This window comes from Hermetia illucens, chromosome 4, assembly GCF_905115235.1.
Source record: "Hermetia illucens chromosome 4, iHerIll2.2.curated.20191125, whole genome shotgun sequence".
NCBI lineage: Eukaryota > Metazoa > Arthropoda > Insecta > Diptera > Stratiomyidae > Hermetia > Hermetia illucens.
Window position 1 is genome coordinate 135,611,426 of NC_051852.1, and position 126,068 is coordinate 135,737,493.

At 41.4% G+C, this 126,068-nt stretch overlaps 1 protein-coding gene across 3 annotated transcripts; it reads left to right on the plus strand.

Annotated features, from left to right (window-relative positions):
* Positions 1-6,783: 6,783 nt before the first annotated feature.
* On the plus strand, positions 6,784-78,146 carry LOC119656103 (cuticle protein 19.8). 3 transcript variants are annotated; one of them, XM_038062417.1, is made up of 6 exons: positions 6,784-7,038; positions 7,099-7,279; positions 7,337-7,464; positions 66,567-66,680; positions 77,023-77,160; positions 77,403-78,146. In XM_038062417.1, exons 3-6 carry the CDS (start codon positions 7,435-7,437, stop codon positions 77,709-77,711), a joined length of 591 nt encoding a protein of 196 aa, XP_037918345.1. In that variant the 5' UTR covers positions 6,784-7,038; positions 7,099-7,279; positions 7,337-7,434; the 3' UTR covers positions 77,712-78,146. The 3 variants fall into 3 exon arrangements, with proteins under 3 accessions (XP_037918345.1, XP_037918344.1, XP_037918343.1); XM_038062416.1 differs by having other exon boundaries at positions 6,784-7,279; XM_038062415.1 differs by lacking the exon at positions 7,099-7,279 and having other exon boundaries at positions 6,785-7,098.
* Positions 78,147-126,068: the final 47,922 nt, after the last annotated feature.

Sequence of the window (126,068 nt, forward strand, 5' to 3'; positions counted from 1 at the left end):
TATTGCGGTCTTCGAGCAGACATTAGGCGTTAAGCTTCTTGACGAGGTCAAGAACCTCATCTACATATCTTACTTATAAAGTCGGATTTGGATCCCTTTTCATTTTTTATCTAAATTACTGGCGATATAATTTTCCCATGACATTCCCATGAATTCGACATGAAAGGTTGGAATCTTCTTGAAATCGATAATTGTCTGAATTAACTTTTTCAGCCAACTTACTTCTTCGGCTCTCTCATTGCCTACTATGATCTTACCCTTCGTTACCAATATGACCACAATCTCTGATTCAGCTATAAGATGACTTTACCTGCGTAGATAATTATGACACCAGAATTAGCTTCTTATCTGAAGAACCTCGTCTTTTGTCATAGGGCTTTAAATAAATTGGGAAAGGAAACCCACAATATAAGCCAAGCAAAACATCAGGAACATTAAAGACCTGACTATCAAGTGTGTCTTCTATTCCTTACAATTTTCGGACTCTAAAACTTCAAAATTGTTGAACACTCGCATTACTATAAAATGAATCTTGTCTTAATCTTCGGCTAATCCTTATGAAATAATGCTTTCCGTGAATTTCAATCCCATGGAAATGGTCTGCACTGTCAGGTAATCTTCAATTCTTTTCTCAACTGTGTTAGAAATCCTCTAGGGATTTCAGATTGGTCACTATCATCAGCCAGTTATTAAATTGCAGAATCTACAATAACTTTCCTTTCCTCCTTGTATACCTAAATAAATAGGCAGCTAAGCACCCTTAAAATTTTGTTTCGAAGAGTGAATCCCAAATCACTTATTCCAGCATCTCATTTAATCTGTAGAGACTCCCATTGAATTTGGAAACATCGCTTCCATTAGTATATCCCTGGAGCGCGCCAACGAAAATGGCTTCTTGCCATATTTTATACAAAATCCTCGAGCCTCCGATGCTACACTGATCAACTGGCTTAATATTTTTCAATTAAGTTGTCAGGTTTAGGTTTTCGATTGAAAAACCACTTTCAAGGGTCTTGGTTCGAAGGTAAAATTTCAATTCCTTTTAACTCAGAATCTTTTACTTATATGTATGCGAGCAGTTTGAAAACACCAGCTTTTTCTTGATATAAATACAATATCTTCATTCAACGCCGCAGCCTCATAGTCTCATTTGACGCGCGAGTGTATGGGATTTTTAGCCACTTAAATTTCTCCGAAATCACCCCAAGGAACACCATAACATATTACATCTCGGGGTGAAGTTAGCTCAATCGAGCTTAATTTTTTTTTTTTCGCTGCGTGGCGTACGTAACTGCGCTTTCCTGCTCCTCTCTACTATTCACAGATTGCTCCGGATAGATCCGACCAAGTGCTAGCATTCTCCACACTAGATTCCCTGTTACCAGCATCTGTAAACTGCATCGATAATCATCAACAGCGCAACAACCGGTATCCGGTCTAAGCCTGCCTTAATAAGGAACTCCAGACAACCCGCCGAGATCCACCAATTCTTCTTCTTTTTCTTCAGCCTTTGTCCCGTTCACAAGCGGGGTCGGCTCGTCGTGATCGGCTTCGCCATTTGGCTCTATCGAATGCCTGATCTGGGTGCAATTTCGAGGCTTTCAAATCGCCATCCAGCGTATCAAGCCACCGTTGCTTAGGTCTGCCTTTTGGTCGTTTACCATCGACTTCGATGTTCAGACCAATCTTGGCAAGTGAATTCTCGTTTGCACGAACTGCGTGACCATACCATCGAAGACGCCTCTCTCGCAACTTTTCCACGATCGGTGCAACCCCATAACGATCGCGGATATCCTCATTTCGGATGTGATCTAAACGTGTGACGCCACTAGTCCAACGTAGCATCTTCGTCTCCATTACCGCAAGACGCCGTTCATTGTCTTTTATGGTCGACCAACACTCAGAACCATAGAGAGCGACTGGACGGACGACAATGCAGTAAATTTTAGATTTGAGACGTTCGTTGATACGTCGATCACAAAGGACACCAGTTGTGGAACGCCACTTCATCCAGGTTGCGTTAATGCGTGAAGCAATTTCATAATGCAGTTCTCCATTGGCTGAAAGCGTTGACCCGAGGTATTTAAATCGCTCAGTTCTGGGCAGATCACTGCCGCTGACAGTGATTGTGCCTGTTTCATGGGGATCGGTCGTTAAAAATTCAGTTTTGTTTAAATTCAATCTGAGACCGTGTTGCATGAGGCGATCATTCCATTTTTGGACAAGTTGCTCGAGATCATTTTTACTGTCAGATGCTAGGAAAACATCATCTGCATAAAGCAGTGTGTAGGGCGCTGGGCGTTGGATATCCCGTGTGACGGTGTCCATAACAAGGACAAAGAGGAGTGGTGAGAGGGCACTTCCTTGATGAACACCAACAGAGACACGAAGCGGTTTTGATACACTCGCCATACTTCGAACTTTACTTTTCGGATCGTGGTAGAGCAATTGAACCCAGCGCACGACTTCTTCTGACACGAAGTGTTGTCGTAAAGCATACCAGATGAGTTCGTGTGATACACGGTCAAACGCTTTCTCTAGATCCAGAAAGGCAATGTAAAGAGGGCGATGCTTCCCACGGTGTTTCTCCATGAGTAACCGCGCAGCGTGTATTGCGTCAGTAGTTCCGCAGTTCTTGACAAATCCGTCTTGATTCACGGTTATTTCAACGATTTCGAGAATACGGTTGTCAAGAATGCGTTCAAAAATCTTCATGGTATGGAAAAGTAACCGAATCGGACGGTAATTTGAACATTCTGCTGGGCTACCTTTCTTTTTCCATATTGGAACAGTGGTACTTTCTTGCCAGTCAGATGGTGTTCTTCCTTCCTGAATAACCTGGTTAAAGAATTCACTGAGCCACAGTGTTGGGTCCCAGCTCTTCGCTTTCCAGAACTCAGATGCGATGTCGTCAGGTCCTGTTGCTTTCCCTGACTCCATTTGTTTTATTGCCTCCTCGACTTCGGTTGCGCTGACTGGTGGAACTGCTACAAAAGTCGGCAATGATTGTGGAAGTGGAGGATGAGCAAATTCTTCAGTTGAAATCTGCTCGAAGTATTCTCGCCATCTATCCGTTGCGGCTCGACGGTTGGTAAGCAAAGTACCGTTCTTATCATTAACACAACAGAAATGTTCGATATCCTGTGTGCGTTCATCACGGCTTTTAGCAAGTCGATAAAGATCTCTCTCGCCATCCCGAGTATCCAGTTTATCGTAAAGATTTTTGAAATGGTTTGCTCGGGTGACAGCGACCGCTTTCTTTGCTTCTCGGTTGGCATTCTTATAAATTTGCCAATTAGCAGGTGTTTTGTCGTCCAGAAATTTGTGGTAGAGGCGTTTCTTTTCACGGACTTTCATTTCAACATCATCATTCCAAAGCCAAGTATCTCGGTTGATGTACCGCTTACCCGGCTTGGTGACCCCGAGGGTTGCAGAGGCCGCTTTGTGGATCGTGTCTTTCATTTGGTTCCATGATTCTTCCACAGTCGTAATGGTTGGCAATTGTATGAGTGAGACCGTTTCTTCTTCCTTCTCACCAAATCGCCACCATTTAATGCGCGGCGGGCCAGTGCCTTCCTCACGCTGTTTTATCGGTGGTTTAATTCGCAGGACGGCAATCAACGGCCGATGTTGAGGTGCGATGGTCTCATAGGGAACGACTTTGCAATCAGTGACAGTGGTAAAGTGTTGGCGTCTTATGAGAATATAGTCGATTTACGTTTTATTGTTCCCACTATAAAATGTGGGAAGATGAGACAATCGTTTGGTGAACCATGTATTCATAAGTACAAGGTCATGGGTGTCCGCAAAATCGATTATACGCTCGCCACCTTCATTGCGCACTCCGAACCCCTTTCCCCATAGCACCTGTTACCGACTGCCTTTTCACCCACATGACCATTAAGGTCGCCGGCAATGATTATGTAATCGTCAGCAGGCACGTGACAAGTCTTTTCATCGAGAAGTTGCCAGAAGGCATCTTTCTCGGCATCAGGTCGACCTGTCTGTGGTGCATACGCGGTGAAGAAGTGAATAGTGCGATCAGCTGATATAATGGTGAGCTTCATCAGCCGATCATCAAATCGTTCGACTTCTTTAATGACATCACGGAAACCCTCTGAGATGGCAATGCCAACACCATATTGAGTGTGTGGGTTACCAAAATAGAGAAGTTTGTAGCCATTTTTACCACGTTCGCGTTCAATGTCGCAGCTTTTGACACCAGACCATCGGGTTTCTTGGAGAGCGCAGATGTCAATGCGCCTTTTCCGAAGGGCTCTTGCGAGTTCCTCCGTCTTTCCAGTTAGGGTACCAACATTTAGCGTGCAGACACGTATTTGTTTTGTTCGTTGTGTGCGGACTAACTTGCTTACGTCCTAACGCCGTCCATGCGTCAAGAACCCTTGCCCATTTCTCGACAGGACCGAGGCCCGTCCTGCCACGACGACTGAGGTGGACGCCCTAGCATTTCTGCGAGGCTTATGACTCCATCCGATCATCATGTTTGTAACGACATTCTATGCATTTTCTTGGTCGACCTGTCGTGGGGCCTTTCACCAAGAGAGATCAGGTAGGATTTAGCGCTGCACCTCAGGCAGGGTCTACCCCGTCTTCTTTTTTTTTCGTTTTCTACCATAGATACTGTCCTTGTACACTTTCCGGGCATGATCATTCTCATCCATACGGATTAAGTGACCTGCCCACCGTAACCTATTCAGCCGGATTTTATCCACAACGATCATGGTATCGCTCACAGGCTTCGTCTTTATGTAGGCTACAGAATCGTCCATCCTCAGGATTCTTCCTTGAACACGGCCAAGAGTTTGCAATTTTTCTTGATAAGTACCCAAATTTCCGAGGAATACTTGAGGACTGTAAAGATCATTGTCTTGTACAGTAAGAGCTTGAAACGTTTCGAACGGAACAGTTCATCGTCAAATCAGCCGTTCCGACCCGCTTTGCAGCTGTTAGTGGCCATATTTATAATAAGGTTCTTCAAGTGATTGTCAAGATCATTTTTTGTTGCTTCATCTCCAGGATCTCTGTTGACTGCGGTTTTTGCGGCATCCATTTCCCTCTTATAGGTGTTGCGGAGGGCTGTTTTGTGGATGGCTTCAGTGTTAAATCTCATCTGATTGTCAGAGAAGATTCTTGGTGGTGTTGTTATTCGAGCTCGGAGCACCATACCATCGAGATAGTGAGCCCAATCTATATTGGCCCCCCTATATATTCTGACATTCATCAACGCTGAGAGGCGGCGTTCGATCAACACGTGGTCAATTTGGTTGAAAGTGGTCCCGTTTGGAGAGGCCCACGTATGTTTGTGGACCACTTTCCGCGCAAACCAGGTACTTCCAACAACCATTTCGTGCGATACACCTAACTGAATAATCCGCAGTCCATTATCATTTGTATTTTGATGTATCGTCTGAATACGGGCTCCGTCCCTACTTGGCTGTTAAAATCGACAAGTATGATTTTCATATCATATCTAGGACAGGCTTCGAGGGTTCGTTCTACTGCCTCGTAGAATGTATCCTTCTCTGACTCTGCAATCTCCTCTGTAGGGGCGTGAACGTTAATGAGGCTTATATTTCTAAATTTGCCTCGTAAGCGCAGAGTGTATAGCCGTTCGCTTATGTTTTCAAAGCCGATAACAGTAGGTTTCATTTTTTGGCTGACTAAGAAACTTACTCCGAGCACATGGTTTGCTGAATGGCCACTATAATATATAGTGTAATGACTCTTATCCAGAAAACCAATCTCTGTCCAACGCATCTCCTGTAACGCTGTTACATCAGTCCTATATTGGAACAGGGTATCGGCTAGCTGCTCAGCAGCTTCATCTCTGCACAGGGAGCGCACGTTCCATGAGAAAATGCGCAAATCGTTATTCCTTTGTCGTTGCCGTTTTTGTTATTGTAAAATCCATCCAGTCCGAGGCTCCTTTCGTGGCTTCGTAACTTCGGTATTCCATGTAGCGTTGTCAGCCCTACCCAACCCCCAACCTGGAAGACCAGTTAGTATAATTTGTCCCGTCTTTAGGCGCGGGAGACTCGCCTTCATCCTTCTCCGTATGCAGCTTTTCGTTAGATAAGCGCTCCCAGCGGCCATCACGTGGAGGTGGAGATAGGGTTTGGTAGTAGAACTGTTGGTGTTGGTCCAGCAGGCGTTTCCCAGGTTTTATGCTCCTTCGTGGGTACCAATCCACGTTTCGCCCTGGGACCCATACTACCCTTTACTCATAGAGAAGAAAGGTCCATGCACCAAAAGCATCGCAAGGAACTTCTTTTTAATTGATATGGACGATTGCAGTGCCACCTCCACATATTTGTCAGAATTAAAGCTGTTTCCAGGTTCTGTAGCTAAAGTATAAAAAATGACCAAATTTCGATCGAAGAAGAAGATAACATTTATTCAAATAATTTAATGAACCCAGCTGGATTAATTCTTACATAAAGTCTAAACTTATGCTCCGCCAAGCATATGAAAACTGCTCCATCGAACATCGCATCGAACCTCAACCTCCATTTCATCGCCTAGTGTAAATCGAGTGTGATAGTATTCATTAAACTCATCAGTGGCGGCTGGATGGAGGAAGATTGTTACATGCCCCACCGTCTCAGCATGCTCCAACTATTTTATGATGATTATAAGAGTATTTTTTCAATAGTAAGTAGATACTCTGCACCTCAAACTATATCTACCATTTTTACATTGCATATCAGCAGGCCTAAGTACAGTGCAGCACACCTTCAATTTACATTGCCCCGCGCGAATTTTGGGTTGTGTGTGCGATTTTATTGTGTACTGTGTTGTAGTGCATCTGAATCCGTTGAGATTTGAGAATGGATTGCATGAATAGATGGATGACTTTGAGACTACCACAGTATTCCCTGGGTAATACCTTTCTATCAACTAACTATGGTAGCGGCGGTACCCTCTCCTACGATCCATCCATCGTACACACAATGTTTGTAGAATCTTTAATCCCATCCCAGAAGATTCACAAGACGATCCGACCGTTATAAAAAGACTGTAGATAACTGAAATCCTTTATTTGACCCCAGCTTGGATTAGTAACGAGTTGTTTTGCAGGTAAAGTACATTTGGAGAGCAACATCGCGTGTTTGGTGTTTTAATTATCCTTGGAACTCGAATTACTGTGTACGAAATCTTTGTGCAATAATTAAAGTGCGTAGATAACGGAGTGTAAAATTAGTACTACGGCAACTATCAAATATAACGAAGAAAGATTCTTGGTGCTTCAAAAGATACAGTGAATATTGCAAAGGAATTTTATTCAGTGAAACTAAAATTGTGAATCTCTTTAAAGGATATTCATCGGAAATACCGTTATAAATCGTATCTCATCTTATCCTGACACAATTCCTTAGTAGATTGGAGACAGCAAAAAGGAAGCAAACGACAAAGATGATGTTCTCGAAATTGATTGCGCCTGCCGTAAGTACCTCACTCAACATCTTTCCCCATGAAAATTGCAACTATGACTCGGATACTGTTAAGCAAGTTATTTGTCCTTTGTTCGTTGCTCCTCTTCACAGTTATTTGTGTCTTGAATGGATAAAGCAGTGTTGTCAATTTGTGCAAAGGATTCAAGAGTGGTTAGCGAAATACTCCGTTGTATTGACTGTGGGTGAAAATGTTAGAGGAAATCGTAATCCTATTCCTAAGTCTGGAAATTGAACTAACCAAATAGTACCACGTTGTAAAATTGGACTCCTTTTGAAATAAATTTCTCGGATAAATTAAGGTCGTCCTGCGGGCCTTGACCAATTAAAGTTGACTCGCCAGAAGAATGTACTTAAATTCATGTTTAATTAGTGGTTGAACTTTCCGTTATAATACTCTGAAAATAAATTTCTAGTAAGAACTTCCTTAAGATCCTGCACGAGTATCTTACACAGCTCATTTTGCATATAATCCGAAAACGAAAACTCAGAAAAGTCCTGTTTAAATCGTTCTGACTTACGACAATGCCATAAAGATCTTGAACATCGCATCATATCCCCGACAGAATGACTATCTCTCATCTTCCTTATGCTTATCCTTGGGAAACTGTTGGGAATTATCTTGCTATATGAGTGTAAGCGTTAGTATTTCGCGGACGAAAAGATGAATCTATGAGTAGGGAGACGACTGCTTAGCGTACTTTACTTCCGACACAGAATAATACTCTTGGCCTCGATTCGCTTTACGTAGCCCAACAAACAGCAACAAACAGTTTCCGTTCTACGTATGTAAAATGTAGTACCAGTCTTACAGGATATCCTTCGCTCTTTGGTTTATTTATATGATTACTTTATATGCACGTACGTGAATAAGACAATCCCGAGATTTTTCCAAACAAAGATGCTATTTGTCCTTTAGGACTTTTCTGACTTTAGAGGAAAAAGGACATCGTAAAAGCCCAAGAGTGGGATTGATGGTTAGTGGTCGAAGTATGGATGTTGAAAAAATAAAGGACTAAGTTGTTGAGATTGTAAGCTGCAAGTTACTACTTGCGGGTAGAATTCGTAATGTTATTTACGCAATCGTTCTGTTATCTAAGATATTTTATGTTGCCAAGTAAGTTGAGCCTCTGCAATCTATCTGGTAATAAAAACTGAAGAGCGTTTTCCGACGATTTGGCTCCGTGACGCATTTACTTTATTTGAAAGTTTTGTTGAAGATGCGATAAAAAGAGTATTAAATAGTATGAAATATAATAAAGTATATTTTTCGATATCCTACGAAATCCTTTTTCTTTACTTTAAGACAAAACATCATCAAAATCATTTAATATGACCTAAACATCTGTGCACGCTCTAAGAAATCAACTCCTTGTTTTTTGGAAATAGGTTATGACCACATTTTCCAAACCCAATGAAAGTGTTCATGTGAAGGTATCTTGAAACACCAGTTCGTCATCATATAATGTGATGAACATGTCCTTGGGGTTGATAGGTAACAACAAAAACTATACCTATTATTGCAATATGAGAAATAATTTATTAGATAGCTCATCAAGGACTAAGCTGTAAATACTGGGAAGAATGTTCATAGCCAGGTGATCAAAGATCTATAGTACATTAACGACGGTAGTCATTCTAATAGAGACGTCATATATTTCAGCCCGCTTCAGACTTTAGTAGAACTAAGTTCTGAAATGCTGAAAAGCAATGAAAGTCAAGTAAAGCCCATCGTTTAGATGATGCAGTTTCATTCGCAGGACTCCATTTCTTTGATCCGTTCGAAGTCTACCGTCTAGTTCTGAGACCATTTAGATGTAACCACGTATAAGTTCCTTTCCTGTTTCGGAATTTGTCTTCAGTGTTTCCTGGCTCTTTTCTCAGATCACGGGCAAATCAATTAAGGACCATTGCACATCCATGATATTATCACTTCATATCACTTCGTTATACCTTCTATGTAGATGACAAAACTACAACAGATGAAAAAAGGGAATAATATCTCCGATAGTATTTACAATTCTCTTAGAAACTCAAATTTGCCTGAGAATTTCTCGGCGTATTATTAGTTTAGAACTTCATTTGCAATGCTGGGCAGGATATTTCAACCTCATACTGCCTTCTGGAAACGAAAAGGAAACAAATTTATGAGGTCGGTTCAAAAAACGTGACACAATTTCTTGGTATTAACCGACCCCAAAACTCCTTTGAACTGTTACACACTCCTCCCCCAACAATTCAGTCGCTAATGGGAGTAATGCTGGAAATCCTTGTTTTGCACGCACGTAAACAGTCCGCCTCAAGCTTAAACACAAGTCACAGGAAACGGGGTCAGGAGATTAAGGTGGTTGGCGAGCCACAAAGTCTTTGAATTGCTGCTCCACGAAGGCAGAAAGAACGCCTTGCAGGGAGTAGTTGATGCCAGTGGTGATGTATGGCCATACTAATGGTTATCCACGCTACTGAAGTAAAACAAGATGATCAGCAATGTTTCGAGAATGCTGTGATGGCTAAAGCTTTCTTTCTAGTTCGTGCCCAAAAAAAGACATATCACCAGCCAATACGGTGTAGAGAAAGTTGAGACGACTATTCGCAACCGCCAGGTCCTGCGTTGTCCCCAAAAGGAATTTTTCCTCCTGAATTATCAGTAACTTTGGCACCAATTGCAATGACATTCTCCTGACAGCCCACAAAATAAGTATAACTAACACAAATATTCTTTGTTCGGCAAGGAGTATCCTTATTTCATCAACGATAGCATCCTTGTTAGATGGCTTCACCCTCGAGAGATCAGCGGCCATTGTCGATTATATTATTTCGCTTTATACCCTCACTTCATTCTATAAAAACAAAATCATTTAATTGCTTCCCACCTACAAGGTCAGGCTTATTACTTAGCGATACCGACTGGCGGGGTGCATAGCAAAAATTGAGATGCGCCCAAAGTGTTCCTACAAAAGTTCACAGATGTCTACCTCAAAGTTTTGTTGGTTTGGTCAATGCGTATTTTACCGCCAGCACTAATCAGAAAATGCGATAGGATCAAGCTTAATATGATCCAGAGAACCGCAACCCCCAAAGTACATCTACACCTCCTACAGCAAGGCCTTCATATTTCTGAGCAGCGAAACCCCATCGCAAAAGTTACATTCTTTACAAAATACCACAGCAGCTTTAGGCATTCCCAACGTGCAAACTGAGTTTCAAGGAGAATATTGCCGTCAGCTTTCTAATCAGGACAGAGTGGAAGGCCAAGTATGTGTTGAGGGGTTACGACCCAATATTATTTCCTGGCCTGCGGGGTCCGAGAGGAAATATTATCGAATATTCACAGTGAATTCGAATCACATGTTCTTACTGGATATGGCAGCGTATTCCAAGTGATGATACTGGCTACAAAGTCACCCAGCTTCAAGCAAAATATAGTGATCGTAGTCGGCAGCAAAGCCACCATTAAAACCTTGAACTATGTGGCGATATTCCCCATACTACTAGCCCAGTGCAGGGACGCGGGGGAACAAAGAAGGTCTGGAACTTCTATAACAACATTGGCTACGGAAACTGGAACCAAGCGGGGCACATGTAAGTAAGTCGTCAGGGATCATAGTAACGTTTAAATGCAGGATAAATGCTGCGAGCTGACCCCGAAGTTCTGGATCGACTAGGTTCTACTATCCTTGCCCTTCTCATAACATTCATAATTTTAGCGGACTCTAGTGTCAAAAGGGCAAACCAAAGCGCTAACTGGGCTCCACGGGGCAGTCGCTTAGCTCTACCCATCTACCTGGTCAAAGAAATTATGGTTTAATAATTTCTGGAGAAATCTTGTACTTATCCAATACTTGTTTTTGATTACAAGGTGAAAGTAGTAGGGAAAATTTGCGTATTATAATTCTGCGGAAGAATCGTTATAATCATAATTAATAAATAAATAAGAATAAAATTAATAAAATAGAAACGAAATGAATTCACCCTTGTATCCAGGCGCAATTTGTATCTACTTTTTTTGAATCAGCTTTTTGATTTATAACAAAACTGATTGCACCGATCACAACTTGAGTGAAAAATACGGCGAAGGTGTTCTGATCATTATGGTCTACTTAAACAATTCCCCCGAAATATTTGGGATATCTTCAACAAGGCAATTGGTTCGCCCAAGCATTCTCCTGCATTGACCTAGCGTTATCCCAAAAATGTCAGTAGGCTGGTACAAAATATTGAAGTGGAAGCCACGTCAGATAATGACCTAGGCAAATGATAAAACAACCCAACAAGGTCAAAAGTAACCGCCAAGAAAGTCCTGATAAATCGAAGAAGCACCGAATTTTGAATAAAGATAATCAAGGATAACACTAAGCCCAAGATATAAATCAGACTATGGCTCTCAATCTAACAAAGTGTCACATTGATATGTGTGACAATTGCAAAGGACATCAATGAAGTAGGACATTCTGCATCTACAAGACGACCAATCTTTCGTTAAGTTAGCGGGGCCTAGGTAATGAACCGGGCCAGAAAGTAGTCGGTGAATGCCTTGAAACGGCGAGTTCTTGTGTGAATTTTAAACACAGTACGGAACAATCGCTTATGGTTAACTAGATACAATCGGAAGTTGTACCTTTTATAAAACGAATTAGAAAAGAACCACCAGGTCGGACAACTCACAGTAGTGGGCAAGCAATGCAAAGCGTTTGGAAGACACAAAAATTCCTAGACACCTACTCGAAGACAAGATAGAAAACAGGTGATCGCCGGAAAAGCCTAAGACACATGGGTGGAGTCTTTGAAAAAAGTTTTTACCACAATTAGGATCTTTTTTGGGGGAAACTCTAATCCTTGGATTGTAATCGCAAAGCAAGTTGAAAATTTTAAAAATCATATTACTGTTATCTCAAACTCAAAACTCAAACTCAAAACTCGTAAATAATCCATTGTCCAATATGGGAGTGGGAATATTTTTCCTAGTTATTGCTCTAAAGTAAATTAAGGGTGATCGTGGTTATGGAGTATGGAGACCCAGCCGAAATTCTCGAAAATGTTACTGGATCTTCCAGCTCTTCTATTAAGTCCAACCACGTCTCGGAATAATTCATAGTTAGAAATGTAGTTTAGAAAAAGTGCTTGACAGCACTTGTCAAACTGAGAAGACCATCGAAAAAACATCCGAAAAACCATTGAAGATATGTGGGGACATTAGAAATATGCAAATGAAAACAAATGACTTCACGATGAATATATTTTTTCTGTAAAATGAGGCTTACAACTTTTTCATCGAAAGCAGGGAAGAGGAGGAGCAGTCCAATTTCGAGTCCAAATTGCCAACCGTGAATTTTAGTGGACTGCGCGGATGAAAAGCATCCAATAGCACAATCTATCAACATAGTTAAATTACCTATCTTATCATCTAACCAAACCGCACTCTTGGCGTGGAAGGACTCCAGTGTAACTTTTGAAGCCAGCCCAAACGTAGATAGTTCAAGATTTTAGTGATGTTATTGAGAGAAACGAGTGAAAATGAATGAATATAACAATTGTATACATCAACCCCTCCTAGATTTCCTTCAGGACTCTGATAACATAAATCGTAACACTCTGCGCCAACTGTCGCTGGAGTGGGGGTACGAAGTACTATGCGAAAGTTGAATCCGAAGCTATTGAAACTTTCACTTCGAAAATACAATTGATTGGTGATAAATTTTAAGCAAGTGGTTAGAAAATTTACATCGAAACGAAACGTTATTATGGTAATCTGTTCAGCTACCGGTGGCTACTGCCCACTTAGATATTAAGACAAGGCTTTTGAAATGGCTTATAGTAAAGCCGAAAAGTTACTTAAAGAGCCAGCGATAATAAGCCAAAACTCTTGGAACATATGCAAAGAAATAGAGCAGCGTTGTAAGTCATCACTTCCTATGTGACTTTTTAACAAATACAAAACAGAGAAAAGGGATTCAGCCTTGAATCATCTAACCGTTATTAACTGCTTTCGTCCCAGCCAGAGACCCCCAAAGCTTCCCGTACCTGTACTTGCGCATGGCGTCTAAAATACACTCGCCTGCCACGAGCGTCAAACATTCTCCCATCCCACACCTCTGCGTCGCAGAATAGAACCAACTACTTTCTGCTCATTCTAAGTCGTGTCCTGCTAAATGTAGGACTCCCTACGTTTAGGACTAGCCTATTAAGGACCAAATCTCCATGCTCCAGCTCATATACTAGTTGAAGTTGTAAGTTGTAGTTGTAAGATACTTAACTGTTCATTTTTGTTCTATACTCAACTAGCCAAACGGGATTCTCTCTTTGGTCAGGATGACTACTTCCACTTTTCTCTAGCACACGTTTAAAACCATCTGTGGTCATTCATCCACTTACACGGCATAACAGTATGCTAATATCTGCAAGAGATAGATCGGCTCGCGAAATGACTTTCCCAATGCCGGCTATGTGCCTAAGCTGGATTAATCGTTTCCGCGACTTCCATTATAGCATCCACCGCGGAACTCCCTGGTCTAAGCACTAACCGTCTTAGGGATATTTCCCGGCAGCACTTATTGTCTCCACGAGTTTACTCCTGATGGCCTTTTGGAACTTATTACGGTTACGTCAAGCATACAAAGTGGTCGGTATGTAGATGGTAGCTCAGGCTCCCCGTTTTCTATACTGAGGCCTGCAGTAAGTCTGGCTGATGCAGGGACACCAGTTTAGAAACCTTCACTAGGATACCATTGAATCCTGGCATCTTCTATTTCTTCGTGGAGGGAACTGCCTCTTCCAATTTTCTGATAATGAAAAGTGGACATCTCTCCGCACCTTTTACGCTGTTGCCATCAACTAATACAAATTGTGTTAGGAATAAATCCAATATAATGCCGTTTATATGTTCGACCGGTTTCCGCAAAAAACCGGTTTTCCTGGTGACCAATTTATAACGGAGTCCCCATAGATTTTCATTCACCTCGTTAACTAGATATTGCCAGCAACGAACTTCGTTTTAATTTGTTGCACTGCGGAATCTTCTTTTAGTTGATCTGTACTCTGGTATTGTGGTCCATGCCTCCTCCCCAACGTTAGACATTATATTATAGCTCCGTGGGCCGTCGCTTTCAGGTTCATGGATTAATTTAATTTACGTCAATATCAGCTACGACGTCAAAAATCGTCGAATTGTCGTCCAACGTGGCTCTACATGTTTCAAGAACTTCTTCCTATATTCATACACGACAGAGGAGAGGCGCCGGGTCTTTGTACACTGAGAGATACCATCAACCACTTCGAACGCGATGAATTGATGGTCGTTTGCTCTAGAATTCGCCACCCCATAAAACCCTAGTATGTGCACTCAGAAGTACAGTTGTTAAATATGGTCAGTGAACATGTGAAAGTCAATCTATGCATTCAAATTCTTCAGGCTGCCATAAGCCATATTTATTATAACAACCGATCAGCATATATTTTGAACAAGTTCTGAAAATTACAATGGACAGGATACATTGAATAAATTCAAGAAGGAAGAATGCCTGAAAGTGAATGCAAAACAGAGCGGAAGGTAATAAGCCAGGGCCAAAATTTGCCCGTAGTGCCATGAAAACGTGCTGTGAATCAGACATGCCAGGTTACTCGAATCGGCTAAGATTTTCAGGAGTATGAGTCTTAAAAGACTTTCCAGATCCAAGACGCTGGAGACCTTCGGCCCAATAAGGAATTGCACTTTCAACGAGAACAATATAATTTCTGCGACACTCTATGGTAACTTTCTTGAAAGATCCTTCGTTTCAGCAACTGCATGAAAAATCCCATAAAATGTTTGAAAGCTTCTTTGAAAAATCGAATTCTGTCTCAGAACTGGAGCATTATCCTTACCAGCAAAACTGGCACCTTTTCTGCAAGAAGTATCGGACTTAATTCAATTAAATTAGATACAAGTTGCTACGACATAATTGAAGGCGAATGTCGGCTGCTATTTGCCCGGACCTAGGCAAGCAGACCCATTGCAAAAAATCTTAAATATGGAACCTCTGTATTCCATATGTTTTCTTTCGTTAACGGCAAAGGCTTTTTCACATAGCCTTCTGACCAGGAGTTTCTGGCAAAAATTCTAAGGGGCTAATCAATAATGGGAAAGCTGAGTTCATTCCGGAATGCCATGACCTTAAAATATGGATGATAATATGGCATGCCTATACCTGGCAGGCACGATGATTGAAAGGGTGGAGTCTCAGCCTCCCAATCTCGCTGCTCTAAGTTCGAATCCCAGTCGTCATAGGTGTCTGTGTTCGTCTTGTGTTTGTCTCGCTGCGGGGAGCTTGTGCAAAGAGTTAAGTGTGGTGGTGGTTAAGGAAAGCTGAAGCACAGTCGGACCAAGGAGTGAATAGGAGACACGATACCGGGTATATCCTGCAGAAACTGCGAACTCAAGAGATTCTGTTGGGGCCGCAAAACTTCGTCGTCGATTTGTTTATTGTTCTTTTTAAGGCTCTAAAACCTCTCTCTAAAACCTAATATTCGCGTCTCAAATGATGACGAGCCATCCTGGTTCTGGTAGGAAGATCTTCTTCCTCGGCCCCTCATCGACCGGACTCTGCCAGAAAGTATTTAGGTTCTTTTGGTTCAATTTGTGCAAAACATAGCTGTGGCTGATCCTGTTCGCGAAGTAGAATTTTTTATACGGGCTCTTTCGACATTGAATGAATCACAAAGCCCGCGCAATTTGCCTGCTCTTCAACGGGGGTTGACAACCAATGCTGAGAACTAATAGATCTTTTCGCTGTTCTTAGCGTCAGAGGTATACCAGTGATAAACAGCTTTCCCAAACTCAGCTGCGGAAAGGTTTGTTTTGGGACATGTCTTTACAGTGGTTAGGAAGATATACCGCACATTCCAATAATTCATTAGTTAAATATTAATAAATGATTTATTATTAGTTTCCTACTTCTAACTACAAAATCAATAGCATTCAGTACAAATATCAACCCCGATTTACTTCCCATTAAACTATTTCAGGCCGCTCATTTATAAGCAAGCACACGTCCATTTTCAAATATTTGCAGCAAATGGCTGGAGGGACCATTGATACGGATGCGACATTACGCCAATATCAGTTGTACAACAAATTGAACAGATAATACTGCAATTAATTTCTTGTGTGTAAACACGCCAGCCAGCCGGTTATGTAAATCAAATTAACAAAAATTAAATGGCATAAAATTAATCCTCACTAGGAAAAACAGTTTTCACCCAATTCGCCCTATATGCCGATTCGTTTCTTATCATGTCCATTACATATCATATTTTTTGCATAAGGAAAACGAGTTCAATTTCTGATTGTAGGAAGTCGAAATTCAGCACAGCCAGTTAAATTTGTAAAAGGCAAAAGAAAGTAGTTCAATAGGAGGAGGCACTTTTAAGACCGAGAAAATCTGGAACGGGTTGTTACACACTTAAATTGATTCCTAATTAGGGAGGGGCAAATCGCAACTTCCTGAACTCATATAACGAGTTGTAAAACTCAATATCAGATACTTTCATATCAATCGATCTTAAAGGCATTCAGACTCCATTACAAGACCATCAACCAGACACCTCTCATATGAATTCGACCAGGAAAATCCGTTTGCATATCTTCATCAACACCTCGACTAATGTACTAGAAGCAATTGCAGCTTCATAAATAATTACCATCCATTATTCATTAAACTGACAATTATTCAGTGAGAAGCTACATTACTTGGTCTTTCTGCTAATGTCCAGTCTCGGAGATGAGACGTTACTTACGCCTTACGGTCTTCTTCCACTTGCAGTTCCAGCAACTTTGGACTGGTCTTGATAAAATCGCAAACCGTGGAATGCCAATGACATTGAATGCGTTTCACAGAAGAGGAAAATCTTCACGGTCATATTACTATGCAGTAAAAGCCTGCCAGAAACTGCAAATCATTAAGATAGCCACCACGCCAATTTGCAAACATTGGAAGATACTTTGGTTGTTATTCACAAATTATGCCAGGGCAAATAATAAGATACTAATTGCCCTTGTAAGGTTCTCATTTTACGCCAAGCTTTCCGATAAATCTGGCATCAATTTGTATCTAACGCGTTCCAATCAACTTGAAATAGATACTTTGGGTGCTTGGAAATCTTTCAGAATTATCTCATCATTGGGAGGCGATGATGAAACCATCAATTTAGAAATGAAACCTGCAAAGTAATGGATGACATTGTACTTTTAATGGCAACCATAATGAGTTTACTGCCAAACGCACATATGCACATATATCAATGATTACGCATTTATTTATACCCGGGCTGAATGAATTCTAATTTTAAATATGATATATCGCGCCTAGGATGCATAAGCAGCTTTCATTTGTTGTATATTTTGCATTTTAATTAAGCCGTAAATAATTTCAATGATTTCAGTTCCACGCTGTTAAAACAATAATAGTCAAAGATATGAATGAAAAATTACATCCCCCCTCCCCCCTTTTAACTAGCAACCCCCATAAATTGAAATATGACGAACGCATAAAAGTTTTGATTGCTCTCATATTCATTTTCACTTTTATGTTCTACTTGTTTATGTGAAGAGCTCGACATGATATCGGCTGAATAGTTTTGCATAAATTTATAATTAACAAATATGTAATTATAAAGAAAACCATTTTATTCATTATATGCTCATTGGATTTGAATTCAGTTTGACGTAATTAGCCAATTAAAAAAGTCTGATGAGGCTGAAATATTCGAATGGAGTTAACTTCCGAAAGAGGTTATTATCTTTATTATTCCAATAGTTTTCGATAATTGAGCTAATAGATCTAAATTAAAGGATTAAGGATCAGGGCTTTGAAAAGCCAAGAACATTTATGCCTCTGTTTGTAGCCCTTCTGTCCTGCCCTTCTCCACAAATCTAAATTGAGTTTCTTTGCTGTTCCTTTGAGATTTTAATCTGAAAATGTTAAAAAAATGCTTCCGGACGCTCGTTGAGTCATTGACTATTTACAGATCCTTTACTCAGGATAGTAGGTTGCATCTTTCCAATAGAGACCTATTATCCATCCATCCATCACCAATAATTCTAATTTTTCCATTTGTAAGCTACATTTTGACTAAGATCCTAGCGGGAAGTTTCTTCTTTATCGGGCTATCATATACATATGTAGTAACCCTTTGATAGCTTCTTCGAAGTAACCGTGGATGCACTTTATTTCCTTAGTACTGCCCTTTAATGGTCTAGCTACTCTTAGTTAATGCAAGTGTTACCTTTCACGGTACTTTACGACGATTCCTTTCCGTGATCCTGTTGGAATGTTCCTTTGGACCGCCACACGTCAATAGTTTCTCCTTTTGCTTCGAGCGAATTCACCTACATGAACGTATCCAGAAAATCTGAAATCAAAATGTCCTTAATAAATTTGTTCACAAAGATGCCTAGTTTTTGGTTACTGGAACTCATGCTAACCATTACTAACATATAGACAATTGATCCTGTTTTGGTAATTCATAAGCCTCATGAGCTTAATAAAATCAACGAAGCTGTCAACTACGAGGATAATCCCGAAAATCCATTGGCCTGTTTGCTACAGGTTCACTAAGTCTGGCTCGGATTCGAGGCCCTCCTCGGTCGTAGACCATAGGTCAGGGAGTTTTAAGGTCTTTATTTAGCCTTTGTCCCTCAAACGCTACAACGGACGGTTTCTTGGTCGTTTTTGCCGATTTGGACGTTAAAGTCAATTTCAGCCAGCGAATTACAATTGCTTTAGATCATATTAAAGCACCATTGAAAATATTTCACAGATATCCTTATTTGGATCGTAAACATGGCGAGATATAGGAACATCTTCACGTTTGTAACATTAAGATTGCGTTCATCAACGTTGGTGGCCGTCCGGAAGTCGTTGTTCATTATTGGATGTAACCACAAGTTCCAAGTACTTAGAGCACTGAGTTGTGAGTAAGACACTGTCACTGACCGGGATAGTGTCTGTTTAAATTGTGTCAGTTGTGACAAACCCTATTTCCTTCCGACTCAACCCTAGACCTTGTAGGGTGGAACAATCTTTTCATATTTAGATGCTTCCCTGTGAGTGGATTGGAAAAGACATTTGCACAAAGTAGTGTGTAAGGCGCTGAGTAATCTCTGCGCGTCATATGACACATCCCCTTTGCACTGCTTGCCATTTAAAAATAAAGGGATGTTCGAGCATTACTTGTGTTTTTTATGCTAACTGATTTAATTCCGTCACTATTTACCATGGAAATTCGCGCCCTCGTGACAATTATGTTTTAGGTCAGGAAGGTTTTAAGCCAGTCCATCTTGGCAACATGGTATCACAATGAAATGTCGAAGAAACGGGTAAGCATCCTCCCCTTCCTACACCGCGTCTATCATAAATATGAATGGTGCATCCTTTCTACAGGTGAAAATCCACCCTACAGAGGAACCCCCGCGATGTTTCCCAATCTGAAAGAACAGTTGATCTTCAGCTCTGAAAAGTAGATACTAAACTGACTTTCTAAACACCCTCAAGAACTTTTTAGCTATCTAGTATGGGCATGGACCATCTACCGCAGGTATGGCTTAATGTGTCGACAAAATGGCAATCATGTTGGAAAACAAATAAATACTTACCCATTGTAATCATGAAAATATCATAGCAAAATAGGGTTTTGTATTTCTAAAAAAATAGTAGAATTTCCTTTGGTGATCATAAAAATGGCGGTCATCTTCCAAAAGGAGATGTCTATGGTCTACGGTAAAACTGGTTAAGTCGTACGATTTGAATCTGACCTTACAGTCACGCGAAACTAACAGTATTTAACGCTAATACCATGTATAGCCAGCTGGTGCGAGGCTACCATTAGATTTTGCTTAGCAAACTGTTATCAAGGTATTTCAGAATCATATATAATGAGAATCATATATAAGACTTGGACACATTTGCTGTCATGGCTCTTTTGAAAAGCAATATCGTAAAAGTTCAATCAGCCGAATGATGTGATCTTTTCTGTAACCCATAGGTGAAAGTTTTTTTCCTGAGTATTCTTACTAAAGTACCACGAAGGCTCTTATCTAGTAGCCGATTACCCCTTTGTGGAGTATAGCGCACCAACCACACCTACGCGCCATAATTCGCGGTTACCTGGAAAGTACTGCAGTTCCCCCCACGATTTCCCGAGGCGCCCGCACTCCTCTTCTACTGTTCTGCGCCCAGTACTCTTGGGGCGACCCGCTCGTCGGCCATCTCGGAAAAGTGGTTTCGCCCCTCCTTAACCTGTGACTTATCCATCGCAGTGCGTCCGAGTGCCAGACTTGTGCGCTGATCAAGTACTTCATTTGCGATAGTTGGGCTCTTAGTACACTGATGAAACAGGATAATATGATTGACCGTCTGCAGTAGCTATGAGGCAAAGGAAATAATGACTCTGCATTTTATGTGAAACTATCGGCTTTCCCAAGCTCAATACGAAGAAATCCTGGTAGAATTTGTTCCAAGACTGCACACTCTTTGCCGCACGGGGATGCCCTTGGAATCGCAAAACTCTGCAAGCAGCGTAAGGGAATTGCCTTTCACGGATTAAGTAACTTATTTGAAAGGTTTTGTACATCCTGAGTAAGCCATTTACCCAAATTTGCCAATGATAAATTCTATACAACCATCACATGCTATTATGAAAAAAAAAGCTTTTCCCCACAGTATGAGTATCAAAAGGACACACTATGCGGGGTAATTGGAAAACAGTAATATACTTCTTCCTTTCCTTAGCGTTTATTCCGTTTGGTTATGTGGTTAGTTATCATGAACCTGGGTGGTATTTTACTATCACCGAGACCATTTCTCTGCAACTTTTTAACGGTAGGTATAATACCATAACGATCTCAAATGGTCTCATTTCAAAAGTAGTCATAATGCCTTACATAAACCTTTGATCTAACACAACACCTGGTAACTGAGAGTGCTTTAGGCGTACTTCTGGAAAAGTGGTTTTACTAACAGTGTAGAACCCTTTTGGGATATGTCGATAGAAACTCTATTTTCATGAGATTTCACTCAAATTTAGATGAGGAAAAGCCTTTTTACGAAGGACTAGGAAAACATCAGTTGTATGATGCAGTGTTTAGAGTAGAAGTGAGGATATTGGATATCCTAGATAATAGTTTCCCGGTTTAATGAGTTTGTGTAGCAGTTTTTTCAGATCGAAATATTGGTTGCTTCCACGATGTGTGCAATCTCTGCACCACAGCTCTACCCATTTTTGATATCTTTAAATGCGGAATAGGTTCCCGATCTGCCTTTGCATGAATAAATGAATAGAAAGGATCATACTTTTTTTTTGAGAATTGGAGAGTACTAAGTCTGAATCCACTTGATGCCGGATCGGACGAAATGGAGAGCAACTTGCTCCCACTCTTTATGGCCCACGGACTCCTCTTTTTGAGTTTAACACCGAAGGTTCAAAAAGTAAAAGAGGGACGAATGCGGCTACGGTTTCATACCAAGGCAGAGGCAACTTCTCAGACGCTGCCTCACCTCTGCCCTGGGAGCGGATTGACCGAAGCGGCTCGCAGATGTTATATCTTGTTATGTTTATAAAAGAAGTGTCTAGCTCCGACCAAGCTTTGGTTCGAACCGTTGTCGGATTTAAGTTGAATATATTATAATTTGCACAGTTAGCGTGAAATATTAAAGGGACCGTATAACATCTTGGAGCCACTTCGGTGACGCTGCTTTCAGGGCAGAGGTAAGGCAGCGTTTATTGGGTTGCCTCTGCCCTGGTATGAAACCGCAACCACATTCGTCCCTCTTTTACCTTTTGAACGATAGGATGGTAGTTAAGGGAGGTATTCCAGATTTTAGGACGATGTCATTACCTGATAAAACTGGCTGGAAACTGAGGGAGTGTTGAAATGCCACGTAAATTGGCTCAAATCAACTTTGGTTCTAAAATATTGGATATTTAAGCTCCTATCGTCCTATGACACCAAAAGTAAGTTAAGTATCTCAACGATTTCAAACAAAATTGAAAAGTGATGAACCAATTTAGTTTAGTGGGGGAGATTTTCGCAATGGTTTAAAGGGTAGCATTTCTTGATCACTACTATCTTTATCTTTCCATACGTGGTTTCACCCAAAGTAGACCAGTTATGTGGATTATAGAATATTCAATTTTTATTTATTTATTTTAATACGATGTAGGACGTATCATCCATCTATTATAAAATATAATAAATATCGAGTCTTCCAAAGGCAGTTGTGTGCATCCATTTAGTAATTGGACAGCTTGAAGGCACAAAATGGAGGGTAGAACTAATGGTCATATTCCAATTATTCTCCCATTAGGGTTTGGATCAAATCGGCTGTAATTCTTTCATTCAGGGTGAGCAGTCACGAGACTGTTTGTGCTATTGATTCCGAATCAACTGTTTAGATACTATTCAAAAACCCTCTGTTTCCGCTTAATTCGTAGTTGCAAAATTTTCATGAAAATTGTTCTCCTTCTCGACCCAAAGTTCAAACGAGAGCTCAGAATAGGAAACTTTAATAAAATTAAATCAATTATGACACAAACTTCGGAGTGGGGAGAGGGCATGATTTTCATCTATCCGGTTTCCCCTACGATCTGAAGAAAACCTTCCATTTCGAACTATGAGTCGATAGAGAAATTTCTGCAACGTTTCGACGACTCTCGCTTCCAATTACAGAATTGCTGGGATTTCGAAAGTTGTAAGCCATATAGGGCAGATCGCTACGATTTGCGCGTTCCTTGGGCGATTTGAATTACAAGATGAGAATCTTCTAAACGCGATTCTAATTGAAAATCACACTTCATTACATTGTTGAGACAAAAACACAGTCATCACATCTAGAAGGGATCATTTTTTTTAAATTTCTGCCTCAGGGGAGAACGATTAATGAAGCAGCACATTGTGTGATCCAAGAAAAGCTCAGACAAGTCGGAAAAGCAGAAGCTCGGCGCTTCAAGTATGAGAGTTTTCTTGATGTTTCATGTAATAATATTCGCGTGCACGATGGTTTCATTTATACATACCTACACTATATACGTTGATATTCAATTGGATGTGGTACTGACATTTGATCTCTTAACGAGTTTCAAGTTGACTCAAAAAAGGCAATTCTGGCCTACTGTAAGTGTGTTAATAATACTAGGATTTCTAACTAACTTTCTAGCAGGCTGCTTCATACTAAAGTCAATATTAATGCAACTATGAACCTAGGAGCAACTTAAGGGGAGTTGACAGTATTAACTTTATTTTAGCATATATCGGTATGGAGGTGCCTAAACGTCATATAGAGGCACCATAGTTATCTTTCTAAGATTTTTCTGGTGGGTAGTTTCTAAGAATGACCCCTCACTCCCCTGTTTCAAAATTGGCCTCAAAACTATGACCTGATTTGGAAAGTACTAATCGAGACCGTTCATCCGATACCCCACATGACTTTATTCAGTGAAAAAAAATGTACACACCTCTTTTGCATACATATATTAGGAGCTCCCCTTTAGTTCTACATAGAAACATCTAACTCACTGCATGCGTGGGCGTTCAAAGTTTCCATCTTCCCACCAAATTCGGTGTCAATCGGTACAACCGTTTCTGAGGAAAGTGCGTGTGACAGACAGACAGACGGACGGACAGAAAAGCAGTAAAACGATTTTAATAAGATATTATTTTCAACACTAGTACTTGGCGAATTGGTTGGAATGTTAACCAACAAAATTTTGTTCCTTTCTTTTGATTCCTTGTTCTGAATTTTTGGGGAATCCCTGCGTACCGTAAATCGTTAACTTTTCCATTCTTGTTTCCAAGACACTATTTCCCCCCTTTTCGATAACACCATCGGAGCTTGAGCATCCCGTAAACATGGATAAAAAGAAGGCGATCATCTTGACGACACCAAAAGGAGCAAAGTTTTCGAATGCACCAAATTCGTTAAGAAACAAATCCAACCGAGAAAGTTTTAAAAGTGTGTAAGCAACTTGAGCGAGAAGATTTTCCATTCCGTTATCAGCTGAAAAGCCAGAAATTTTCATATGCTTCCTCCATATACTGCGGAACGCTATTACATATTGTACTTGAAACCACTAAGCTAAAATCCCAATAGAATTTTAAAGCTCGTCCAATTTTCGTGTAATCTTTTAACTTATAAAAATATAAGATAAAATTCGCACTCGACTAACCATCACCATACATACATATATATAGAGTTGAGTTCGATAAAGAGGCCAAGCGTATCATGGCTGATTTTTGCATAAACATTTTCGCAGCCAATTTTTTCAAGCTCCATACGAACAATACCTATCACATTTTTCCAGCAGGTTTAATCAACTGTGAGGCAAACTGTGCTCATGTAGCATTCTCCTCCGTGATTGCACGTTACCACGATTCCATTTTTACCACACTCACATGAACTTCATTTAAATAAAATAATAATGGAAATAATGCAATGGAAAACTTTAAAAGTCATCTATGAAATTTCCTTTTAAACGAAAAGTTAAAACTTTCGAGTGAATTTGCGATAAGGGGAGGGGGAGACTTAACCTGTGAGTACGATATGATACTGGATTCTGGATACTAAGTAGTAGCGTCATATTTCCTAACCAAGCCAGCAAGCAAGATGCTGTGGAGATACTACTGAATGCTAACCATGTCGTAGTCTGAAAAAAAACGAGAAGCTATCGGCAACATATCCGATACGACGATCAATGCGATTGGAGCTGGATATCTCGTGCTTGGAAACCGGAGCCAGATAGTCTCCCTCTCTCGAAATTCCAAATGATTTTGTCCGGATCGAATTCTCATCACGTAAATGCCACAAAAAATCAAAACTACAGACAATGTTGGCATCACACTCATCCGTGTATATGCGGAAGTTTGGAAAATTCTTCCAATAGGAAAAAGGATGGCTAGGACGAAACAAGTTCAGTTGGATGCGCTTCTACTTCGGACTTTCTTCAACTTCCTAATTTCATCAGGTAACATTGCAATTACACAATCTATAAACAATGAAATACATAATACCTTGCAACATTGTTGTGCTTGGTCACTAAAACAAATTGTCCCAGTTTTCCCAATAATCCACGACTTATCAAAACTTACTTTTCCGGTTGGGAACCTATTAAGTATAGAGCATCGTATCTCAACACAGTCGCCATATCTTTCGGTCAAAGTGGAACAATACCTTTGGAATGAGTATAAACCATTCGAGGATCTAGTTAATGCATCCTGCCTGTACCTAGGAACCAGGATAGAAGTCGTACATATAAGTTTCCATGGGACATACTTTTATCTGGGAAGGCAAATTAAATTAGCCTTTGTGCCACTTTGTAAGTAGGCGGACGAAGGTATGGCTGAACATATAGGAGTCCTTGTACGCAAATATGAATCAAATGAAGCAAAATTTCAGTTGGGGAGTACAGTCAGAAAGATTTTATTACAAACGAAGCATTTTTGGCTGATTTAGAATGAAGAGATAAAGAAGAGATAATCCAGGAATGAAGTATGGTAATTGGAATTGTGGAAAAAGAAATATGTATCTTTTCATCCTTAATGAAAAAAAGATTGGTATCTTGAATTAGATTGAATCTGACTTTGAAACAGATATAAATATGGCTGATATTTATTAGCAAGAACTTGTGTTTGTGTCAGCTTCATCTGGAAATATCCTTGAAGCTAATTCTTTAATTACGATTGAATGGTGAAGTGAGTCAACCTCTTGATTTCGATGCCCCGAGTTCGAATCTCAGTTACGTTATAGATGTTTGCGTTTATATGATGATTATTGAGAAAAAGAGCACACTTCGGTGATGTCCCATGGTTAAGAGTGAACAGAGGATAGACAAAACGCTAATAATAAAAGAGAAATATTCAAGCTTGCATCTAATCAAACTGAATAAATTGTCTAGATTTTGTTTCGCAACAGATGAGAAAAGAGTTCAAGTAGGCTGTGATCTTTCTCATCCAACCAAGGAACTTAAGTATAACTCAAGGATGGTAGCTCTTCTGACTAGAAGGGAACCAATGGTGCCTGAAATATGAAGACCGAACTGAGCATTTGTTCCCATGACAATAAAATTCACGACTAGACTATGATTGATGGGCTTCGGAAAACTCATAGAGACTGAAGGATTTCGCAGGAACTATAGTCCAATAAAATTCAGGAAAGTTTGATACATATCTGTTATGAACTAAGTTAAGTGGAAAAGAATATACAAGTTCGTTGCTATCAGACACAAAGACAGGCCTTGACAAAAAGCTGAAAAAGTTGTGAACTCTGACAATTCAGACTTTTTAGTTGCACTTACAGGTTAACTCAAATTTATGGCGAAACCACTTGAAAAGTAGATATGGCTCGCAAAAGGCGAAAAATCACTAAATCACGACATGCCCCGTATACTATCAAAGGAAGTTTCGAACCGACCTTCTGCATGCGCTCTAAAATTGGACAATGTTCTCAGTAATGCTAGGCATTGTTACTCGATGGCAGAGTAGTTTCTTGGGCCTGAGTATGTTTACTTGATATGCTGGTAACCGGAAGTGCATCATCTTCATAATAGTCAAACTTTATAGCAAATGGTTAGGAGACATTAGAACTATGCGGGACCTAACCCTAAAGGAATCTTGTTATTGGCACGTTGGAGATGAAAATAGCTTCCTCATACAAGCAAAGCAAAACTGAGAATAGTATCTAGCTTATCAGTGTACTCATTAGAGAGTAACTAGCTAAAAATCATTGGTGCGATCCACACATCCTAAGAAATCCCATTGCTTGCCTGACCTCGTGCGCTGGAATCCCATATGCCGTCTCCCACATGAGGATGGATTCAACTTATCCCATTACCAATAATGTGCCTATGTACTGAATCTCCACCCTCCAGGTATACACAAATACCATTATCAGTTATAAGCAATAAGTCATGGAGACGCAACTACGAATTGCCACTGATGAGTTTGTCCATCAATCGCTGGATGACTTGAGGTTCACAACCCCAACGGCATGGATACGTACTGACAAAGTGGTAATTTTGAAGCAATGAGGGATGTTTTATCCTTGAATTACTTATGTAATTTTCCAGAACACATTCTCCAAATCTGGTCCTTGAAAGACAACTGAAAATACCGTCAACATCTGGTAAGATACAAGCACCCTCCGCGTAAACATTTTTCATTTTGGGCGAGCAAAGCAAAGGTTTTACCAAGTTTAACGTCATTGAGATGGGTGGAGACTCAATACGTTGTGAATTCCTGATGGCTCCTAATAACGGCATATAGCAATTTGGCTGCAGCAATATAGCGATATGGCAACGTAAATTGTCTCCGCTTAGTTTCTGATTCGCAATATCTATGACGTGTACTTGATAGGTTCTGCGACTTCAGCCTCGAGCCTTACTCATTGATATCTAGTCAACTGATATCCGTTGACATCCTCGAAATTTCCATATAATCGATCGCAGAAGATGTCGAACACAAATTCAATAATAAGACACAAATTTCCTGTTTACGTTGGGATACGAGGAATGTCGTCGATTTCGCCCGTTGCAGCTACTACGTCTTCCAGTAGGTACCTCTGGCAACTTTTCTGAAATCAGTACACAATCTCTCTCACTTGTACCGACCATGGTTGATTACTTTCGCAAAATCCAAAGTCAAAGTTTGACCGGTACACTCCAGACCATGCTGTCCACTTAAAATCGGATAAGGTAGCTGGAGCGGCTGGGACGGTTGATAGTAACGGTGGAATAATGGAGTTGACGATTGTCGTATTGTTTTCCGACAGTGCTGGCATAATTTACTTGTATAAGATGTGCTGGTTTATGAGCTGTCACCGGTTTTAAGTCCATGTCTGCTGTTTTGAATATGAGAACTGTCTCCATCCCTATGACAGACGTAATTGCAGGAGTCTTCACCGTTAGGTATGTTCAAAGCAAAAAGGTTCAGAACACTGACACTGGGCTCTGGAGTAAGCCATTTTAGTCGTAAGGACTTATCTGTGTTATGCATCGGCCGAACCGGTCCTCTAATACTCAGCGTTTACTCAATTAGCCTTCGCAGTAATATCCAATCTGTTAACAATCCCAGCAGACCGTAATCAGATGATTTTTCCCAGTCTTCAGTATATGGATTTTTTAACATATGCTGCATTCACACTTCCCCTATGGATTTAGCAGAAAAGCTGGACACAATACCTAACTGGAAGACATTTCTACAATTTTTTGTCTTACTTCACTATCTAACGCAGCTCGTAAATCATACTAGCCGGAAAACGAGTGCAACTACCAGCAAGTTCTTTCAGGATGCGATGCACAGTAATGAAATAGTAGTTGTTTGCCGCATTTTCTCCTTCGCTGACCAGAGCAATGATTCCCTTGTATTCCGTTACACCTTATGATTTACTTCCCGGGATTTTTCACGGTATCGCTACTCAAGTGCATCATAGCGGCCTACACTTGTAGCAGCAATATAGCCTTCAGTTCCGTCCGTTCTTCGACCCGCTTACATGTCCCGACGGTTATCCAGATCTTATTATGCCTCTTCGGGTCGTGACCAACAACACCGTTTGCATTGAAAACAAGATCACTTTTAATGGCGGCCCAGTGCTCATCTATGTGTTTTGAAGAGATGCTCAAGATTTTCGCTGTCCGATCATAAGAATTTTTCCCATTGTCGAATGACAGTCAGATCCCCTAGGCGAACCGTATTGTGCTTCGAGGTTCGAAGCTCCCCATCCCTGCGAGAAGATGAGGACGCGATACGCAAGCGAAGACAGGGCGACCATCAAGTGATGGGCTGTCTCAAAGCCGATGTCAATGCATCTCTTTCGTATATTCAGAGGACAGATCCCAAAACAAAATGAAAATATGGTAGACAGAAAAACGCAATATTAGCCGACCGCTCTTATATTTGCATCCGCATCTACATCAATTTGTTTCTTTCCGAAAAGGAAGAAAGGGAATCAAATCAACAATCTGAAAAAGAAGTTGCATGAGTTTAAAGACAAGGGAAGACAAATTCAGCCATCAAAAACTCCCCACCCAAACACAACACAACTAGTTATAGTATATTATCAAAAAAGAGGATAAAAAATTGGACAACGAGGGACAAAAATGTGGCAAAACGCTTGCTTCCCAGAGAATAAAGCATTAAACGGGCACAATCATGAAGATGAAGCAAATGCACAGTCGGTTAGAACGAAATTCCACCCTAAAAAGAGGTCATGGTGTTCATTAGATAACTTACAGTAAATATAACGTTCTTCCTTACTTAAGAACGTTGACAGCACTCTCATGAAGGAAACTTTAAAATAAATGGATTTACATTCCGAGTTTGGATTGTCTCCCTACAGTTCTGCTCATATCATCCACTTTTCAATACTGAGAACAAACAGGGTAACTCCAGCTCTAGTCTAGTCGATGTGATCGAGCATGGGAACATTGGACGAAATAGACTCAATTGTCAAATAGCAAAAAATTAACACGATCAAATATGGAGGTCCACTGACCATGAAAGCTATACATAATTTAGTTCTCTCCATATGAAACTAAGAGCAGATTCCACAAGAGTGGTCAAAATGTGAGATATGCCATATTCACAAAAAAGGTGACAAATTGACATGTGAAAATTAGAGGCATCTCACTACCTTGTATGTATAATAAAAACTACTAGAATGAAGAATTAGACTATAGGCCGATAAAATGATTGAGAAATACCAAGCACTAGAATATAGACAAATGACCAACTATTCACGAGGTGCTGCAAAAATGCTGAGAATTCAACATTCGTTGAGGAGAATAATATGAACTAAACGAAAGGACGATCAATGCTGAATCGAATACAACCATGAGTTGTATCCAATATATGATGAACCTGAAGTGTCCGAAATAATCAAACTTTAGAAGCTGCAACGGGCCGGACACGTCGAACAAATGGACGAAATTCTGATATCTAAAATGGTATTTGGAGGGAGAAGAGAAGGACAAAGACCAGCGGGAAAGCCCCGATAGCGCAGGGGAGGAGGTAGATACTGTTGACGAAGACTGCGCTCCACGGCTCGCATTTGGAAATTCGAGGACGCGATCGATGAATGAAGATGGTTGGAGGAAAGGCATCCTGAAGACTAAGGTCCGAAATGCTACCAGCTATAGAGCGTCAACGCAGACGAAAGATTTTGGCAGTATAATTTCTGAATCACTTTATTTACAGGGAGTCGTATTCGGCGATACTCCCCAATCAAGTTCTAGTGGAGTACCTCTGACTCTCAAAGTAATTAGATTATTGTTCGAAAACAATTTGACAACAAGCTTTTACGGTACCATATTCATTTGCTTTCGATCCCCATCCGTTTTGTGGCCGACACCCATATCTAGCCGAAATCTACATCTAGGTATTGTTATATGTTATAACTAACTGCGATATAAAGCGTATTTCCCCAAAAGGACCTTCATCCTCGCTATGAGTTTGTAGAGGATTGGGAAGCAAATTGTCGATCTTGTGTCTGTTGGGTCACGCATTGTGCCCCTTTTAAGGAGAAACTTGGTAGTCTTCGCAATGAGAAAGGAGTCAATAACACCATACGTTTTGGTCCTTTTTGAATCCATATCTAGGATAATTCAGGAAATCATACATCACCAAGTCTTGTAAATACTATCTATAACCGCCTCTGTGTCCTGCAGGAACTACATAATATGCCTGTTCATTTTTTGTATCCCGACTAAAGCTATTCCCTAAAATAACGATTTCAATTTGTGCGTCCCGCAACGCATTGAGAATTGGCTCGGAAGTGTCGGGTATTGCGCGACACAGATCTTGCCACTTCTCCATCTTCTTCATGGCTTCTGTGCTCATCCGCTTCGTGGAATTCCCATTCAAGTATTTCGATTAAAATCGTAACTACGTCGTCACCTAGAAACGACTAGAATTGTAAGAGGGAGCAAGTAGTTCCCGAAATATCAAGATATGCGTATCAAAAGAAAAAAAAACCCCTAATTTCGTCAATAGAAACATCGCAAGAGTACACTTATATACGTTGTGAAAACTTTATCATTTATAAATGAATAACAATATCATGCGAATGTGTACCAGAATTATATTTACAGATATCGATCCTTTTAACAAAATTTTGAACTCCCTTTTTCATTATTCCCAATCAATTTCAAGGATAATGTCAATATTGGTTTTCAACTATTGAATTCAATGAACGTTTTTCTTTTAAACATTATTTTTCACACAGCCCCCAAACCTCTATGGAAAAATACAACGACTTTCAATTTGATCTTCACCTTTTTCCATTAAATTTCGTCATCACCACCATAAATTGTAAAAACACCCCAATTTTTCATTAACGTTTACCAATTTGATACCCCTAGAAACAGCCTAACTTCCTGGCCTATGACAAGGATCCATCTGGGGCATAATCTGCAAAACCTCTTCTTTTTCTTTTATCTACTATCCATGTAGTCTCTGCGGGTAATATCGGATTAGATGGCCCGCCCACTGACCTGGATTTCGTCTACAAACCAGGTGGTCGTAATATTGTTCAAAGTTCATTAACGTGTTGCCCAAGATGAAGGTATTTGTCCATCTCGGAATGTTCTTCCGATCAGGTCGGTATTTGTTTGCTCACCTCGGGTTGTTCTTCCCAATACCTCAGCGGAGCGAATGGCCTTCTCTAGGTCCAGACTAAGAAGGACGAGTGATAGAACGTTCCCTTGCCTTAGATCGGTAGTGCTGGTATCTTCCGAATGGCCTTGCTGCCTTTGCAAGTCACGGGCACTGATCAACAGCACAAACCAGCCTGTTTAAATCACTAGCGTTTCAAATTCATACCACCCAAAAAAGGTCAAAAAATTGGGTACCATGCCGTTACAGGATGCTCCATTGGCAGTTGTTTTGTCATCAGAAAAACTACTGACCAATGATGACTCCTGTCTATAATCCCCACCATGCAGTGAAGCACAGCGAAATAGGTAGTTGTTTCATTAATGCACTTAGACTTTCAAAAGCCAAAATACGACAATTTGGCTTCTTGACATGAGGCCTCATAGCCAAATACTGACAAATTGTGGGACTGACAAATTCGTCATGTAGTTATTGGGAATTAACCTACATAATCTCTTGTAGTGAAACCGATATATTTGGGATACTTACAACACTTTACCTCAATGCAATGGCCTAACATATACGAACCCAGGACTACTTATCAGATGCTGCCTTACCTCTTCTCTGGAAGCAGGGTGACTGAAGCGGTTACTAGGTATTATTTGCTTTCCTATATAGATTCGCCAACACACGAGAAGCTTTCCAACTTTCCAACTGAACCAGCCCTTCATCATGTGGATGGCGAACTCAAGGCTTCTCTCAGTGCTAATACAAACAAAATTAGCTTTTAGCTTTAGACCAAATTCCTTCCCTGAGAACATTTCAAAATAAACCTTCATATTTGGTCCCTCTCTACGCCGATGTTAATCACTCATATCAGCATAACTAAAGTTTAGATTTCCCTTATGGTTTTCTACTGTGTAAACTTCTGAATTCCGTCAGAGTTACATATGCAACCCTTTGCCATCGATTGAGTTTGACTTCCTACCAATAGTGTCAAAGAAAACTAAGTGTGCTTCCACAAAACCTCAACAGTGTATCAACTCCCAAAGCAAACTACAATTCAAGCAAAATAATTCCGACACTGCTGTGATAAAAAATTGTCTGACACAGAAACAATCCAATATAATCCCTCTCATACAGAATCCTCAATGCCGCTTCCCAGAAGTCCTTTTAGTGCAAATTGTGCTCTGATTACAACGGACAAACTCTCCAAATGAAATGACCATCACCAGCTCAGTACAGCATTCGAATTCCGTTCGAATTTCAATACGGAGTTGATTTGTTTAGCAACAAAGTTTGCGACAAATTTAATGAAATTAGGCCCACGGCTCGGGGCCCATAGATTTCTGTTCAGGGCAAGCGTGAAGGATATGGACAAATAGAGTTTGATGCAGTGAAGTTTTCGCTTTGGTACTCACTGGTGAACTCATACACATAGTCATACATAAATTCAGGGAATATTGACCAAATGAAAGTGGGGCAAGTACACATGTTTGAGTGTTGGCATCGATGAGCATGTATTTGAATGAATTTGGGTTAAACAGTAAAATGGTAGATAAGACCATAAGCCGGACATACCCATAATATACGCAGTCTACGAGCAAATATTGCACATCCTCGTAGTATATATTATATCCAACAATAAGCTGCTGCGCTGGATGGGAATCATAGCGGAAATACAGGATAATTTATATATCCACTTTGGTTTTTGATTAAGGGGCTTCACCAGTTCCAGTCTTGTGTACTTTATTAACAAGCAATGGGTTCAAGTTGGGGGTAATTTATGAAGTGTTAGTATATTGCATGGATTTTGTAGTATTTCAGTGTTTTTGAGTAGATAGACGTATTGGACGTCTTGAGCAAATTAAACTGTAAAAGGATTTACTCTTCCCAACCTTGGTTACTTATACAATCGATGCTCATTCGGTGCTCATTTTTATTGGATAAACGAATGATTTTTTAAGCGGATGCCTAGGCTTCCATATTCAGAGTGATAACCATTATTTAAAAACCTGAAACCTGAAACTTGTTAGTCCCAAATAGTTATCGTTACTATTCTCTTGGTGCTCTATAAAGTGTCCACCTAGCTAGGCGTACTAGTTTTAGTTTTATCCAGTAATTTTCGGTCTATTGCATCATCTGTACGACACCTACCTCCATCCTGTCAATTGTCGCCTAATTATTTTATAGATCGCATATAATTTCGATCCTCTAACACTTGCATAGTCTTCGCCGCTTTCCTCCGTTCTTTGAGAAATACCAAATTTTAGGTCTGCTGGGACCCGACAACTACGTCATAGTTTCATCCTGTTTCGTTTGATCTTTGTAAGCGACTTTCTCGAAATGTTCTTCTAATGTTTGAATAAATCTTACCATCGGGTGTTCCAGATGCCTAATAATGGGCACACGCTTGTAATTCTAACTCAAAGTCTTTTCCTGGTCCATGTGAAGAGATAGATATCCAATTTTCCAGTTCTAGCCGAGCACATGTTTACTTTCTTAGTTCTTCGTTGAAAATGATCCTACTATGCGTTCGACCAATGCTTCAACATTATACCTTCGTTAATCCCCCCCCCGCCCCACTTCATTTTCGTGGTCCTTTTAGGAATAGAATTTACTGGTTCATTCCTCTCCAGACCATCCTCACTTTCTCTTCTTCTTTTTCTTCAGCCTTTGTCCCCCCCCCCTCCTTTGCGCTATTTCCTTCTATCAAAAGCTTGGTCTGGATGCAATCGCGAGGCTTTCAAATCCCCATCCAGCACATCAAGCATCGTTGTTTCGGCCGGCGATTTGGTCGCTTACCATCGACTTCGATGTTCAGACCAATCTTGGCGACTGGATTTTCATTAGCGCGAATTACGTGACCACACAATTGAAGACAATCGGTGCAACCCCATATCGTTTGCGGATATCCTCATTTCAGAATTGATCAAAGCGTATCTTCGTCTCCATTATCGCAAGACACGGTCCATTGTCGTTTAAAGTCGACCAACACTCAGAACGATAGAGGGCGACAGGGCGGATGACACTGCGGTAAATTTTATTATATTTATTATTATTTATACCATAAACCTACTTTCAAGCTGGTGCTTCGCCATTAAGCTCAATAAGTCTTCCTAGTTAAACTTTCACTTGAAGCTTCCTGCCAGGTAGGTCCCTTGCCCCATTCAGCAGACAGACATCGATAATGTTCTCTTTCCTTCTGCCATTTTAATGAAATTAATAATAATCTCTACTTGCCTGTTCATATCGGTGTTAGGACCCCATCAATCCCGTATTTACTTGCATCAGTATCCAACACAAATTTATTTTCGGCAATTGGGTATGCCTAAATTCGAGCACTGTAAAGTCGTTCCTTCAGCAGCAGAAATGATTCTTCTTCCTCCTCACCCCATGAATATTTACAATTTTATCGCTGTGTCTACATCTCAGGTACGAATCGTCCTTAGTAAGTACACACGCGAAGAACACTTACGAAGATACTTAGCTCGTTTGCTGACGCAGCTCTTCATTCGAGATTGTGTCGGGCCAGAGTACACTGAACACGCGGCGGAGATAGGTTTTAATAAAATGAATTTATAGATCTCAGCCAATATCTTATTGCCACAGATTGATTTCCAGTATGATTCACCATTTTGATGCTGCATACCCCTAAGATCATGACAGCTGTGGTAAATACAAGGAGCTCAAAATTATCAGAGTCAAACTGCAACGGTCACGAACGATAGCAGCTCCCCAACCAAACAACCGGAGATTTTTTTGAGATCCGCAAAGAATTATTTAACTAATGTCTGCCACCTGGCTCTGCCTAGATTTGGACAATAGCCAAGGAAGTGTCTGAAAGTCCCTCTCTCTTCTTTCTAGCTTCGGCAGATTCGGTGGCATGATCCCTTCTAGACCTCCTCCAAGTGCATACTGCCGCCATCATATACCCAATTGCGGGCCTCTGGCCCAAAAGCCCTCATGATTGAGTTTTATTATAAGAGGGCTAGATTGCCTGTTACTCAGCGGGGGTGACGAGTCTTCGCCACCAGCAATCAGTGGTTGTTGAAAAATGACAGTAGATTCCTTTCGTCACAATCGCCAACGGGATGACAGCTGCGCTCGCTTATAAGAGCCGAACCCCGTCCGACCGGTTTATCGCCCTATAACCGAAAACTGTACAACACTTCTCAGCGTTGCTCCACCGGCTTGGAAGAGTCACCATTGAATACAAGTATCCGCCGGATTAGGTGTCAAAACTGTCATCGTTATCCCATTTAGCTCCCTTTAATCAGCACAGAATCAGGTACAGTCATGCTTCTTATGTCAGAGTAACTTCATGCATAAGCTGATGGCTCAATTACTTCATTTTGTTGCATTTCTCCAAGCGACAACCTTCGAGGAACTTGTCGAATCGAATAGACTCATTTTTAGTAAATACTCCCTAACACTTATTTAACAATTATTGATCTTTCCTAGAGTTGATTCCTTGATTTCCTATGCTATGATGGCAAGCCGGTCTTATCTTGTAGGTGATCTTGGCAAATTTTTGACATCGAACACGGCTTGCTCCTTTTTAAGGTTTTTATGGAAACCAAAACCTTTTCAAAGTCTTTTCTTATTTTGGCGCAGAGAAATCCATCTTCAATACGGTCAAGAATACATAGTTCGGGCACCTTTCAGCCAAAACCTACCATATTTTCCCGATACCCGCCCCACTTCACATCTGTCGCCGTTTCAGTCGCCGTTTCATCTTGAAGTTTTGTTGCTTCCTTTTACCTTCTATTATCATTTATCGCGAATGAGTTCGCACGAATCTTCCTTTTGCGTGGTCCATTGAAAAAAATAAGTAATTGGATTGTTCGATAGTTTTCGTGTAAATTGAAATTTTTAATCGAACTTAGTGAACTCGTTTGACCTCGATCTTTTTCAGTAAATAATAGCTCCAGAGTGGAAAAAAATTGAACATTCTCAATAAAAAAAAGATATCCAGCATCAAATAAATTCCATTCAACGACATTTCGCGAAGGCATGAAAAATATGTAGTAACCTCATCTCTGCAATTCTTTAAAAACAAAGCGCAATATCCATATTTTCATCAATTCTCTCCTAAGACAAAAGCCATTTTCACACGTTAATTACTAAGACTGGGTGATTAAGCAACGAAATCTTTAACGGAGTCAATGTCAGTCCAGCTACGTGTGCCACTTATCGCGATGGTAAAATCCATGTAAAAGCTACAAAATGATATATTATGGTACGCCTTAATTGTACCCAACAGTGTTATAATAATTGGTAATAAAATAACTGAAAAAATCCTAACCCAGTTTGCAGAATCTGTAAATCCGCCAACATGTCATAGCCACCAACATCTTCCAAATGATATATCGGTCACGATGTGCAAACTATGCTATTTTCCATGATGGAATTTTACTAAGCATGGATTAATGATATAATAATGAAAGAACACCGACATTGTCTAGTGTTTGTTATCATATTTTATACACGTTAATGCTCACATATTTTTCGCGTAAGTAAACATGCATTAAACTGTAAATGGCATCTTAATAAAATATAAATATTTCACATTTTAATTCAAGTAAACTATGTAAGCCGCTGAGCTCATACTTCTAAAAATTATCTATCCCTTTCGAAAATTATCTGAAATCTAAATCCGCATCCGATTCAGAATGCGCTCCGAAGAGTTATTCATAGACCAGATGAATTTGATAAGTTAGTTCCATGCCATCTCCTTGAATAAAGAATAAATAAAAGATTGGACTACCATCAATTTTGAGGACAAGATAAAATTGTCGTTCCGAGTATCCTATATAAGCGTTACAACGAAGCCACTCGAACGATTTTGACTTTGACTTTTGGCTGCTTCCCTAATTTCGTTTTTAGGTAGAGTGTTCGTAGACACTTAAGGGTCCCTTTAGAGTTACCACTTTCAAAACCTTGTGATAGAATTGAATGATATTTTAGTTAAGTAGATGCATAGAGAATGATGTGAGCTAAAGCAGGTACTGATCGCTGCCTGAGGACAGAACAACAAAAGGATATCATCAAGTAGGTATGCTTTCACCACTTCTGTCAAGTAATCGCCAACACACATCCAAACTTATGCGAATTGCGTGGTTGAGCTGACTATTCATCGAATTTTTGGAGTATTCTAAAGAAACATAGTTACAACGCGCTGTAGACGTTATTCCCATTTTGTGCCTCAGACAAAGATTATTAGTAAACCCAAATGAAATCGCAACGGCATTGTTTGCAAAAGGGAGGATATTGAAAAATTGGTCCCTTCCAGCGATGAGTGAAATAGAACTGCAACTTCCCGAAAAAGTTAAATATCTCACAGCTATTCACAGTCTAGATTTTTTCAGCGGTTTTGAGATTCTCTTTATTCTGTAGGATTGTGCTAGTTTGTTTCAAAATTTTGTTATGACTAAAAATGAGTTACTTAATCCATATAGGTGAGGATGATCCAGCTCGGAAAGTCTTTATAAGGGCAACATCTATGATAAAAAAGAGGACTCGGCTGATTCTGCCTCAGATGGAGCGATGAGTGGCTTTTCGGGATATCGAATTGGTGGAGCTCGGCACAAAACCGAGATGTCCGGGGTTCTTTGGTAAATCAGGCGGTAACCAAATATTGGTTGTTGATAAAGAACGAGCGAGTGAAAGACCACACATGCCGAATAAGACGAAAGAGTGAAGAAAGTACCTTTGAGAATACGAAAAACTTAGATTATTGCCCGAAAGAATAGCATGGTGAAAGAACAGCCAGGTTGAGAGATTGGAAAGAACCGTAGTTTTGCACGCTCAGATCCTTTATGCTTTTTCGAATAAAAGAACACTTATTCGATATAGACTGTGGCCCCGCCATTGTGGAGCCAAACCTTTTACGACCCATACTGTCATCCTTATTACCCATGTAAGAACATTTTGTTCAGCCGGCCAAACGTCAACAGGAACCTCCTGTTTTCAGAGAGTGCCCTATCATTCCATATCCTTCGACAAGAGCCACCATGGCGATTTATGTTGACTTACTCCCCAAACTGAGGATCTGCTATTCGTTCACTACTAGATGTTCTAATTGTATTTCTCCATTCGTGTTGATGTTTAAACTTCTTCTACAAATATGGGGTCCATTGGATAGCTCTTATGAATGTTACAATGTAGATTTCGTGCACTTCATAACAAAAGTAAGCAGAGCATCAAAAAGTCTCCCTGCCTATTGATTTTTCGACCTTTTGTCTTTAATTCGACCGTTGAATTATATGTCACTACTATATACATAAGTCGTCCACCTGGATATTCTGAAAGCCTTCAAAAACCACCATTATCAGCATGTCGGAAGTTTAAGCTCCGGTTTCCAAAAGAATCATACAAATGTCCTAAAAAAAATTAGCTCAAGACTGATTAATACAATCAAATTTCAGCTAAATACTGATACGCCTGAATACTATTGTGTTACTGAATTTCTAAGATGTTTAAGCAGCACCTACCGCATGTAACCGTTAACAATAGGACGATTTATACCAAAGCTTTCAATATTATCAGCTGTATTGCAATTTATTTTCACGCAAAATATTATATTTCTAGAAGCAAATCAGAAGAAAATCTCCAGTGGTGGTTTGAGTTGGTGAAATGACATCTGATCCCTTTTGTCATCACATCGTTTAAAGTTTTTCCATCTAAAATATATTCAGTTAATTTCAAAATCTTACAAAATTTTTATCAGTTTAGACGGCTTCTCTTCTACTTACGATACATATAGTAATCCAAATTTTTTGTTGCCAAATCACACAAATACTTCTTGGCACAATATTTAACTGGATTCTTTCAGAGATTAGATATTGTCTGCTATTTGTAGTCTAACCTAAAATTGATAGACAAGTAACTTCCTCCAAACTACAAATTTTAAGTTTTCAATGTAGATATATATTATATATTTACCCCCTTCAGCAGTACAAAGCTACTTGCTTTGTATCTGCTGGCCAGCCTTCTACAAGTCCGGTGCCAGTTGTTGGACACAAGGCCACCATGAACTACTGTCCTCTAGGAACAGAGGAATGGTACCCCAGGGGCCAAATATTGGAAATTTTTAGTGATATGTGTATTACGTTGCCCACAACGACCAGCAAATTGGTTTGTTGTTTGTATACTAGTATCAGTTGCACCGCACCAGGGTTAAAAGTGTGACAGTTCACTTGGAAAATTGTTCAAAAATTGGACAAACTATATTAGCAAGATATTAGGGGATTACCAAACACAAGAGCGACCAAGAGCGGTGACGTTGCGTTACTTAGAAAAGTACAACGTGTTGCATAGGTACATACTATCAAAACAATGATCCTAGTGTGAAACATAAGCCAAAATATTATACCTATTGCAATGTACGAAGCCAAATTGAAACTCCAACTATACAAAGGATAAAACTAGGGGTACAGAATTTCTAAGCAACGGATTCCACTTTAACTCAAGCCCACTCTGACCAAGCTAAAATATTACGAGGACCCAAAATAACAATCACTTTGTACGATCCAAGAAATTTTGGATGAACTCTCAGCTACGCTCCCAATTGAGCCTTTGGAATTCAATCAATCCTTCGATTTGTTACTTTCTCGTCACCATATGGTTTTTATGGGAGCCTCTTCTTTTACTGTATCTTTTGAGAGTTTTCAAGCGTTTTTTCTATAAAAATTGAAAAACTCTTTTGAAAACCATTGACAGTTTCTTCTTCAATCGGTGCTTCTAATTTATCGTTACCTTTGAGCCTGGTGTATTGCTATATGCCCTCCATGTGCTTAGACCATTTCACCTCTTCCTGGTCTGCACCGAATTTCAAGAATGCTGCAGTTAATGTCTGAAAACTGGAAGCTGTCTTTCGCTATGAATTCTCAATAAACTGTTCTAAAATACTTCTGGACAACAGCAGACAAGTTGTCAAAACCAGGGCACGCGGACAAATTCAAATTGCATGTCGAGTGTCTCCTTCGAAACAAGAACAGATTTTTCAGCTCGAGTATTGTAAAAAATGTCTAGCTGGACCTCTATCATTAGGAGATCTCGAATAATATTTTTTTATTAGTCGGAAAAAAGCCTTGCGTTCCTATCCTTCTTTTGGGCTAGAACTACAGGGAAGGCATATGGGGACAAACTGTACTGGAAAAATACTTCTGTTCATCCAGTTATTCCTGATGTACTTCACGACTCTTCTTTGCTCGATTTAGCAGCGCCACAGATTCTGATGCATTGATTTCTCGCAGTTAAAAACGATGCGCATGGAAACACCTGTGTCCTCCGTCTCATTGGGTGTGTACAATTCGACTAAAGCGTTTAGTTCCAAGTCTATTGCTGCGGGATGAGAGCCTTTTCTTCTAAAATAATACCTTCTGTGCCTGCTCCGCCGCCTTTCAATCGATGATAATTGGTCCAGAAACCCAATTAAGCCCTTATCTATAGAGGTATGGTCGATGGAAAAAATGAGGAACGAATTGAACTCAAACTACACGATTTAGAAGAAAAAACACAAAGAAATCAAATATTTTCTCTTCTTACAAAAAGACATCTTCATTCGGCAATAATATCTACGTTTGACTTAACTTGTCAAGCCGACCTATTAAATACCCTCAAATTTTTTGATCCAACTCATTGTTACCAGCCACACTATATCCGGAAGTGCTACAAACTTTTTGAAATTTAGTGATATAATTTGCCACTTTTAGCAAATCTATGCAACATTTATATTATATGATATAAAATTTCGATTACCAAACATATACAAACCACTAATAAATCAAAAGTGGACCGAAATCAATTCACTGCCTTCTTTGACTTTGCATAAGTTAATGCACATGCCCACCTGATCTAGATGAATGGAAAAGAAATGCTGCTATTACTCGTTAGCATTACAGTTCATATACCAACCCACTCAACATACTCCAAAGAAAATGACACCAACTATTTATAGAATTCACCAACTAAAAAGCAAAATTATCTTTTTCTGCCAAACCAGTATCTGTTGCCTGGGATAACAAGGAAGTCTTTAGTGTAATGATCAACGGAAAAACCTTCCATTGGCGTGTGATCGCATGCACTATCAATTAGCCTATGTATCAATTCGCAGTCAAAGTGACGCGTTGCATCGGCATAAATTAAGTCATTAATTAGACAAATGCATGCAATTGGCGGGTAATGAGAAATTATACTTGGTCTGGTCATCTAAGTTGGCGGGCCCATTACCTGTTTTGCACGTAATGAAACGTCTGACCCGTGGAGAACTCAATCCAAGTAACGTAGGCAGAAGCACAACATGCACACCGTAACAGACACTGTAAGTCGCTAATAGTTTATAACAACCTAAAACTAATTTTCTGGATGATTTTCAATTATCTAATAAATCAATTTTAGCTGTCAAATCATGAAATATGGACAGCATAATAAACCGCACTTTGATACCGGTAAAAGGTGTTTATTTCCAGTTGATGGGATCTTGTTCTTGTATTAACATAACTACAAAGGGGGCTTACCCATTGAACGTAGAACAACTATCAAATGAATACGGTAACCACTATTGTGGTTAAGACTAAGATCTTCCAGATCTATTCAATTCAATGCTTCTATATCGTTTCGTTTTATAATTGTTATAGGATTCGTAAATTAGGACAACGTGGGTGGAGAGCTAGGTAAGAGATATTCTGCAAGAAATATAGACGTAAAAAAATATTTCAAACCAGCTTTAAGGACTACCAATAGTTCTACATATTTCGATCGAGTAGAGGAATTCAAGGAGAATGAGAGGTACTTATTAAAATTGTCAAAATCAGCCAAATTTTTGCTGCATAAAGTTACCCAGAACTACTGCAAAAATTTACAGTCTTCAATCTTTCCCAATATAAAATTGAAAAAAACATAAAAACTTATTCATGTTACGGAGTCCTTAATTTTTGTCAAATAATTTAACTGTAGTCAAACGTCCTGAAAGTCATGCAACAAATTATCAAAACACTGGACATCTCCTATCGAAAGCAAAAAGACAGAGTATTAATAAAATATCTATGATTTGAAATGTTTCTTCTTTGATTCAGGTCGACCGTCAATATTTGATATTAAAACCCAAATGTATGGAGTATACACGGTACATACATGTGCACAGTACATAATGACGATAATGAGTTTTGCATTGACTGTTGGATTCACACAAAGGCAAGCCTATCATCTAAACGCCTCCCTGTCACCAGAGAATTTGTCTGGGGTCTGGTTAGCCTTTCCCTTTCGCGCTATAGGGAGAAACCAGCAAATTCCTTTTACTGATGGAAAGGGAAAAGAAAAAGAAAATTTGATAGTCCAAAGAACCCCCGCTTTCCGGTTTCTCCACTGACTAACCTAAACTTTCTTCGCAAGAAAAAGAACTTGGACGTAATGGGCAACACGGCTCCTGTCAGCGCTCCTCGGCATCTCGCTGAAAGTGTTATCCAGAGAGAACGGAAAAATGAAGCTACTGAAATTTCCAGGTTCGCCCTTGTGGGTTGGTGCTTTAATTTAAGGTTCATCTTCGAGTCAAATGTCGATCCAACGTACTTAACCGTTGGTTTTGATTCAACAACCATGTTAGCGATCGCCGTGGGACGCAAAATCGGGATTCTTCTTTCTGTTAAGACATCTACTTCGATGTTTTTCCAGCGCAAGACTGCAAGCATGAGCCCTTTATGCAGTCTGCTTAGTTGCTGTCTAATACTGCGTCCGGTAACAACCAACGCGGCATTATCCCCATATCCAACTCTTCTAGCGTGCCGAGTCAGAAGATTACCGTAGCAAGCGTTCGAAACATTCTGATCTCGGGGCTATTTCTGCACTAGTCTCAAGATGATCTCTACCCTCCTCTGGCCTTCTCGTATCTCAGAGCAGGGACCGGTTCCTCAAGAAGTAGCTTGGCACATGGAATGATTGGTGAGATGATCCGCTCTTCGAGCACCTTCCTGAGTGTCTCAAGCACATTGAATGGTCGGTACGCAGACGTTAGCTCAGGGTCTCCCTTACCTTTGCTGATCAATGCGAGGCCTGCCACATTCCATAGACAGAAAATGCCGCTTCAGATAATCCTAGAATGCGTCAAATAGCTAGTCTGACGGATATCAGAGCTTCCTCTTCCACCTTCATGGTGATAAGTTGGCAATCCTATGCGCCTTCCACACTGGTGCCATCAACCAAACGGGATGCATAAAGAATAATCCCCGTAATATGTGGTCCACTTACTCGGCATTAAATTAGCAAGGTTTCCATAGAGCCCCGATTTTTCAGGTAACCAGTTTGTAACCGAGCCTAACGTATCCCCATCCACCTCCTAGAATAGTTCCTACCAGCAACGATCTTTGCTTTTATTTACCGCACTGGGAAATCTGCTTTTAGTTGATTGTCGACCTATAAGTTTACGGGTAAAAAATATGACCTCAGTAGCACAACCTACAGCTAATCCTCAGTAACGAGCTCAAACAGAATTTTAAGGACACTAGATCAGTCTCTACCAAAAAGGACGCTCCGCACCTTATTGGGGGTGGATATCCAACTAGTAAAAATAGTCATCTATTTGGTAGTGTATCTGAACTCCAAATTAACTAGGAAGTCTATCCAAGAAATATATTAAATTTTACAAAATTTTTACCAGTACTGTGGGGCATCCCTGGTTTATCCGGCGTCCAGATGGGGTCACATAATTGCAATAATTTGCAAATGTAAATTTGGTGGAAAATGCTCAGGAGCACCAAAGGGGAAGAATGATGGGCTCATGCTCATGAATTTTCAACGACGGCTTAGTAGTGGATACGGATTGAACACAGGGTTGTTTTCAGAACCATATTCCAGGTAGCACTTTTATTGTCATTATAAGAATACTTGCAACAAATCTATCCAGGTCATACCATTTGAATTTGTAGCGATAGTCGATTGGCGCTATCAGCACTAAGTGGCAACGCCAAAAATGGACGCCTACTATGAAGCTACTGGCAGGGGTATGATGTATATGTGCAGGGATGTCGCCGCCATCAAATGTCGTTTATGTTCGGAAAGCTGGCTGAACATGGCCATTTTGCGTACCTTGAATGTAGCGAATGTTGGTTAGATTTAAATTTATAGTAACTTAAAGGACTTGATTTACTTTGAGAATGAGAGAAATATGAATCTTTTATTGATTCACTGGAGGAGAAGTATGGATTCCAAGTAAATATGTCTCAGACCAAAATCTGTTTTCGGTATAATCCTCGGCCTACATTTGTTCGGCGTTCTTGTTGGTTTATGCTAATGCTCATTTGGTATATATAGTCTCATTTCTGGAGTATACAACATACAAAAACTTTCTTTCTCGTATTGTTATTTTTTGCTATTTCATTTTCAATAAAGCTATAGTTAATTTTCATTATCATCACATTTAATACTGTGCTTAAATTGTCTTGTTCTTGTGGACTTTCCTCTGCCCACAAGAACAACATAGTATAAGGACGACCTGGAAATTCCATGCTCAACTAAGGATTCCATCCTAGGGCAGCGAAAACGCACCGTCAAACTACCACAGAGTTCGTACAAATATGAATTCAAACGAGCTTTACTGTACTGCAGACTGCGAGATTTTGACGGTATTGGGACCGCGGGTTGGTTTAATTATGTCCGCTGTAAAAAGCGGGAGGCTGGCAGAAGGAACAGTCTTGTGGGATTCCAGCCATACTACATAGTAAATAGAAAGGGTAACTCTTCTCCAGTTTCTGTCTGAATTTGCCCATTCAGAAAGCTAAACACGCCTGACGAGAGAACGGTTGGCAAGGGCGGATTCTCTCCGGGCCCAGAGTTGTCTCAGGGGCCGGAATATATATTTCAATGGAAAAGGGGTAACAGGAGATACCGCAGAATTTACAGCATTTGTATAGTTTCTTCGCATCATTTTCACCTCGAACCCGCATTTTCCATTTTCCATTTTGTTTATAAACGAGTTTGCAATTCACTATGGAGTGGAAACCTTGCTTTTTGTCAAAAAGACAAGTTATTTTGAATGTCTTGCAATTAATCTCAGGCAAGACGTATTTGGATAGTTTAGAATAGACCATCAAACCGTCGCAACGAAATTTCACTGTTGAAATCACACTGAAGCCAGAGACGTTTATATCATAGTTGGATGTCGAATACCAGTCGACTCAGTTGTGAAATCAAGTATTCAATTTTGCATGAAATGTTCTAACCAACATTAAGACAACAATTCAAATTGGATTATTGCGTCATCGATTAAGACGTCGGTTTCCAGAATGAAGGGGCCATGTCCAACCCAGTCGGTAGACGAGCTAAAACAAAGGGATAGTATTACTCATGTCACAGTATCCATTAACGATTTGATAGCTCATTCAAAGATTCAGATTCATACAAAACAATTTTTCAAGACAATAACTTTTTATTTTTCCTCCGCCTAATGAACTTCATGAAGTTAAGTGGTGGAGTGGGTGATGTTGAAGAAAGCATGCTTGACTGCGTTTGGATTTGAGGGTTATTGATGCGCGGACTTCGACCTGAAAGTTTTGGCCAGGCAGAGATAGTTAAGTACTTGAGGGTTTTACGCGAGCACCTGTCTTGCGACTTAATCCCACGGTCTTCTTAAGACGGGGATTGATTTTGTGACCACAATCGGAGCCCCGCTGAGACAAGCAACAACGGTACCAGTCTATACCAAGTACATGGTTTAGTATTCATACTGGTGAATGCAAAGCATACCGAAATCTCTACCGAACTGAGGAGTACAGCACCCGTGTTGAAACGTAACAGCACGCCGAGACCCGAAGGTCTCTTCTCGCTTGAGTATAACCACAGCGCCATGAAACTCCCACTAGGGGGCCTACCGAAAATAACCGAGCTGTACTCACATACAACGGGAGTTCACCCGATGTATGAGAGTCCAGGAGCTATCCCGGTTGCCATGATACCAGTATACCCCTGGTAAGGTTTCGTGGCCAATTACCACTTCAGATGAGTCCCCGTGCAGACTTGGGTCTGATCGCACTAATTAGGCCTTTGGAACGTTCGCCTACTGCCTCACGCCGGCAAACCAAAGTGAGTACAGCGTCTCCCGGTGCTACCACTATGGAGGTCCTCCTCAGCCACTTGGTTTTGGTTTGGCCGACAGGGTTGCCGCCCCGTCTTTCTCACCGCCACCTCTGAGCACCAGGCAGAGATAGTATGAAATTCAGTGCTTTTGGAAAATAGTTAATAAGGACCTGTCCGGATCGCTGAGTGGTTAGAGCACAAGGCTATCGTATAGAAGGCCGCGGTTGAAATCTCACTGGTGGCAGTGGGTTTTGTATCGTGATTTGACGTCGGACACCAGTCGACTCAGCTGTGAATGAGTACCTGAGTCAAATCAGGATAATAATCTCGGTCGAGCGCAATGCTGACCAAACAAGGTCTTGCGATAATGGAGACAAAGATGTTGCGTTGGACTAGTGGCGTGACACGTTTTGATCATATCCGAAATGAGGATATCCGCGATCGTTATGGGGTTGCACCGATCGTGGATAAAATTCCGAGAGAGGCGTCTTCGATGGTATGGTCACACAATTCGTGCTAATTCACTTGCCAAGATTGATCTGAACATCGAAGTCGATGGTAAATGACCAACAGGCAGGCCGACACAACGGGGGCTTGATACGCTGGATGGGGATTAAAAAGCCTCGAGATTGCATCCAGATCAGGCATTCGATAGAGCTAAATGGCGAAACCGATCACGACGAGCCGACCCCGCTTTTGGAAGGGACAAAGGCTGAAGAAAAAGGAGAAGAGCGCGACAATCGATTCAGCCGCTTCCCCAATATAAACTATAGAGATAAAATAAAACAATATTTCAATCACGAATATATTGATGCTAGGCTCATTATTTGGCATATCACAAACTGCAAGTTTACCATGGATGTCAGAAATAATGGCGAACTTCCTTGACATAATGCAGGGATGATATGATCGAGCAATAAGTTTTGAAGTATACCAAAAACCAATTTATGCAAACTGATATTTTGATGTTCTTTGTGTAACGTTGGGAAGCTTTTTAAACAGAGCTACTTTCGGGGAATCTATTCCGGACCTAATTTCTTCGGCATTTATATCATTAACGTGGTGCTATACAAGTGCTCGTTCAAAAAGTGAAAACGAAATGAAGTGTTTGGAATTTTTTGGCTTAATTACTCATTAGATTAAATAATATTTATTCTTCGTCAAATAAGAAATAATTTATAACTTACAAAACACTTTCTCAATAGTCTATTCATCTGAAACATCAACTGTAATTGCACAAAGCTGGTGAAGTACTTACTTTACTTTTTGAAAGTAGCTTAAAAAGAAAAGATATTACTTGTGGCTTAACAATACATTAGTCTACAATCGAATCGTCATCAGCGGACTTTCCAAAGAATATTGAATGCTTTCCATGTTACAGAGTCGGAAATAAATGGAGTTCAGTTATGGGTGACACAATAAACAACTGCTTTTTGATTTTCCTTTTTCTTTTGAATACATTTGCTGTTTCTTAGCCTGCGGCGCACGGAGCACTTATTATTTAACTCTAGAGTTTGGTTTGTTTGTTATACTATTTGAAAAAGGAATGTAAATCTCGAAATTATCCACGTGCCTCATTTTGGCCTCAATTCAATGCTATTATCTGTAATAGTAAAAATTTCAATTTCGTGGAGGTATTATTTATGTATACCAAAACCATTTAAATATTCAGCAAGACAAATTGCTTGGTCTGAGACTTTTGAGACTTAATGTGATTTTTTCGTAGATTTTAAAGTAAGTTGTTCATTAAATCACAGCATTAAACATGTGGAAGGAAAGAAATGAAAATGTAGGACATAAAAGTTATGGACATCGGATGAAAAGCCCATATTTTCATCTTTTGTTTGAGATTTGAGGGGCCCTAAGTCCGTATCCACTTGATGTCGGTTTGGACTAAATGAAGAGCACCTTGCTTCCACTTGTTTTTGGTACACGTACCCCTCGTTTTGAACTTCCGTATTAAATCTAGAGATAGAGTTCAAACGGTTTCTACATTCCTGAACGATTTTCGAGGTGATCAAACGACTACACAATGCTCTAAATGCAGCTTGGCTATCACTGCAGATTGCGACGCGCCTGCCCTTTTACCGCTCGACAATCACCCAGAGTGCCGTCCTTAGGATCGTATAAAATTGGGCTTGAAAAATCGTTGCATATACTCCCAAAGGAAAAGCCCACTTCTCGTTTTATTCGAGAGGTAGACTCCGGCTCCAGAACCCTGTTCTATTTTTGAGCCATCGGTGTAGAAGACTTCCGTATATCCCACCAAGCATTTTTCTGGAACTTCCCAGTTCTCACTACGCTTCAGAGTTACTTCATATCTTCTACCAAACAGATGTATGGGGACACGCAAATCGAAAAGCATTGTAAGAACTGGATTCAGTCCTCCCAGTAACACACATCCATTGTTTCCCAATAGATCGAATCGAATTAGTCTATGAGCTGCTCTCAATGCAGTGCTTTGAATAAATATATCCAGGGGCTGCAAATTGAGTAATGCATTTAGAGCTGGGCCGAAAGTCGTTCTCATGGCACCACTGACACCCAATACACAGTTTTTTACGGCTAGTTTACGGTGAAAACTAGTTTACGATGAAACGAACATCGGCCTAATTGTAGCAACGTATATCGACATTACCACATGAGGACTAATACCCCATGTCCAGGCAAAGGTCCGTCTGCACAGCATTTAGCTGTGAGAGCTCGTTTCATTTTAACTTCCACATGTTAGTTCCACAGAAGTTTCTTGTCTAGAATAACTCCCAGATATTTCACTTCTTCGAAGAGTTGAACGGTTGTACTCTTCATCTCAAGGAGGCAAAGTCCACCCGGTTTTCGCCTTCTTGCGAAAGATACCATTGTGATTTTATTTAGAGTAATTAAAAGTCCAACGGTGCTTTGTATATTTCTACACAACGTTCCAAGACGCCGTTCAACAGCAAGTACAGCCACGTCGTCAGTATAAGCTTGAGAGTGTATTGGCCAATTTTGCAGTCCGCATAGTAGTGAGTGAATCAGCATACTCCACAGATGTGGCGAAAGCACACTTCCTTGGAGATACCGATCAACACCCACCTCAGCGCATAGCAATCTCCGTGTTAGCATAGCATGGATCCACTTAATTAAACCATCATCAACACCATGCGCTCTGGCGGCATCACAAAGTTTTTGAAAAAACGCACAGTCGAACGCCCCGTCAATGTCCACGAAAATTCCAATCGCGTCCTCACCATTCAAAGTTGCATCCTCTATCGTTGTAACCAAAGAGTGAACAGCAGACTCACAGGCCTTTTCACGCTGGTAAGCATGTTGGTTTTCACTAAGTGGGTGCGACCTAAGTGCGTTTCCACGAATGTGACGCTCAACCAGTCTCTCCAAACCTTTCAGCAAGAATGAAGTCAAGCTGATCTGTCTAAAGTTCTTTGGATTAGAATTGTCATCTTTCCCAGGTTTTGGTATGAAGAGTGGATAGATGTCATCCATGCCAAATGTTCAAAGGGCAGTACGGCAGCTTTCACTTTTTCATAGGTAACGACCGCTTTCGCAGTGTTTCAGTTCCCTCTGAAACACTTGCTTATTCAAGAAGTTGCAAGAACCGTCAGCTCTTCCCCTGCCATTTCTTTCACCCTTTCTTCCAGGTGGTGTACTTCCAGAGTTGTCAGCACTGATTGCAGTCTGGAGCTCGTGCAAGTACCATCGGGTTTTCTGAGAGAGTCTAACTTGGCCTCCTCATCCCTTTTAAGGACTCTGCGCACGCTTGAAGTCTCTCTTTCGCCTTCCAGTTCCTCACAATACGCTCTAAGAGTCTCGTTTCGGACACCTAACAAGCCTCTTACATTCACGCTGTGAGTTCCTGAAATTTAACCAGTCTTCGTACTTATTATTAAGCACGGTTCAGAAGTCGCCTGTTTGATTTCCTGAGTTTTTGAAATTCCCGGTTCCACCAAGGAACCGTTTTACCGCTTTGGCCTCGGTAAATAGGACAAGCGTCTTCATAGCACTGCAAAAGTGTGCAGTTTAGAGAAGTTCGTTGAACTTTGTCCAATATATTTTCCTAGGGTTCCGTCTTTGTACTGCAGACAGTTTTCCCACAATAGTCTGATTAAATTCTAGGTATCGGTGATCTGACAGTGAGACCTCGTCTAGCACCCGCTAGTGTGTAATCAACTCTAACACTTTTGAGGTACAGATTGTAACTTCTCTCCTCTTGGATTGCATCTGCTACGGCCCCAACAAATATATAGAGCATTCGCATCGGAACCTATTAAGAGTTCTAGACTACTTGATTCTGCATACGCTACCAGATCCCTAAGCTCTTGCGTTAGTGGAGGATACAAAGAATTATAGGGTAAATAAGTGGAGGCAATTATGATGTTTTTTATCTGGCCATTTATCTGATATTGAACGATGACCGTAACTTAGTCCTGGGAACAAAACTGTCTCAGCATGGTTGCCTCTAACCGTCTTGATATCAGGGCACAAGATCCTGGTCCCTTTTATTGATCCAATGCCACAGATTCTGTTAAATCGAATCCACGGCTCTTGCACCAGCAAAATGTTGGAGAAGTCCTGCAGCTTTGTCAGCCTTGCTGCTAACATACAAGAGGAGGCTTTGGGATGCTGCAGGTTCATTTGACCAATCTTTATGTTTTTTAATATAAAATTAGTCTAATGTGTTATAGATAACAGTTAGAAGCGTATGCTGCAGTTTGCATGTGACGTAGTTTCCCCCACACCGTACCGCCAGAAACTCGAACCCCTCGAGTTTGATTTCTTTGAGAAAAGCCGCACTTGGAGGTATCGCAGTTCCTATGTCCTAATTCATGAAAAATCTTATCTAATCCCGCAGAGCACTCGTCTATTTTCCACTTAGCACCTTGGTTGGTTTGCGGTGTCCGGTTTGCATAGATTCGATCACTCGAACAGGCATTAAGTCAGTTCGTTCACGTCTCTGGCTTCCCTTTCTTCCGCCTATTCTTTGGAAGGTGTAGGAGAAGTTACTAGCAGGTAGGATTCACTCTTAGTCCCCACACGGAGGTTCCGCCACTGTTTACACTATCTCCCGCGCGCAGCTCCATTGTGGGAGAGCGCACCGAAGATACTGCAATTTCCTCTACATTGTGTGAGTCGAAGACCATCATTGTTCTTCGCTCTCAAAATGAAGATGATGCCCTACAGTTTCCTGATATGACTGAATTTCAGTCTATCTAGGAAAAAGTGGAGCACCATATAGGGACTTCCCCTCAGCACATTCAGACTTTTTTGGCTCAATTCGAATACCAAAAAGAAACCCTTCACGTTCATAGATTTGTTCTTCCATTCATGAACTTTACCCTCCAGAGTCCACCCGGCATGTGGATGATGCCTCCTGCCTTCCTTCGAGGGCCCGTAACCAGCATCCGACATGTTCCGTCCTGCGTGTGTAGCTCAGTGTTCACAATAGTGAACTTTGGCCTACCGCCAGAACGCAAAGACGGGATTGTCTGCTGAAGCCACTTTAAGGCAGCCTCGTCAGTGCACTCCAAATGGAGAACCCCATCGTGAAAACTTTGATCGTTAAATACTGGCTTCGTTCCAGGCTCCAGCATTTTTTGCCACAGGCATTCCCGGAGAACGGTAAATTGTCCCTCAACATTTTGCCATCCTTGGAGGAAACTCCTATGGCAGTAATCAGAACAGAGGCTGCAGCTTGCGCATACGTCCTCTTCCTTCTCGCCTTCATGTTCGTATTCCTATGGAAGGAACCAGCTCCATCTATCTCTCTCGATGATTTGATCACCTGCCGCCACACTGGACCTAATCTCCTTGGGACGCGTGGATGTAAGTCCTGGTGCGGAGCACAATGAAACGCTGGCCACAACAAATGAGTTGGTTTTGCGCTTCTTACGTGCATTACCGCTGACACCGGGGTTTCCATTTTATCCCCACCATTAACATTAAAGTTAATTTCTAGCTATTCAAGAAATTCCTGTAGAAAGCGAAATCACATTATTTTTGTTTCAGCTAATGCTTGCTAAGAAAAAGTATCTAGTAGTAGTAGTAAATCACATCGGATCAAGAGCATCTTCCTTACTTAATAGAGAAGCTTATGGAAAAGACTGACTTTAGCAATATTGAAATATTTTAATCTTTCTTTACCCATTTTTAGAAATAGTCTTTTAGCTTCGTGATAAACAAGAGCAAATTTTGTTATACTTCCTGTTATCTAAAAATAACTTTAGGCTCATATATCATTAGCAACATAGATTTTCTCAGAATGAAGAAAAATTAAGACGATTCGATTTCGAATGCCGTAATCAATGAACGTATAAGAATCTTTCCAAAAATAATTCCAACAATGGCAAAGTATATTAGCTTCATGAGCCATTTACAGCTGCAAATAAAAACATAAAAAACAGCTTTTATCTTCTAAGTTATCTATTATCTCTGCATGATACTTAATTAGAAGAAATAATCTCAACCATATATCGCAGTATGACGAAGGTAATTAGCAGACAATCACTTCTTACATATAAATCAAACACGTTTCTTCAAGGTTTAGATAAAGAGATATACATTTCGGCTCCTGAATGAAGTGGATTGGATTAGATCCTCACATCAATGAGATGAAATTGGCAGGTATCCATTACCCCATTCTATTCTAACCAAAAATCAAAGGAATTCTCCAAATTTTTATCTAAATGTAATAAAGTTGGGAATGCGTACTGGAATGAAGATTATTTGATATTTATCACATTCTAGCACCGAGAAAAGTATCAAAGGTTAAGTCTTTTAACTGCAATGCTCATTAGACTCAAGGTTTTGACTTTTAACAATGTGCTTATTTTACTGATACTAAAAGGTGCTCATGCTTTATATTTACCAGTAAATCTAAATACAATAGCAATAAAAAAGTGAGCAGTAACCATAAGCTTTGACCATTTTTAATTGCCGAACTTCTGAGCTTCTTCATTTTTTCGCAGTTACGAATTTAACTATCCGTTTACGAAGTACTAAAGTGGCAATAATCTTTCAATTGAGATAACACAGTGATGTCTTCAATGTGCAAATTTACATATGTTTTCTGAATTTGCGAAACTTATAATCAATTACCTAATTTGGACTTTTAGGAGTCTTTAATGCAGTAAAACATCCTTGACTTGACTATAAATCTACGCCAACAGCAAATTTATGAAGTAAAGTGAACTTTTTATGTGTAATAGAATTTACTGAAGGCTCGTTGTTCTTAACAATCAAGTTCAAGAAACAATATTTAAGAGATGCCTTTACCGTTTTCACATGTAGAGAGAGACCTTCGTCCATAACATCGGAAAGAACCACCAATAAAAATGGATTTAGCAGATATATCAAGAAGTTTTCTGTCATTGAACAAAAACAGTTGCCTCAGGAGAAATCAACATTCTTAGGATTCTATCAAAATACCAAATATTTCCTACCTAATCTGACAATATAATTATTAATCTTATTATTACTGATCCATTCTAAAAAGTTAGACCCATTTTGATACCTCTCCACAAGCCAACCACAAAGACACATGTATATGTCACTTACGTCTTCGAGTACAATAAGGTTCAAGGAGTTCAAAAGGTTGCAAAGAATAACTAGTCAAACCACTGTCCAATTAAAGAAGAGCACGGGCGATGTTTCAAGCAGACATCAATCAATCCATCATTAAACTAGGAGGATGCAGACGATAGAAGATGTACGAAAATGTGTTCATATTTTACGGGTAACTTGTGAATGGAACTTCATGCATACATGATTATCAATGCATTTCCATATAATCAAGATGGTTTGTGAAAAGATATCGCAAGCAAGAGTATGGAGTGGTTAGTTAAAACTTTGCTGGAGCCTTGACAACTTACCAAGTTTGTATTCTTATAGTTTATTTATCCATGCATCCAAGTAAACTTCTTTGGCAGAATTTTATGCTGACCTCTGGGATATAAAAATCAACAAAGAATGAAAGGGAAATATCCGTCCTACATAAAATACATGTATCTAAAATTAGTTATAGTTATTGGGAATGAATTTCTCCAGTCATTTTATAACCCCTTCTATGTATATAGCCATTTTTATATAAACAAGGTAGGCATTTTTGAAAGCATTCAAAACAAAAGATTTAAGCGAGCAACTTGAAATTTTATTTTGATAGATTTTTGAGTAGTTAGTCCCCCTTATTGAAATCAAGTTAGAGTTAATTCTAAAAATCAAAATAAACAACTCATGAATTTCATAAAAGCGCTTTCTTTTATTCATAATTTCTTATTTATTCTCGTTTATTCTCTTCTACATTGAGACGAGACGAATGCTTGACGGTAAAATGGCTCAGACGTTCACATGTGAATGCAACTTATTTACACTGACGGTATTTTTTCTGATTGTCCATTCCCCTAGCTTTAATATGTTCTGATTGCCCAGGCCAATCATATCGTGCCATAACTTGCCTGGTTATTGTAATTGTTCTAAATTCGGCTGTCAGACGGTCAGATATGACCTAAAGCGATTTTCATGACGGCTACTCTAGTATACCAAGATCTCCATATCACTATATCTACAATGGGTTAAAATGGGCAGTCTAGTGTTTTGAAGTCCAATGACTTTGAAGATAATAAACGGAAACAAATAGAGACCTGCGGATCCTTGCAAGGCAATTGGCAATTATGTGCCAGCGTAAGTTAAAAAAGTTGGCCATCTATAAATTCTATAGATTCTTTCATATACACATATTTGACTACCTATTAGCGCCCATCAGCAACCAATCGGCTCACTTTCAAGCATTGCTCGTCGTCATTCGCTGGTGTTGCTTTCCGTTTCAGCCCAAGCTCTTGGGTCTAACAAATTACAGAAAATACAACATCTATTGATATTTATTGTAGCAACGGCCGTCCACTGCAGCAGTTCCATCACACACCATCTCTATCTAGTGACTCACACTATCGTGGACTATAATAGCGTCAACTATCTGATGCCTCCCCTCGGGCCCGGTGTTTTCTCGGTGGTCCCAAGTGGAAATCGCAATGAAAAAGAGGGGATAATAGGAGGCCTGTATAATGTTCACCGCAAACCCGTGTAACTTTCACCCCGAGCCCGGATTTCTTCTCTACTATCTTCCTCCTCGTAATTGTTTGGGTAGAGAACACACGGCTTATAGATAACATATCATGTTTTCGTTCATCTTTAGAATAGAAGCGAGATCCTGTCAATGACCCACTCAATCGAATATTTTCCCCTGATTTGCTCATAATTGGAGTCTCAATTTGTAGCAGGTAGTGTTGGGTGTTTAAAAATGCTGGTGACAAATCCTTCTCAATATGAATGCTAATAATCACCAACGTGGGAAGCATGTCTAATGAAATACTAACTTTTTGGTTCCTGCGAAATTAATTTCACGATGCTCATTTTCATTTTCCTATCATACTGCCTGTGCTCCTCTGCTTTTTCACGATGAATCTTCTCTGTACCGATTTGTACATTACAACCACTTAGAACCTTTCTACCATTTGAGCATACCAAAAAAAAATATTCGACCTGAAGTCATCCTTGATCCTTGATCGCATGCTTCCTATCTTCTTCCGAAGTATTGCTGTTGGCCAACTAGATATTGAGGAATGCTGTGTTACGGAATGTTTTAATCCTTCCTTTTAAACGCATAGTGCATATCAGTTTTCTGTGCACTAATATAAAGTCGACGATTTTCATGTGTCATCTATTTGAAGTCAATCCATTCTCCAAATAGAGGGCCAATAGAATTTGACTTTGTTTTCTGGTACAAGGTAGTCAATATGACCCTTTTTTGTTGTCTATCAAGCAAACTCCGGCAATCCATGCACATTTAGAAGCGACAGTAACACTTATAAACTTTGCTGCTGCCTACGAGAGTCCTTTTCTTTAACTTCCTATCGCAGGCCATAAATCCTAAACAAGACAATTCTAGTCATCAATGTACACAAATTCACGAAACAAGCTAAAAATTAGAGAAAACTTTCAACAATCGAGAGATTATAGTTTGTTTTTTGACACTATCATCACCTATCGTGCGTTCTATTTAACCCGGCCCGTGGAAAAAATGATGCGTGATGCTAAGGTAAATGGAGCACGATCCTTTTCAAGACCACCCAACTACTGGCCTATGCTGACGATATCGACATCATCAGAAGAGCAACCCGAGACATACAAACTGCCATGATCTATATCGGACTGCACATCAATGAAGGCAAGACGAATTATATATCAACCGACCAACCAACAACATCAAATCGCACTGGTCAAACGCCCTATCACGGCAGGCATAGACCGGATACCGTTGTTGCACTGTTGATGATGCTTTGAAAGAAAAATAGTGCTACTGTCGGTCATTATAACTAATCTCCTTGTCCTCTAGCCCCTGTCCCACCAATATAAGCTTGATCAGGGTAGGGTTAGTATCTCTCGTTGCTAGTTATTATTCTTTCAGTGGACTTTTTGGTCATATTCAATTAACTTGAATATTTGAGTCAATCCTAGTTAACCATTTTTCATCTCTGCAGATTGCATGACCATACTATCGAAGATGTCTCTCTCTCAACTCCTTTATATTGATAATGAATATCCTCATTTCGGACGTAACCATAGCTAGTTATACTAATTCAGCGTAAGGCCACTGATCCAGCGTAAAGCCCTCATTTCCATTGCTGAAAAGTGACACTCAATTTATTTGGTGGGCAGCTAACACCCAGAACCATAGAGAGAGAGAGGAAGAGACGAATGACGGTACAGTAGATTTGAGTTTGTTTGTTGATTTGTTGGAAGTGAAAGCACGCTGATTGTAAAACGTGACTAAGCAGGCTGCGCTAATATGTCAAATAATTTTATAGCACAATTCACCATTGATTGAGAGCTCCGATCTCAGTTCTGAACAAGTCGCCTTCAGTAAGAAGGTTCCTACTGGTTTCATTGGGGTCGATCGTTAAAACCTGATTTATTTATATTTAGCCGTAGACCAGGCGAATCGAATACTTTCAACCGCCATGTAGCCCCGACTTAATGTCGAGCGGCATTGTTGAGTCTGAAATTTGTTTATTAGTTGTTTTTTCAAATTAACACAATTTTAAGCTGAGTGTAATTATGCGGTGTTTCCAGCGATTAATTATTTGAAATAAAAAAAAACTTGTTTTTTCTTATTGGCTAGTGTTGATATTTTTATTTTTGCAAAAACCGATATTTCGGGAACCACTTGTTCCCTTCATCAAATAGCCAATAAGAAAAAACAAGTTTTATTATTTCAAACTGTAGACTAAAACCTTTATTGGAATATATATACTGCACCTTGGAAACGAACCATTTGATCCTTCCTTTAGTGTGAGATCTTAGTTAAACAAGTTTCCGTTGTGAGCAGAAGTTTTTAATTTGAACAAATACCACACACCGCCTTTCTTGAACTTTTAGATCCATTATTCAATATAAAACTGTACATGCTAAAGGCTAAAGTTTTCATGTTGAATACATAGACATTATTTCGTCAATCAAGAGACTGCATGTGAACCCTTAGTTGTTATATACAGGCCTACAATTCTTTAGCTACGTTGTGTCTTTCTATTAAGGGAAGAGAAAAATTGATTTCGCAAAACTTTTTGAAACCTTTTGACATACCTACAAGGATATAATAATAATAATCGTTGGCGCAACAATCCATATTGGATTAGGGCACTTCATTCAAGACCGTAACGGTAAACTACAGGATGACGGTACCCTGTAGAAAGCAATGTGGTCAGCATTATGCTCGCCCGAGATTATTACCCTGATTTGACTCAGGTACCAGCAGCTAAGTCGACTGGTATCCATGAGATTCAACCCGCGACCTTCCGGACACTAAACAGGATCCCAACTTTTATTCACCGCTGAAAAGGGAAGGATCACATCCCAGCGAACCATAGATATGGAATGCCCTCCTCAATACTAACCTAAGATAAACAATCATCCCGCATCATTTGCTCCTGAATTTCTCCTGATGTCTTTTACAACTCAAAAGACAAGACAACTCAAAGCCCCGATGAATTTAAGAGCAAATTTGGCGGAGGATGTGTACTCAAAGCTATAATCGTATAACACAATGTTATTTTTAATTCCCTTTTCATCCGCTCCAAGAGTACAACAGAGGCCAACTAAATATGAGCTACCACAATTGTGCCACCAGAAGGAACCATGCAGCAATTTTTAAAATAAAGAAACCAGCAACGACTTTTAATGACTACTTTGCTGCTTATTATATACGCTTCATTATAGGTGCATGTATGCCTATTGAAAATACCGAATCAGAATGTGCATCAGGAAACTCCAATAGTCGCAACGGGTTTCGACCTTTTACCAAAACGATGAGAACAATGAATACTCAAAACATCCGTAGTTTGAACTTAAAAAAAGCGGAATGGAATACCTACAAAATGTTGACAGGGTGTGATATTGAAAGCTAAAAATATTAAATATTGACCTTTTCCTCATGTGATTGTTACTTTTACATCCTGTTATTATTCGCGAAAGCATACCGTAGTTAAGTAATGGGTTGTATTATGCATTCAAGTACGACTGCTAAACAAAACTAGATTTCAATTCAAAGAACGAATACGAAGATATATAAATATAAATAATTTACTGCGTAGCTCATTTTTTTGAGGGAATGAAATGAAGTCCATGAACGTTTATCTAAAATCAAACATCCTGAATTCAATGAAGTTGATTGGTTCTTAACTGATAGATAGCGGAAAAACTTCGCCATTTCAATTGCAAATAACTACAATACAGTAACCTCTATTCCATTTCAAATTTTGTCATAAATCACTATTACACAAGAAATCTAGTGTCTATTGTGTCATTTCAAGTACCATTTCATAAATTACCATTTTAACGGATAATTAATGCAGATTAATGCTAAACCTTCCGAAAGCAGTCAAAAGCCAATCCTCCGAATCTTCCCATTCATTCTCGGCACCATATGCGTCGACGCACCAAACCAAATCATCAAGTGCACTCAATCGTGAAGAGCATTACATATGCAGAAAAAATCATTAAAATCTTATAAAGCAATAAAACGCTAAGAAAATAAAGCCAAAAGAGTTCCGAACAGAATGCATTTCAAATAATATACGGAGGTTCAGAGGAAACGTAATTAGAAATAAACCCCCAATAAGGTCTCTCAAAGTTCACTTCGCCGAGTCATTAAAAAACCTACTCCCAAGCCAACATGCTGTACAACCAATCAATCTTTTCACCTTTAGTTGTGGGCTTCAGGTTTCAATGATTCACTGAATCACTACTTCTCACGACCCACGTGACGATCTCTTGCACTTATTCTATGAGATTTATTCTAATTATTTGAACCCGATTTTACCTATTATTCATGGTTAACCGAGTCACACGGATGTACCCGTAAATGTTCTATTGGGAAATGCTGGAAAAATCATACCCAATATGCTAAATTACCAATTTATTCCTAAAAGATCGAAGTATCTAAATGGTAAATCTTCTGTCCCTCGGATTCCGTTTCAGATTCCAGCGCCTTTAGCAATGCTGATGATCTTAACAAGAAATAGATGCAATAAATTTTTACTTTTGCAAATCTATTCATGACCATCTATTTCAAATTATAACATTTGCAGTTACAGCCATTACTCTTGTTTCCATAGAAGTGAATTTTGCTTTATGAGGTGAAGTTTGGCATTTGCTCTTTAGGATTGTCTGCAATTTGATTCGGATTAAAATCGTAATTTATTTTGAACTGCATTTAATAGTCACCTAATTTCTAGTTATATTGCAAGTTGTACATTAAAGAACATGACTATGAACAGCAAATCATATGCACATGCATTTATGTAAATTGTTATTGTACAGTTTTAACGATCATTTCGTTTTTCAGTTAATTTTTCTGTAACGCTCTACGATCTAGGTTTATTGAAGAATTTACATACAAACACATTGAAAAAGGCAGCAACAATAAATGAAATTCATAAGATAAATATCTTTCTGATGATTATCCGAATAATTTTATAGGTGCACACTTTCACAGCACATTTTGAAATATTACAGAAGTTTATTTCGTCTGGAATATATAGTGGAGCATTTCAGGTTATTCAATGTTAGTTTGATTTGGCTTTTGTTCATTGTTAAGTGGTACCGCGCATCAATGTGAACATGGGTGCCATCCAATTTTTTTCTTCAATAATTGCTTCACTCTTATTATTGAGAAAACTGTTCTTTATTTTCTATCCGACCTTTTGGTTTTATAGTGGTTCGCAAGTTAACTTAACAAGCCGCAATCAAAACAAACATCTACATGCCAACCCCCATTTCAGTTCGAAACCCCACTGTGGATAATATAATACAAAAATTGGATACTAACTAGCATAATTAGTTTTCTTCTCTACTCCGCTCAAATGATGGCCTCCTCAACTTCGGCAATCCGAATTATCTTTAATATGACGAATTTAGCAGCGGGGTCCACTATAAGCCTAAAAGCTCTCATGATTGCATTTTATTGAAGGAGTAACCAATTTTTCTAAAGTTGGGCATGTGATGAGTTGTTTACGTGATTGCGAGTAGATTCCACCCCTAACAGTCACCAGAGAAGCACACACTGAACCCACTGAAGGACTTTCAGCCACGTAGCTCCTTCAGCACATCTTTGCGCGACCCCACCCAAATATCACCACTGATTTTAAGGCCTCAATTGCCTCTTGGTACTAGGAGATCAGGCCCTAGTTATCGACAAATTTTCAGAATCGCCAAGTCCTTAACCTTTCAAAATACAACCGTATCCTGGAAGACCGGAGGATTCGAGAATATTCTCGCCCCGAACCCGCAGATCCCCCTTGATCTCTTAGTAAAGAAAATTATATCGTAACTCTGTAACACATCGTCGGTCTTCGGCTCTGCCCCGGTTGACAAATAAATCGGAAAACTACTGATGTAGGAGTACATTAAGGACTTTTTCCTGAGAGGACTGCAAAACCTTGCACTACTTGCTCATCCAGTTCTTTGAATCCTTTAAAACTCGGATCAGTTGTACTTTCTGCTTAGCGTCGACCACAATACATCGGAACTGATTGCACCTTACCTCTGATTCAGTGCAATCAAATGTCCTACGCCCCTTGTACCAACAACTTTTCTTCTTCCATTATTCATGTTTTGGTCACAAAAGTAATCCGGAAAAAGTTCACCCTGCCTAGCCTGGCCAAGAAGGTAAAACTTACTTAGAATTGATAGTGATCATGGCATTCGGAGTTCGTAAAACCGAGCTGTCCTTCGCAATACAACTCACGACGTGTGACATTTTACTCTGCTCAGAGTTTATTAGTGTCTTTAGCAGTGCAGACAAAACGACCCAAGAAAAGTTTTCTTACAATATCTTTCATGACGAAAATTATCATCGTCAACAGCGCAGCAACCGGCATCCGGTCTAGGCCTGCCTTAATAAGGAACTTCAGACATCCCGGTTTTGCGCCGAGGTCCACCAATATCCCTAAAAGCTGTCTGGCGTCCTGACCTACGCCATGGGTCCACCTCACGCAAGGTCTGCCTCGTCTTCTTTTTCTTCCATAAATATCGCCCTTATAGACTTTCCGAGCTGGAGCATCCTCATCCGTATGGGTTAAATGACCCGCCCACTGTAACCTATTGAGCCGGATTTTATCCACAACCTCACGGTCATCGTATCGCTCATAGATTTCTTCGTTATGTAGGCTACGGAATCGTCCATTCCCATGTGTGGAGGCCAAATGTTTTTCGGAGGATTCTTCTTTCGAACGCAGCCAAGAGTTCGCAATTTTTCTTGCTAAGCTGTTTCGAGCGGAACAGTTTTCGTAACTTGAAATAGGCTCTGTTGGCTGCCAATAACTGTGCGGGGATTTCATCATTGTAGCTGTTATCGGTCAACGGTCTCAAAGTTGTAGTCTCCTATCTTTATTCTTCCCGTTTGGCCAATGCGGTTTGATGGTGTTGGTTGATTGGTTTTTGGTGCTGACATTGTTACTATACATTTTGTCTTGCCTTCATTGATGTGCAGCCCAAGATCTCGCGCCACCTGCTCGATCTGGATGAAGGTAGATTGTACGTCTCAGGTGATGTCGATATCTTCAGCATAGCTCAGTAGTTGGGTGGACTTAAAGAGGATCGTACCCCTCGCATTTACCTCAGCATCACGGATCACTTTTCCCAGGGCCAGGTTAAAGAGGACGTTTGATAGAGCAAAATACAAAAATAATTCAATGAAAATTGTATGAAGTCCAGCACTTATATATTAGGTTCATTCAGAATGATTTCACAACAATTAAAATTCTGCTAAATTCAAAACTGGGAACGTCGACGAAGGTAAGTAGTAAGTCAAAAAAAACGAGGAACCAAGGTGCCGCAGCAATTATTGGCAGCAAAGTTTTAAAACACAAGGACTTACTGAGAATAATCCTAAGATGTAATCCCACTAATTAACTGGCTTCCCAAATTCAAAATCTTCAAATATATTTTGTAAAACAAGAGACTAATCAAATCCGCCACTTCGATATAATTTTCATCAAAGACCTATCAATTAGACGGTTGTGATTTACTAAGATTATTACTCCCGAAAATACGGAACTATCGGACGATCCAAAAAATGCCAAAAATCTATGCGCAATTGAAAAATAAATGTCAGTTGCTAGATTTCCTAGCTAATTCATAAAGCTGGAAAGGTTCATTCAGCTAGACTTTTCGATCCTTCTATAATCCCATGCTCGTGTCCATGATGACATTGGAATCAGGACGCGTCCGATAGAGGGAAACTACCGAAAAGCATAGGTAAGATAAGGGATTAAAAAGCAAACCCAAATGCAACAAGTCAAGAAACCGAAAACTGGACGCTTCAGGTATGATGTATTTCTTTTATAAAAACATTTGAGTGAGCATTTGCCCCGTTAGTACGTAGCATGTAATATATACATATATTATGTGGGAATATCCACTTTCGGGTGATACTGACATTGAAAGTCTTGAATTTGCACAGAAGCGACAACTTTGACCTATTATAACTTTGTTAGTAATAGTATGATTTTCACCAAACTAAGAAGGATCATGCTCTATATAGCCTACATTACTGCAAAATCCTATGATCCTAGGATGAACTTAAGGGGAGTTTCGCAGTCAATTACTCAAAATTATAGTACTATACACCTATTAACTTTATTTGTACAGATATTGGAATTTCGGACCATGGCACCATAGAGTAGCAGCGTCTTGATTTTTTTCAGATTTTTAGTTTCTGAGAATGGGTCTATGAAAGAAATAATCACTTTCTTTATTCTTCCCGTTTGACCAGTGCGGTTTGATCCATGACTTCATGAACTTTAAGTTGACTGCCTGGTTCCAGATGGTCTAGTTTGGCAACTCGAAGGTTTATCCTAATTCAATTGCTTAAACGGGTCATTAGCCATTATTTTTCCCCCATATAAAACCCAACCCCCAAACCATCCTTTTTCGGAATGATACTTTACCACATATTCATATCGCTATAAAGCTGGATTTATTTGTAAAACATGTACCTCTATTTTGCTTTCTGTATTACTACGACCACTTTAGATGATTTAGGAAAGTATAGAGACCCAACACTGTCACGCAATGGAAGAGGCTTAATGGGGTGAAGCTTACTCACAGTGTATTCCCCACTTTTTCTGGGTGAACCTTATAGTTTTACCACTGTTTGAAGCCAAGAACATATGCTAGCTTTCAGTCGCATTCGTTTCTAATGCTGCCTATAATGTTGCTCCTTTTCAACAGGAACTTCTACTCTAAAAATCACAAGCCGCCAGATTCAAATAAGATAGCAAGCAATAATCAAATAGGACACAAAACCTGACCCAAAATACTAGAATGAGCTACATTCCAAAATGTACTCTAACTAAAAGGCAATATTTATGCATGGATAAAAGGGCTTTAAAATAGGTGCGGCCTTCTATTTTGAAATAGAAACAGGTTGCATGCAATATCTAACCTTTGCGAGTCCTTGTAGCTGTTTTAGCAAAAGCTACAAATTAGACTCACCATTATGTGACAGGAAGAGAGAAATTGTAAAGTTCTTTCCAAAACTAGGAAGGTGGGATTATTGGTCTTGAAAGGGAGATTTCCCAAAAAAATAATGCGGAAAACATTCTAAGGCGACAAAAAATGTACTGTTTCTCCAAGAACATACCTTGGTTTGTTCAAGCACTATTTGGCATTCGGCCTCGTTAATAGAATTGCCCCTTTAAGATCTCATCATTTCATCATTTCATTCCAAAACTGAAAACTTTCCTTGCAAGTCAAAATTGTGTTCCAAATTGAATTGTCCAATAGCCACTCGTCCACTATCTGTGAGTAATGATGGATAAAACCTTTAAGAATAGAATCGATCACCGCGAGATATATTGGGAATAATCATGTCGAACGCTGTGTATTTTGTCCATTAATATACGCCGCTTGATCAGAATGTCCATGTCAACTAGGGCATCAAGTTAATAGTTTTTCGTATCTCTCTGGTTGGTATGGCACATATTACTCTTCGAGATGATCACAAATATGATAATATCCGTTTGAGCTTAGAACGATATTCCTTCTATGTCTGGAATATAGAGCCTTCATAAAACCTTTCCATTAGTACCTATCTTGAGCAATTTCCCACCTTTGATTTCAAATGGTCAATTACTTTCTCATGGTTCTGAGGGTCAGTTCTGATATGGTCGCACTATTTGCGTTTTTTTATTTCTACTCTTGTCAGTCCATGGTATATTTCTCTTATAGCTTCTGGTTTGTGATTCGCCCTAACCTGATGCCTTCCATATTATTCTTAGGATTCATAGCCAGTGATAATCTTTTTCTGAACCATGTCTCACTTACCCACAGCAATGTCATCTTAACACATAAATTGAAGGAAGCTTCGAATTTCTGTCTCACATTGTCAATTCCACCATTCTTTGCTGAATGCAGTTTGCTATTCAGGTTTTAGCATTTTGCATATTACTTTCTTCTGTTTTTCATGTTGGTAATTCAGATTGATTAGCACCAAAAAATGGGCAAACTGTAAAATAACTATATGGGTAAAATAGTACACAGAAGAGGTCACTATCAATTTCTTCAATGCAATATAAGTATTTAGTACTCAGTAACAAAACAAATTTAATTATTCTCATTTACATTACGATTTTCTCCATGAAGTTATTAACTAAAGTGACGCTGCTTTATGCATTCAAGCATACCGTTGGGCATATCATTCTTCGCTTATCACGCAGAGTTCTTTTATATGGTGTCAATAAATCAATGTGGGAATAAATAAAATTAGCCCATAAATCAAATTATTATTACTTCTCATCAACAAAACATTAAAGCTAATTTGCATTTAATAAAAATATTAATTTTATCATCAATTTTTCTTTCAGACTCTCGTCTTAGTATTCGGCACATGTGTATTTGCCGCCATCCCAGGTGGCAGCAACACCTACCTTCCGCCAAAGCCAGGATACAACTATCCAACACCACCAATACCACTGCCAGTGAGTAATACTCTATAATTAATTCAAGATTATTTACACTTAACGGATAAAATTATTCTTTAGTTGTTTTGTGATATTGAAAACGTTTCCAAACAAAAATTTTAAGTAAAATCGTGGGTACTTGATAGCCCCCTTACATTTCCATCCATGGGAATAGTCAAAATTAGTAGAATTACGTAAGACAGTGATTGGAAAAACTAAAAGTTAACACGAAATAATAATGTGAATATCTCAAGTGCATCATTTAGTTTTTCTTCAATTACACTTTAACACTTCCCTATCTTAGCGTGAGTGACTAAGATGGACACCTCTGCAAACTTACTCGGTAACGCTGACAGAATGCTTGACTGATTTATTACTAAATACAGTGCCGACGGTTGATTGATGTTGATTTAGAATGGTACTGAGGGTTTGCTCTTCCGCATTTTTAAATGTTTGTATTATTGGAATTTTATAGAAAAAATTAGGTATGAAAAGTGATAAGTGTAAATTATTCTGCAATAATATTGGAAAGGAAAGGATGGCTTCAAATTTTAAACCACTCCGAAACGATGCTGCTACTTTCATTTCACAATTCAAAGGATCATAGCAAATAGTATTTCATTTTGGTGTTAATATTGAACAGTCTCCAGTTACCTTAATGAACATTGTTTTTTTTTACATAAAAGTATCGCCAAGTAAATCACCAGAACAAAACCGAAATTGATGGAGGTACAACTTTTGAACGGTATCCCTCTACTGTACATCAACTGCATCCTAAAGAGGTTTCCTTCTTACACTTCTGAGAAGAAACAAACTATAAATCCTGAAAGCTTATTCATCATAGCTAGGTATCCGGTCTAGGCCTGCCTTAATAAGCAACTCCAGACATCCTGGTTTTGCGCCGAGGTCCACCAATTCGATATCCCTAAAAGCTGTCTGGCGTCCTGACCTATGCCATCGCTCCATCTCAGACAGAGTCTTCCTCGTCTTCTTTTTCTACCATAGATATTGCCCTTATAGACTTTTCGGACGGGATCATCCTCATCCATACGGATTAAATGACCCGCCCAACGTAATCTATTGAACCGGATTTTGTCCACAATAGGCTACGGAATCGTCCATCCTCATGTAGAGGGCCAAAAATTCTTCGGAGGATTCTTCTCTCCAACGCGGCCAAGAGTTCGCAATTTTTCTTGCTAAGAACCCAAGTCTCCGAGGAATACATGAGGACTGGCAAGATCATTGCCTTGTACAGTAAGAGTTTTGACCCTATGGTGAGACATTTCGAACGGAACAGTTTTTGTAAGGCTTTGTTGGCTGCTAACAACCATGCGCGGATTTCATCGTCGTAGCTTCTATCGGTTATGATTTTCGACCCTATATAAGAGAAATTATCAACGGTCTGAAAGTTGTAGTTTCCTATCTTTATTCTTCCCGTTTGACCAGTGCGATTTGAGGTTGTTGGCTAGTTGGTTTTTGGTGCTGACGTGGCTACCATATATCTCGTCTTACCTTCATTGAAGTGCAGTCCAAGATCTCACGCCGCTTGCTCGATCTGGACGTATTCGTATTTCGCTTTGCTCATTGTAGAGACTACTGAGATTTGAACTAAGTATGTAATATAAAGGAACCTCAAAATTAAACTACATACACTCTCCTAAACCCCTATGTAAGGCGCAGTGCGTCAACTCTCATTCATGTCGATTCCTAGCATTGTGCTTCCTCTGGTCCCACGATTTTCCAAGAAGCTGGCCACCACTGTTCCACACCACACTCTTCTAGGTCGAACCACTTGTCAGTCATCCTGGCATAGTGGGTTTCACTTCCTAGCATAATCCGCAATAGAGTGGTTGCCCTTCCTCAATGTGTGATCTATCCACTTCCGCTTTATCATAGGCACGTCCACGCGCAACTGGCCCAGACGTCGACCAACTTCTTCATCCGACGATTGCAAGACACTTTCAGCAACAGTGGCTCCTACTTCCCAGGTACTACTCCCATTTAATAATACAGAAAGAAACTTGTGCAAAGTAGCCGCAACTTGATATTAGTGTTCGGATAGCTGCATTTCCAGGTTTTCCGGAAGAAAGTTTAGCTTAGCGCCGTTAATACGCGAGGAATATAAAGTTCGGGGTCGCAGAAACAAAGCTCCTGCCTATTATTGGAAAAATGAAGAGTGCAGTGACAAGTCAGACAGAAAATTTTGTTTTTGTCAACGTTTATATTCACTCTGACTTTGTTTTCTTTGAGCTCAGAGCCAAGACCAAGCCGATGTTACCAGTTTAGTTTAGTTGGTTTAAAAAAGATGTTAAACTTGACTGTCTTCAGGCCAAGACAACAGTCGTTGCAGGGCAAGTTAAGCGATGATCAAAATTTTTCACAATGTTCTACAATGATCCAACAGATATTAATCTAGTCGATTCAGAAAAATCCAAAGTGGAAACCAGTCCACACGCTGTCGATTACACCTTTGAGGTGCACTTTGGATATTCGCAAATTATTTTAAGAGATACTATCTGCCATCGGCACTCTAGTTTTTCTCAAATTACCGTACTCCGTGCGTGATCATAGCATAGAAAGATTTCAAACCTTCAGAATTCGCAGAAACATTAGTTCCCCAGAAAGACAGCAAAAGTCGTCTATCTCACAATTAGTATCTTTCCGGAACTGACTCCCAAGTAATAAGGGCGCGCCTTCCAATTACCGTAAACATTATCCACGGATTCACGTTTACCCCTGTCAGACCTTTCGGAGTACAATATTACAGCGCCCCAAGAGAAGACGAGTGCTCGCCAGAATGTTCAACTTATAACGCCGGTCGTTTGTTTGTTAGTTTTCTATTCATTTTAATCGCCTTTTACAAGAAACAGGACAATTTTGAGACATTCTGAATCTCCAATTCAAAGGGCATCCACCATACCAATGGGGTAAAGATGCGCTAAGTTAATAGTTAACACTATTATAAAAATTGGCCAATGGATGGACATTTTTTCAGTCGCAACTTCAGGAAAAATTCGTGCAAATAAACTAAATGATTCGAAATATTCTGAACTTCTATAAGATGACTTCCCCAGAGTTTAATTAGATCTATCCTTGAAAACTTGGCTTCGTCTCGTTTTCAACGAGGTTAACTTGTCGTGATCGGTTGCGTCATTTTGCTCTATCAAAGGCCTGAGCTGGATGTTTCGGCTGGCCTTTTGGTCGTTTCCAATCGACTTCAGACCAATCTGAGAAAGTGAATTCTCGTTAGCAAGAATAACGTGACCATCATCATCATAAACGGCGCAACAACCGGTATCCGATCTAGGCCTTAATAAGGAACTGCAGACATCCCGGTTTTGCACCGAGGTCCACCAATTCGCCATCGCTCCATCTTAGGCAGGGTCTACCTCGTCTTCTTTTTCTACCATAGATATTGCATCCATACGGATTAAGTGACCCGCCCACCGTAACCTATTGAGCCGGATTTTATTCACAACCGGACGGTCATGGTATCGCTCATAGATTTCGTCATTGTGTAGGCTGCGGAATCGTCCATCCTCATGTAGGGGGCCAAAAATTCTTCCGAGGATTCTTCCCTCCAACGCGACCAAGAGTTCACAATTTTTCTTGCACCCCTTGTCGTAGACCGTTGTTGATGTCGAATTGTCTTGAGAGAGATCCTGCTGCTTTTATCAGGCCTCGCACATTAATCAGGGTCGGCCTAGTCAGTCTTATTAATTTCGTCGGGATACCAAATTCCCTCATGGCCGTGTACAGTTTTACCCTCGCTATGCTATCATAATAATAATAATAATCGTTGGCGCAACAATCCATATCATAGGCGGCTTTAAAGTCGATGAATAGATAGTGCAACTGTTGTCCATATTCCAACAGTTTTTCCATCGCTTGCCGCAGAGAGAAAACCTGATCTGTTGTTGATTTGCCTGGAGTGAAGCCTCTTTGGTATGGGCCAATGATGTTCTGGGCGTATGGGGCTATCCGGCCTAGCAAGATAGTGGAGAATATCTTATAGATGGTACTCAGCAACGTGATACCTCTACAATTGCTGCACTGTGTGATATCTCCCTTTTTATGTATGAGACAGATAATGCCTCGTTGCCAATCGTGAGGCATTGATTCGCTGTCCCATACCTTGAGTACAAGTTGATGAACCACTTGGTGTAACTGGTCGCCTCCATATTTAACTAATTCGGATGTAATTCCATCGGATCCTGGCGACATATGATTTTTTAGCCGATGAATTGCACGGACTGTTTCTCCTAAACTTGGTGGTGGCAGTATTTGTCCGTCGTCTTCAGTTGGCGGGACCTCCAACTCGTCGATGTTCTGGTTGTTCAGTAGCTCATCAAAGTACTCAACCTATCGCTCCAATATGCCCATTCTGTCGGAAATATGGCACCATATGAATGAAAACTCAGCCATCAAGTTCACGGATTCGTGCTCATAATGTAGGGGATTACAGCCGAAGAAAACCAGGTCGATAACAGCAAATAATCCGCTACAAATATTCAAATCCATTATCACGGAACCGATTGCATTATTTTACAGGAAACAAACCGAAAAGGACAACAAGTTGCTAAGGAATGGAATGATGCTCATGCTCAGAAGAAAAAACAGTGGGATGTGTTTCGGCAGGATGAGCATCGAGGTGTATAAGGCTTCATCCTGCTGACTTGTTGGTAAAACTTCCGCGCCTGGTGCGGTTGCTCCCTGTACTTTTCTAGTTCACAGACTTGTTGGTTCTCCCAGGCATCCATTTTCCGTCTGTGAAGTCGCTTCTCCGCTCGACGAAGTTCGTGATTAGTCTCTGTGCATGCCCGCGTTCTTTGAGAATGCAACATTACTCGGTATGCGGCTGTTTGTGGCCGTATCCATGATAACGTTCTTCAGGTGGTTGTGAAACGTGACCATACCATACCTTTTCCGCAGTTTTTCCAAGATCGGTGCAACCCCATATCGATCGTAATTCGCATTTCAAACGTGATCATGGCGTGTTTTGACACTAGTGCCACGTAACATCTTCGTCTCCATTTCCGCGAGACGCCGTTCATTGTCTTTTATAGTCGGCGAACGCTGAGAATATAGAGAACGACAAGTCGGATGACACTGAAGACAATTTTCGATTTGGAACGTCCGTTCATGCATCGATCAAAATGAACGGCAGTTTTGGAACGTCACTTCATCTAGGTCGAGGTAATGTGTGAAGCAATTTCGTAATGCAGTTCACCATTGGCTGATAGTAGATCCCAGATATTTTTATCACTCAGTTCCGGGCATGTTATTCGCATCGGTTGCAAAATGCAGTTCTATTCGGAATCGATCTGGGACTGTGTTGTATGAGACGATCATTCTACAGGTTACGACGCGGGAACGTCGTTATTTGAATTGCGTGCCACATAGCGGCCATTAATTTTACGAAAGTAGACGTTTATGCATTCAAATGGGCGCAGGCTAACGTTTCTTTACGGTCAATTTAGTAATAATCATGCGATCGACAAGATGAGAGCATGCGTTCGCCGTGGCGACTTACTAATTGCAACTAGTACATTTAGAACAAAATTTCCTGTTCGGAAAGTGATTGTTCAGTGCTTGGGCACGTTTATCAATACTGGCAGTGTATGTAAAAAAACCAGGACCCTCAAACACCACCAGAACTCCAGAGAATGTCGATAAGGTGCGGAAGGCGATTTTGAAATCCCCCAAGATCTAAGACCTAAAATTTCATCCTTACAAACTGCAGTGGTGGAAAAACTTATTATAATACACGCGATTTCGATTCAGTAAAAGGGTTTTTTTACGAAAATGACAAGGCAATTGCAGTTACTTGTGACCATTATATTCAGATGAATGAAGAACTTTTTCTTCCTAAACTTGAAGAAATGCATCTGAGGGATGTGTTTTTCTAACAATGCGCACGCAGCTCACACGGTACGAGCATCAATGGCTTTTTTTGCACAAACATTTTCAAAAAACTTCAAATGTGCCTCTATGTAAAACTAGAAAGATTATAATGACATTTCCAATAATTATTGTTTCTTGATCGTTTAAAATAAGGAAATTCCCGCACTCCACTCTGTATTTTGAATAAGATGCTCGAGATTACCTTTGCTAAGAGACGCCAGAAAAACATCACTGCATAAAGCAGTGTATAGTGTGCTAGCCTTCGGGTGTCCCTTGTGACAGCGTCTAAGAACAAAGAAGGGCGGTTAAAGGGCGCTTCATTGATGAACACCGAGAGAGACACAAAGTGGTTTTGATGTACCCGCTACACTTTGAATTTTACCTTTTGGATTGTGGTATTGAAATTTAAGCCAGCGTACGAGCTCTTCTAGAGAACTAGGCATTGCCGAAGAGTATACCGAATTAGTTCGTGTGACCCAATTCAAATTCATTGTCAAATTTCTTCTACAGACCCAGAAATGCAATGTACAAAGGGCGATGCTTCTCACGGTGTTTTTTTCATGAGCAACCGTGCTGTGTGTATTACGTCAGTAGTTTCGAAGCCCTTAACAAACCAAGCTTTATTCATAATTTGAAAATTATGCAGGACTCCCTTCTTTTCATGGAACTGTGGTGCTTTCATATCAGTCAGGTGGTGTTCCCCCCTCTTCAACAACCCGATTGAGGAAGCCACTGAGCCACAGCGTTGGGTCCCAGCTCTTTGCTTTCCAGAGCTCAGATGCGGTATCGTCATTCATTTATTGCTTCCTCGACTTCAGTGGCGTTAATAGGGGGAATTCCTCCAAATGTCGGCAAGGCTTGTTGAATTAGAAGGTGAACAAATTCTTCCGTTGATATCTGCTCGAAATACACACGCCGTCTATCCTTCGCCGCTCCTCGATCAGCAAGCAAGTTCTTGCCATTAATGCAGCAGAGGTATTCCATATCCGGTGTGCGTTCTCAGTCTTCGACAAGTCGGTAGAGACCTCTCTCGCCATCCCGACTGCACAGTTTATAATAAGGATCTTTGTAATGGACCACTCGGGTAACAGTGATGGATATCTTTCCTTCCGGTTTAGGCGTTTTTTTTCATGCACCTTCATTTTAACATCGTCATTCCAACCTTTCTGTTCACCCCAAATACTTAGCCACGAAAGTAATGTGTTTTGCGGGTACACATCAATGAAACCGCTACGACTCAGAAACATGTTACTCCCAAAGGAATAATCGAAGTCAAAATATATTAATACGAAAAGGGGGAGAAACGACTTACGGTTTCGTACCAGAGCAAAGGCAACTCATCAAACCTTGTGACCGATACAAAAAATATCAGGCTTTGACCAAACTACGGTTAGGAGTACAGGCGAATCTATGTTAAATATAATTCGCATTCATATTGTCCTTTAAGAATTACATAAAGTAGCTTTTAACACCTACCACCCGGTGCCACTTCCGCGGTTCCCAGGGCGCAGAGGTGAGGCAGCGTCCGATACGCCCTGTTTCGAAACCACAAGCCATCTTCGTCGCTCTTGATTTTTGATACTTAAGTGGTAAGCCCGAAAAGGGTAATCCGTGAACCAACAAGGTTGAAGCAAGTTACTCTCCATTTGCTCCAGTCGGATATCAAGTGGATGCAGTAGGCTCAACGGAAAAAAATTGGCTTAGCGCTAATATTCTTCTCTGACAAACACTGTATTGCTTTCCAGACAAGCGGTGTTTCCATGTTAACGGCTGATATTGATCGCCATAACTGGATCCAACAAGGGAAACTTCAATCATCACCATGAATGCCTCTCCAACTGGGTTAATATCCAAAAGTTCACAGGCAGTACGCACTACATGACCAACAAAATCTCACTCCAATTTCGCTATTTCCGAATGCCAAATTTTATGGTCCCCAACTATCTGTATTAACTACTTCCATGAAGATGCCCATGATACAGCGATCGCTACCCTGCTCACTAATCACACTCTAAACAAATCATTCGTAGCTAAATTTGGCACTCCACCACAATCATTAGCGATCACTGTTTGTCTTCGTTATACCGTATGGAAGGCCAAAAATATGCCAATATTAGATCCAAACACAGTTTTTTCAAGAGGTTCAATTCACTGACTAGCCGTTTTGAAGGGAATTCCAACGACTTTTCCACGAAAGTGGCTAGCTGCATCGAAGAAGGTAGACATTAGATACAAAATCAGATTTAACAGCGAAAACACCAACCTGTAGGTGTCATATAAATTATACGGTTTACCTGGTCAAACTGACACACCACTTACGATTAAGTATATCGTATCTTTACTAGCCGTTACACAAAGCAGTATACTAAACTGTTTATTAGGAGTAATAGAGATTATATTTATCCTATCCGTTTTACTTTGATCTTCGGAATATGATGGCGATGGTTTGCAGAATACAACATGACTACGAATTATATTGAGCGCAAATTCGCCCAATCTATTGACCAGAGCTTGGCCCTTTCTGAAAATATTCTTTTTTTTAAAAAATTGGGGGTCCTAAGTCCGCATCAACTTGATGCCGGACCGAACCAAATGGGGAGCAGCTTCCTCCCTCTTTTTCTTTGGTCCACGGCTCACCTTTTGCACCATGTTTCCAACGGATACCAATATTCTAACCAATGACATCAGAGTAACATTGGGGAAGTTGACCAGGATAACGTGGACCAAGCAGCAGAAAAAGTTGAAGGTTATGTAGAATCCTCCAACTTTAATTATGATTTCAACAACTACATAAACCCCCTCTCGTATGTCTTCGAAAATTTCACTTCAACTAAGTCTCCACTGGCCCTGGCCCTAGTTTTTGCTATCAAGAGAAGTTGAGATTTCATTTCGAATGTGAAGATATCACCGGGTAATATATAGAAATATTGAGAAGAAGAGTCATCAGCAATCTGCTTTGCTTTTATACATAGATATTGGTCCCAGAAACGTCCACTCCTTTTTCTCACCTTTCAAATTGCTTTCAAAGATAAAAGATAGCTGTTTGTTTTTAATCTAGGGTAAGATATATAAAATTGATATATCAAAATGATTACACAATTTAGTGCTCATTTATGAAAATTCTTTTATTTTTGCGGTGCTACGTGATCATTTCTTGATTGCTGATTTCTTAAGAGAGTTTGGAACTTGCTGGCATGAAGCAATTGTATTGAAAAATTGGAACAAATGCAAATTTATAAGTGAACTCGATTAGTTCAGGTCACCGATAACAACCTGCTGCATTCCAGTCTATTCAAAAAATCATCTAACCTTATGATGGGAACATGGTTAATCAAAGTAAATCGGAAAAGACCTTTTAAATTTTTTCAGCAACATTTAAGGTAAAGACCACCTGCTTTGCGATCTCATCTTCAATCTTTCTTTCACTTTCAATATGGTCTATTCGAATCATTAAACTATTCCAAGTCTCGGCATTCTAAAGCTAAAATAAAAACTTATCAAGCGGCTCATTCTATAAAAGGTAAAAACAAATGCCACCTTGTACCCAGTTCCATGCAGAAAAAAAATCCCTCCAGCATCAGATGCAAAATACAATAAAATAAGATCTCATACTGTGCCAGGTCCCATTTAAACTTAAAATCGAACATGATGGCTGCAAATGTTATAGTCAATTATGGAAGTAATTTCGTAAATAACTTGCAGTCGAACGTTAGATTCCTTCCAAGATTCTCTCCAGCACAGTCTGCCTTCCTATACGAAACATATGATTGTATGTAGGTTTGTGTAGCGTGATGTACGGTAGGAATCAATAGTACCTGCAGGCATTGTAATGGCCGTACATCGAACGAATTCATTACTTCTACAATGCACTTCGAGAGCAAAAAAGTCTTGAACTTTAAAACTTTGGCGCGATGCATTTACCTTTAGGAAATTCCAACGTCGAATGTAAGGAGGAGAGGAGACCCAATAAGTTTTCATATGATGAAGGAAACCGCACCTTTTTCCGTGTAATTTCAATGGTTTTGTTTCCCTCGTTCTCCATGTGGATTTTATAAATAAAATGTTAAGGAAGGCGGAAAATGTTATCAGTCTATATATTGGGAAAAACGAGAGGCAAATTCTAGTGCACGTACATATGTATATAAGCGTACATACGAATGCAACCTATAGTGGATATTCAATGCTTCGGATCAACTTGAGCAAGTGCAGCTTCCAACGAAAGATAACAATAGAACAGTCAATGCAGATTCAAGGAGGTTCATTCACCCCTATTTGTTGCGTACTTAACACTGACATTCAAATCGAATCTCATTCAACATTTATTAATGAATGGAATGAATCAACGCACACAGCTTAGGCCACTAAGCTTTATATTTCCATCACTTTGATAAAGCGAATAAAGACTTTATAGACTGCTGAAAATACAAATATACTATTTTGACATTTTTAATTTTAGACACCCACCAGACCTGCATCACGACGGCCGCCAACATATGGACCACCAGACGTTCCACCATCATATTCGCCACCAAACCGTTACACTCCATCAAGGCCAATTCCACCAGGACCAACACCCCCTTATCGCCCACCAAATGTATGTACAACAAGCTCTTGGACTTTTCTAAGTAACACAGACGACTTCATGACAAAGCCGACCTTTTTATGAATTCCGCTTCACGCTTAAATGGACTGCTCCATCAGAAGCTGCAACGCTTATCTAGCACATTTACACTATCTCTATCTAAAGTTGAATAATCATTCAACTTTCCACAGCATCAACTTCACCATACTAAGCCCCTTGCAGACTAAACATACTAAAAACTTGATTATTTACAGGTACCCGACACCCATGACCATCACGACCATCACGATCATCACAACCATGTTCCTGGAATGCCATTTGACTTCGCCTATGCCGTAAATGATATTCAAACTTCCAATGATTACTCGCATCAGGCCAAGAGCGACGGTGACGTTACACGAGGTGAATATCGCGTCCAATTGCCTGACGGAAGGACACAAATTGTCCGTTACACTGCCGACTGGAAAACAGGATATCATGCGGATGTCAGCTATGAAGGCGAAGCTAGATACCCAGAAGGACCGTCGCCATTCAGCGGACAAAATCAGGGATATAAATATTAAATTTATTAGATAAGTTGTCACTAGTTGTGTATTGACTTGCCTGCATGCAGACCTACCTATGTATGAACTACGTATACCGAGCATCAGCTCCTTCGGACAGACTATAATTAACAAATGACATTAAAACTACTGCAAGTAACAACCTACTCATATACACTCTTGTTATTTGTATCTTTACTGAAAAAAAGATGCAAAGTACGTGCATATCTATTAGAGAAATGTATAATTACACAACTTGTACTATAATATTTCGATGGAAAAGTCCTGATTTATGTAAATATGTAGAAACAGCATCCAAAAAGGATGTTTTGACAAAATTTTAAGCTCTCGTGACCTAGAAGAAAGTGTACAAAATTTATGAAATGTTTTTACTGCCAACAAGCTTAATACACCTAAAGTATTAATAAATTTTTTTATTTAATGAAATTACCAAAACGTGATTTTGTTGCTCGAGATAAGATCTAGATGCCAAATTTTTCCTACTAACTTATAAATGTGGTCACGTAAAAATCCTAGTAAAGGTACAGTGCGTTGCTACATTCACGTGTACTAGATTCAGGTCGTCAGGAGATGTCCTTTCTGTTCTTAGTTTTCTCCAAAACATTCTGGCCAAAGCCCAAGACGCTGTGGAGAAAAATGTAAATATCGTCCTTATATAATTGGAATATATGAGGCAAAATGGCATTACCATAGAAATCCTCTATATTTTCCTGAAAACGCAAGTAAGGTGAAATCAAGGAAGTGCACTGGTGGACGGTAAGAAGATAGAAGGTGGTCAAAGTAATATATGGCGCAAATCTCATTATGTTCAGAAAATACCAAATCGAGCCAGATACGTAAAACTGGGATGATTTTTGGGTATATCATCTTAATTGGTCATGCCATAATTATCATACTGTTACCTGCAGTTATGCCATTAGGTTCTCCTTCATACACAAAGAGCCTATAAATGGAGAATGGAACAAGTGAGTTCGTCAGATGTCATTGATTCCCGGCCGAAAATGACACTTCTTCAAAAGAAAAACACATGAAAGTCCTGTTAAAAGCGACTACTTCTTCGGCCTTCGACCTGTTCAGTACAAGAGTCGGCTTACCTGAGTCAAGTTCGCCACTCCCCTCCTTTGCAAGTTCGAGCAACATTCATGTCATTGTTCAGCTTTTCAAGCTGTCGTTGTCCCGGGCGCTGATCTGTTGTGGACTCTATTTTTAGCCAGGGAGTCACGATCAGCTCCCACGACATCACCATACTATCGAAATCGTTATTAAGGGAACTGACAATTAGTCGTTGGATCAACTGCTACTGATTGTTGATAGGGAAACCATAAACGGTCCACAAGAAGACAAGGAGGCTTTCCTCACTTCGCCCACGACGAGAAGGAAGTTCCCAGTGAAATATTTATAGGATCTACCCAACAAAGTGCAGATCCCCAACATGGATTATTATTCTGTTAAGAGAAAGTCGCACCGCGTCCTTGAAGAACTATTGTGTCCCATTTTACTGGTTATAGTGTACCTATTAATCATAGTACCTCAAGCAGGCCTATAACCGTTAGGAACTTTATTATGTTTCCTACTTCTAGACCTTTCAGCCTTGCATCTGGTAGTAAGTGTCCTACCAGATACTTCGACCTACTTTGCACAAGTACCGGACACTGTCCCAGGACGCGTATAGAGGTTTCGTCCTTCTCCTCACAAAACCTGCAGGCAATGTCCGTAGATATCCCTAGCTTCCCTAGGTAATAGTTCAGCCGACAATGACCAGTGAGAATTCCCACTATGATTCAGGAGGTTCTTTTTGTTGAGGTTTAAGCAATCCTTTGCTGCGTATGAGTTCGTATCCCCCAATAAGCACCCTGGACCGCTCCATCCCCGGTAGGCCCGCCTAAGTATAGTTCCCTCAACCTTTCTTCTTCATTTCTTAGTGTCATAGCCATGGAAACCGTTTCCGATTCCAGAGAAGGGTTCTGGCCCGTGTAAAGGCATCCCTGCTCCCTTCTTGGCTAGTTCGTCCGCTGCCTCGTTGGACGAGCCGAGTGTATTCAGTATCTCAAGGCATTCCCATACCAGTTTAGAGTTCACCTGGTTGGACCTAAGTGCCTTGATCGCTACTTGGCTATCGGTGAGAATAGCTATGTTACTGCCCCCTATAGTTCCCTTGCAGATTAAAGGAGACACATTTGTCTATGGCGTATATTTCCGCATGGAATATGCTAGTGTACCTGCCCATTGGCTCAAAGTACATTTTCCTTGGACCAATGACACCGGCACCCGCTCCCTCTACTGTGAGAGATCCGTCAGTGTACCAAGTAGTCAGTTGCTGGTTTAAAGCCGTATGTAGCAGCCACGTTTCTCCCAGTTTGCCTTGTTACTCCAACGTGTTTCAAACTTCTTATCGAAGTGAAACCTCGTTGTCATATTATCCCTTGGTATCAGTAATTCGGGATACCGCCTAGAAAGAATATCGATCTTCCTTCGATTTAGGCAGCTCCCCGCCTCACTCATACTACCGGCCATCCTGAATACTTCCCTCCTTGCCATGCATCTGTATGTGCAGATGGAGAGGGGTTAATCCCGAGAAGGACCTCCAGGGATGCCGTTGGGCATGTCCTCATTGCCTCACTGATATACATGCAAGCCAGCGTTTGGAGTTCATGTAATTCCCTGGCTTGTGTGCTGAAGTTCGGTCCCAACATGTATACTTGAGGAACTTTCTTCAATGCGCAAGGCGAGGAATCATTGACATCGCAGTGGTGATAGCTCTTAGATTACAGGCGCATTGATTTCATAATCGGCATGGAACCACATTAAACCGAAGGATTCGAGATCCACAGAAGGCAGCCTGGACGACGCTTAGACTAGTACTGAACTGCCCAGTTATATAACCTAAAAGGAGCATCAAATTTGTTGTCGGAATTTAAAAATTAATGAAAGGCTTTCCACTCAATGAGTCAGAGATGGATAAACACCATAATTGACATACCATAAAAGGATGTCAATGAACTCCTTAATCAGGCCCAGAAGTCTAATCCACTGTAGGCTGGAATTTATAATCGGTACAAAAAGGCTAAACGAACATGGACATGTTCTTGCAGAGAAAATAACACGGTCAAGGTTGAAGCGATCCTTTAGCAAAGAAGGAAGCCAGCAACTGGGCAACCTACAATTACAGAACAGTACACACAAAACGATAAGGAAACGACAAATCATCTCCTTGAAATACACTAAACTCTAACTGATATTAATATTGAGTGGTCAAAGGGTAGTACAGATCCCAGCGCGAAATGAGGATTTGTACTCACAATGGAGCTTAAAACCTGGAAAAGGCCTGCTAAACCAACACGAACAGCTCTACTACCAAACCCTATCTCGACTTCCACGTGTTAACCGCTGGGATTCTTTCTTAACGGAAAGCTACAAACGGAGAATGATGAAGGCGAGTCTCAGCCAGCGGGACAAATTTTATCAACTGGTCTTCCAGGTTGGCGATTGGATACTACTTTTAAATGGTGCAAACCACTTTCGGTACATTCGCTCAGGTAGAGCATGTTCACCATAAACTTCCCCAAAAATACGATGACTTTCGGCAGCAGTTTACTTCATATTAAAGTAATGAAGAACTCCCGGCAAAAATATTTATCCTGGCGCAAAGTTCGACGTGTGTGAGTGAAAAAAAACTATTGTTGTTTACACTTCAGATGAATGATATATACTGAAAAAGACACACTAGTGATAGCAGCTTTCCAACGAATGCTCGGAATATTGGAACTATGGAATAATAATCAAGTTAAGCCATCTCTTAGCAAACGGCACGAATTAACTTATAGACCAACATATTTTAGTTTGGATTTAAGAATGACGCAAGCCTACCGCTTACCAAAGGAGGATTCCAACTTAATTGTATACTTATTGTTTTCACACCATCGATCTACTCCCGGCTCTTTAGGCAGGACTGTTCTAATGTCATTCTTGCAAATTGGCTTTGCAATTACTACGGATGTAAGTCTACCTGAGCAATCTTAATTCTGGCCACTGGCTTCGATGCGGGCGGACCTTTCTCTTGCTCCACTATGATACTTTCCTGCAACTCGCGATCTGCCTTGGATCTTAGACGATCCAGTTTTATATAGTCCAGTCTATCTTCTTCAATAGGCAGCTGGTCCACTTCTCTGTTTCCGCCTCTATGATTTCCTACTTAAGAATGTCCCCTGAAGTATTTTTCTTCAGTTTCTCCTGGGATGTTACCGAATCTGTAATTGACGTGGACTTAGGCCTTTTTGGTTGCCTCCAGAGATCGATCATCTATCACGATCGTGAAGAATCTGCCTGTATCCTCCACTTTGTTTCCTCACCGTGTGTGAACAACCTCATTTTGCACGATTAAGAGGTCCTCCTCCGCGCCATGTGTGCCTCTGGTATATTATCCCCGGTACATGTTGATAGTTCTGCATCCTTCCAACCTAACATATGAGGAAGTATGATCCTGAACAATTCTACCGTGTCCTCCGCTGTGCAATCTATCAGTATCAGACCTGGTGGAAACCGGATGCCGATACTTATCACGAGTGAATATTTGCTCTTGAATTGATGAAGATTATGTGGCCAATCAGATGCCCCCTCACCAGTCTAGCAAACGCCGGGGATATCCTCTTCTTCTCCCGAAACACGCTAAGGTCACACTTGCTGAGACTAGTCGTCTCAGTGAGGTTGCGTTCTATACCGTCAGTTGCCCCCGACTAGCCCACACACTTTCCGCGATGCTATCAAAGAAGTCGAACGATTTGATGATCGGCAGATGAAGCTCGCCATTATATCAGCTGATCGCACTATGCACTTCTTCACCGCGTACGCACCACAGACAGGTCGAACTTGTCATGTGCTTGCTGACGACTATATCATCATTGCCGGCGAAATTAACGGTTATGTGGGTGAAAAGGCAGACGGTAACAGCTCCCATCGAGGAAAGGGGTTTGGAGCGCGCAATGGAGATGGCGAGCGTATAAACGATTTTCCTGACACCAATGACCTTGTACTTATGAATACATGGTTCATCAAACTGTTGTCTCATCTTCTTACATTTTATAGTGGGAACAGTAAAACGCAAATCGACTTTATTCTCATAAGACGCCGACATTTTACCATCATCTGTGATTACAAAGCCATTCCTATGAGACCATCGCACCTCAACATCGGCCGTTGATTGCTGTCCTGCGAATTAAGCCACCGATAAAACAGCATGAGGAACGCACTAGCCCACCGCGCATTAAATGGTGATGATTTCGTGAAAAGAGAAAGGAAATGATTTCGCTTACGCGATTACCAATCTTGGAACTAAATGAATGATACGATCCACAAAGCGGCCTTTGCTACCCTCGGTATCACCAAGCCAGGTAAACGGTACATCAACCGAAATACTTGGCTTTGGAATGACGATGTTGAAATGAAAGTCCGTGAAAAGAAATGCCTCTACCACAAGTTTCTCGACGATAGAACTCTGGCCAATTGGCAAATTTATAAGAATAGCAACCGGGAAGCAAAGAAAGCGATCGTCGTCACCCGAGGCAACCATTACAAAAATCTTTACGATAAACTGGACACTTGGGATGGTGAGAGAGATCTGTACCGACTTGCCAAAAACGAACACACGCAGAATATCGAACACTTCTGTTGCGTTAATGACTTTGAGCACGTTTCCACTGAAAAATTTAGCTCCACTGACATAATCATTGCCGATATTTAGAGCAGTTCGACCAGTCAGCGCAGCTGAAGTCGAGGAGGCGATAAAACAAATGAAATCGGGGAAAGCCACAGGACCTGGCGACATCACATCTGAGCTCTGGAAAGAGAAGAGCTGGGACCCCAGCACTGTGGTTAAGTGAATTCTTTAATCAGGTTATTCAGAAAGGTGAGGAGATGAGGATGATCCCACCCGGAAAGTCTATAAGAGCAATATCTATGGTAGAAAAAGAAGACGAGGCAGACCCTGCCTAAGATGAAGCGATGGCGTAGGTCAAGTCGCCAGACAGCTTTTAGGAATATCGAATTGATGGACCTCGGCGCAAAACCGGAATGTCTGGAGTTCCTTATTAAGGCAGGCCTAGACCGGATACCGGTTGTTGCGCCGTTGATGATGATTCAGAAAGGTAGAACACCATCTTGTGGCGCGGCAGGATTCGCGGTATTCGAAATTTATTTCGAATGTCGCGAATTCCAGCGGACAGATGACGTCACCTTGGAGTGATGTGGCGCGGCAGGATTCGCGGCATTCGAAATTTATTCCGAATGTCGCGAATACCAGCGGACAGATAACGTCACCGGCGCTCTCCACTCAGTTCAGACCTCGCTACAAGAGTGAAGAACAGAGTAGGTGACAAGAAACGTCAGAAAAAAAAAAATAATAAAAAAAAAAAAGACAGTTGGCAGTCATTGTGAAAAGAACGAGTTCTGTGCAGAAAGAAAATAGTTACGGACGGAAATCAGTATAATTTCTAATATCTCGGAGTTAAAATAGGAGAACTTTTTTTCCTATTATTATTATAATATTTTTTTTTTCTGACGTTTCACGTCACCTACTCTGCTCTTCACTATTGTAGCGAGGTCTGAACTGAGTGGAGAGCGCCGGTGACGTCATTTGTCCGTTGGTATTCGCGACATTCGAAATAAATTTCGAATAAATTTCGAATGTCGCGAATCCTGCCGCGCCACAATCTGATTGGCAAGAAAGTACCACAGTTCCAATATGGAAAAATAAAGGTAGTCCTTCCTTGTTCAAATTACCTTCCGATTCGATTACCATACCACACCATGAAGATTTTTGAATGCATTCTTGACAACCGTATTCGCGAAATCGCTGAAATAACGGTGAATCCAACCGGAATTGTCATAAACTGAGGAACTACTGACGCAATACACGCTACACGATTATTTATGGAGAATCACCGTCAGAAGCATCGCCTTCTTTACATTGCATTTCTGGATCTGGAGAAAGCGTTTGGTCGTGCGCCACAAGAACTCATCTGGTATGCTCCACGGCAGCAATTAGTGCCAGAAGAACTCGTGCACTGGGTTCAATTGCTCTACTATGATCCGAAAAGTAAATTTCGAAATGAGGCGGGTGTATCAAACACGCTTCGTGTCTCTGTTGGTGTTCATCAAGGAAGCGCCCTCTCACCACTTGTTATGGGCACCGTTACACGGAACATCCAACGTCCTGCGCCCTCTACACTGCTTCATGCACATGATATTTTCTTAGCATCTAATAGCAAAAATTATCTCGAGCACCTTGTCCAAACATGGAATGATCGCCTCGTGCAACATGGTCTCAGATAGAATCTAAACAAAACTGAATTTTTGACGACCCATCCCAATGAAACAGGCATCACTGTTAGCGGTAGTGATCTGCCCAGATTTAAATACCTCGGGTCAGTGGTATCAGCCAATGGAGAACTGCATTTTGAAATTGCTTCTCGCATTAACGCAACCTGGATGAAGTGGTGTTCCACAACTGGTGTTCTTTGTCATCGACGTATCAACAAACGTCTCAAATCTAAAATTTACCGCAATGTCGTCCGTCCTGTCGCCCTCTATGGCTCTGAGTGTTGGCCAAATAAAAAAGACGATGAACGGCGTCTTGCGGTAATAGAGACGAAGATTAGGATATCCGCGATCGTTATGGGGTTGTACCGATCATGGAAAAATTGCGAGAGAGTCGTCTTCGATGGTATTGTCGAGAATTCACTTGACAAGATTGGTCTGAACATCGAAGTTGATGGTAAACGACCAAAAGGCAGGCCGAAACAACGGTGGCTTGATACGCCGGATGGAAATTTAGAAGCCTCGAGATTGTACCCAGATAAGACAATCGAAAGAGCCAAATGGCGAAACCGCTTGTGAACGGGACAAAGGCTGAAGAAAAAGAAGAAGATCTGCGTACCGCATTGTCTTTGAACGGTCCAGAGAGCCATTTGCAAGCGCTATGGAGAAGATTAAATAGAGGTGGTTGCTCGTGAAGAACACCCTAAATGAGTAGCAAAATGAGACTTGAGGCAAATGGACTGCGCGCATTAGCAATTTAAGAGCGTGGCTGAATCGGAAACATAGTGATACTGACTATTGCCTTACCAATGTCATGGAGGTTTTCATTCCTACCTGCATAAGATTGGAAAGGCATGATCTCTTGATTGTGTGTTTTGCAATGGAGTTGTGAACGAATCCCATCCCACCTTCTACAAGATAAAAAGGTGTGATGGGCGTATCAAGCCACCATTGTTTCGGCCTGCCTTTTGGTCATTTACCATCGACTTCGATGTTCAGACTAATCTTGGCAAGTGAATTCTCATTAGCACGAATTGCGTGACCATACCATCGAAGGGGTCTCTCTCGCAACTTTTCCACGGTCGGTACAACTCCATAAAGGTCGTGGATATCTCCATTTCGGATGTGATCAAAACATGTCACGTCACTAGTCCAACGCAACATCTTTGTTTCCATTACCGCAAGACGCCGTTCATTGCCTCTTATAGTCGACAAAGACTCAGAACCATAGAGGGCGACAGGACGAACGACATTGCGTTCATTGATATGTCGATCACAAAGAACACCAGTTGTGCAACGCCACTTCATCCACGTTGCGTTAATGCGTGAAGCAATTTCATAAAGCAGATTTCCATTGGCTGATAGCACTGACCCGAGGTATTTAAATCTGGGCAGATCACTACCGCTAACAGTGATGCCTGTTTCATTGGGATGGGTCGTCAAAAATTCAGTTTTGTTAAGATTCAATCTGAGACCGTGTTGCATGAAAGGATCATTCCATTTTTGCTATCAGATGTTAAGAAAACATCATCTGCATAAAGCAGTGTGTGTCGGTGTCCATAACAAGAACAAAGAGGAGTGGTGAGAAGGCGCTTCCTTCATGAACACCAACGGAGACACGAAACGGTGTTGATACATCCACGATACTTCGAACTTAACTTTTCGGATCGTCGTAGAGCAATTGAACCCAGCGGATCGGACGGTAATTTGAAAATTTTGCTGAACTACTTTTCTTTTTCCATATTGGAACAGTGATACTTTCTTGCCAGTCAGATGGTGTTCTTCCTTGCTGAATAACCCGGCTAAAGAATTCATTGAACCACAGTGTTGGGCCCCAGCTTCACTTCCAGACCTCAGATGTGATGTCGTCATCGACATCAGTTCACTTCAGTTGCGCTGACAGTGAAGCCCATGGTGTTTTACGTAGGCACCTGTCGTGAGACTTAATCCTACGGTCCTCTTAAGACACGGATTGATTTTGTGACCATAATCAGAGCCCCGCTGAGACAAGCAACAACGGTACCAGTCTATACCAAGTGCATGGCTTAGCATTCATACTGGTGGATGCAAGAATTACCTAAATCTCTACCTAACTATGGAGTACGGCACCCGTGTTGATACGCAACACCACGTCGAGACCCGAAGGTCTCTTCTCGCTTGAGCACAACCACAACCACCATGAAACTCCCACTAGGGGGGCCAACCGCAAATAACCGAGCTGTCCTCACATACAACAGGAGTTCACCCGAAGTATGTGAGTCCAGGGGCTTTCCCGGTTCCCATGGTACCAGTATACCCCTGGTAAGGTTTCGTGGCCAATTACCACTTCAGATGAGTCAGTGCCCCGTGGTCTGATCGCCCTAATTAGGCCTTTGAAGTATTCGCCTATTGCATTACGACCGGCAAACCAAAGTGATTACAGCGTCTCCCGGTGCCACCACTATGGAGGTTCTCCTCGACCACTTGGTTTTGGTTTGGCCGATAGGGTTGCCGCCTCATCTTCCTCGCCGCCACCTCTGAGCACCAGTTGCGCTGACAGGTGGAATTGGTCGAAATGTCCGCAATGATTGAAGAAGTAGAGGATGAGTAAATTCTTCAGCTGAAATTTACTCGAAGTATTCTCGCCATCTACCCATTATGGTAAAGTACCGTTCTTGCCATCAACGCAACAGAAGTGTTCGATATCTTGTGTGTGTTCGTTACGGCTTTTGGCAAGTCGATACAAAACTCTCTCGCCGTCCCGAGTGTCCACTTTATCGTAAAGAATTTTGTAATGGTTGCCTCCGGTGACAGCGACTGCTTTCTTTACTTCCCGGTTGGCATTCTTATAAATTTGCCAATTGGCCAGCGTTTTATCGTCGAGAAATTTGTAGTAGAGGCGTCTCTTTTCACGGACCTTCATTTTAATATCGTCATTCCAAAGTCAAGTATCTCGGTTGATGAACCACTTACCCGGCTTCCCCGGGTCACCGAGGGCTGCAGAGGCCGCTTGGTGGATCGTGTCTTTTTTCATTCATTTCATCATTTCTTCTTTCTTCTCACCAAATCGCCACCATTTAATGCGCGGTGGGCCAGTGCGTTCCTCACGATGTTTTAACGGTGGGTTAATTCGTGGAACGGGAATCAGCCTTCACCCTTCGTATTGATAAAAATCACATTCTCATGGATTCTCCCTTCCTCAATTACGGCATCAGAGCTGGGTTGGGGAGGCGATGAGATTCGTCAACAGCTCTATTTAAACACAGGGGATCTCTCTACAGACAACATTGTCGACGAGATGCTGACAGGTGGAGTCGTGTTGCGCATTACGTTCACGTTCTTCTCATTGCGAACAAAATAGAGCACGATCGGTGGAGCGGGCGGATGGCAAGAGGTTCCTTAAACTAACACACTAACGGGAGAGCTCGCGGGCTGCCCCGAGGTAATATGACAAACGGTTCCAGGCCAGCACTCTGACGATTGGAAAGTGTTTATTTAATAGTCCGACGGCGTACAATTGCAGCAACCCAACACTCTGTGCGTAAATGCATTCACCTACCCTACCCTCCCCCAGAAAAAAAGTAGATTAAGTAGATGAAGGCAGGATATTTTCATATGTCGTTTTAATAAATTTTCTTTGAACCAATTTAAATAATTTTATTAGCAATAGCACCACAACAATAACCTAACAAGTCGAGAAACCGGAAGCTCAAGGCTTCGGGTATGAAAGGTTTTGTTTGTTTCTTCTGTGAGTACATTTGAGTGCAGAACTGTCCCATTTGTACGTAGCCAGTTATATGCATATATACGCATTTAGGATGTCAGACTACTTAAACAAAACCTAAAATGTATATAATTAATTTTTTTGTGGGTACGCTAAAAATTAATAAATTTAGGGGAGTCAACTAGGACACTTATAAGAATGAGTTCTAAAATGAATTTCACAAAGAAAAATTACTAATTGTGAACCCCCGCAGTGAACAGAGGGGGTAGGAAATGCTATAAAAAGAATCAGAAAAATGCTAGACTATTGCGAAAAGAGAAGAGGAGGGTAGTTAAATATACGCTGCTCGTGGCGCTGGAGCATTCTAAAGCAGTAACCGACTACACTCAAAAACGATGAAACTTGAGTTAAGTTGCTGTCAACTGCGGTAATGCTTGTGCGACCAAAGATTCTTTGATATGATGTCAGTATTTTCTACTGTTTCTAAGCTTACTTTGGGGAGTGGTTGATGAACCCATAGTGGATTTCTTATACATAATTGCATTTCTGAACACAGTGAATCCAACCGAATCATATTTTTTGGTAATTGTAAACTGCGTTGCATCCCTAAGCCTGGATTTTGAACTGGGGTAAATAATGGTAAATTCAAGGGTCACCATGATTAGATAGGAGGCTCCGGTAAAGATCACATACTGGTTTTCTCGACTTGCCTAGTTACATACAGTTCACCCGCCTACTAGAAGTAATCATGCTAGAATATATGGTTGCATTGTACTCATTGAGTTGAAAGCATCTAATCGATCTATGCAAGTTGCTTTCATAAAATCAAATTTTTGTAAAATATACAATAATTTAGTGAAATGATCTCACTTTATTTACTACATATAAGTTCCTTACAAAACCCTATTCTCATTAACTATGGTAGCAGCAATGAAATTCGGTTTTCCGATTTTCTCTTGGAAACTGATTTGGAATAAAATAGTTCCAGCGTGATTTATTGAATTCCAGAGTATCATAGTGAGTTTTTTGCCTACATTATGGCAAAGTTTAGATTCTAAGTGAAATGATTCCAGCCTCAATGTGAATTATCGCCAATAGATGGCATTACATTTGCCCTGATCTGTAAAGCTAGATATAAGGTAGCATCACTTCCATGCAAAGTAAACTTTAAGGAAAATTTTCTATATTTACACCCAAAATCATAGAAATAACCAAATGGATGTTTCTACATATTTCTCGTCGTTAAACTTTATTTATATAATGTATACATATATTTCAATGTAAAGATAAGATATCTACTATTAAAAGAGGTTCTAAATGATCATCTAATAAGGCTAGAATGCAGTCTGTAAATCGGACAACTTGACTGTATCCACGATTAATTACGCAAACTTAAGATACCTCCGTATCAAGTTTCTGCAATTACTCTTATGTTTATAACATAGATAAAATTAAAATCTGCTAGAAATCCTATTTTTTCGTTATTTCAAAATGCAAAGCGGAGGTTCGTTAATGTCTTCATCTTGGCACTTGTTACTTCATTCAGTGATGATAACGCGTGCATGCCGTACAACCATCAGCTGCTATGACTTCAGGAAATTTCAGCTTTTATCTTTGGTCTCCTCATATCCGTTTACATATTGGATTAGTGGCATCTGATTGTCTCTTTGTACCTGCTTTAGTCGCCTACATTGTAACTTAAGGTGCTGGCTCAGTTTTGGTAAATATAAAGTGTTTTAATAAGCTTGTAATTTTAAATTTAGTGCGAGGGATGCAAATAATATATAGAATAAAGGTGAATATTTCTTACAAGTAGCAAAACTTTTGTTGGTCATTATAGTTTTATTTATCCTTCATAATATTTGCCACCTTTAAATGTAAAATTTTGGTGACTGCACTGTAATAATGAGCATTTTGAAGGGAAAAAACAAAGCCCAATGATCGAAACTCCATCATGGGGAAATACTCGTATACCCTTTCTTCCTTCAACTTGCAGTCTCTAACACTCAAAACTGCTGAACTTGCCGTTTCCAAGGTTAAACCTGGAAATAAAATAACTCTTGGCCTGGAAAGACCAGGCAAATCGAGAAGCCTTCTTTTCACGTTTACTAAAAAAGAGGACTAGGTTCAAAACAAATTAGCGTCAAATTTATTCTTCTCACGAAATGAGATTAATACAAACATCATAGTTACTGCAGCATATCAGGACGATCCTGCATATTTGCCTATAGAGTATGCATTCCATCCACCATTTTCTTTCTAATGCTATTGGAAATCTTGCTATCACGGTGTCGATTATTTTTATCAAGAAAAGCAATCACTGCACCACATTAAGCTAGAATAGATGGTCTAATAAATTATTTCTATTAGTAGTGGTCACATATAGGTCTCATAAAAGTCTCTTATTGAAAAATGTCTGTCTATCCGTCTGTCGGTCTGTCTGACGCACCTGATTTGCCCGGAAAGAAGACTACATACATCAAATTCGCCTCTATGCGCATTGCTTGAATTTTGGTGGTAGAGAAAAAGCATTGCACATGTTCGACGTTCTTCAATCATGTGAAAAATTTCGGGCATTTACTCTGCTATTAGTACCGTGTATGCAATGGGAAATTCAGCTCCCCCATGACTTCCCGAGATGTTTAAGATAGTGTCAGGCCGATTCCGTTCCAAACCTCTTCCACTCACTTCGCGAGTTGACTGTAGTTACCCACAGAGCAAAATTACACCCCAGATTCGGGGAACGTGAAAAGTGTTCAAGCAAAACCAACTGCACTGTAAGGCACTGAGCTAGCAGGGACGCTGACTTTTCTCCCCTAGGGTCATTATATCAAAATATACTGCCCCTCTAATAAACTGCATCTAATGTTAACCGCTAGACTCAAAAATTTAAAAATCGAAAGAAAAAATAATAAAAACATCGACGGCACGCACGGAGCCGACCCTCTTAAAACTCGAATAACGCAATTAAACAGAAAAAAGTTCCAACAAGTCATGCTCTCGTATAATAATCCCACTAGTTTATTTCCCCTTTTCAGACTTTGTCCCTTCCAGAAGCGGAGTCGACTTTTTTTGATCGGTTATGCCATTTTGCTCAGTTATGTGCCTGATTTGGATGGTACCGAGGGTGTCGGACCACCATCGAGCAATATTTTTTCGAACCAATCTTAGCTAGTGAGTTTTCATCAGCATGCATGTCCATACCATCAAAGATATCTCTTTCACAATTTCTCTACGATGGGTGCAGCCGCATATCGATCGCAGATGTCTTCATTACTGATGATCATGGCGTGTTACACAACTGATCCAAAGTAACATCTTTATCTGCATTCCCACAAGGCGCCGCTCATAGTACTTTATGACCAGCCAACACCTAGAGTCATGCAGGGCAACTGGGCGGCCGACCCCCTGATTTGAGATGTTGGTTGGTGGGTAGATCACCAAATATATGCCTGTTGTGCAATGCTACTTCATCAAAATGGCAGTGATAGGTGAATCAATTGCTTAACGCCGTTCATCATTGGTTTGTCCAAGTTATTTAAATCACTCAATTCTGAACACCTTAGTCAAAAATTCTGCTTTATTCAGATTCATTCTAAGATCATGTTGAATGAAGCGATCATTTCACTTTTAGACAAGTTGTTCACGATCAGCTTTGCGGTGAGACACTAAAAAATATCATTTGCAGAGAGCAGTGTGTAGAGCGCTGAACATTGGATGTCCAGTGTGACAAGAACAGAGAGGACAACAAAACACGAAACGGTTTTGATATGCCCGACACACTTCGAATTTTACTCTTCGTGCTCTACGTGGTAGAACAATATAATATACTGCACGAGCTTGTCTGGCACTAGATGTTGCCGCGGAGCATACTAGATGATCAATGTGGGATTCGTGGTGTTTCTAGCGAACAGGTTTAAGGAAATTAAAAGGTAACCCCGTCTCTGTCGCTAGTGGTGATTACTTTATTAAGCATATATCGATATTTCGGGAACAACTTGTTTCCTTCTACAGTGCACGGGTGTATACTCTGCTATACACCCCTGGATTGAAGGAAACAAGTTGTTCCCGAAATATCGATAGACGCTCAATAAAATAATAACTACTAGCTACAAAGATGGTGTAACTTTTTAATTTTCTTGTACTAGGTGAGTTTATACACTGCCAAATGCATTCCCTAGATCCAAAAACGCAATGTATTACTTTAGTAGTTCCGCAGTGTATATTGTGTCAGTAATTCCGCAGTCCTGGGTACACTGTTATTTGTTGTCAATAAAGAACGCGTAAAAAAACGTTCATTGTATAGGAGAGCATGTAGATCGGACGGTAATTTGGACATTTTGCGGGACTATCTTTCTTTTCTAAATTCTGCTCATTAGTCTGATTGATTAATTTAGCTACAATGTTGAATCCCAACCCTTCGTTTTCCAGAACCTAGCAACGATGTCCAGAAGTCCTGTTTCTTTTCCAGATTACTTTTGTTTGATTACTTGCTACTTCGGATCTCTTCTGGTTTCAAACGTGCTTTCAGATAGCACAGATCCCATCGCCTTATACAAATCTCAGATTTACTCTTACTCCTAATAGCAGATTTTTGTTCATGTCACCAGGACCTCCATTATTTTCACCTCATCGCCATAGGCTACCGTCTGGGATAATGCATAATGCTGCGAATCTGTTAGGACTATAGGCACGGATAACATGCTTCAACCCTCATATTGGGTTGAGGAGCGAGATTTGAACCGCGACCTTCCGTACGACAGCCTTGTGCTCTAACCACTCAGCTATCCATCAAATTTTGATGGATGCACGCATCGTCTGTTAGCCAAGATTGAACTTTGTTAACAGGAAGCTGCTGACGCAGATTGAGAGGTTCGGTTGCCTAAGCATTACTGGAGCAATGAGTTGCACGCCGACCGCGGCACTCGAAACTATTCTAAATTTACACCCAATTCATTTGGAAGGAAAACGGACGCACGGTTATAGGCTTGATACAATTAGCGCGTGGAGTGGCGGCCAATTATACGATCATACGTCCATCTGGAAATTTCATGGCAAACATCAGGTGGCTCTGATCATACGGTGTTCAGATTTGTTTTCGAAAAGAAATAATACGTCGTAATTACCAAAAGAGAAGAATGGTGGGTGTTTTCGAGAAATCTGATTATGGAACTAGCTCGACGTCGCTGAAAAATAACGACCATATTCCAGACGGAGATATATGCCATTTTATTGGCAACAGAAGAATATTTGCGGGGAAAATGGAGCGGTCGCCCCAATATGACCGTTCTGTCCGATATCAGATTTCCCTCTTTATCTCGGCAGGATGAGCCTCGAGGTGTGCAACGCTTCATTCTGCTAACTTGTTGGTAAAACTTCCGCGCCTGCTGCGGATGCTTCCTGTATTTCTCGAGTTCACAAACACACACACTCCCAGGCTTCCTTTTTCCATCGTTAAAGTCGCTTCCCGTTCGCCGGAGTTCGTGATAAGTCTCCACGCGTCCTTTGAGACTGCAACGTTACTTGGTATGCGGCATTCTTCACTCCGTTGCCAGCTCACATTCATCGTCAAACGAGCCGTTCCGACTCGTTTTGCGACTGAGGCCAAGTATATTTGTTATGTATTATTGATAACGTTCTTCAGGTGATTGTGAAGATCATTTGTTGATGCTTCATTTCCAGGATCTCTGCTAACTGCGATTATTGCCGCTTCCAATTCCCTCTGATAGGTGTTCTGTAGGGCTGTGCCAAGGATAATTTCAGTGTTAACTCTCACCTGTTTGTCAAAGGGGATTCTAGGTGGTGTTGTCATTCGGGCCCGGAGCACCATGCCAACAAGATAGTGATTAGAGCCCCTAATCACCATCATCAACGGCGCAACAACCGGTATCCGGTCTTAGCCTACCTTAATAAGGAATTCCACACATCCTGGTTTTGCGCCACCAATTCAATATCCCTAAAAGCTGTCTGGTGTCCTGGCCTACGCCATCGCTCCATCACAGGCCAAGTCGGCCTCGTCTTCTTTTTCTAGCATAGATATTGCTCTTATAGATTTTTCGGGCTGGATCATCCTCATCCATGGCCATTAAGTGAACCGCGCGCCGCAACCTATTGAGCCGGATAACCGGACGGCCATGGTATCGCTAATAGATTTCGCCGTTATGTAAGCTACAAAATCGTTCATCCTCATGTGGCAGGCAAAAAATTCTTCGGAGGAGGCTGCTCTCGAACACAGCCAAGAGGAATGCATGAGAACTGGCAAAATCATTGTCTCGTACAGTGAAAGCTTTGACCATATGGTGAGACGCTTGGAGCAGAACAGTTTTAAGGATTTGTGTAAAACAAAACCTTATTAAAATCGGTTTACTGTCTATCTGTCTGTCCGTTTGTCTGTCTGTCGGTTTGCCATATGCATTTTTCTCGGAAATGGTTGTAGCGATTGGCGCCAAATTCGGTAGAATGTTGGGAACTGTGAACGCTCACGCATACAGTGCATTACATCATTCTAGGTTAAACTTGCGGGAGTCCCCATATATGCAAAAGGGGGCTGTACATTTTTTTTCAACAACTAAAGTCATGTGGGGTATTAAATGAAAGATCGCGATTAGTACTTTCGGATGCCGATCTTAGTTTTGACATCTTTTGTAAAGGTGGGGAGTGTAGGAGCCCGAAAGTGATCATTTCTTTCACGCACCCATACTCAGAAACTACCCAACCGAAAAATCTGGAAAAAAATCAGGAGGATGCCACTATATGGTTCCTAGCCTCCGAAATACCCTTCACACCGATAACTGTTCAAATAAAGTTAATAATTGTATATTCCTAAAATTTGCAGCAATATATGCTAGAAGATAGAACATAATCTCGCCAAGTTTGGTAGAAATCGCACTATTACTGACAAAGTCATAATAGGTCAAATTTGTCACTTCTGTGTCAATCCGAGGCTTTGAATCAGTATCACGCGAAAATGGGTATTCTCATATAATATATGCATATATTACGTGCTAGGTTCTAATCGGACAAATATCCACTCAAATAATTTTATATAAGAAACACGCAAAACCTTTTACACCTGAAGTGTCTAACTTCCGGTTTCCCGACTTTTTGTAAACTGAAATGGGCTCTGTTGGCTGCCAACAACCGTGCGCGGATTTCATCATCGTAGCTGTTGTGATTTTCGACCCTAGATAGGAGATTATCATCAACGATCTCAAAGTTGTAGTCTCAAATCTTTATTCTTCCCGTTTGACCAGTGCCGTTTCATGTTGCCACCATTGATTTTGTCTTTCCCCCGTTAATGTGCAACCCAAGATCTCGCGCTGCCTGCTTGATCTAGATGAAGGCAGTTTGCACATCTCGGGTTGTTCTTCCCATGATGTCGATATCGTCCGCATAGGCCAGTAGTTGGGAGGACTTCATGAGGATGGTGCCTCTAGCATTTTCCTCAGCATCACGGATCACTTTTTCCAGGGACAGGTTAAAAAGGACGGATGGTAAAGCATCCGCTTGTCTTAGACCCTTGTTGATGTGGTCTTGAGAGTGATCCTGTTGCTTTTATCTGGCCTCACACATTGGTCATGGTCTGCCCAGTCAGTCTTATCAATTTCGTCGGGATACTGAATTCTCTCATGCCGTGTGCAGTTTTTCACTGGCTGTGCTATCATAGTCGGCTTTAAAGTCGATGAAAAGATGGTGAAACTAATATCCATATTCCAGTAGTTTTTCTGTCAGTTGCCGCAGAGATAAAATCTGTTCTGTTGCTAATTTGCCTCTGGAGTGAAGCCTCTTGGGTATGGGCCAATGATATTCTGGGCGTATGGGGGCTATCCGACGTAGCAAGTTAGAGGAGAAAATCTTATAGATGGTACTCAGCAACGTGATACCTCTATAATTGTTGCACTGTGTGATATCTCCCCTTTTTATATATGGGACAGATAATGCCTCGGTATCAGTCGTCAGGCATTGATTTGCTGTCCCACACCTGGATCATCAGTTGATGCTTGGTGTAATTGGTTCCTGGCGACTTATGATTTTTGAATCGATGAATTATACGGACTGTTTCTTCTATATTTGGGTGGTGGAAGTATATATACATCGTCTTGAGTTGGCGGGGAGCTCCAACTTGACGATGTTCTGGTTGTTGAGCAGCCAATAAAAAAACACAACCCACCGCTCCAATATTCCAATTTTGTCGGAAATCAGATTTCCCCTCCCCTTGGTCTCGGCAGGATGAGCATGGTGGTGTATAAGGTTTCATTTTGCTGATTTGTTGAAAAAACCTCCGCGCCTGGTGCGGTTGCTCCCTGTACCTTTCGAGTTCACAGACCTGTTCTGTACACGGACTGCCACGTTCGATGAAAAAAATGAGCAAATCGTTATTCCATTTACGTTACCGGGTTCGTCGTTGTTCTGTCAGTCCATTCCAAGGCTCCTGTTGTGGCTTCGTAACAAATTGTTTTCCGTGTAGGGGTTGTCAGACGTACCCAACCCCCAACCCGGAGGACCAGTTCGTACAATTTTTCCCAGTTTTTAGGCGCGGGAGGCTCGCCTACACCCTTCTCTGTCTGCAGCTTTTCGTTAAGAAAGAACTCCCAGCGGTCACCACGTGGCGGTCGAAATACGGTTTGGTAGCAGAGCTGTTGGTGTTGGTCCAGCAGGGGCGTTTCCCAGGTTTTATGCTCCATCTTGGGTACCAATCCTCGTTTCGGCGGCCTGGGACCTATACTACCCTTTAGTCACCCAGTGCAAGTTTTCGTACTTCTCCCAGTTCTCCGGTTTCTACCACTCACCTCAAACCTCAAACTCAGCCCCCTTCACTCTTGTTCGCTAAATTGTCCTGAAGTACTCCTAAAGTGTCTACCCCTTGGCCACAAAGTACAATCTTATTTTCCTTTGAATCAAACGTAAACACCTCCTTAAAAACGAAGTAGAATTATTTAACTCAAGACACTCAATGGAAAATCTGAATTAAGAAGTAAACAGATTCACCCACAAGCTTCTATCACGATCTGATTCCGTAACTATCTTTGTCGATATCGAGTGCTCCGCTGCACTTCATGTTCGACAGTTGCATCATTTTTGCAATGATTTGTAGTTTATTATTGTAACCCGTCGCGGATTCAACGTGGCATAATGGAAGTGATTCACATGAGTATCTTGTGCATAAGAACACCACGATCGGTGAGTATTTAGTAATGCACAGTTTCCCGCTTTGCCTCCAAGAAGCCGTGATAATATTTTGAATTGAGCTCTTCAATCGATTCGAATAGAGCCATTATGCACGCTTTTCAACGACCACCACACGTTTGAATTCAAACCGCTCAGCATGGGCAGGCAGACGTAAATAAGCGTTGGAAATCGAAATTGAAATCGATTGCGCCTCATGCACTTTGAACTCAATTGACTTGGAAAATTTGCATTAAGAAGTGGATGCAGAGGAAGGCAGTCACTAAATTCATTATCAGCGATTTTACTCCAACTGTACTATGATAATGAGTGTCTAAGAAAAGGAAACTTTAACGTAATTGCCGTCTTCGCTCATTGACATTGGCTTGAATTATGGCTAATTGACTATCGGAAACGCAAATTAGCTAATCGAAATTTCAAATGTTTTCGCAAGGGAGAGGTATTATCGAGGGTTCTGTGGTCGCCAATTTTTAAATCGCTTGAGTATTCAAATAGTTGCATGTCTGTATGCAAGCGGAACGCATAGTTTAAAACAAGTGCGATCAACCATTCGAGATTTAGTGGCAACTTGAAACATCCTTCAAGTTTTTGAAAAGTATCTTGTAGTCGCTAGTATTTTGGTTTTGCATTTTAATAAATGCAGAAAAGAGAAAATCACATTTATTGCTTCCTAACAACTTCCAGATATAGGATTTCATGAGGTCTTATTTGAGTTCTACCCCATTTAGGGTAACAGATATTACAATATTTCTCCCTCAAACTCGTTTTTAAGATTTTGTGTGTAAAACGAAACCTTATTGAAATCGGTTTACTCTCTGTTTTGTCCATCACACGCATTTTTCTCGGAGACTGTAGCAGCGATTGACACCAAATTAGGTGGAAAGGTGGGATACTATGAACCTCAAGCATATAGTAAGGTACTTCCTGTTACGTTGAATTTAAGAGGAGGTCCCTACACATACAAAAGACGGGTGTAAATTTTTTTTCACCAAATATGGGGGGGGGGGGGGGAAGTTCCTAAGGTGGCCTTAGTTTTGACATTTATTGGAAAAGCGGGGAGTTCGAGGGGTTAAAAGTGATCATTTATTTAATGGGGCCATTATTAGAAACTGGAGAACCGAAAAATCTGAAAAAAATCTAGAGGCTGCCGCAACATGGTGGCTAGGCTCCTTTCATACCGATATCCCTTCAAATAAAGTTAATAATAGCATATTACTATAATTTTAAGTAATTGGCAGATAGCCCCTTAAAGTCATCCTAGTACCACAAAATTGTGCAGAAATGTTGGCCAGAATATAGAGCTTGACCCTACTAAGTTTGGTGGAAATCACACTATTACTAACAAAGTTATAATAGGTCAAAGTTCCCACTTCTTTGGAAATTCAAGATTTTGAATGTCAATATCACCCGAAAGTGGATATTCTCACATAATATATGCGTTTATTATATGTTACGTACTAATGGGACAAATTCACACTCAAATATCTTTATAAAGGAAATACACAAAACCTTTCATAACTGAAACGCACAGCTTCCGGTTTCCCGACTTGCTTGCTTTTTATAGCTCTACCAACTACCTCCGTTTCCTTTCAATCTTCTGCTTGTGTTCGTGATATTAGCACTTATTTTCCTATTCGTTTTCTTACTGATCTTCTACGTAAGATTTAAATAACTTTTTTTACGACAAACCGTGACCATTGAAATCAAACACGTTCTGCGTTCTTTGCGACATAGAACCCTTGTAACCATAAGGAAATCAATAGGAGAAATTAAATTGTAGCGGTATAAATCGTGGTCATTTACCTCTATATCATAGCGCGTCTATTACACATATGAGTCGTCGGGGCCGCTTTTTAAAAAAAAAAATGCTCAGCCCCGTTCAGGCCTTTCCGAGAACCCGATCCTCATATGCGATGGAGGAGTGTTCCTACTCGAAGTTAAAGGGCAGAGCTGAATCATTTGCTGACCGCTCCCCAAGCCAACTGCTGCGTGAGATGAAGCAGTTGGGCGGGGATAAGGTTGGAGTTGAGCTTCTGAAGCCGCTGCTTATGGAAAGCACTCAAGCTACCTTGGCCTGTGTAGAATCTGGATCGTTGTCCATGAAGTGTCGCGAGAACCCACGGGCCAAATTGTTGAACTACAGCAGACTGTGGCAACCCTCGCGGCTACCGTCTCCAAACTAGTGGCAACAGTTAGTGCTTTGTGTTCGGGTGGTAGGTCTCGGACTCGTTCGCGGTCGGCGAACTGAAATGGGCGATCGGGTAGTCGTGCCTCGGCGTCCTTATCGAGTCCTGCAATTTGCTGGTAATCACCGTATCTTTGCGGACAAAAAACAGAAATGTGTCAGCTCGTGCTCGTTCACGGCTTCAAAAAAACTAAACTAGTTGGAAGTTCCACGGCCGGCTACCCAGAACGCAGCACTACACCGCTTAACAATATTCGATCCTTTGAGGTAGCGCTATTACTTGATCGACACAGTCGCAGATGTCTTAGTTCTCCTGGTATCATGGAATCACAAACTGATTCCGCATCAACTCAAACTAGCCGCGGCAAATACTTCAACCATATATACTTACAGGCAGCTGTTCGACGATGAATGTAAGGTAGCTGCGGAACGGAAGAATGCCACATATCGAGTAATGTTGCATTCCCAAAGAACGCGGGCACACGGAGAGACGAGACTTATCACGAACTCCGTCAAGCGGAGAAGCGACTTCGAAGACGGGAAGAGGAAGCCTGGGAGCACAACAAGTCAGTGAACTCGAAAAGTACAGGGAGCAACCGCACACAGGGCGCGCAAGTTTTCCCAAAAAGCCAACAGGATGAAGCCTTATACACCTTGATGTTCATCCTGCCGAGACAAAGAGGGAAATCTGATTCCTATAGAATGGGCATATTGGAGCGATGGGTTGAGTACTTTGATGAGCTACTGAACAACCAGTATATCGACGAGTTGGAGGTCCCGCTAACTGAAGACGACGGACAAATACTGCCACCCTCCAAGTACGGACGAAACAGTGCACGGACTTCGGCTTAAAATTCATAAGTCGCCAGGAGAAAATGGAATTACAGCCGAATTGGTTAAATATGAGGGCAACCAGTTACACCAAGTGGTTTCTTCAACCTGTGCTCAAGGTATGAGACAGCGAATCAATCCCTGACGACTGGCAACAGGGCATTATCTGTCTCATACATAAAAAGGGAAGAAATCAGACAGTGCAACAATTACAGAGGGATCACGTTGCTGAGTGCATCTACAAGATATTCTCCTCTATCTTACTAGGTCGGATAGCCCGATACGCCCAGAACATCATTGGCCTATACCAAAGAGTCTTCACTGCATGCAATCAGCAACAGATCAGATTTTCTCTGTGCGGCAAACGATGGAAAAACTGTTGGAGTATGGACATCAGTTACACCGTCTATTCGTCGACTTTAAAGCCGCCTATGATAGCATAGCCCGGGTAAAGCTGTACACGGCCATAAGAGAATTCGATATCCCGACGATATTGATAAGACTGACTAGGCTGATTCTGACCAATGTGCGAGGGCAGATAAAGCAGCGGGATCACTCTCAAACCATAGGGGATGCCTATCTTGCGTCCTCTTTAATCTGGCCCTCGAAAAAGTGATCCGTGATGCTGAGGTACATGCAGGGGGTACGATCCTCTTTAAGTCCACCCAACTACTGTCCTATGCTAACGAAATCGACATCATGGCAAGAACGACCCGAGGCGTACAAAACTACCTTCATCCAGATCGAGCAGGCGGCGAATTATTCGAGAACTTGGGCTGCACATCAATGAAGGCAAGGTAAAATATATGGCAGCAACATCAAGCACCAAAACCAACCAACCAACAACACTAAACCGCACTGGTTATACGAGAAGAATAAAGAAAGGCGACTACAACTTTGAGACCGTTAATAATTTCTCCTATCTAGGGTCGTAAAGCACAACCGATAACAGCTACGAATGATGAAATCCGCGCAAGGTTGTTGGCAGCCAATAGAGTCTATTCCAGATTTAAAAAACTGTTTCCGCTCGAAATGTCTCACCATAGGGTCAAAGCTCTTGCTGTACAAGACAATGATCTTGCCAGTCCTCATGTATTCCTCGGTGACTTGGGTTCTTAGCAAGAAAAATTACGAACTCTTGGCCGCGTTCGAGAGAAGAATCCTTCGAAGAATTTTTTGGCCCCCTACATGAGAATTGACGATTCCGTAGCCTATATAACGGCGAAATCTATGAGCGATACCATGACCTTCTGGTTGTGGATGAAATCCGGCTCAAAAGGTTGCGGTGGGCGGATCACTTAATCTATATGGATGAGGATGATCCAGCCCAGTCTATAATAGCAATATCTATGGTAGAAAAAGGAAAACGAGGCAGACCCTGCCTGAGATAGAGCGATGGCGTAGGTTAAGACGTCAGACAGCTTTTAGGGATATCGAATTTGTGGACCTCGGTGCAAAACCGGGATGTCTGCAATTCCTTATTAAGGCAGGTCTAGACCGGATACCGGTTGTTGCGCCGTTGATGATGATGATGTTGATTTGCATTTGTCGAACAGATGGCTGTGTGCTGGGGAGCTCTTTGCTGGGACTAAGGAATTTATGTGTGCCATTCAGGACGACGTGGTCACCATCCGACCTTTTTAAAAATAGTAATAACTAATCGTTGGCGCAACAATCCATATTGGATCAGGGCCTTGAAGTGTGTGGAAAGCACTTCATTTAAGACCATACCGTACCGTACGGTACACTACAGTACACTGGTAGGAGGCAATGTGGTCAGCATTGCGCTCGCCCGAGATTTGACTCAGGTACTCATTCACAGCTGAGTCGACTGGTATCCCATATCCAGCCACAATAACAAATCTCTCTGCCACCAGTGAGCTTTTAGAGAGTTAATCATGAAAGAGCGGGCGGAGAACGACCAGTTCAGAATGTTTGGTTCGGCGTTAGAGACGTTGGAACATCTCATTCTGGCTGCACTGCAATGGCACCGACGGAATAACGAACAGGCACAATGCTGTATGCAAGATGATTCACCAAAACTATACATACAAGCATAGGATGATCACCGAAACAGTCCAATATAAACAGGAGGCTGCACTTGATAGTTTTCTTACAGTATGTATTGTTAGTTCCAAGACGAGTCGCTCCGTATATATCACTAATGTTGCTATCCCCCACAATAGCAACATTGAACGGAAATACGTGGAGAAGAAGGTGAACTATGAGCCACTGGCTCGGGAAAGTAAAGAAATTTGGCGTCTCGAGCGGGTAGTTTTAGTTTCCATAATATTATCAGCTACAAGTATTGTACCTAAATCTCTCGGGGCTCTTTGATGTCCTGGAACTCTCACACAGTCTGGTTCAAAACAATGGAGAAGTACACCATTCTGCATACGTGCTCGATATTGCGGGGAGTCCTCGACGGATTCTCCCACTAACCTGCCAGCGCCCCTTTGTGTTTTAAGTGGGTAGGATCGTCTGAGGCTGAGTGCTTGGAACCTGGTGGTAGTAATAGGTAAAATCCAGCATCTGTCGAGATTGTCACAACTCAGAAATAAAGCTCTCTTTCTACAGCCTGTAGAAACGGGCACCTGTATAGCTGACATATTATGAGCCAAAGCCCATGATATAACCTACAATAGATAATTATCTTCTCAATGATCGCAAAATTTTAAACTTATAGTTCGTAGTACATAAAAGTGAAGAAGATTATCGGATATCAAACTTCATTTGACTAGTATTTGCTCTATGGAATTTCTTCGATTTTCATTCCTATGCTTAGTAACGCAAATTTCACATATCACACACAAGAGTAACCCCTATAATAACGTACCTGATGGTAAAGGTGTAAAGCGCACTACATATTTTTGAATTCGTCACGAGCCTGGTAGATCGAGGTTCTTACTCAACAGTAAGAAGCTTACGAAACCTGAATAATTTCATGCCCACAACATACAACACAGTTGCCGATAATTCCCAGTTTCAAGTTTCCATCGATTCTCTGAACCTTTCACTTCCTGAAAATATAATCCATCGCATCATCAATCACATGCGAAATTGACGTAATTGTCTCCTTGCGTTCTCCTTGAACAAAGTGCGAATTTGTTTACAAGAATACGAAGCGTGCTAACATCAGAAGTTATCGCCGATGGTAGCCAGAATCGCTTGTATTATCAGATGATGGTCTCAGTAGCAATTCCAAACCACCTACGCATCCCGAATACCAACTTGTAGACTTGTTTTTAAATAGCGAAAAAAAGATACGAGTAGCCCCAAGCAGGAATAAGTTTGATATGTGCAATCTTTAAGAAGTCGTCTGTCTGCCTTCAGGTCCATTGAAGCGTGGTATGCATCTTCAGATGTTCCTTTCTTTTTAATTTGCGTCGTGAGACATGAAATCTGTTTGTACATCTGCGCCATCCTCAGCTGTTCGAAGCTTGGGTTTTTGCTACAATATCATCGTGATGACGAGATGATGCTGGAAAGATGAAACAAATGGAATATTGGAGCGCCCCCAGATGGCTCAACTCCCTTTGAATAGGTGTTACCGTCTGATTTTGGGTAAAGGAGGAACTACACACCTACATAGCCAAAATCTAAAAAAATCCCAAAATATCCAAATTTTGTCTGAACTAACACAATTATCACAAAGGAACGGACAGAGTTGAGTTAGCAGGAAGAAAGATTCCCGTGTCCTGTCATTGATTACCCAAGAGGTGCAAAAATTTGCACCTCCATATGAAGTGATTTGGAAATCAGGAAAATGTGTAACGCCATACATAAATTCGCCATAAGTTCAGGATACCCTTTTCTCACCGTAGACCATACACTTCCCTCATTTGCTTACGGCAATACCAATCGAACCCTACAAGCTGGATCCGAGGTTTTCGGCAATGCACCATTTCTGCAATCTGCATTGAATTGGAATGAAATTATTTATATCTTATATAATGCCGCCACAATGATAAAGGAAAAAAGTACTAATGGACTGTAATGAAGGAGAAATGCTAGTTTCTGATCCCTAAGTATAGTTTGCACCAAGTCAGTATTGCATTCCGCAGTAGCGGAACTCTTGTCACATGCGCATACTAGAATTATCGCAATGAAACGATGCCGCAAAGCTTTTAATCCGTGATCCATCATGCCGACGATGAACCGGGCCAACAATAATAGTTATGTATCTTATTCACGTACGAATAAGAAGTGCACATATCGCTGATATCGTTGCCATTGCCATTGCATCCGAGGCCATAGTGGCCTGCATTTTGAATCCGCAACGGTAGCATTCTGCCGCTTGTGATGCAATTGCCAGTTTCGGCATAATCTCTGGTGATCCTAGAATATTGCACTATTCATTCGCGTATATCATGTCGTTGACAATTTTCAGATGAGGTCGTTTACTCATCACTTACTCGGTTTTAAAAGAGTCTGAGATGTTTTACGAAATATGAAGATGAAATCAAGAAACGAATGCTATTGAGCGGCAGTTGAAGATGATAATGGAGTAATGGTTTACAGATGTTCATGATAAGTGTACACGATAGCAAATTAAATGTTCCATCTAGGAATACGTATTCGCTTTCCTATGACACGCAGGACAGTGTCACCTCTTGGCCTTCCATACCTTCTACTTGATTTTCTCGCTGCTCCTTAGTGCACGCGGCTTGTTAAACTAAACTAAGTATAACTCTCTCGATCATCTTCATATGTATTTGTTTCAGTATTGAAATAGTCCTGAATCCGCATCTATTTGATAGCAGACCGAGCATTAGTCTCTTCCCTTTAATTTACTTACATCAAAAGAAGTAGTATTTTAGGGATGAGCATCACCATTCGCATGCAAAGCAGCATTTGCCTGACTAGTCTGAACTGGATTGCCAACGCAGGAAGTAATACAAAGTATTCTTAATTACCGTCCTCAATTCGCATAACGCCTTTCGAATAATCCGTGAACCACGATGAATGACCAGGTAAACCCAAAGTTTCTGGAAATCCTTCATGCTCCCCTACCTTTTCCACGATATATCTGTCATTGCGTAGCATATAATCCAGTACCTTCCGTTTATATCGCATTTTCAAACTGCTTGCAGAATTGTCCATTGTCTTTGATATTGATTGATGGCTCGAATCAGGGTAATACCTGTATTTGCCTTAGCAGTTTTCCCCAATTCAACTCTCTTCTCATCAAAATGTGCTACTTATTCCTGCTTCAAATGTCATTCTGCTTCAATTTTACTCGGGCTGCCAAACATTAGTTGGAATGCCAATTTCTCTGTACATCGATTCATGATGACGTTTAGATACGTTCTTATCTTCTTCACATAGCGCTATAATCTTCCTGAGTTTGGTATGGTTAACTTAGGGAAAGATGCTTGCACCCCTAATTTTTTCAACTTGACCGGACTTCCGAATTTTTTCCCTAATCAAAAACATGTCCTGTATTTTCTTGACTGACGTAATCCTTCAAACTGTTTGCAGGAAACACACTGACCATGCAAAAACTTGCCACAGACACCAGAACACCATAAATTGCCTAGTCTTCTTGATGATACAATACCTCTGCGACAATTACAAAGAGCTATAATTATTCTAAATTCCGAAAGGGACCTTGGAATTATGCGCACATACCAGGAACTTTTATTAGAATCCTTGCATATCCAACCACCGTGAATAGGAGCCATTACTCCATTCTACAGTTTTTGATCTTTGAGTAAAATACCATGCAGGTAACTCTACTTTCCATTATAATGTGTGTATATGTCAGATATCCCAGACTAGGTTGTTTCCTCTGAGTATTGTTTTTCAACGAGCGAAAGTTTCAAGGAGCAGTAAAAATCTAAGGCTGCTGACAAAGCTTAAAAGAGGCATATTAGACCAACCACGTTATCATCCAAGCTCTGTTGACTTTTTGTTTCTCCCAGAGGATGTGAAGGGAGGCAAGAGCCAAAAGACCCTCCGGTAGCTATGCTAATGTGGCGAAAAAGCCATACTGCCGAGAATATGTTCGGAGCAAATACTCACTCATGAAGCGCAGGAAATAATACAGGATCGTATCGTTATGGAGATATGTGAGGGATGGATAAGGAGTTCGTGTTCACCGGCATACCTTTCCGGCCAGGACTCACACTGGCAGACTGCACGACTGAGGGCACTATCGACCGGCTTAGGACTATAATCCTAAACTGCCATGATTGAAGAGAACAGAAGTCTACATTTGCTGGGCTGATACCTCATTCTGACGGTCTACCTCTCAAAGCAGACAGCCGACTGAGACGAGGAAGCTTGTCCACACACGGCTATCTAGAATGTTTAGTAGCAAACAGGAAGGCAAAATGCAAACTCCTGACAATCAGGGTAGAAAACCGATGCCCGGATGCATTAAAAATCGAAACAGCCTGACTCATCAATTACAGATCTGGTAGCATGCCAGTATACTGGCCCAGGGAGAAACCAAGGAAGGATACTTCGGAGGACACATCGGATGGTAAGTTTACCAAAGTCCTCTAAGGAATCGCGGAGGATCGAACAAGGAAGTGGATCTGTTGCCCACAGAAAAGGAAAAGCCGGACAACCTTGGCCTAGACCTTCTGGCACTCAAGCTGAACGATGAAACGGAAGGAAGTGCCATGAAGAGGAAGAGAATAATACTCCGACATTGGAGAAGAGCTCCAAGCACTAACAGAACCGATGATCAACACTGAAACAGCTTAGATAAAGTTCCAACATTCAGTAATTGCAAGCGCAAGTTGTAAGGATAACAGGCCTCGCGATCTGCAAGGAGGAAGCATGTATCAAATTTGGAAATTTCTAACTGGAAACCTCGTAGATGTCTAAATCTCAGTGGAAGCCGGGGGAAGAACTCAAGAGGCACTCGTGACATCAGAATACTAACGTTAAACTAGCGAAGTTTTGTAGAAGGAAGACGCTACCACTTCCTCTTGGATGCGATGTCACCGTCCACCATGAGGCCTGAAAATGAAAGACATTATTTGCTGGAATTCATCCTCAGTAAAAAGTTAAAAATACATCATGTAGGGAATACAACATTCGTGACCAGCACCAGGCAAGTGTAACTAGACATAACTCTAGGAAATACTCTAATTAGCGGCTTGGTCAAGAGTCGAAGAATGTCAGATGAGCCCTCATCGTCGGATCACAATCAGATTTGACATTGAGGGCAACTAGGAAGTAGATAGAATCCCAGGAGGACAGACTACACAACACACTTCAGTGACAACATGGCTCATTTACAGGTGAACGGTGACAACAGAAACGAAATAGAGCTGGAAACTCGTCGTCATTGACGCACGCAAAGCCAGTTGTATGCCTCAAACATTCAGGTCATCAAAGGACGCACCCTGGTGGAACAGGAACCTAGCCAAAATGAAAAAAGAGGTGCAAAAACTTTTAAACAGAACGAAACAAACCCGGAACCGGCAGAAGTACAAAAGAGCACTGACGACGTATGGCAACGTGACCAGGGAAGCAAAACGAAAGATGTTTAGGGAATTCTGTGAAGGGATCGAACAAACCACCGCAACATCCAGGCTATATAAAGCTATAGCCGAAGACAGGGCAATATCTTCCGCCTGTATTAAAGAGAAAGATGGGATATTCTCCAAAAATAATGAGGACAGAGTACATCTGCTTCTTAGAATGACCGAAGGCAATTGCATTTAGAATGACAACCCAATAACGGGTGGAAAAGGTAGATTAAAAACCAGCGAAAGATGAATGTGCGGAAGATAGAGTACAATGGACAGTGCGAACCTTTAAACCACCGAAATTGACCGGAGTAGAAGGCATTTTCCCAGCACTAATACATAGAGGCCTAGAAATCATCCATCTAGTAAGGGGCAACATAACCAAGAGGTTTATTCGCAATTCAGGTAAAAAGGAATGTCCGGGAATACCAGTGAGACTGGGTGATATTCTTCTAGGCGGCATCTCAAATTATTGATACCAAAGAATAACATGAAAGCAAGATTTCTCTCCGATGAGAAGTTTGAAACCCGTTGGAGGCAGAAAACAAACTGGGAGATCGTGGCAGTGACGTACGGTATGAAGCAGCAATTGATTATATGGTTCACTGGCGGATCCTAGGCGCCAGGATGATTGATCCACGGAAAATGCACTTTGAACCAACGAATAAGCATACCAGCATATTTCAGGTGGAAATATATGCCATAGACATGATATGCGATATGCGAAAGGAATTATAGGGGCAGAGCATTATTTTTTTTTTTTTTGGAGTAGGGTAGGTGAATGCGTTTACGCACAGAGTGTTGGACTCCCGCAACAGCACGCTGGCGGACTACCAACTAGACACCTCCCTGTCATCAGAGAACTAGCCTGGAACCGTTTGACACATTACTTCGGCCTAGCCCTCCCGCTCTCCCGGCTTTGGGAGCCTTCAAGTCAGGGAATTCCTTTCACCAACGGGAGGGGAGGGGAGGAAGGGAGTTGTTAGTTCAGGGAACCCCTTACCGTCCGATCCCTCTGCCGGTCGAGTTTAATCTTCTTCGTAGTAAGAAGAGCCCGAACATAATGCGCAATACGATTCCAGCTGCCAGCGCTCTTCAGCATCTCACTGACAATGTTGTCTGGAGAGAGCTCCCCTGTGTCTGCATAAAGCTGCTGGCGGAGGCCATCCCACCTCTCGCAAGAGAAAAAGGTGTGTTCAGCGTCATCCGGCACTCTATTGCAGAACACACAATCAGGAGATCGCGCCTTCCCAACCATGTGCAGGTAAGACTGAAAACCTCCATGCCCACTTAGAAGTTGGGTAAGGAAGTAATCAATCTCACCGTGCTTTCTGTTCAACCACGGGTCTAATTTGTCGATGAGCCGCGCAGTCCACTTGCCCCTTGGCTTATTTTGCCAAGAAAGTTGCCACTCGCTAAGGGTGCGTTGACGTTCTTCACGGGCAACCACTTCTCTTAAGTTTTCGCCCTTACGGCGATAGATAGCTTTGCGCTCCTTGGCAAGGAGGGCAACGGGGATCACTCCCGCAATCACCATCACAGCCGGTTCGGAGACGGTGCGATAAGCAGACGCCACTCGCAAAGCTCCCCGCCTCTGCACTTGAGCTAGGCGTTTACGATGCACCTCCTTGTCAAGGGCATCAGCCCATGCCTCCGCACCATAGAGAAGGACGGACTGCGTTGCTCCCATGAGGAGACGTCTCCTAATTGATATAGGGCCCCCAACATTCACCATTAGCCGACTCAAGGCTGCGACTCCTGCTGCAGCCCTGTCCGCTGCTGCTTTGATTTGCTCGAAGAAGCTCATCTTCGAGTCGAGCATTAAACCAAGGTATTTAATCGCTGGTTTTGACTCTAAAGTCAACTCGCCGATCGATATGGGACGCAAGGTCGGGATTCTCCTTCTGGTCAGGATGACTACTTCGGTTTTTTCCAGCGCAAGGTTGAAACCGTGAGCAGTCATCCATCCGTTTACCAGTCGCATCAATATGCCAAGTCTGCTTTGCGCCTGTTCAACAGTGCGTCCGGCAACAAGTGCCGCAACGTCGTCTGCATAACCGACCAGGCGCGACTCTTCAGGCATATCGAGTCTCAGCAGACTATCGTAGGAAGCGTTCCAGAGGTCCGGCCCTAGGATGGATCCCTGCGCTACTCCCGACGTGATTTCCATCCTCCTCTGGCCCTCTAGCGTCTCATAGAACAGGGAGCGGTCTTTCAGATAATCCCTCAATATCCGCAAGAGATAGCTTGGCACGTGAAAGGAGTTCTCTAGTGTGCCCAGCATATCTGTCCATCTTACGGAATTGAAGGCATTTCTGACGTCAAGCGTTATGAGGAGCACTATCCGTCGAGATCGGCGGCTGTGCGCCCCGGCTCGATTAAACGCATCTACGACCTCCATAACAGCATCCACTGTAGATTTCCCTGTTCTAAACCCGAACTGCCTTGCGGATAAGTCCCCGGCAGCACGGATCGCTTCAGCGAGTCTACCCCTGATGAGCTTCTCGAGCACTTTTCCGGCCGTGTCAAGCATACACAGCGGTCGGTATGCAGACGAGAGCTCCGGATCTCCTTTACCCTTACGGATCAACGCGAGTCTGGCCACTTTCCAGCGAGAAGGAAAAATGCCCTCCTTCAAGCACGCGTTGAACGCTTCGAGCAGCAATTCTGGCCGTTGGCGGAACACCAGTTTGTAAACTTCCGCCGGGATGCCATCAGGGCCTGGCGCCTTCCTGTTTTTCATAATATTCTAACCGACAGCCAAGCGGCTATTAAGGCACTTAGATCCTACCAGATAAATTCCTAACTGGTATGGGAAAACCTTAACATACTGAACACTCTCGGCTCGCTCAATAAGGTCTGGAAACTCTCAGGTTAATTTAGAAGGCAATGAGGCAGCGGACAAGCTGGTCAAGAAAGGAGCAGCGACGCCTCTATATGGATCAACGTCATTCTTTGGAGTCGCAAATAGACGCATCGCTACCATATGAAAAATGAAGAAAAGCGAAATAATAAAAACTTGTTTTTTTCTTTTTCGCTGGTGTAGATATATTTATTTTTGCAAATACCGATATTTCGGGAAACACTTGTTCCCTTCATCAGTGCTAATGCTAACAAGTCTGAGGAGCGGTTGAAGGTTACTGGGCGAACGTACCAGGAATATAGTATTCCAGGGTGCTCATGTTGGGATACGAACTCAAGTGCTCAAAAGATTGTTGAAACCTCACTAAGGAGAGCCTCCGTATTATAGCTGGCATACTCACTAGTCACTGCCGGCTAAACTTCCACCTGGGGAAGCTAGCAATATGTGTGGACACTGTCTGTAGATTCTGTAATAAGTATGGTGAAACCTCCACACATGCTCTGGGACAGTATCCGGCACTTATGCAAAGTAGATTCAGCACCTGGAAGAATGCTTAATACCAGAAGCCAGGTTAAAACACTTGGAAGTAGAGAACATATAAAGTTTCTGTCGGTTATCGGTTAAAACGAGATACTAACATAGAATTTATAGTATACTATAACGAGTAAAGTGGCGCAATAGTTCTTTTAGGACACAGTGTGACATTATTCTCTAATCCATACTGGAATATACGTCTCTCTGTTCATACGGGCGAGACATGCAGTACTGATTTCACAGCTGCAGCTTTTAGTAATATCCAGCCTTTTTCTTGATATTGTACGTTGCGACAGGCATATTGCAGATACCCTACATAGAGCAAATAATCATCCGTTATCATCCGATCCCCAGATAATTGATAGTCGGCTTCGAAATATTCGTATGCAAAACCAACAGTAATGAAAACTCGATAATGCATAATTTACCATTGTGAAGAAACTAGTACTGACCCTTTAGGTGCCGACTCCATGTGTTGTTTTGCTTAGTCTTTTCCGAAAAATATCCTTCGACTACTCTTACCAACTGTAAAGGAATGCCTGTCTCCACCGCGTCTTTGAATTGCTACTGGAAACAGCACTGCCCAGAACTGTCTGAGCCTTTTGCCAAATTGACAATGACGCCGCTTGTATCCGACACCATACTGACCCACGGATGGGTTATTGCCATTTTCCACAACGGACAAGAGTCCGCTGTTTGTGGATGACCCTTTTTATCACCATCCCCACGCTGTCCAACAAACAGACAGGAATATACAACGATGGGCCCCTTAGTGGCATATTAGGTTTGCCTAACTGCACCTCTTTTAGCTTTTCTTACTGGATATGGAATATACCGTCTCTCAGAGATTTTCTTGCAAGGATAAATGCAGCCTATTCTTCAATTGCAGATTCAATACCGGGAAAGTAATATCATACACTCACAGGGTTACACTATTTCTCTTGCTCTTCATAGTAAAGAAAAATGGTGGCCTTTAGTTTCTCGAGAGATATAAAAAGGATACCCGTGGTAATCTTTGTTCTTCCGTAAGCCATCCCCTAGAATTCTCATCTGCCTCCTCAGGTATCTGTTTAGAACAATTCTTTTTTCTTCCTATGTGGTTCCCTAGATAACTAGAAAGTTTTCTTACGCTTCTTATTATAAGGCCCTATTAAGTCTGCATCTGAATCACTGGAAGATTCACCTCGCATAAGGGCATTCTGCTCGTTGTAATTTCACTATGAAACCAATAGTTTTAAATGATTACAGGGGAGGACTCCCGTTCTGGAAATGGTAGCAACGCATGTTTTCGCAATAGAATAGGTAATTTGAACGACTATCTCTGCCATAATGACAGCCAATTGTTTATTAGTCGAAAGGGCTTAGAAAATCGTGTCTTCGTCAAAACCTTTCCCCCTTCAATTGGACGACCCACTGAGCATACTACAGGCACTCTTTTTATCCCGTGGCTTATCTTCAATACGATGAGAATTTTCGAAAATTATCATTGCAGAAAAATATGGTTTCATTCAATGGTACCGTGTTGGAGGTTAGACCACTATCTAGTGTATAGAAACCTAGAATACGAGCAATATTGATATTCTTGATCTCATCGAAATTAGGAGATACCATATTTTCAATTCTGTGCGTCGAGCCGACCAATTTCATCCACTAATATGATGCTCACTTATTTCTCTTTACTGCAGATGTCAGGACCCTTCTTTAGACAGTATTTACGTTTCTAGAATTCGTAAATACTACGTAAAACTCTGCAAATGTTTCGAATCAGTCGTGATTTTTTAGCTGCATTCTGTCGCGTCCATAACTAGGTGCTACCCATATCTTTATTTTCAATCAATCTTGCTTTAACAGAACCATCACAACATGCATATGGCGGTCTTCCAAATTCGCTTTACGAATCCACATCGTTATAGCAACAGTTTGGTCTTTCACCCAAGTGTTAAATCGGAAATTGCAATATGGTTAGCTAATTGTAGTCATCAATGTTTTTCATGTCAATAGTAGGCAACGGTGGTCCTATGTTGCTCTACAGTAATTGAAATTAATCTATCCTTATTTAATAGAAGTAATGAAAACTTGTTGTTTCTTTTCCGTTGGTGTAGGTATTTTATTCTTGCAAATACCGATATTTCGGGAACCACTTGTTCCCTTCATCAGTGCAAACAAGTTTCTTCTTCAAGGAACTTGTTTGCACTGATGAAGGGAACAAGTGGTTCCCGAAATATCGGTATTTGCAAGAATAAAATACCTACACCAACGGAAAAGAAACAACAAGTTTTCATTACTTCTATTAATTAATCGTTGGAAACACCGCATAATTTCACTCCGATATCCTTATATGATCTCCAAATAACGTTCAGGGCTCTCACATATTTGATTGCCGTCTCCGCAAGTAGGGCAGTAATTGCAAACTGTCTCTCGACGTAGGACCTCCGCGGTGTTTGTATAACCGGCTCCTTTAGTTCAGTCAAAGCGAATACTCTTTCAAGGACGTAGTTATCGCGTTGCTGTATTGGGGTTTGCCCTGATCTTTCGGAAAATGATGGCACTTGGCACCCCCCCCCCCATTTCGAGATAATCTTCCCCCTGGTTTTATCCTTTACTTATGTTTTTCCATTGAAAGACCCTTTCTTCTGTTGGTCTTTTTCGAAGTCTACCCCTTTTCACAGGCTCTGGAGCAGACACTCCTTTTACGTGCTTTCTTTTCTTGGGGTGAAAGCCTTTTTATTTTAAGAATTTGTTACGCTACTGATTCGTTTCGTTATTCTCTTCTGCTTCGACTTTATAATTTCAGGGGGCTTCAAGTACGTCAATCACTTTCCTCTCAAAACTTTTCTACTACTTTTATCCTAGACTTCTCCATACGCCCCCTGATATCTTTTACCATAGTCAGTATGTTCAGTGTTAACAAATTCACAAAGCTACTTTGTTTTATCACCAAAGTAGATAAGCGCTGCTCTCGTTCTCGCTCATTTCATCCTGCATCCCCGTGTCCATTAGAAAAACTTCCTTCCGTTTCGTTTTCAAGCGTGGTCGATCGTAAAGACGCAAAAGATACGAATCACTCAAACTTCTTCCCAACGAATCTGCTAATGACTTCCTTGGCATTCTCTCCTACACGTTACTACTGATCACTACTAAGGTACTAGATCGTTGGATATCAATGGCCGAGAAGCCACTCAGTTTCCGAAGCTCTGCATCATAATAAAAAAAGTTGCCTTTTCCTCCATTATCACTGCATCTTTCCCGTAGTCATTATCACCCACGGACAGGCGTTTTGCCCCCACCAATGCACCTATGCATAAGCGCTCTCATTCACTCATACCTACAAATGCTTCCCCTAGTACCCCTCGTCCACGCGAAGGGACGCATCCAGGCCCTCCGGGCCGGGGGAATTCTCAGGAGACCGGAACAGACATTTCAATGGAAGAAAGGGATATCAGGTGAGCTCGCATAATTTTCACTCCAGATCCGCATGATTTTCGTCAAGGGCCCGGTCTTCCAACATAATTTTACCTCCAGACCAACATTCTCTCTCTGCCATCCTAGACGCACCTGACCGCAGAAATAACAACTCCGCACCGGAGCTCCTAACACTTAATAGTGAGATATAGTACGCTCTTCAAGTCAGCGCTATCGAATCATACAAGGAGAATAGTCACAGTAAATTAAATTTATTTCATAATTATGTATCTTGCAGTCACACTCTACAATTATGAGAAAGTTCAATATTTTTGCTACATTTCTAATAAGTAAACCATATTGCTTTTATGGCTGCTAAGATCTTTGACACGAATTCTATTTGCCATTTGCCACCGTCCTACTTATCTAAAATCTGTCGCCTCATCCTCTACGGTGAAAACGTTTCCTTCCTACACATAGTTGGAAACAAGGCTATCAGAGGTTTACTTGAAGTGTTAACCTTCGGTTTCATTAATTCCTGATCAGTTCTCTTGGAGATTCGATTAAAACCTGTACTTTCAGATTTATTTAGAAATGTACATAACTAAACACCATAAAATAAATCAAGCTTTTAGAAAATGCCCTTCAGCTCACCCTTTGCAATTGATGACACCTTTTTGTTCAGATAAATTAATGTGGCACAATTAAATAAAGATTCACCTTATCCTCTGTCGTGATGATATAATGATGTGCTCACGCTTTTTCGATTCGTTTATTGGACATTTAAACCATATAAATTGTCTTTTGCCCTATTAGCTTTTTTTCGTGATTTGATATATCTGGCCACTAACTATAGACATAATAATGTTCCCTCTGACAGCTACACTAGCTGTCAGGCCATTAAAAAGATATTTATCCAAATTTTGGCAGATTCCATACTATCGGCATCATAGGCCACCGTTTAGATTTAAAGGATATCTTTAAGATTTCATGGGTAACAACATCTTATTAAAATCGTTTTACTGTCGGTCTGCCAAATTAACTTTTCTCAGAAATGGTTATGTCTATTAACACGTCGTTTGGCGGAAAGAATTGAAGTGAGAACATAGCCTAACCTTGAGTTTAGCAGTCGAGAGTAGAAGCAACTTTCCAAAACCGCCTTTACTCTGCCGTTCGGTTAGTAAGACCTTAAGGGGAAACCACAACATAATCGTCAACTGCATTAAGCGAAATCACCTGATTTAAGCAGAAGTTAACCCAATCAGGAAAATTTAATTTTGTTTATTGGAAGAGTCCTAGGACCATATGATGTACACTTCAGTTCAAATTAGGAAAATCCTATAATGGAAAATATATTAAACAGGAGAATGGAGAATGGACAACTAAAGGAGTAATACTAAAAGTTCCTTTATTCATATAAAAGGGGTCTTATATAAGAAAAACAATTTACCACCGAATTCCACAGTTCGTTCTGGTCTATTCCTATTCTATTGTCTTGTTCTATTATACCTCCAAATAGTGAATGCACCCAGCTGATCGAATTCAGAAGATGCTTTTGGGCAGAACAGTTACTTCGTTAACCCAACCAAGGACGAGACCATCGATAAACAATCTTGATTCACTCACAGAGATTATTCCTAAGCGTATCAGTTAAAAAATACTTTACCTCTTCTAAGAGTTGTGGTTGCCGCACAGAAGGTCATCGCAAGGTCATGAGACCTAGAAATCATCTTAGAGATTCTTCTAAGAGTGGTAAGGGGCAGCATAGCCCCAGAATATATACCAAGGGCATGGAGGCAGATCAATTTGCCTAACATCGTTCGTACTCAAAACGGTGGAGAAGGTCATAGACAGCTAGGTTAGAACTAACGGCCTAATGCGTACTCCCCTACATCAGTTTCAACACTTTTACTGAGCAGGACGATCAACCGAAAGTGATCTGTATTAACTGACGGGTATATTACGCGATACAATAGAAACAAAAGAAATAGCACTATGTGTGAGTTTTCTGGATATGGATGGCGCACTCGATAACACATCGCACACAAAGATACAAGATGCCCTGATCCGTAAGGGAGTGGGAAACACCATGGCTATCTGTATGGGCAAAATGTTAGAACGTAGGCAAATAGAAGTACCGACTGGTACAAGTTCCATTGTCATGAATACTAAGGAAGGTTGTCTACCGGGCGGGATACTATCACCGCTTATGTGGAGAATGGTAGTGGACGAACTGCTGGACGAGGTAACAAATACTGGAATATAGGTCCCGGGTTACGCGGACGGCATTCTTTTAATCTGTGGGGCAAATATGAGGATAACCTACGTGATAGAATCCAAACTGAATTAAGGGCTACTAATGTCTGGTGCAAACGGAGAAGGATGAAGGCGAGTCTCCCGCGCCTAAAAACGGGACAAATTGTACGAACTGGTCCTCCAGGTTGGGGGTTGGGTAGGGCTGACAACCCTACACGGAAAACAACTTGTTACGAAGCCACAACAGGAGCCTCGGACAGGACGGATTTTAAAACGACGGACCCGGCAACGACAACGGAATAACGATTTGCGCATTTTCTCAAGGAACGTGCGCTCCCTGTACAAAGATGAAGCTGATGAGCAGCTAGCCGATACCCTGTCCCAATATAGGGCTGATGTAACAGCGTTACAAGAGATGCGATGGACAGGGACCGATTTCCTGGAGAAGAGCCACTACACCATATATTATAGCGGTCATCCAGTAAACCATGTGCTGGGAGTAGGTTTCTTAGTCAGCCAAAAAATAAAACCTGCTGTTATCGGCTTTGAAAACAAAAGCGATACGTTGGCTCCCATAGCTTACACGAAAAAACAAATGATAACGGACTGCGGACTATTCAATTAGCAGGGTCACACGAAATGGTTGTTGGAAGTACCTGGTTTGCGCGGAAAGCGGTCCACAAACATACGAAGGCCTCTCCAGACGGGACCACTTTCAACCAAATTGACCACGTGTTGATCGAACGCCGCCACCTCTCAGCCTTGATGAATGTCAGAACACATAGGGGGGCCAATATAGACTCGGATCACTATCTCGTTGGCATGGTGCTCCGAGCTCGAATAACAATACCACCTAGAATCCCCTCTGACAATCAGGTGAGAGTGAATACTGAAGCCATCCACAACACAACCCTCCGCGACACCTATAAGAGGGAAATGGATGCCGAATTAACCGCAGTCAACAGAGGACCTGGAGATGAAGCATCAACAAATGATCTTCACAATCACCTGAAGAACGTTATCATGGATACGGCCACAAACATACTTGGCCCCAGCCGCAAAAGGAGTCGGAACGGCTGGTTGACGATGAATGTAAGCTAGCAACGGAACGGAAGAATGCCGCATACCGAGTAATGTTGCATTCTCAAAGAACGCGGGCACGCGCAGAGAGTTATCACGAACTCCGACGAGTGGAGAAGCGACTTCACAGACGGAAAAAGGAAGCCTGGGAGAACCAACAAGTCTATGAACTAGAAAAATACAGGGAGCAACCGCACCAGGCGCGGAAGTTTTACCAACAAGTCAGCAGGATGAAGCCTTATACACCTCGATGCTCATCCTGCCGAGACAAAGAGGGAAATCTGATTTCCGACAGAATGGGCATATTAGAGCGATGGGTTGAGTACTTTGATGAGCTACTGAACAACCAGAACATCGGCGAGTTGGAGGTCCCGCCAACTGAAGACGGCGGACAAATACTGCCACCACCAAGTTTAGGAGAAACAGTCCGTGCAATTCATCGGCTAAAAAATCATAAGTCGCCAGGAGCCGATGGAATTACAGCCGAATTGGTTAAATATGGAGGCGACCAATTACACCAAGTGGTTCATCAACTTGTGCTCAAGGTATAGGACAGCGAATCAATGCCTGATGATTGGCAAAGAGGCATTATCTGTCTCATACATAAAAAGGGAGATATCACACAATGCAGCAATTATAGAGGTATCACGTTGCTGAGTACTATCTATAAGATATTCTCCACTATCTTGCTAGGCCGGATAGCCCCATATGCCCAGAACATCATTGGCCCATACCAAAGAGGCTTAACTCCAGGCAAATCAGCAACAGATCAGATTTTCTCTCTGCGGTAAGCGATGGAAAAACTGTTGGAATATGGACAACAGTTGCACCATCTGTTCATCGACTTTAAAGCCGCCTATGATAGCATAGCCAGGGTAAAACTGTACACCGCCATGAGAGAATTCGGTATCACGACGAAATTAACCAGACTGACTAGGCTGACCCTGACCAGTGTGCGAAGCCAGATAAAAGCAGCAGGATCACTCTCAAGACCATTCGACATCAACAACGGTCTATGACAAGGGGATGCCCTATCATGCATCCTCTTTAACCTATCCCTCGAGAAAGTGATCCGTGATGCTGAGGTAAATGCAAGAGGTACGATCCTCTTCAAGTCCACACAACTACTGGCCTATGCTGACGATATCGACATCATGGGAAGAACCACCCGAGACGTACAAACTGCCTTCATCCAGATCGAGCAGGCGGCGCGAGATCTTGGGTTGCACATCAATGAAGGCAAGACAAAATATATGATGGCAACGTCAACACCGAAGACGAATCAACCAACAACATCAAACCGCACTGGTCAAACACAAACACGAACAAGAATAAGGATAGGAGAATACAACTTTGAGACCGTTGACAATTTCTCCTATCTAGGGTCGAGAGTCACAACCGATAACAACTACGATGATGAAATCCGCGCACGGTTGTTGTCAGCCAACAGAGCCTATTTCAGCTTACAAAAACTGTTCCGCTCGAAACGTCTCACCATAGGGTCAAAGCTCTTACTGTACAAGACTATGATCTTGCCAGTCCTCATGTATTCCTCTCTGGGTTCTTAGCAAGAAAAATTGCGAACTCTTGGCCGCGTTCGAGAGAAGAATCCTCCGAAGAATTTTTGGCCCCCTACATGAGGATGGACGATTCCGTAGCCTACACAATGACGAAATCTATGAGCGATACCATGACCGTCCGGTTGTGGATAAAATCCGGCTCAATTGGTTACGGTGGGCGGGTCACTTAATCCGTATGGATGAAGATGATCCCACCTGGAAAGTCTATAAGGGCAATATCTATGGTAGGAAAAGAAGACGAGGCAGACCCTGCCTAAGATGGAGCGATGGCGTGGGCCAGGACGCCAGACAGCTTTTAGGGATATCGAATTGGTGGACCTCGGCGCAAAACCGGGATGTCTGGAGTTCCTTATTAAGGCAGGCCTAGACAGGATACCGGTTGTTGCGCCGTTGATGATGAATGTCTGGTGCAGAAAAGCAGGACTGCGTATCAATTCAGCCAAAACCACCATAATACCATGCATAGCGTGGAGGTGAAAGGAGAAAGAGAGGTAAAATATTTGGGAATTACGCTTGATCAAAAATTAATCTGGAAGACGGATGTCAAAAACATTTATTGGAAAGTTACGAAAGCTCTGATGGATTCCAGGTCCGCAGCAGGAAAAAATGGGGTTACACCCCGAAGATACTACTTTGGATATACACTGCAATATTAAGGCCAATGATTACCTCTGACGCGGTAATCTCGGCAGAAAGAGCTGACCTCAGGACAGAAACCAGTGAGTTACATAAATTCTAAAGACCGGCTTGCGTGTGCGTCAGTAAGACAATGAGGGCCTGCCTAACGGCATCCCTGGAGGTCCTTCCGACATGCCCCTCTTCACCTGTACATACACATGCAGGCAAGGATGGTAAACTTCGGGATGGTTTCGTAATCGGTGATTACCATAGCAAATATGCCGTAAAAAACAGCTTCCAGATGGTCGAGAAACTGAAGGATGATAAGAATAAGCAACATTAAATTCTAGTTTCGTTTGATATAATACTTTTTCCGAGGGTCCCCGTCAAAATAGGTCTTACACAATCTCGAAACATTGCTTAACAAACATTGCACCTCAACCAAGGAAAGGAAGGAGAATCGCCAATATACAAAGCTAGCGTCACTATGTATGAGTGAAAACTACTTCATCCTCCCGAATCAATATTACAAAACCATCGCAGGTACGGCAACAAGTAACTCACTTTTTCCTCTACTAAGCGAAGTGTTTATGGCAGGTCTGGAGGAACAAATGGAACAGCGTGGGATAATGGCCACCTTTTGGGTTAAATATGTCGATGACGTACTAGCCATCGTGGGTAAATCACTATTGAATGGATTGCTGGAAAAAACCAATCAGCTCCATAAAAATATAACATTTACCATGGAGACTGAACAAAGGGGCGAAATACCACCAGACATCAAAATAATTAGAAACTAGAAACTATATACTCAGGAAACCCGCAGCCACACAACGAGCGATTCCTGGTAGCTCGTTCCATTCATACCAGCATAAATTCGGTTTTCTACAGCATGATACCTACCAGATCAAGAAATATTAAAGTACTGGTTTATATAAAAGACAGTTAGAAAGAGGGGATACAAATAATTAAATATTATCATCATCATCAACGGCCCAACAACCGGTATCCGGCCTAGGCCTGCCTTAATAAGGAACTCCAGACATCCCGGTTTTGCGCCGACGTCCACCAATTCGATATTCCTAAAAGCTGTCTAGCGTCCTGACCTACGCCATCGCTCCATCTCAGGCAGGGTCTGCATCGTCTTCTTTTCCTACCATAGATATTACCCTTATATACTTTCCGGGCTGGATTATCCTCATCCATACGGATTAAGTGACCCGCCCACCGTAACCTATTGAGCCGGATTTTATCCACAACCTGACGGCCATGGTATAGCTCATAGATTTCGTCGTTATGTAGGCTACGGAATCGTCCATCCTCATGTAGAAGGCCAAACATTTTTCGGAGTATTCCTCTCTCGAACGCAGCCAAGAGTTCCCAATTCTTCTTGCTAAGGACCCAAGGGTTGGCACGACTGGGGCCCTTCCGGGGCATGGAAGCCTCACATGCTGTTGTTATCAGATTCATCACTGAATTTGCGATAGTGTCAGCAACGCAACCACCCCCCAGAGCACCCTCCGGCGTGGCTCTGCCTGATCCATAAACTTCGACGAGCTTCCTGGTGGTCACCCACACGACATTTTACAGGCAGGGGAGCGTCGGGTTGGAGTACGCCGGCAAGTGGCGTCAACCACTTGAAACGCGATGTTCTGATGATCACTTGACGAGAAGTCTCCCAGGACTCGCCATTGGTCCACCGATGGTGCTTGAGATTGAAAAAGTTATGTCAGGGATGTTTCCTTCGCAGTCCGTCGAAACGTTGGCGTGGATCCGGTGTTGAAAACTACGAGCCCGGTTCTCGCCGCCATTTCCAGAATCTATTTCGCTCTGGAGTCTGGCTGACGCATGCCCCATTCAAACTAGCATTAAAATCACCACAGACCAGGTTTCACTGCTCCATGCTCGAAACGGCGTCCTGCAGAGAATCAAGCCGGCCCCGAAAGACCGGCATCGTCTCATTCGACTTTAGGTAAACGCAAAAGAAGTTATCCTTAAACACCAAATCCAGACAAAGCCATTCCCTCGACCTTGGGCAAAAACATGAAGTCGAACGTCGTCCCGAACCCAGATGGCAACGGTACTCGATAAGTCGAGATGCCATGAAGCCAGGTCCTTGTTCCGGCATTGCTCGCTGATTAACACTATATTAGCCGTTACATCCACAGCGAACTGCGCTAGCAACTGGTGAGCGGTTGCACTCCCATGCATGTTAATTCGAAAAATGGGGATCATGCCATTCGCGCCCTAGCCCTTTCCAGTTCCGTCCTAAAGATAGAACACCGTCCCGAGCCCGCAGCGCACGCGACGCTCTCGCCAGTCACGCCACGATCCTTGCAGAGAACGCAACTTTAGCCTTCATCGCAGGTCTTGGCTTGGAGACTCTCCTGGCCCCATCTCCGGCATGTTATCCTCCTGTCCGGCCCCTTATAATTTGCTGACGTGTGTCCATAATCCAGATACCTGTAACACGTGGTGGAACTATCGGCATTCGTACCCCGCATACTACATAACCAATTTTGACTTTGCCGCTGCTAAGAAGTTTTCCCGCATATTGGTCGGGGACTTCCACCACGGCGAGTTTGTGGCCTCGAGCAATTACAGAGGTGATACCTATCCGGGTATTGGTAACCTCTGGACATTCACGCTTTATCGCCTCCTCCACTTCGACCCTTTCTATGAGGCAGTCAAGATCTCGGATTTCTAGAGAACCCTCAATAACCCCTTGACTACTTCGCAGAAAGTACTAGTCGTCTTCGGGCCCAATTCGACGAGGACTCCGGCACTCCTCGTTTTCCGTATGGAAGACACCTCTGCTTCGTTGTCTTCAGGTTTCATCCAGTAGCGGATTTCACTAAAGACTTTTGAAAATATGTTGCCTTCCGGCGGCTTAATGAACAGAGCTGTCAGTCTGGTCTTTCATCGTTTCCTCGTCTTTTCTGTCACTAGCTTTTGGTTTGTAACCTCTTTGACTTTGGACAGACGGGTCTCTGGCCGCGTAGTCAGTTGTTTCTTTTTATCATTCTTCGCTTTCTTTTTTTCAGGCCTGGAAGCTACTTTGATAAAGTTTCCTTCAGGCACGTCGTCTTCTTTCCACTTTTTCCCAGTCCAATTTGCAGTGGGCTATCTGCGATCAGTTTAGCACTAGCAATGTTTTCAGTGGGAAGTGCGGCTGTTTCTGCTTTCCAATCGCCCGTTTTTGATGCCTTTGCTGATGTTCCTTAGGAGGAACGTTACCGACCGCATGTGCTTTACCACTACCGCGCATTTCCTGATGACTCTTTCCTCTTCGGCTCTAGCTAGGACGGTCGACTGCACTTGTACTCGGTTCGTGTCCGAATGCACTTACTCAGCACTAGCGCTTTTTTTGCGAGGTATTGGAGTTGCCGTCCCCGCACCGTCAGTCGCATCACTTGGTAAGGCTTTTTCTTCATTTGGTCGTCCCCGTATCATATCGGGTATTTCAGCCTACGCTGTCTCTTTTATTGACCGCTGCGGGGAACGGCGCATTTTTGTACTGTGCACAAACGTACTCAGCTCCTCCTTCTTCCCGTCTATATCGTCGATTTTGTTGTTTCTTTAGATTTATTCTTCATGGAAAGTCCATCATGCGAGGGAGCAGGCCGCAATAGTCAGGAACAAGAGTACAGTCGGGTGCACAACCCCTACCCAAGTTAATTGTGGTCTGACCTACGCTTAGCTGATTCCGAAATTCACGGACGGACCAGCGCTCCCTCGAGGCAACGCGGTCTATCAACACCGGTTCAATGCACACTACCCACCAGACTTCCGAAGGTCCTGACTCCTAATAGACGTCACAACTACCACCTTGGCAAAGCTAGGCTCACATCACCCCATCGACGTTGACAAAGAGCTGTCGACAGCTCCGGAACCCCCAGTGTGCCCCGACTTGTACCGGTCATTCAAGGCTGCTACCTAGGGCGCAGGTACACTGGCAGCGGCGGAAGGGGAGTGAGAACTACTTACTCAGGCACGTCGAGGACGTCATATCACATATCGTCAGGATATCCGAGTTTCAAAGGAACCAAAGCATTCTAGAATGGATAATGGTTTATAGGATTGTACACTTATTTTCCAAATTCAATCGGCAGCACGTCAACCTCGACGATGACTTCGAAATAGCATAACATGTAAAATCAACGACTTCTGCATTATAGTTCTAAGATCCCTCATTGAAGGAAAAATTGAATTAGTTTTGGGTTTGTAACTAAATTATTGTTTTTGACAGACATATAAATGACCTCAAGGACGCTTCGCCTAAAAACTGACAATCTTCCTGCAATTAACACATATCAGGGCGATAACCTTTGCAATATAGAACCAAATTTCAGATACATTTAGAAAAACTAAGTCAATTTACCTTCAAAATGTTTGACTTTCTCATAAACCTCCTTAACATTGAACTTGGGATCCAAAGACGGAAGACGCATTTCGGTTATCGTGCGTTGCAAAGCCTCAACAAGTTTGAGGCAATCTTACGCATGATCCCAACTCATAATTAAGCGTAATCACAGAATGCCACCGCGACTAACACCTTTCTCTTTTGTTAGCCCTATCGCAAATTGAGTTAATTATATTTTCTTAACATTTGCTCAAGCACCCGTCGAAGGATCATCATTTCACATTCCCATTCGCTCAACAGGTCTTGAGTAGCTCCTCAGAGCCAAAGTACAGTTTATTATTTATAAGTTCACTCGCAACAATGGTCAAGGAAAACATTACAGATTCAGATAGGTGAGTACTTAAGGTCGTCTTGGCCCAAAATGGATGGGACGCGTGACAAGCGGAGAACACACTTTTAACGACTGATTGCGCAGAGCCTGCGTAATGATGCCCACCGATATCTTGGGATATTGCGGGTCATCCATATTTACTTTCAGTTACCTTGGATAATTATAAACTACTCTAATGCTGTCACAAAATGCTCCTCATAAGTGTAATTGTTTCGATGGAGTTTTGCTGCCGTTTCAAGAGATTCGCGATGCGATATGATGGAGACTGCAAGGCGAAGGCAGTGCCGATATATCAGATAATTGCGACCGTAGAACGTTTTCTTAACAGATTTATTCAAGAAATGTTAGACAATGAGTAGATGCGAACAATAAATATTCAAATTAGATCTGTCTCGATCAGATACTGTCGCGTGAACTAATTTTCCAATCTTCTAAACTGACACTTGAAATTTGACAACACATAGGAAGACTCAGTAAATTGGCAAACAACTTAAAGTTATCAGAGAAAGATACAAAAAGTAAGTTTAAGATTTATTTAACCTGAAAGCCGGTCATCCCTAGAATCGA

What these genes read in the sequence shown, in the direction of transcription:
- LOC119656103 (XM_038062416.1), top strand. Translation starts at nt 7,435, where the DNA reads ATGATGTTCTCGAAATTGATTGCGCCTGCC. An exon ending in CGAAATTGATTGCGCCTGCC is followed by an intron (nt 7,465 to 66,566) that starts GTAAGTACCTCA and finishes TTTTTCTTTCAG; the next exon opens with ACTCTCGTCTTAGTATTCGG. An exon ending in CACCACCAATACCACTGCCA is followed by an intron (nt 66,681 to 77,022) that starts GTGAGTAATACT and finishes TTTTAATTTTAG; the next exon opens with ACACCCACCAGACCTGCATC.